This window comes from Nesoenas mayeri (genome assembly GCF_963082525.1).
Source record: "Nesoenas mayeri genome assembly, chromosome: 1".
NCBI classification, from domain to species: domain Eukaryota; kingdom Metazoa; phylum Chordata; class Aves; order Columbiformes; family Columbidae; genus Nesoenas; species Nesoenas mayeri.
In genome coordinates, this window is record NC_137541.1 from 50969528 (window position 1) to 51113706 (window position 144179).

At 37.0% G+C, this 144179-nt stretch overlaps 2 protein-coding genes across 3 annotated transcripts; one reads left to right on the forward strand and one right to left on the reverse strand.

Moving 5' to 3' along the window:
* Positions 1-946: 946 nt before the first annotated feature.
* Positions 947-64664, reverse strand: METTL25 (methyltransferase like 25; the record flags this gene model as incomplete). The annotated part of the gene is made up of 12 exons (XM_080360097.1): positions 947-1045; positions 2615-2686; positions 3293-3367; positions 17490-17583; positions 20371-20444; positions 21560-21589; positions 24077-24171; positions 40789-40933; positions 43745-44374; positions 49501-49601; positions 55162-55326; positions 64406-64664. 12 exons carry the CDS (start codon positions 64662-64664, stop codon positions 947-949), a joined length of 1839 nt encoding a protein of 612 aa, XP_080216223.1.
* CCDC59 (coiled-coil domain containing 59) lies at positions 64662-74351 on the forward strand. Of its 2 annotated transcripts, XM_080360107.1 has the most exons (4): positions 64775-64937; positions 66947-67166; positions 69579-69678; positions 73416-73650. In XM_080360107.1, exons 1-4 carry the CDS (start codon positions 64808-64810, stop codon positions 73575-73577), a joined length of 612 nt encoding a protein of 203 aa, XP_080216233.1. In that variant the 5' UTR covers positions 64775-64807; the 3' UTR covers positions 73578-73650. The 2 variants fall into 2 exon arrangements, with proteins under 2 accessions (XP_080216234.1, XP_080216233.1); XM_080360108.1 differs by lacking the exon at positions 66947-67166 and having other exon boundaries at positions 64662-64937; positions 73416-74351.
* The last annotated feature ends 69828 nt before the right edge of the window (positions 74352-144179 follow it).

Genomic DNA, 144179 nt, shown 5'->3' on the forward strand with positions numbered 1-144179 from the left:
AACTTTTTTTTGTTTTGTTTTATGGAAAATCTGCAAGTTTAATTAGGCAACCCACTGGGATAAATGCCTCAACAAATAAAATTCCCACTCATGAATGCAGTACAGCCAACGAGAAAGTGCCTAGCAAGTTTCAGTTCACTTGGGTACCAAAGTATTTATACCCAACACATTTGGGTCAGATAATAGCTTTCTGATAAAACCCAAGGATTACAGAGTGAACCCCAGCAGGGCAGCTGGCTCTTAAGCACTGGGAAATCTCTCGCTGGATTAGAGCACACACATATTTTCTTTCAGAGTGACAGGCGAATAAGTCTGTGCCAGCAACATCTCTGAAGGAAAACGGGGTTAATACAAAACTGCTCTTTGCAGGTAGTTCCTATCTAGGCTCTTTTAGGCTGCTGTATAAATAAGCTGGTCCTGATGACTTGGAGAACAGGAAGCACAAAGATCCTGTTTAGTCTATGAGCCTCTTGTTTACAGCGCAGGTTATTTTTTTGTTTAGACTATGCACCACCTGAATCCAGAAAACAAAAAGGCGAGGCCAGTCTGAGCCTGCTGATGCCAGACATGGGTAAAAATTGAGAAGGTATAATCTTGTGATTAGAAACATGAAGAGAAAGGGTACTGACACATAGTAAAGGGCTTAAAAAAGAAGAAACTTAAAATTATTATAAAATAACAATCACACAATAGGAGTTATAACTTTTATAATAAAGCCAGATGTTCAACATTGTTTAATAACTGACATAATGAAGCAATGGTATTTATAAAGAAGATCCAACTCACTATTTATTTCTCATTATTCAAAAAGGCACGGCATTTTTTACTTTTGCAGCTGAAAAGCAAACAGTCAGTGTACTTGAGGAATCAATTAGAAATAACAATAAAAATGAGGAAACAGCAGTATCCGTTCAGAGCTTTCAACCTATCTGCAATTTGCTTCCACTTAAAAACATGACTGTTTCTTCAGAGCAATAACTGCATAGCATCTGGGGGATTTCACGGGATCAAATAACTTCACAAGTCCAGACCAGGCAATGTTGTCCTGTAAAATGATATATGATGGAAGTACATAAAAATGTGTTTGACCTAAAAGCTAAGATATGGTAATAGGTCCACATTTTGAAATATGAAATTGAAAAAAAAAAATCCTTAATACAAAGCAGGAAAAACACTTATCTAACAAAGAAACCACAGAAAGTTTGTTGTGAAATAAAGGACACCCTCATCAGAACATATTTTAAAGTCATTAAATTATTTCTGGCACTATCAAATGATAGCTTACCACCCTCTTTATCAGTAAAGCTTTTTTCAGTTGAACTAGAGCAAAGAAATTAAGGATCAAGTCTCATCCATTTTATGCAACACATTCTACTACTGAAGCTAATTAACGGACTTTTCAAATGAATCAGGTCAGCTGGATCTGGCCTTCATGTTGCATATGGCTTTTATAATTTTTATATTTTCCTCCTAAGCACATTTTGTGAATCAACCAGTACAAGATTACATCAATGCGTATATTACATTTAGAAAAGGTAAATTAATACTAAATGCAGCAAGTCTGATCTCCTGTCTCAGAAATCATACAGATCTCTATGGGATTTATAAATGGTTGGCATTTGAGAAAATACATCATTATTTAAATATTTCAAGTTGCCTTTCTGTAAAAATACAAGTTAGAACAAAAGTATACATTTACTACAACTCAGTTGTTCCAAGTGCACTGTGGCAGAGAATAAAGTGAATTTTTACTTATGATAAAATGGAACTGTTAAAATGAAAGGTTTATGGTGGAAAAAACAGAGTTATTCACATGAATGGGTTTAAAACTTATTTTAAAATTTTATTTTGACCATGGCCCAGAGCAGAAGCTGGAAGACACAACCATTTCCTCCTGGCAAATTATTATTTGTCAAAGAAATGTTTACTGGTGCAGAGAAAGTATGGCTGCTGCTTCTGTGTTAATCCGGCCAAGCTCAATATCAGCATTGGAAGAAACATTGTAGTATCAATAATTATGGAGTAAATATAGTAGCATTTGATTATTATATCCCAGATCTATACTTGTAAAATATATCCAGGTTGTATGTTAGTCAAATGTACCTCAGTTGACCCATACAGCTGGAAAAAGTGCACCCTCTCTGATAATTGATCTTAATTAAGAAACAATAAAAAAAAAACATAAACATTTTGGACCTAATTCAACATTTCTTGAATTATATGTTCTAAAACATATTCATTGGGAGCTCTGGCATGTGCAGCACAATGTTTATTTAGCATTTCAAATATTCTTTTTAATTATTAAATATCTCAATATGTTGTATAAAATGAGATTTGTTGCATATTTAATTAATTTATTTTTACTGTCTATTGACTAGTAATTACCACACAATTAAAAGAACATAAACTTTACTGTTGCTGCGTTGCTGAAAATAAAAACATCTGCTGGGCATATGTTTATACTAAACAGAATGAATGCTTATACTTTTGCAAATATGATGAGAATAACAATTCTGCAACAGAGACTTTTGGTCTGCAAAGTAATAAATTGGCTGAAATAGTCTCATTTCACTGATGTAGCCTTTAGGTATCATAAAATATAATGCAAAAATACCTGCTCCTTGAGGTAGCAAAGACGATCCAGAAGTATCAAAGCTTCTATGCAGGGAGCCAGAACAACCTTCAGCTGAAAGAAAGATTAGATACTATAATGATTTTGGGAAAGACAGCCAATACACTTCCAAATGGCTACACTTCCACAGAACAATTCCAGGAAGGTCAATCATTTGCTAGTGCTTCTGTTGTACAAATGTCACCTTGCCAATTTTCCCTGTGGGATGGACATCTTCAAAACAGATTATATAAAAGATCAAAAATACACGGAATGCCATAAAGCCAGGAAACTATGTTATTTATTTGGTCCAACAAGAAAATGATATTATATGAAGCAGAACAAGTTTAAAGAGGGAAATAATGAATTTTAATAAAAAGAATTTTTATGAAATAACTGCGTGGAGACCACTCTAGGTTTAAAGGGAGACTGACATTTCATTTTCCAGGGTAATAGTCCCTCTTGAAAAAGAATCTTCCACGTGTTTGCTTTATTATTTTACTGACACCTAATATAGTTTTGGAATAGGATACGCTCCAAAGTTTGGAAGGTGGAGATGCTTTGTTTTTGTGATTGCATACCACAGTGTAAGACAGTCCACCTCCATATAAAACTTAACAGGACTTGGTTCTAGACTCGCACATACATACAAGGTAATAGTATTAATCCTATAACTTTTACCATATTAAATGCTTCAAGCTCATTCATTCTGGGCTTGTATTTTTCATAGTAATCCATTATACAGCTGTCTGGGATCTGCAAGGAATATAAAAAAATATATCAGAGTCATTCTAGTTACATTTTCAAGAGAACTTTAAAATGAAATATTTTTTTCCTAATTGACAGTCGCACTACAAAATCAAATTTCTGTTTTGTTTTTGAAATTAGCACTTTCCTACGGTTTATAATAATTTTCCAATGCCAGTTTCTTAGTTCTGATTTACAATAACTGTTCTTCAGAGAGCATTTTGCACTGACATGAAATACTGGATTCATTCATTATTTAGAAAGCTCCAGCCATTCTTAAATTAGTATTATATAGTAAAGTGGAGATAACATTCTCATTTCTTTTGCCATGTATCTTATCCCCTCCTCACCCCTGTACCCAAACAGCTGTGGAGTGGATTCTGGTGTGAGAGTAACAGGCTTCAGTCAGGACTTCCGGATGGTATTTCACATTACAAAACCTGCTATCAGATTCTGGAAATAATACTTCGTTCCTTTGTGCCTCAAGTTATCCATCTTTAAACCAAAACTTTTTCTTGTTTACTTTGCACTACTCCATGTTCCCCTCTTCCCAATCACCTGATGCAACATTTCCAGCACCACCACTGATTGCAAATGCTCTGATTTGGGGTTAAATCTGATACAGAGGCAGTTCAAGAACCCTTCCCTTTTCAGCCCTTAGTGGCCACTGCCCCACTACAGGTAGCCAGAGCTATGGCCATTCCTGTTCTTCACAAAGTATGTTCTCTACAAGGCAGCCCGACCACAACATTCTCCAGTTTTTTAAGGTCATGGTGTCTCTACTCTTCTGCTGTCCACAGTCCTGGATGCTAAAGAAGATGGTTGAGCTGGACACTTAAGAAACCTGCCAGAGGAGTGGGAAGCAGGTTTGCAATATTACTGGTGATGGAGGCTGCTGGAAAGAGCAGCGCTGGAAGACACTGATGTATTTCTGCAGTATTGGGAGTTTGCAGTACAGCTACTCTGTTATGGATATGGAAAGAGCTAGTCCACAACTTAGAAAAATAATGGTATTGACAGAAGACTAGGAAAGCTGAAGTGCTTAATACACTTTTGCATACTTTTATTAGAAGAATCATCTGAGAGTAGGTGGCTAATCAAGATTTAAAAGAAGCAAAATCTCACCCTAGAATATGAAAACAAACTAGAAAACATTTCCATAATTTATAAGTTTTCAAATCAGGTATGTATTATGAACTTCATCCTATGACAGCCAAAAAGGGAATGAAATGACCTCTGAACTAGTACTCATTGTCACTGAAAAGTTCTCAAAGATGTTATGTCAGACAGCTAGTAGATATATGTCATTTATTATATAGCAGTCAGTTCAAATTCAATGTGCTGGAAAAAAATGGAACAAATGAAGAATATAAAAGCACTAAAAGATAAGCAGACAAGTAATAGCCAATATGAATTTGCCAAGAACAAATTGCAGGTCAGTCTACTTTGTTTGTAAGGGGGGTGAAAGGATTTGCAACAGCAAAAACCAACTGCTTGTAATATATTTTGATTTCAGCAAGATTTTTGACACCATTTCACATAACAATTTCATAAGCAAATTTAAGAAACAAGGTTTAGATTGAAGTATCATAAAGTGGGTGAAAACTGAATGGCCATAATCAGAGAGTACTTATTAATGGGCCTTTGAACAACTGAAAAGACCTGCTGACTGGAGGTTCATTACAAAATGCAGCGTTTCCATTAAGAACTCACACAATAGAGCAGAAACCACATTAACTAAATCTGCAAATGTGCTACAGGAAGGCATTGCTGGAGCTTAAAATAATTTTCAGAAATTGGAGCATGGCTTAGAAAAGAAGCCTGAAATGCTGTACAGAAAAGCAGAAGGGACTACACTCAGGCAGAAACGATCAGCTGTTCAGGATGGGGAACATCAAATGATGGTCTGGGAGATGCAGCGCCATGTACGGCAGAGCAGCTGCAAAGCACAGGAAGCAATCCCTCAACTCCGCTGGGCAGTGGCGAAGCTCTCCCTGGGACACTGCATCCATTTTGGGGCATTAGATTTCAAAGAAAGAAATGAACTGTCTGAAAAAGCCCTGAGAAAGAAAGATTGGAGATCTAGAAAACATGACCTATGAAGTAACACTTGAGAGAAGCAGAAGGGATCAGGCTAAATTAGGGAAAACTGAGAGTGGGCATAATAACAGTTTTTACAAGGCTATTGCCCAGAAGCAGGGAACAGTTTGTTCACTGTGTCTGTGGTGGAAAGGATAAAAACTCCTTGCAGCAAAAAAAATTCAGCCAAAAACTTGAAGGAACTTTCTGTACTTGAGGTTAATTAAGGACTGGGGAGGTTTTCAGTCTCCATCACAAGCAGCTTTAAGGTTTGTCAAATATTTTTCAGGAATGATACAACATTCTCACTCTGTCTTAAAACAAGGGGATGGGTTAGAAAGAATTTTGTAGTCTTTCAGTCATATTTTTTTTAATTTAGAAAGTACTTTTTTACAACTACAGAGGCAAGGTTGAGTAGCTCATCTGGCAGTACTAATGTGGACTAACAAGACTTTCTTGGTTTTGTTGCTATTTTATTTTCAGTAAAGCTGTGTAAATATCTGAGTGGGTGTTTTTTTTCTTTTCTCCTCTAAAGAGTCAAACCAACTAAAATATATCAGTCATGAGATAAACAAAACAGTTTATTTAACTTCTGCCCTATAAGCTTTTCATTTCAACGGAGAATTAAAAGGGTTTTAGTATAATGGATTTTTGAAATTACAGGCTATTTGGAATTAAAATACAAAGACCTGTATTTGTAAAAATGCCATCATGAAACCTTTCTGCTTTTCCTTCTTTTATGTTTTTCATTATTCAACGTGAAACATTCAAATTAAAAGCAAACAAGCTGTGAAATGTTTGGCAAATAAAAAGCCGGGTCAAAAATGTCTCTTGGATGTTGCCATACTCGAGTACTGAGCCTTTTGCACTCTGTCCTTGCTTAATACACATTCCGACTGAATGCATCCTGCTGTCATGGATCGATTAGGCAGAATTCCAAACTGTGCCTCAGTTAAAAGTTTGGTGGGGGAACCAATTCAATGCAACAGCCCAGCTGGAAAAGAGAGAAAGCATTCACCAAAAAGCATTGATAGAAAAGGTCATGAAAAGGGTAACTGGTAGCTAGCTACGTGGTCAATTTACTGGACAAAGACTAAACCACTGGCTTTCTCTGAAACTGCAGCAGCTTCAGTTCTTTAAAGGTACCCAACACGATCTTCAGCTGCCCTTCCCAGGTGAGGCAGGACTGGATTATTGTTTGTTTTCAAGAACATGCAAAGCAAGCGCCATTTGGCCACTGGAGTTGTCTGTGCAATTGTTCACTATGCAGGGTTGCCACGCATCTCTATACCCTAAAAAACCTCATGCACTGAACTTCATTCTTACTTTATGATGTTGATACTATGAACTTATGGTCTGAGTGAAAATGCATGAAAAAAAACCCAAATACATATACCAGGCACTTGTCTTAACAATGGTTTTGCACTCAAAGATCTAGTTTATGCTACTAATTCAAATAACCTTCAATACATACAAAGAGGGTTTGGCCAGTATTTCTTTGCTGATTTGGCTACAATGTCTTCTGGTCTTTATTGCATTGAGAACAAAAGCATTTCCTCTCTTTGCACTGTGATGGTGGTACATGCCTCTTTTCAAACTCATTTATTTGTGGACTGAGGTGGTTGCTGAGGGGTGACCACATTAATGTTTATAAATATGTAAAGGGTGAGTGTCAGGAGGATGGAGCCAGGCTCTTCTCAGTGACAACCAATGATAGGACAAGGGGCAATGGGTACAAACTGGAATGTAGGAGGTTCCACTTAAGTATGAGAAGAAACTTCTTCTCAGTGAGGGTGACAGAACACTGGAACAGGCTGCTCATGGAGGTTATGGAGTCTCCTACTCTGGAGACATTCAAAACCCACCTGAACACCTTCCTGTGTAACCTCATCTAGGTGTTCCTGCTCTGGCAGGGGGATTGGACTAGATGATCTTTCAAGGTCCCTTCCAATCCTTGACATTCTGCGATTCTGTGATTCTATGATTCTGTGAAATAACTGAGACAAACAAGAGGAACTGGTGGACAGCAAGGTCTCCACTGACTTATTTATAAATATAGCATATGCTGGAGATGGCACTAAAAGTATACCATAGGCCAGACTCATCTGCCGTGAACACTAGGTGACTATCAACAGAGGCCTGAGAGCACAGGAGATACTACATGCCTGAGCACACCCCAGGTTAGACTGTGACCCCACAAACATGCGGAGTGAGCATAGGATGAAAAGAAAACATTAAGGTACAAGGTGTGTGGCAAGTAGTGATACCACACTTAACACATCTCCAGAGAGTTTCAAAATTGTGTCTTTCCCTAGACTACAGTATTTTCACTGAATGGAAGTCTTTTACTGTCCAATGCTGCACATGCTCTACAGAGGATAGACAGAGCCCAAGGATGCTGTTCCACGTCTGTTTAAACAGATATAATTCCTCTTTGCTGCCTCAATGGGACTGCTTTGCCCTGCACTGACTGCACATTTCCATGTTTCGTCTCTCCTCTGGTACCGGCATTATGATGAACATTAGCAAGAGTACAAGAAATCAGCAGCGCAACCCTTTTAGCAGAGCAGTGTCTTTGATCAGTTCAAAACACTTGGGAGACCCTACCATGCAGAAACTGCGTACAATTTTCCCATGACTAAGGTAGTTAAAAATAATGTAATGTAATGTAATGTAATGTAATGTAAATGTAAAACAGATAATGGAATTACTGAGAAACTTAAGTTTATTTAGAACTTTGCGTAAAATGCATTTCAAATGAATACAATCTATGCTATTTATACCTAATTGAAATAAAAGTCATATCTCTTAAGATTCTTTGTCAGACTAAAATATTACACTACCATAATTGGGGTAGCATTGTGCTTGTTTGAAAAACAATTATACTTGAAAATATATATGTAGTATCCACATACACTTTATAGGCTATAATACAACTGTTAGCTGCGCCTTCATTCAGTTTTTTCCTAACAAACAAATGACTCAGGAACCTTTTAGCTGGAATTCCTTCTATTCAAGAAAACATTGAGAATGTCAACTCTTCAACAATTGTAAAATACATTAAGTGTGTAAATTCATTTAGTGCCTTCATTTTTTGACTGTTTAGACTCAGTTAATTGCCATGTTAGAATTCATGGGAAAGTGCAGAGTATTGTTTTGGCTTTGGCTCCATGTTTGCCCAACAGCTGTACACAATAAAAGCCATCAAAATCAGAAATAATCTTAGCAAAGACCAAAGAGTTTCAGGTATTCACTGTCACTTAAAGATATCAACATTGAATTTGGTGCAGGGTAGACATTAAGATTATAAGAAATCTCAGGTTAAAAGTCCCTCTCAAAATTCTCCTTTTTAGTTCCCAGTATAGTTGTATATATTCAGGTTAGTTCCCACGTTAACATATTATACAATTCCACTACTGACAGTTCTACAGTCTTAAGTGTTTTTTCAATACTTTTTAAAAGACCAGTAAAATTAAGCCACACAGTAAGATTCTTCCTCTTACTTCCATTTATTTGCAAACTGCATTTTATGACACTCCACTAGTAATTGCTGAGGAGACGTTACAAGTCAAGGGACACTCACTGGTAAGCTAAGAGAAGCACATCTGCCTTTACCCAATGTCCTCTTCTCTGTCTTATTGAAATAAGTTGTTGTAAAGAATTGTCCTCTGTGAAACACTGACCAAAATGATATCTGTATTTTTTCCTCATTCAGCACATTAATAATTGGTTAACACTATGATATTATTCAAATTTTCAAGCAGCCATGGAAACAGAATGGATTACATGATCTACAGAAGCTCAGGAAGATCCAATGCAGATATCACAGGACACATGGCACAATCTTATTGCATCACCAGTTACAAGTTCTATCTTTTTCTGTTTCATTATTACCCCAGGATGACTTCCTACAATCATTGTTGTTTGGGAGGATTAAAGTAGTGAGGGTTGTAACACATTAAGTCAAAGTGGGCATGTTATTAACTTCATAATAGAACACAGTGCAATGATGCTCTTGGAAGACACCAATAAATTTCAAAGAAGGGGGGAAGGTGCTCTTAAATATTTTGTCATAGCAAAAGAGCCAGTCAGACTCTTTTCAGAGTAGCAGCAGTGTTGTCTACCTTAATAATATCTCACTTCCAAGAAAGCAGTTTCTTTCAATGCAATTTAGCTGACAGAAATGGAAAAAAAAAAGGACCATCACAAAAGCCACCAAGTTCTCAGAAAACATTCTGGTGGCACTCAGCATTCTTTCAAGAAATCTATTTGAAAAGAAAACTGTTTTAGTCCACTGGTATCTCAAATAGCGTACCACACTAAAACTTAAATTATGAATTTGCCAGTAGTAATCCTCTAGTTAAGACTCAATTTTCAGAAACTGAGAAACATCACAGATGAGAAATCAATAACATATTAAGCCATTTGAATTTAGGAAGCAAAATAAATCCAGTTAGTTAAAGAGCTCATATTTGTGCAGGAATTTAGCTTAGAAATTTTTCACTCAACTAATCCTTTGGGATTAGAGAACGCCACGCTGCTTTGGGCAAAATCTTGTAAGGTCAGTAAATCAGAAATTCATATGAAAAACTAGTTTTGCCTACAAAAATTTAAACAAATCATCACATTAAAGGTAGAAAAAGTAAAATCAGTCTATCACTTTAGAATGTTCTCACATGACTGTGGAAACCTTATTAAGCATTTTCTAGGAAGGATGGAACTGCCTAAACACCTCATTTTAAAAAGTTAATCTTTCTAAAGACTGTAATGCAACTTATCCTGACAAGCTCCATAAGGACAGAAGCTTTTTATCTTGGCCCAGGCTCACCTGCTCATTTAATTAGATCATCGCTTGCCAATGATGCGTACAGAGCACTGTGTCTCTTAATTATATGGTTTAAAAATGTGAAAAAACATGTGAAACATTCTGTTCAACATATTTTAACATAGCTTGTGGGCAATGAATCAGAAGAACATTAGAACATCTGAAGCACAGCCGGTATAGGACCAGACTAGGAAATAAATGTGATAAATTGCACATGGTTTTGTATGAGACACATAGATTTGAAAATGGGAAGGAATCTTCTCAAAGCCTGCTCACCATTACATGAGTAGAACATGATTAGGGACTAAAATCAGGACAGCTCATGACACAGGTTGGACTGAGAGCCAACATGGGGGTACAGGGGTTCCACTTGCATGTTCCTCATAGGGACTACAAAGTTTGTACAGGCTTCTCAGATGGCTCCTGGTTTGGTCTGGAAAGGGGGAAAATATGATCTCAGGGATAGATCCCAAGAAGCTCAAGAGGTGTTTCCAAATATTTTTCCAGCCACTGACTGAAGTTATCTGAAATGTACTTTTACCACTTCATTTTCACAAAGGATTTATGGAATCAGGACACCTCAGTCTCTTAGCAGAAGTCCTTGAAAGCCTCATCTTTAAGTTCTTGGCTCTGCAGTGCTTCAACTAATGCGTTTCCATCTAATACAGTAGGAATTTGAACAAAGCAAATTGGAACTATTTTTGTATTAATTTAAAAAAGAGCAGTGTTATCACATAAATGAATGCAAGAAAGCACAGCATAATTTATGTCTGCTGAAAATTTATTTAGGACTGAGCTCAATAAATTAAATATAGATTTAGCTAACGTGAATAACTGCTTCATCATAAAATAAGAGAAGGCATCTCCTTACTTCATATTCCCTCTGACATCTGAGCAATTATAAAAAAGAAACATATTAAAACTGCAGTTTGAAATCAGTGATAAATCATTGTAACCTGTAATACAACCATAGTTATACTCCAAGTGTAAAACCAGTTATTTTTTTAAATTAATAAAGCCTTATTTTATTTAAAAACCAGAATCACTTATTTTTTTTATTGTCTTAAAAAACTCTGACTTTTAACTTTACTTTTTACTTGATAGTTATAGCACTGAGAGATCACTCAGCTCAGCTACTTAGTTTTCAGGCTTTACATGTATGCTAATGCTATTTGTAGGTGTTTGCGTCATCAAGATGAAAGAAAAAAGTCTAATTTGCATGCTTTTGTGTTTTCTTAAAAAGTTTCACTGTTTTAAAAGAACACTACTCCTATATGAAACATATATCAACTGTTCACACTAATTATACAAAAAATGTCCAAAGACATATGAAAAACAAAAGTCTGACAAAAAATAACCAATTCACAAAAAAAATATACATATTCTCACACTAATTTTGATTTCAGTATTACCTACCAGCTCTACCACTCAAAATTAAATAATCTAGAGTTTGCAAAAAAACAAAGTCAATGTAGCAAAGGGAAGTAGTTGAGGAATTCGAGTAAAACTGAGCTAGTAAGCCAAATGTATATCAGTTACCTTTGGATTTATTTGAGTATATTAAAAATGTAAGCATAATACAGGAAAAGGATTACTTTACAAATGAATGATATGTAATATTTTCAGAGATTCTTATAAAATAAGACAAAACTATATAAAATTAGTTATAAACAAACCTAAAACTTTTTGTTATTGTAGAGAAAGCAAGCACTAAGACACTTATTTAATTAGATATACCTGTAAATACTTAACCTTTGCAGAATATCCAAGACAGTACGACTTATACCTAAATTTAGCTGCATAGCTACATCAAGACTTTGAAATATTTTGAGTTGAACATTCATAGACATAATGTATCAAATATCAAAGTTGTTTAAATTGCTTATGATGATAAATGAGCTTTTTAGAGGACATGAGTTTCTCTTACTGTGTCATTAATGTCAATGCTACCGTGATGGGTAACAATGCCTCACAGAAGGGTCCAGTGCCCTTTACTGACCCACCGGTTGAGACCTGGCAGCTGCACATCTTTTTGGGATGCTCTACCTGAAGCACAGGATCATAAGAAGACAAATAGGCAGCAGCTGTTTTCAAGAAGTCTGGTCAGGGTTAAAACAAATGGAGATGGTGGAAACCGAGCATTACCCTTCTGTTTATTGTTGCAGATCTCATCTCAGGCTGTTAGATGGGGCACCAGCCAAATAAATGACTTTTTTTTGGTGGGGGAGGGCCCCAGCAACTTCAGGTTATGTGCAGACTGTTTCAAACTGAAATACACCAGTCATGGGAGACTTAGAAGCTCAGTCAAACAAAACCAAGTAAATTTGCAACAACACACCGGCAGGCACAGAAAGGTCTCTCTGTGTGTGAAAGCTTAAGGTGACCCTACCTCTGAAATTGCTATCGCATCTCCCCAGCATAAGCCTACATTTGAAAGGGTTAAGTGATTCATGAAGTATTTTGACTAAGACAAAGTAACTACCTTACATGCTATTAGCCCATAGCAGTAACTATAGTGTGAACATAGCAGGAGATGAAATCAAAGTGACTAATAGCTTTTCTTTGTGGATGTGTCAGGAGCGTTTCCAGCCGTGTATATCTTCCTGCAATCGGAGGTGGCATTAAATAGCATTCTCTCCTTATTCCCAGACTGCACTTTACATGAATCCTGGCCAGCTTCTCTTTGTCCAACAGCTCCACCCATTGAGGCTCTCACTCACTCACTCACCCACAGAAATGGATCTGAGCTGAGTCATGGATCACAAAGTTTGCCAGACATGCATCCAGGCCTCAGCCTTCTAAGCACTTTCTCCCTTAAATCACCTTAAAGCCAGGTCCTATGAAAGACCTTTTACTAATCTACTCCAAAAAGCACAGGACACCAGGCAATTTAAGAATGTTTAAGAAATCTATAAATACTTATACAAGGACTTTTTGCTGTGGAAATGCCATTTGTAGCACTTGTTGTCTTAAGCAGTAAACAAATATGCTCATAAAGAGGTTTCATTTTAAATCCACCTGCAAGGCAGCTACAAATAGAGCTGGAACATGTTCTGCTGAAGAGGAAGGAGTGATTGCTCTTGCTGCTTGAGAGAAGCAAGGCTAAAAACTGATAGAGTGGCCAACTTCTCTAGGAGAAAGAACAGGGATGAATGCTTCATTCTCTCAAGTGAGAGTCCCAGAGTCAAATTAGTTAAAACAGTGAATGAAAAGGAAAATAAATCTTCTCATAGAATCATTTCAATTGGAAGAGACCCTCAGGATCATCGAGTCCAACCATAACCTAACTCTAGCACTAAACCATGTCCCTAAGAACCTCATCACTAGCTATTTGGCAGAAGAGACCAACACCCTCCATGCTACAACCTCCTTTCAGGTAGTTGCAGACAGCGATCAGGTCTCCCTTCAGCCTCCTTTTCTCCAGGCTAAACAGCCCCAGTTCTCTCAGCTGCTCCTCATCAGACTTGTGCTCCAGACCTCTCACCAGCTTCACCACTCTCCTCTGAACTCTCTCTAGTACCTCAATGTCCTTCTTATGATGAGATGCCCAAAACTGAACACAGGATTCAAGGTGGGGCCTCACCAGTGCCGAGTACAGGGGCACGATCACTTCCTTGGTTCTTCTGCCCACACTATTCCTGATACACAGAAATAACTTCTCCCACATCTACTCGACACTGAACACTCTGCCCATATAACATGGAGTGTATAAGAACAGAGTGAGCTCTGACAAACAACCAGGAATAAAATATTGCCTGGGTGTAAATCCACACCAATGACTAAAGCCCTGTGCAGGTATTCATGGCCCACAAAGCAATTCCATCAGTTCTGAGGCCAGAAGCAATATAACCATACCTGTGAAGCATCAAGCTCACACTAAAAGACCTTCCTCTGCCCTCACAAAATGAGAACATTGTGTCAGACATTCAGCAGTCATGGTGTCAGTTTTATTACTGAGATGGAGAGACGTGTGAAAGGAATGATCCCATACTGAAAGGCAGAAAAAAATAATTCATTTGCATCTCTGTGTTTAATCTGGACTTGACAGGCTCTTCCACATTGAAAAGAAACACAATGGAGAAAATTATTTTTCTAAGGTAATAGGAAACTTCAGTCCCTGAACAGTAACTTGTAACAATGAATGGCCCTAGGCGACTGATAAATGCTATTTTTTAGTAGAAAAACTATTCTACTATTTTGTCTCACTCTAAATCACTTCTGATTGACAATTGTTTCACAAAGGGTCTCGTTTTCATTTCAAATAAGCAAGAACTTATCTTTACTGAAAAACAATAGCAAAAATTAACTTACTGTTTGGATATCTACACCTGATAAGGGTCTTCGTCAGTTCTATATTTAGCAAAAGGCATAAATGAGTATCAAGGCAGGTTAGATGTCTTATGTGCTTCCTCTCGTTATCCTGCCTCCACATTTGTCCAGACTGGAAAATGACTGGATTGCACCAGGGTTATCCCTGATCAGAAAAGAGACGTTGCTGTGTATAAAGGAAGCAGCTGTGGAGCTCACCATGAACCATGAGTTTGGAAAGATCTTTATGTCCCACAGCCCAGATTCAGCCACAGTGACCAAAACCATCCATGACTTTACCATACATGCCAAGCTACCAAACCCTGGCAGTGACTCCTAAAAACTTAATGCCAGTACCCCTCTACTTCTCAGTATGTGTCATGCAGAGATTAAACTGTCTTCAGTTTTCTCATGAGCATAGTAAAAGACCTGTGACTCAGTTTTCAGACTTATCATTTAAAAAAAAACCCACATTTTTGCATATGTAATCCAGAGATTTGTATGCAAACATTTTTTTCTCATAGTTCTCTGTTTGTACTACACAGTGTTACTAACTTTTAGCTGTTTTTTTTAACACCACCTAAATAAATGTATGCATGAAGACAATTATTACCTTATTTTTTTTTTGTGAATGACATGATTATTCTGAAGTATCCTTCATATATGCTTACCCTTGCTTTGTATTCTTCTCAAGGCATCAGTATTTGGCCACTGTCAGAGACAGAGTAGACATTTGGTCTGTGCAGTACAGCTGCTCTTTTGTTCATTTTTAAAAACAGAGCTTGAAAACAAATTCTGTATAAATTTCTCTTTGATTTTTGTTGTCTTTGAGAGCAAATGTTTAGGCTTCATCACATTTCTAGCTATGTAAGTATATTTTTTTTTCTGAAGAGAGGAATTTAACACATTCTCCAATATTGTGTAGATATAGTGCTGACTCCACCATGAAAACTGCGGTGTCAGAACCACTGTTGAGGGAGCAGTAACAACTTTCCTCTCAGCAGTATGAAAATAGAAACAGTTTTGTGCTGCTGCAAATTTCAACATAGCTGGGAAATAAGAAATAATATTGTTTAGATCAGCATAAAATTCATTCTTCAGTATGCAGCCAGCTCTACATAAAAATAAGGAGAAATATAAGCAAAAATGAGCATTTACTTGAATCGGGTGTTTAGCAACCACACAAACATGCAGCTTGAAGCACTGTTGACAAATATTTTTCTCTCAGGGCAACTTGCATTTTTCCAGACACTTTCTAGCAGAAGGTGGTGTGTCTAAAATCAGACATACTGATACAAAGGTTCTGTGCTCACTGGTTTTAAAAAGAAGGTATAACTCTTCACCAGCAGAGTTTAGTCATTGATATGGTGAACTGATTATTGCACAAACAATCCAATTGCTTTTGAGTGATTGTACACATAGTAAGGAAGACACCACTTTAGTAGTTATTTTCAGCTGGGGTAAATGCATGATGTTAGTGGCTATTTATCCAGAAAATCATATGGGTAACTCAGTTTGCAAACAGAATTAAATATAACCATTTTAAAATACAGTGACCTTCATATACAAGTCTTTTTCCTAATGCTGTAAGCATGATTCGAATGTCATTTCCATTTATGTATTTATTTGTTTTTTCATTTTTCTCCTAGTTCATGGTTTGGTGTGTCTGGTAAATGTGCAGTGATATGAGATTTTAACTACAGATGTTAAGCATTGTTTACTTCTACAACATTTGCCTTAAGTATTTTACATCCTTGCCAGTCCCACTTTTTCATTTGCACTAAGCTTTTTAATAATCATTCTAATACTCTCCAGTGTCTCCATTGCTCGAATTCTTCTCACAGAGTAGTTGTGATCGTCACACAGTTATATTCCATGCCTAATGCTTTGTTGCCATCTGTTGACCAATATAGCAGTTGTAGTACTAAGACAAGACACTTAACAACATAAAAAAATCTGTGGAAGATTTTATGATTGTAAATCTCAATTTTGTATTCACTTCTTTTTCTCTGTCTAGGAAAGTAATCTAAAAATCTTAATATTTATCCTTAACATTTATAAATTAAAAGACAAAGTATTAGGCTTTCAAAGATCTTCAAAGGCTACCTAAGGAGGGTGTCTAAAGGCTAAAATAAATTTGAAATACTTTGAGAACTAAATAGTAAGGGAAACATATTGGACAGAATCACCTATCTTGCTCTAATGTTACATTTTTCAGTTTCAAAAGGTGTCTAAAGGGATCAAGATAATATTGCTGCAGAAAAAAATGAAAATAAAAAGGGGTCAAAGTGTTTATTATGTGATTCATTATTCATGTTTTTTTGGATCACTTTCAGTTTAAACATATGTACAGACAAAAAAGTAGCATGTTTGTGTAGGATAGTATTTCAGCTGGATTTAAAATGGTTCAAGAGTTACTTTTATCAGGATGTATAGTATCAGCACAGGCAGGAGGGCCTTCAGGACTGCTTCACTTGGCATCTAAAAAGTATATTTACCTCTAAATGACAGCGTGTATAAAATAGAGTATGTATACATTTTTTTTGCTTCAAAGGAGATTTGTAGGATTAACTTCAGAAATACAGGAAAGGCTTAAAAAATTCTGATCATGAGCACGATGTATAAAAAAGGATTGTTTTTATATAAAGTGATTTTAAACCAAAGTATTTTAAATAATTCATACACATAAGTCTATTAAAAAAAAACCAAACCAAACCAAACAACAACTTTTATATGTTTTTAAATACATAAAAATATGTATGGATTGGCTCTGTCAGTATTAATAAAAATGAGAATGCTTTGTATTCATACATCAATACACAAACTAAAACTCAGTGGCTTAAACATTGACTTGTGGTGCTGACTTCAAGAACTTACATGGATATAAGAATTTTATGCAGACTGTATTTAGTGACTCACCTTTGAATCATCCAGTTCCAGCTTTTTCAGAGACTTTCTGACATAGTCTATGAAGGAGGATGATTTGGAGAAAGTTTTACCAACATGTCGATCACTGCAAATACAACATTGAGATGCAGGCTTTTGTATATCCAGCAACTGAAATTTACACATTTTTTATTCCCTTTAATTAAATATTTACTTCAGGAAAAAAAATGAGCTATGATTGCCAAGTTAGCAACAACTTTCCTTTCTCCCTCTTTTACTTAAAACAAGCTAGATAATATTTGAAGAAGTGTCTAGATACAGCAACTGTACAATTGTACTATGGTTGTAGTACAGTTATTATTTTACCTAAAAATTGGAGAGTTCGAAGTTTCTTTTTAATTTCTCCCTAGTATTTTTATTTCCGTACATGAATGACAAAATTCTTGTTTCCACTGACAGATATTTCCTTCTATGTTTCTATAATACTTCTGTAATGCCGCTGTAATTTATTTACTATCAACCTCTGGACTGAGCAAATGTCAAGTTGGAGTAAAATTTCACTTGTGTTTGTTACATTGTGTTGTTATCCTCACTACTTTTATTTCACTAAGTGATGCTACAGTTTTCCCCTGTTTACAACTAAATGGCCTGCTTTTGAAGCCAGCAAAAATGTAGATTGTTTCAGAAAACATGATAAAATAATGCATGAAAACTAAAAAAAACACATAGGAAGACTGAATCCTAACAGGCCACTTACATTTGTTCTCTGTGTTTAAAATATCTTGGAGAAACAAGACGTAACTTCATGTTAGTCTGGATTTGCTTTCTTGACTGTGTTTTAACTTAATTCCTCTTCCAGCTGTGCAGTGCAGGAGTAACTTTTTCAGCTACAGTAGCTGTTTGTGAGTATTCAATTACTTAAGAGGAAATACACTTTCTCCCTAGTGAAATACTAAATAGAAATATTGTGGGTAGAAATTTCCCCCCTCTTTATTCTCAGTAAAACTCCTTTCTCTTTATTTGAGCATCAGGATTAACATCTACTGACGTCAACAGAGACTTTTCCTCAGTGGCAACTCTAATCTCTTTAGCTGGCAGGGTTGCCCACTCACTGAGTATCAAAAGTCACATTTATTTTAAAGAAAGAATTTATTTCTCTAGTCATACTTAATACTCAGACTTACCTAAACATTCAGGCTGATGCCGTCTGAAAATCTGTTAATGATTATGCCATTATGTCATTCTTTAGAAGATCGGCATCTGCCTCCTAATCACAGGCTACTTGGAGGGATGGCATTGTCTGGGCCTGGATAGGATGGAGGTAACTTCATAGTGCTCTGCTTTGGATTTGTGACTAAACCAGGGCTGGTAACATACCGATGTTTAAGCTATTGCCGCACAGTGATTGTGCAGTATCGAGGCCTTCTCTGTTTCTCCCTCTGCTCTCCAGGGAGTAGGCTGGGGGTACACAACTGGAGGGGTAGGTAGGTTGACAGGGAGTCTTTCCAAGGTAGCTATTGCTTTTATTTAAAAAGTAAGTGGGTGAAAGGTCTGGAGCACAAGTCTGATCAGGAGCAGTGGAGGGAACTGGGGCTGTATAGCCTGGAGAAAAGGAGGCTGAGGAGAGACCTTATCGCTGTCTGCAACTACCTGAAAGGAGGTTGTAATGTGGAGGGTGTTGGTCTCTTCTCCCAAGTAGCAAGTGGTAGGACAAGAGGAAATGGTCTCAATTTGCGCCAGGGGAGGTTTAGATTGTATATTAGGAAAAAAATTTTCACAGAAAGGGTTGTCAGGCATTGGAATAGGCTGCCCAGGGAAGTGGTGGAGTCACCATTAAAAGATGCATAGATGAGGTTCTTAGGGACATGGGTTAGTGACAGTGTTAATTGTTGAACTCAAGGATCTTGAGGGTCTCTTCTAACCAAAATGTTTCTATGATTCTATAATCTTAATTACTTCCTCCAAATTATACTTCCTTTTCCAAATGAAATGTATTATCATCTTTCTCACACTTTTTATTTTCTTTACAACTTAGTCGCCATTATTTTATATGCGATATTTTATACAATTTAAAAATAAACAAATCTGTGTTCTTTCAGGAGTGTGACCTTCTGAAGGGTAAGCTGTCTGGCTCTACATTCAGCAAAAGATCTGCGAGTATCTGCATTAGCAGTTTTTTTAGATCAGGAGTATACTTCTGAAGAAAATTTTCTGTTTTTCCCTCCCTCTCACGCTTTGGTTGACACTGTGGAATAAGATCAGAGCTCAAAAAATGGGTTCTTTTCAAATTAAATTGAACTCCAAGGTGTACTTCTGGATATGCCCCAAGCATTCTGGATGCACTCCAAGAATTAACAAGCATACATCCCATAGAATAATAGAAAATCTAATCCAAGTACAACTCCAGAAAAAGAAGATAGTGCAGAAGTCAGGTCCTCAGTAGCGGCTCTCCAAATCCCACCCTATGAGGGCACAGTACTTGCCAGCATAGGCACAAGCAGTAAGTAGCTCTTCACAGAGATGCTGGCCATTGGGTTTTTAGCAGTTTTTCTCTGGAAAAATGGAAATGTCTGTTTGTCTTCTTCACTATTAAAGCTGCCAGAACCTCTGCATAACAGGGTAGCCCAGGACCAGGCTGACTTTTTAGTGAATTTGCAATGGGTTCTCTGGTGAAGATATGGTTTATACATGTTTCCAGTACAAAAGGATCTATTTCAGCTATGGGTAAAGGAAGGGCAATACATTTGAGATGTGGATTTAGGATGAATAAATGTTTCTTGCATTTTAATATCAATATGTACATACCGACTGATTTTTACACTCTTCTGCTTTCTAATAAATACCTTCTCTATAGAATAGAGGTGGCAGAGAATCAGATCTTTAGTTTGTTACCTGTGAATTCAGAGCTTCTTACCTTTTGGAGACACCATACATTTCTTCTATAATAACCTGAAGAACAGCTCGATAAAACAATGATTCTGTGGGCAGCTGCAAAAAAATTTTACAGTAGCAAGGATTTAAAATTGGCATTGAAATGAATATCAGAGTAACAAAAAGAGTATTGGCATTCTCAGCCTCTTATTGGCTTGTATTCTTTACAATCAGTTATAACAGGTTTAAAAGTACAATTTACTAGTCTTTCTGTATCCAGTTAAAATTATGGTTTGGGGTCAGATTCTAACATAACCATGAATGAAAGAAAAACAACGAAACCCATACTCTGAAGTAAAAGTCTAAAGGTTGGCAGATGGAAAAAGAACAGAGGAAAAATCTACGGATCATGATCCAAATTCTACTATGCAAAATAAATCTAACAATTTACTTAACCTGTTTTGAAGGCAAAATGCATAATTTCTTAGCTTAATCATCATACACTGTAGTCTGAATCATACAGAAGATACTATGCTCATAAAACTAGAATACACTGAAAACTTCATACCTTTGTGTATGACAGATCTGTTTCATAAAAATAGTTAATGCTTGCCAATTAAAAATTCACAGTAAAAGGCATTTACAGTAAAAGGCTACTGGGGTCAGTGGACTTACATATGGAAACAAGAGGTCTCTCAGACTTGCCTTTTAAATATTTGCACAGTTGGTGTCCACCATCCCCGAAAGGATAACTTGCACACCAATAATTCAAAGTATTCACCGGGGAAAAATATAGAGGGATTAAAAATGAGAATGATGATGTTTCTAACAGGTTCAAGCCTTTGTCATAACAATTTCTATTTTTACATTAGTTGATAAAACACTGGGAGAGTGATCCAAACCAGGGATATCAGAAGGACATTTGTACTGAATTTATGTATTAGCTTAAAGACAGCAAAAGACATTAAGAAGGGTAGTTTAATGCCTTAAACTGTACTTTTTTTTTACAGACTTTTAATTGTCAAAAGAAAACAGATTCACTAAGTACAATCACAGCAATAAAAATGTGATTGCATGATGACACATGCTATCTATCAGGATTTGATATAGTATATGCTAGTATTTTAGATTCCAGAAATGCAGAAGTTCAATAAAAGGTCATGGATTAAAAGCATTCAAGGGGGGAAAACACATTTTATCTTAGAATGGCTAAAATAAACAATACTACTTACCATTTGGCCAACTGCAACTCGCTCCAAAGCCTTTAAGAGTGAAGGAATTAAATTGCTGATATGTTTATTTTTTATCAGAACATTTAATAAACACGTTGTATAAAAGTCAGAGGAGATGACATTTTAAAAGATTAATAGTGTGACATAACATGATCTTGCACACTTTAAAGTGTTAATACCTTTAGGGACTCATAATCAGCTCACTCCTGTTACTTTGGTTTATTTATAGGAGAAGCAATGATAACCAACTGTATGGAAACAGATGCATGAAAAATTTGTTTGTTTTTCTTAGTATTGTAAAAGAATTGCAGAGGATTACTTTTTATGAAAGTGCTAAAAAGAAATGCATTTTCCTTGAGTCTGTTCCTAACAAAATATAAATAATTCACTTTGCATATTCAACCACGTCTTTAAATACTTTTAGTCCCTGGTATTCAGACAAACTGAGCTTCCATATGTAAAGTCAAATAAAATATAAACTTCAGAGGGACTGCAATTTAAGACGCTTGTTCATTATCTTTCACTAGATTCTTTACACCATAAATCCTGATGTAGGTATGAGAGTACTTGATTTTTATGATCCATGGTGACAAAGAATGACAATTAGAAGTGTGAAATATTTTAACTACAGTTGAACAGATACTGTACCTACAAAAATTTCAACTGAGTATTAAAGATAGTAGTATAAATGAAGATAAAAATTCAATTATCTGACACTACAACAAATTAGATAGCAAACCAAAAATGCCTCGCCACTGATGGGTCATCGTCACCTTTATTTCCCAGACTCCACTACAGTCAACAGGACTGCTTGTCTCTGAATGACCCACTTCTTCTCCTCCTAGTTTTAGAACTGATCTTGTATTTCAGACTGATCCTCAGACACGGTCCAAGTAGTTGCAGTTCCACCATTTTATCACTTTGCCCAACTCTCAGATTTGACTTCTGCTGTAGAAGCTATAGCTCTCATGCTAGCATATATCTGCTGCTGCTTAGAAGATGGATGTGAATTCTAACATGTGATGTAGGGGCCTGAAACTAAAACTCTTGTCCAGAACCTTTAGTCCTTGGAACTTTAACCAATTTGAATGATATGTAATAATGAACATCAGTAATAATGCTGAGTGTCATTGATCAGCAGACTCAGTTTGCCCTACTCAACCATTCCTACTAGGAAGATGAGTGCCTGGCAGCACTGCGTTTTCTCCCGTGTGCCTCTGAGAAGGCAAGGAAAATCCTAGTCCTGAAAAATGCAAAGAGAGGGTTACAAACATAAGAACAGTAGGTGTATCTGGTAACACAGGAGAACTCTGCCTTTCATGAATGTTTTAACTAAAAAAGTTTTTAACTGCCAATTTTCTGTGATTTCTCTGAAATCTAAAATAGATGTATATGGCAACATCAGTACTGTCTCTTGGGGGCCATTTACTTACAAAATTTATCTTCCTACCATTGTTGAAAAACAGCCTGAACTTTTCCTTTCCAAAAGAAATGGAATGGGAAAGGAAATAGCTAATGTGTCAGCTGAGGAAGAATTGGTGTTTTAAGACACTGACAAGAAAAAGAGAAAAGGCAAATCCCTGTTAGAAAGAACTTCTTATGATAAGTTTTACAGTGACATCTCTAAAATGAACAATTTTTGTCTTGTACCTTGCCAAGCGTCACACCTTTCAGCCTTATGAATACTAAATAACTGGTGTCTTATACTTTCTCCTGACAGCATTTAATTATCATGTTGGTTCAAGTTTACATAACCTTGATGCATTAGCCTATACCGAGTCTTCAGTCTACACTATTCTCCATAATGAAGGTACAAAGGCAGCAGCAGGGGCTAGCCAGAACCTGATGTGATTCATCTTGATACTAGAAATTAAAAATTAATAGAGGAAAGGAATAGTGGTCTTCTAACTGAAACAGTGGATGAAATTTTCAGTACCTATCTGTTTTTTCCAATTAGACACCAGTTCATCATCCTGCCTTGATGAGGTTAGGTCTTTAAAAGCACTTCATCTCTTGGTGCAATGTTAAAAAGATATTTCCAGGCCCTTAAGCCACATGGATATTAGAGCTCCTCTAGTTTTTGGAATAGGTAGGTTTGTTTAGGTTTTAAACAGTCAGAACATTCAATATTATGAATCATGAAGGTGTTGGGGGAGTTACTGATTGCAATCCTTCTACAATTACCTTGTTTCCCCCTAAATCCTTGGCTAGGAACTATTACCCTGAGGGGTTACCTTGTTTAGGATTTTACAAAGGTTTGGCCTTTCTGTCCACTCTTAAAATACGTTTCTGTCAATACTCATTTTTTCATGCCTTCAGCAAGTATAAAATATATAAAGCTGGAAGGTCAAGACTATTTTTTTTAGATATAATTCATCAGGCTTACAACATTAATGATGTTATTCTGTAGAGTCTTGGATTAAAGTCATGGCTTTAGGATTAGAAGCCAAAAACAATGAATCCTATAACATCTGGATAAAGCTCTTAGTAAGAAAAAGAAAAGAAAGGGAATCATACCAAGCACGCGGACATTCTAGCATTGTGACCACAGCACCAGCCTGTGTCCTTCAAGTACTGACACATGGGAAATCCCCACACTTCCTCTGGGCGATCTGCAAAATGAAGGAAAAAAAAACAGTCACAGCTTTCAGGGGCTATTTTTCTTTCTTACAGAATACACAATGTATTGGGCAAGATGAACAGTAGTTAATGGTAGCAGAACTGCTTAAATGTTCTAGTCCAGTAACAAGCACTGTGGTAGTGTAATAAAAAACATTTTTCCCCAGATGTTTTGTGTTTATGTTGAATTTCTGATAATTTCACATTTTCCAAAACATTTTTAAGTGAGTGGCTTTTATGAAAATCCACTGAAAAAATCTTCCAAGGGACAAGTTTCCAAATCCTCATGGCGCCCCATGTCATGCCATGAGTCACAAGATGTAAGCTGGGCAGCTGTTCAATATAGCAGGACTTCAGTATCACTTCTCATTGGGTTCTTCTATCATAAACATCTTTTAAACATCACACAGAACAATGTGTATTTGTTTATTCCAGTTTTGAAGGCCTGTGCTTTGCTGCAAGGCAGAATGTTTGTTTTCCAGAAAAGAGCAGCTGCAAAGTCTCTTGCTGTTTCTTCCTAACACCAAGAAGCATTTGCATCACAATCTGTGCTTGGTTTGTTTCATTATCATTAATATTTTGAATAACAACACAATTCTTCATGTTTAACACTCATGTAAATGTGGAAAAACTAAAGTACGGGGATTACTTAATAGATGTTCATAGTATCCAGTTTTCAAAGGAAGAAAAACTCTACAATGTTTTGAACTTTCCTTAGCTCTTTTGTAAGCTGATTATTTAGAACACTGAATAAGAAGTTTAAAGTAAAAAAAAAAAGAAACAAAATCAAATTGGCTAGCATCCTGGCTTTTTAACATAGAAAGATGAACTGAGGGTATTTCAAGATAAATCCATGTAATGGGGTTAAAGAAAGGACAGCAGAAATACGACTCTTCAAATTTACCAAAGGACTGAAGTACACACATGTAAGGAGAATTCATTTTGTGAAAGCTAAGCAAAGAAAAACTATAAAGGATATGATCCTTCTCCCACAGCAAAAATGCTCGGTTTTCTGTAGCAGTCCCCAGTCTTTGCTGCTCTCTAGACAGCAAGAGCAAGCAGGTCTTCTGCAGACAAGCTCATGCTTTGCTCTCCTTTTAGCCCTGAGAAATGTCAGAGGCTCTTAGGGGATGAATACCGGTTTGAGGGCCATGATTTAAGAGTAGGATTTTAATTTTGGCTAATTAGCAGAAAGAGAAAGAAAAGAAAATTCCTTTAGATATAAAGATAAAATTTGATAATATATATATATATATACACTACATACATATTGCAACTGGCTTCAGCACTAGGAATGTACTAAGAATTTGTAAGTGCCTCATGACAAGCTCTGAAACTTTAATTAACTTCAAGTCTAATTATTGAGTACATGGAATAAAACTGAGTATTTCTACTGCAGGGATGGTAATAAGAATTCATTATTTTTTTTTTTCCAAGTGAAACAATCAAAGGCCATGGTTTCTATTGTATGATTCACACTAATAAGTCTTTCTAATATATATGCTACAATATTTCAAAATAAAAATTTGCAGGCTGAGTTAGAAAGCTGAAATCATTGGTCTTTTCAAGTAATTCCTTCTAATTTACACCCTGTTCTCCAGGCACACTTATCATCTATGCAAGTGAAAGTTGCTTCCTGCTGAGCTACAATCTCAATATTAGTGCACTGTACTCATGCATAATTCTGAGGAATTTATGATACCTTTGAAAAAGTACTGTCTTCATTTAAATTATTGAACCTGTAAAGTAGGAGAAAAAGAGAGGGAAACTAATATGTAGATTTTTTTTTTGTATATCCAAAGTTGACCACGTATCTACAATACTGCCTTGAGTTCTATTTAGTTTTCCATATCCAGGCCACTCTCAATCATGCTGCTGATTATAAAAAAAGAAATTGTAGGATGAATATATTGCTATGAAGTTCATTTATTTATTAGCTTTATTTTAAAAACTGGTAATTCTTTTAATGCCTGCAACCATTTTCAGATATGTTTAATATTATATAGATCACAAATTACCATATTGTGCTTCTATCTGAAAACACAGCAGCTGTTCTGTATTGTATAAACCTCCAAAAACATTCCAGCAACATTTTAAGTATGGCTATTCTATGGAAGATTTGATAGCAAACAGCTTAAGTGTTCAACAGTGCATGAAGCAATCATGTTAGAATCCAATGCAGAGGAGCCAATCAGGCAGAATTCTCCTTTCCACAAAAAGTTAACAAAATGGGGAATTTTAGGTAATCATTTGATAAGCCGAACCAAAGCTATGCTTGGGTGTAGTTGTAGAACCTGTTAGTTAAATTGCTATGACCTTACTTCTAAACTAACCTCTTAAACAGACTATGTCACACATTTAATAAAATGAATTGCTGCAAATATTGCACCAAAACGAATCTTTGCAAAAAATAGTAATGTTGTTATGTTCTAGAACTAAATCTATTAATATAAACCAAACTGTAATTTAAACGCGAATCATTTCAGAGGAAGAAAAGAGGAAACAGGATAGATTTAAAGTAGCATCAAGACCAACGTGAAAAGTTGTATCCTAGTTCAGCTTTGTAGAACAGGCTGGTTCATTGGAAACTTAGGCAGATAAAATACTGATTAAGGTAGCTTGAAGATCTGTGCTGTTATTGTTTACTGTCCCCATAAACTGGATACTTCTGATAGGAGTGAGAAAACATACCCATCAGAATCACCCAGTTACACACAGCAAGGTAAGACAAAGTGTAGATTACAGAGAAATGTATAATGCTGAATAAATCAGAAAAGAACAATTCCAGCCATTAGCTGCCAAACAAATTCCTATCACTTCCCTCCGACTGAGTTTAGTAACATTCATAGTTTCATGGAAGAGTTGTTTAAATGTATATATTTAAACAAATTATTCCTGTCCTTATCATTGTTTCTTTCATAGTAAAGAACATTTTTCTGGTAGCCATAACATCTCATCTCCTAGAAAAGGAATTTAATAGGAACTTTCAAAAATGTCACCGATTTTTTCCTTTACCATTTTTTTATGTCTTTTGAAAAACAAAGGAACTTTACAGGTCTTTAAACATAGGCGGGAGAATCCTTTTAAATATTCACACACTTTAAGCAATCCTTGAATGGATTTACTAACTTGATGTGACCACATAGATGCGTCTCATGACTAACCCTTCAGCAGTTCATTTCTCACACTCCGCTAACATGCAGAAATGTTATGTTTTGAAGAGAATATACTATATGGAGAAGCTGTCTTTGGTTTATCACATACTGTGGAGGATATTAACACTTTGAGAAATAAAGTTATTATGATATTAAAATGTTAATATTAAGAATTTGAAATGTATTTCAAAATGGTATGAGTATTGTCAATAGTTCCTAATAATACCATTCAGTGAGTTATTATTGCAGCATAATATTGTCAGTTCTAAGTGCCTAACTGTATCTTTGTTTCTTACGACTTGAAATAAAAACACCTACTTCTACATTTATTTATGAAGTGTGATCCATATCAGCCCATGTAAAATATTGCATGGAGCAATGTAGTCAGTTAATGTAGAAGTACTCCTAAGAGAAATTAAATTTCCTTTTTATATATATATTTTTTATTCCATTAAAACAGCCACAACTCCTACTCATGCTATTATTTTGATATTAACATCTATTTCAGCTGATTCCTTCCTGATGCCTTAATGACTCATATTTGTTCATCCTTACAGTCTGTACCCCTAATTTCCAAAGTATTTTTGGAAGTATAATTGCCCAGCATGCTTCTCTACTTCAGTGCATGATTTAGATATTTACGATGGTAATTCCCACTGATTCATGGAGCTGACTTTCAAAGGTTTTCTTGATTTTTTTTTTCATTTTCTTAATATCAAAGCACAAGAAACCTGGAGTTCAGACACTTGTTAATTAACTTCAGTTGCATTTTTGTACTTCACATCCAGTGCACTTGAGTATCTATGATCTCTTTCTGTGATCATGAAAGAAAAACAAAGTTGAAAATAAAAGGAATGTAAGACTATGTGAAGGATCCATTTTGAACCACTCCTTGGCAGCTAGAGAATACTCAAGGCAAAAATAAAAGGAGTGCCAATTGTACAGAAAAAGTACAACTGACTGAAGATCAGACACAGCTGTCAGTGTGAGGTAATTGTGCAAGGACTGCCAAGAACATTGAAAATTCTCTGTATTAATCATATACCGGTTGGCCAACAATGCTTTGAGATTCTTGCCAAAGACATGTAGATAACGGTAACATGACATGGCATCTAAAATCTGTACATGACTCAATCCACAAGGCTGCCACTAGGATCTGCTCTTCAGTTATTTAATTCAAAGAGCCATACTTGAGAGGTAACAACCATAGGAATCATGTCCTTGCTTGAGTAGTTCCTGGTGTATTGATGGTGAGATAAAAAACAAAAGCTGTAATAGACAGTGAGGGGCCCAAAACTGAACACAGTATTCGAGTTGTGGCCTCACCAGTGCCTCGTACAGAAGTATAATCACTTCCATAATCTTGCTGCCCACACTATTTGTTATGCTTTTTTAAAATTAATCAGATTCCTTAAAAAATATTCTTACTAAAATGTTCTTTGTAGAGGAAAGGATTTTTGTATGTATTACTCCAAACATAACAATAGATCCCCTCACTACAAGAAAGACATTGAGGTGCTGGAGCATGTCAAAGAAGGGCAATGAAGCTGGTGAGGGGTCTGAAGCACAAGTCTGATGAGGAGCAGCTGAGGGAACTGGGGCTGTTTAGCCTGGAGAAAAGGAAGCTGAGGGGAGACCTTATAACTCTCTACAACTACCTGAAAGAGGTTATAGCATGGAGGGTGTTGGTCTCTTCTCCCAAGTAGCAAGTGATAGGATGAGAGGAAATGGCCTCAAGTTGCACCAGGGGAGGTTTAGGTTGGATATTAGGAAAAATTTTGTCACAGAAAGGGTTGTCAGGTATTGGAACAGGCTGCCCAGGCAAGTGGTGGAGTCATCATCTCTGTAGGTGTTTAAAAGACATGTAGATGAGGTTCTTAGGGACATGGGTTAGTGCCAGCATTAGGTTAATGGTTGGACTTGATGCTCTTGAGGGTCTCTTCCAACCAAAATGACTCTATGATTTTGTGATTAATAACAGAAACATATTACTAAAACCTAAAAGGAAATCTTGAAGGGCAACACCAAGTGAAAGATGAATACATGGATAAATGGTAACTGACAGTTTTATGTCAGTACTGGAATTTCAGTAGGGGCCACAGTAAGGTAGGGAGGGACCTCTCTTCTTCTAGACTTGTTCCTACTTGCAGGGCTTTGAATGACTTAAAATCCAGAGAAATCAAAGCAGTAGAGTGAGGATGGAGATGTCAAGCTCAGTCTCAGAAGTAGCTCAGTAAAGAAGAAGCCTGGCTCCCAGGAGAAAAGAGAGTTCATTGCAGTACTACCAACAAATCCAGAACTGCCATAAAAATTGAGGTTAGTAGCTGTGACAGGAAATTAAAATAAATTCTTTGCTAACACTGTATTAAAATATTGCTTTTGAGATCTGTTACCTTATTCTAGGAACTTAGTGCTAGTCGTATTAAAAATCAACAGCAGAAGCACAGAACTCCGATTTGAACACCCAGTGAATGAGAAATAAATATGGCCTTTGATTTGAAGATATATAGAGTATAATAAATACCATGCTATTTCCACTAATATGATGATTCAAGAGACAGTAGTCATTTTCCAAATGCACAAACCAAAATATTTACTATTAAAAGGAACACTACATTCTGATACTCAAAATTGTAACTATAATATTAAAAGCTTTACATTTTTGTAAAGTGCTAATTATAACTTTATTAACATGAAAGGAAAATTACCCCTAATTTTTAAGCTAAATTACCTGGAAAAAAATCTCATCTTTATTGGTAAATATGCTGAATGTATAAAGTCTCTTTAGCGTAAAAATAAAATGGGATTATAGGATACAATATCTATACATTTTGAAAAAAAATGTATAAGCTAAAGGAAGAGTGTCTTTATATAAACTCTTTATATGGTGATCAAATATTTTTCTCATTTTTCTTATAAAACATTATTTTCTTAGTCTGGACAATGGAATATCCTGCAGTTCCTTGTAATAAACTCAAAACAAAAGGGAGATGAATTTCAACACTGGCAAAGGCTGTTTTATACACTAGACTTGTCTACATCTTTCGGTTAGAGAAAACTCCCACTGAAGCCAATTACCGCCTTTTCATACTACCAGACATCTCTCATAGCACTCAGTTAGCAATGTGTGACACAAATTTTAAATATGAAAGAATTTGTATCTTAAATCAGACAAATCACATTTGCAAAGTAGAAAAAAGAGGTGTAACACATGCATAAATACAATACGTAGCTATCATATATATATATCTTTTAATGGAACTGGTAACATTAATGTAACTATATTTTATACCACCTACTTCTAACTCTCCTCATCCCAGTTATCATTAGCTGGCAAATCTATGTCTTAGTGGAAATAGGTCTTCCATAACAAACATGAAATGTGCCTATGTAAGAACTGTAGTAGTGGTTATACCATTATTATAATACATCAGAAGTCTTCTGCACGTCAAACCCTGTAACAGCCAAGTTGGAATTAACACTCAAAGGTCACACTGTACATTAGATTTTTCTCATCAAGGCCTTGAAATTGCAATACTTAGTGTAGAATAATATGCTTAAAAGGAACCCTGCTGAAGTCATTCAAATACTACAAAAGGTTTAGCCTACTTATATGCTGTAGACAGAAGGACTGGAACAGATACAGTAGTATATTTATGTTGACATTATACTACAAAGATGTGTAAAAAGGTAATATCCTAAGGCTTGTAAAAATCAATCATCATCACTAAAACTGTGGAAGATATATTAAATGACTTCACAGAAACTGCATTTCAAGATGGGAAAAAGTTTTCTGAAGTTCTGCATTTGAAAATGGCCTTTGCTCTCAAAAGAAAGCTTTCTCTTGTTCTCATTTCAGTTTGAAAGATTTTTTTTTTATTTGTTCTCCCTTGTCAGTTACGAAAATGTGTTTATTTGCCTAGTTTGGTGTAAAATATACAATGTAAGTGATTTTATGTTGAAACAATCCAATTTTTTATGTTTCAAAAAAGGTAAATAGACAATTATTTGATACTTTATTTTTTCAAAAGACTACTATTACATTCCTGCAGATGTTACTGAAATAAGTGGTATATTGAACATGTGCAGTTCATCATTTTAATGATATTTTGTTTCCAGAGAATTCATGTTAGAGTCCTGAATGACTGCTGGAGAAACAGGCATTAGTTCACATACCATAAGCTCTTTGCTTTTGACAAACAAAGGCTGTCACTGTGCACAGACTCAATTCTTACACAAGTCCAGGAAGGAATTACCCTATTCAGACCAGCAGAAAATATACAGCGACATTATGCTTCAACATTGTTATAAATACTACCATCCAGACAGGAGAGTAAACATGCCTACCAAGGATTTACAGCTTTATAATTCTTCCCCCAGTATAATTAGTCTTTTTGTACTTGATCTCAATAACAGTCATTATAACGAAAAAGTGAAGGGATTTTTTTCTTTTTGGCTATGTAATTTTTCTTATGTTCTAAATATTCTGACTCCATTTCAGAGCATGAAATTGTTAGGCTATTATTCTGAATCTCCTTGAGAGAGCACAAGCTATTCAACTGTCCTCTGCACAGTGACAAGAAAACAGGTTATTAATAGATAACTTTCTTAGGTCAATAGTGTAATTGGCACAAGCAAAACAAAACATTTTTCTTTCAATGCTTATAAAAGTAAAAAATAATTCTGTATGTTCTTTCAATAACAATTTGTATGGACCTCAATTTTCCTTTAATCTCAAATCTCTTCAACCTTTTGCAGATATCAGAGTGTGTACAGACTTTTTTATAAATAGATAGTAGTCACAGGACTACCATTGTGACACAACTCTAAAGGACTGCTCAAAGAAACAAAGCATGTAAGAAAAGCTAAATGCAGTTCTTAGGCCACAGTCCTGCTTCATAGAAAGAACTCATCAAATGATGTCTCTAAAATTGAAGGATCCCTAGAAGAAGTTACAGAAAAACAGAAGTGGTAAACACAAAAAAAATTGCCAAGGCTATATTGCATTAATCCAAAAACTAAAACCAGGATGAAATTGCCAAACTGTAGTGTGCAGCTTCTTGATGAAAACTCTTTGGTTCTAGAGATCTGAAAAACAGGTAATGTAATATTAATGCTAATGAAGAGCTCAAGGCAAGGTTGAGGGAGCTTCCAAACGGGAAGCCTCACATTTATATGGAGAGAGGTTATTTTAAAGAATAGACTCATTGGATATATAAGCAAACACAACATATCTGGAAAGAGTCAATGTGACTTTCTTAAAGGCAAGAAGTCATATATCACAAACATATTGGAATTTTTTTAAGGCTTCAAGTAACACTTAGACAAGAAAGATAGAGTGGGTTTCCAAATGGCATTCAACAAGACCATTAGAGAAACTATCAAAACACAGAACAAAATAAAAAGTTTTCCTATGGGTAAGTAATTGACAGAAACAAAGGATGGAAATAAAACATCATTTTTCACAGAGGACAGAGATCAGCATCAAAGGCCTAAGGAGACTTGTGCTGGAACAGGTTGTTGATCAAATTCATAAATGATCTGGAAAAGTTTATGAAGAATAGGACAAAGTTTGCTGATGATCTTAAGTGCAACAAAAAATAGCACCATTTCTAATAAAAAATAGAGATGAAATGGCATCTAAAATTCAATGTAGATGAAAGTGATTCAAACTGGATAAAATATTAACTTTAAACATACAGTGAATGGCTTTGAACTGAGAGCTGACAGTTCAATAAAAAGATAAGCCCAATACTAAGAAGAGGGAAAAAAATATTAAGAATTATTAAGGAAAAAACCCCACCGTTATGCTACTATATAAATACATGCTGCTCTGAATCTTGAATACTGCATTTGGATTTATTTTTATCAGCTCTGATAACAAGTAATACCACCCAAAAAGGTGGAGAGAAGAGAAACAGGATTGTTACAGATAAGGAACATTTCAATAACAGGAGCAAATAATACAAAAAATTCAAGCTGTAAAACAGAGGGAATGAAAAATCTGTAAAATCATGAATGGGATGGAGAAAATTAATAAGGACAGGGCTGTACTGTATTTTACACCCGAATTTAAGGAGTATAAAAAAGAAACTTGCAGTTGGCAGCCCTAAAACACGTGAAAAGAAATGGTGCTTCATACAACAAGCAGTTGATTTCTTACTGTAGCAGGCTATAGATCCTAAAAGTTTACATACGTTCAAAAGTAATCTGAAGGATTCAAGGAATAAAAATCCATCAAGGGTTGTTTAACGCAAATGTATCCCTTTGTTCCAAGAAGCTCATGACCCAAAACATACTGGAAGCATGAGAGTTTATTTGAAGGAAGGAAATTCCTTACGATTTTATACATGCCTGCTATTGGCCTCTGTGCACGACACGATACTGGAATAGATGAACCTTTCATGTTAACGAATTCCATTATTTCCATGTCTCTGTTAAATGGAGGCTGAAGTCGGGCTCTCTATTTTGTATCTTCATTCTATTTTGTTATCAAAATAATATTTAAACAAAAATGAATTAGTCTTCTTTCACATGCTGATGCCGCATCAGTCAAAAATAGGTCTAAGAATGTGATGTAAACAATGTAGACATTCAAACTATACTCTCAGGTTTACCGATGTAGCAGACAGAGTGTGAAAGCAAGCTCATTCATTAACATATGAAATTGTATTTTGACAGCAAAGCAAAGAATTACAGATATTAATCACCTGTAGAACTGGAGACAAAGAAGTTTGCAAAATTCTCAGCTATTTCAAGTACTTGTGAATCTTGAAAAACCCAGGTAAAGATGCTTCTAATATAACATCAGGAATATGATCAAAGTTTGGTGTTTATTTGAAAATTTGGACTATCATCTCAGTGGATTTATGTCAATTTAATCAAAGATCTGTTTCATAGTGTGTTTCAATCATAAAAATAACATGGAAATTATGTCACTCAACCTCTTCATTCCTTTAACAAAATCTGTTAATATAATAAAATTACCACAAAACTGTATTCAAAAGTATTTAGCTTGGATCATAACCAAGGGACAATTAGTGATTTTGAAATCCTTGAGGATACGTATTGCAAAGTGATACCAAAATCTTGTATGTATTTACCAGTGCTGGGACAGAGTAACTATTGAGTAAAGATTATTTAAGAAGAATAAGTAATACTAAACAATGATAAAAATTTCTTGATAGTGTCTTCTGAGATTGTCATTAAATAGAATTAAATGTCATTTTTCCTTCCCCTGAGATTTTTCAGTGGAAAGTAATCTTTATTACCCTCATCAAAATCCTTCATGCACAGCCTACTTTGTCTCCTTGTACACACTGCCAAACTCAGGCAAGGCACTACTGAAACACAAATAACTCAACCTGTCTTATTTTATCCATGGCATCTATCTTCCATAGCATAGTAGTATCTCAGTCTACTTCTAGGATTCCAAAGAAAGCAGAGGAACTACTTAAACTGCCATTTTCCTTCATGGGAGAGATTAAATCTCCCTTGACTAAAGACTTCACAGTTCCTTGAATTCGTACTATTTCTAAAAACCCCTCCACTAAATGGGATTTTGCTGGGGGAGTGAGGGAGAAGAAAAATGTCACTCCATTTGAGGTAAGAGAATCAGTTGTCAGCAAAATAATTTAAAACCACCATACATAGGGTACGTGTAGTTACTGTGCCTTATACAAACCTTGGCTCTCTCAATTATAATCTCTTACTCTGTACACACACAAATGTAAGATAGTTTCAGTTTTTAATATATTTTTGCTACATTTACTCATGGAAAATACTTTAATAACTTAAATAGGTAGTGCTGTCATTTAACACCTGTAAGATTTACCTATTTAATATTTTTTTCAAGTTTCATATTTTTTTCGGGATCAATTTTTATAGAAAACATCTGGGTTTTAGTGACTAGTTAGCTCTGTCACAAATCCATGGAAATGTGCCCTGTGCAGCAATGTCTAAAGATGCCTTGGGAAGGAAATCAAGCTTTTTGATCTTTTGCTTGGAAGTGTTTTCCTGTGTTGCCATGGTATCACTGATAGCTATTTTAAGACATTGGCTATGGAATATCTTTGAAAATATACCTAGGCAACAGACAAATCACCTGTCCTGTAATACTTCTGAAACAGTGACTAATCTTTTCATATTTCCATGGAACAGAGTGATACGAAGCCATTATGCTGGTCTAAGGAATCCTTTAGGAAATCCAGTTTTGAAGTTTTTGTCCATGGAATCCACCTTATTCAGGGTCTTATTCAATTGTCACAAATGTGATAAAATTCTCTATGTGAATTTTGAGTAGCCTTTGCATCCCTTTCAGTTCTCTTAATTACATTCATTAGCTTTAAAAAGTTAGATCATAACAAATGTATCCAAAGTTTGTATTCAAATAACTTGACAGTCCAAGTCTCTCACTCTTCTGGAAAAAGTTTGCTGACTTCTTCCAAAGTGCCTTATCGACAAGATACTCTTCAGAGCTTCAAGATTAGAAGTTCTAAAGTGGCTCTAGAACTCCTCTAGCCAGCATATCTCTTCCTAGAACTGTGACCTGACATTGCAAATCCTTAAAAAAGCTGGAGTTCAAGATGGGCAATACTCAAGCTAACCTCAAAAAGGGTTTCTATCACGCAGCTGTCATTGAAACTACCTGTACAACTACACCTACGTCTTATTTCAAATTAGGAAATAGTTACACATAGCTCTTTATCAATAGTAATGTTTATGTGCTTTTTCCTCAAAACACAGAATATTAGACTGAAGAATTTTACTGCTTTCTAGGCCAGTGCTTACATGTTTAGTGGTACAGAGGATGGAGGGAAGAAAATCAGAATACAGAAACACATCAATTCCTTTTTAAGGAAAGTCAAGTCCTTATGAAAATATCTGAAGTTTCCAGTTACTGTCTGTTATTATAGTCCAGCTGGTACATTGCCCCAGAAATGTACTAGCTGAATGTAAGATAAAACACCTCCCAAAAATGCTTATAATTGCTCCTGAATAGATGCTAAGAATTTGTTTTAAACTAAAAATCATTAGCTAACTGATTTTTTTCCAGAAAAAATGCCATAATGGCTCACTGTGTAAATAGGTTTATGTAAAAAGTCTCTAATAAATAGTAATATCCTTACTATTCTGGTGTAATTGACTATCCGATGCAGTAACAGTGAAGAAAAACCTCAAAGGAATCAATTATACTAATGGCTAAGTGCATTTTATCCATAGAAGAATCTCTGTATAAACAGCCAATTCTCCTTAGAGAAAGCCAAAGTAAAACTACTTAGAATTTTCCAAGAGCTGTCATAATATTCCTTATTAACTGAAATTTAGTATTTGGTACTGCTCATAACAGCAGTGAAATTTAAAGACAGGTGTTAAAAGTCACTGGCTTCAAGTTTTTTCAATTGAATTGAAATCTGACATCACACAGCACCTCTTGGTTGTTGTAGTTACTAATAAATCAAAACAAAGGATTTCACAATCTTGAGACCAAAATTATTCCCAGCATAATTGGAAATGTGGTCCCATTACAGAAATTTCCAGATGAATTTAGCTTATTTATAGACACATAGAAGGACTCTGCATACTGATTGTAATAGTCAAGTCTGTGACTCCTGGCACCTACTTTCATCAGAAATGCTCCCAAAGTATTCACAGCAGGGCCAATGGCAAACTGAATCAGGCAGTCTTGCAATATCTTTACTATTTTTAGAATATAAGAGAAATGTAAGGCATTATTCCTTGTAGTCAGCTCCTCAGAGACAAAAAAAAACCAACCTTGTGATAACCAAGGTGACTCAAGAGCCTGCCAAAAATAGCATAGCAACGTTTTTTTGATATTTTGTCAACTCACCACCTCAGAATTATAAATGCTACATTAACCATCAAAACGAGTAAAATTTCTTCCCATCAATATAAATTAACCCCAGTTAATACAATGTGAAAAAGCAATTTTTCACTGCCCTCAAACAAGACTGATTTTAGTATTAAATAAAACACAAATGTCAAACAACATACAGCCTGGCCATCTCAAGTTATGGCAACCATCAGTCCACAGAAGCTTTTTTGTGAGCTGGCACATCTGCTTCAACTAGGCTTATGAGAACAACCATCTGCTTTTACATAAAAGAAAAAGAAGCAGCAAAGATGGAAAATGTTGTTACTTTGTGGGAAAGAGCTTTGAGGTGAACTTTCCTCAACCTTGTCCTTAAGGGTGAGCTTTTAAACTAGGCAAACCAGGCACTAGGCAAAAGTTTAATATAAATATAAAATAATGCAATCACATGTTTAAAATACATTTTTAAAATCTCAAAGCCTTGAAGCTACTAAGTCAAGATAAAATAAGTATAAAATGCTTTATAACAGAACTTCCCACTGTGTCCTCACAGGTGAGCCCTTGCTTACTGGACTGATTTCAAACATATAAGTGATTTCCCATGTTGCAGCAAATTCTCTCTGTATTTTAGGAAGATCTTCTATCCACCATTGTAAAGATTTAGCTCTTAGTCTGCATCCTAACACTCTAACTGGTCTCTCCACGTGAAGGCTTCTACAGGTGTCTGCAATCTCAGGTTGATGATTAGCCAGTAGCTTCCCTGAGTTTAGTGGCAGAGCCTGGGTGAGTGAAGAACTACCTACAGTAGAGATATTGATATTGGTTCAGGGACCACACAAGCAAACTGGAAATATTCAAGTGAGTGTGACCAGATAGGATGGATTTCAGTGAGCTCGGTGGTGTCACATGAAGATGACACTTTATAATATTCGACAGATTATGTCCATCAAGGGAAGTTCCTGGTGACAGGAAAAAGGTAAACCACACCCATACTCAGTTTAACCTCTCTTCTAAATAAGCTTATGGAGCAAATTTGCCTCGTGGCCATGCCCAGGCCCACAAAGACCAAGAAGAAGACCAAGGGACTGACAAACTTTATTGCCTTCTGTGGTGCAGTGACTGGCTCCAGGAACTAGGGGAGAGCAGTAGTCACAGTTTACACTGACTTTAGCATGACTTTCAGCAAGGTTTCTTTAGTGCCTTCATAGCCAAGTTGTAAAGGTACTATTCAGTCAGGTGGACTCCTAGGTAAGTAGAAAATGGATAGGACTTTGATGCTTAACAGTGAAGCCTGCAGTTTAAGAGATGTGTTTATTCTTCCTTTTTAGCACTTGTGAGAATGAGAGTATCTAGAGTGCTTCTTTGAGTTCTACAGCCCACCACACTGACTTAGTGGAATGAGTTCAATGGTGGCAAGAAGACAGTGGAGCTACAAAGAAAGTCAAGGAGGGATCTAACTACTATTTTCAACTACCGAAAGGAAACAGAAAAGATTAAGCCAGACTCTTCTTGGATGTGTACAGTGAAAATACAACAGATAATGCATGAAAGCTTCAAGTTCTGGATACAAAGAAAAAACTTTGTGGTGAGGGCAAACATTGGAATGGGCTGATGAATCTCTGCCCTTGGAAATATTCAAAACATGGCTGGACAAGGCCCTGGACAACCTGATCTAAGTTTCCCTTGCCTTGTGGAGTGATCTTGACCAGATGACCTCCAGAGACAACTTCCAAGTCAAAATATTTCATCACAATTCTACGACTTGGCCCATTTTGGAAGCTGTACCAGAATTCACTTGCCTCGGGCAGCTGCAAGAAGAATTAGATTCCTTCTTGTCCACGAAAACTGTTGGATCCATATAATCTGATTAGTTACAGAGTCCTCTAACATCCTCTAGAGTGCTTTGTCAGTTTGAAATCCATAGCACAGGAAGTGTAGACACAAGCTATAGTCATAATTCTTTCCCATTTTCCCTTTGAAGAAATTTCAGCTCTGAGATAGTCAGTCCTTGTGCTCTTACCCTTCCACTATGCATTTACAAACAATTCATAGAGCAGATGACTCTTCCAGGGGAATACAACAGCATTATAGATTTTAGAATATGTACCCTTGCAGTACCACTAAGAAAAATCACTTTTTTTTAATATGTACTCTCATAGTAATAGTAAAAAAACCTTATTTTTTAACATCACTGAAACTACTTATATGTGTTTTCCCCAAAAAAGAACACTGTAATTTCCTTTTATTCTGCCTAAAGGTTCTTATTTGAGAATAATTTTTATCCTCCAAGCTGAGAAAAATCAAACAGCTAGAAATTCCAACATGCGACTTGGCTTCATTTCCACACTGCTATGAAACTGCAGTATCTCTTACCACCATGCGTGTACATCTGTTTGTTTGAACTTAGATTTGTTGGTGCCGTCTGAGTAACAATCATTTAGTAAAGCTTTATACGCTGGTCTAGAAAGAGTAATCCTACAGTTAGAACAGGAAGTCTTGTCCTCTTTGCAATAACAAGAAACAATGAAATGTTTCAGACACAGAACCTTAATGACAAGTGTCTGAAAAGTTCATAATTTTTTAAAACTCTAATCACATTTTTACAATTTCCACTGTAGCTTCTTTTTCTTTGTTTTTGGGGTGATCTGAAATATTGTGAAACAACTGAAAGTAATACATTTCAAACACTCTTAAAATTGTTGCAGAGCAAGATAAAACCAACGTGGACAGATCATTAAAGCAAGCAAGAGCCAGCACATGTCGTGGTCAGTCTGGAGCTGTGCCTTAGCTCTCTGAGCAGCCAGCAGTTAAAGAGGAGCAGCTGGGTTCCAGCTGTCCTTCTGTCCATGGAGTTCCCCAAAAGAGCTGAAATAAACTTTGCCAGTCCACCCCCTCTCAAATTTGGTGGATATGATGATCAGGTTCTAGGACTTCGTCAGATGGTTATATAGACAGCTCAGTTACTTTCCCCAGGAAAGCCAGCTACTTAATGTTCTTCATTCTGTAGATTTTACCTTTCAAGTAAAGATACCAACTTTCTATAAAAAATGAAAAAAAACCCACACTGGAAGGAAAATTTGCCTGTAGTGTGAATCCCCAAATAATTTTCAGGTTGTCTCCCCAAGAAAAACTGTTAAATAGGGATTCTTCCACAATATTCTAAACTGACAATGCCCCAGAGCATAGAACTTGGATGAGTGTTTTTGCGAGTAATAACTTACATTACAAGGACTTAGTTCTGCTCATAGTTGTATATGTACAACTCAACATAAATGGATGTTGCACACAGACAGCCAAGGGCAAAATCTAGTACAAAATATTTCAAAAGGATGAAAACATTGGACTAAAAAAGCCCCACATTTTACAAGTGAAGTACTGGAATAAAACCAGCTGTATTCATAACCATATAAAAACATTCTGCATTAATGTCCCTAATTTCAGGAAGGATATTAGGAATAACAGATAAGCTACAGGGCATCTGGGAGTGAATGACCCACAGTGCAATTAAAACCAGCACTAAATAAACCACTGTAAAGCAACAAACACAAGGAGGTTATTAATTAAAAGGTATAATACTCTCAATATGCAAATGGGCAGCTACAAGTTAGGCTCAGAAGAATTACCTTCTTGGTTTTCAAACTGTTCTGACAACAGATGGTAGCAGCAGCCTACACTGCAAACTGCCTTGATTTCAGGTTTGGCAGTAAAAATTCGTAGTGTATTTGCAGCAAGATCGCCACACGTATGCAGACCCACTATCATACAGTCCTAAGGAGAAAAAGAAAAAAAAATAAGCAACAATAAAGCATCTCCCTCTTCAACTGAAAGAGCAAGAATAACAACAAGAAACCCTAAAACCCAAACATGCTACAAATGGTTATTGAGCTGCAAGGTTTAAATACACAACTCAGTGAGGACTCCTGGTGCTCTGTTCTGGAATTTTTCAGTGTATAATAAAAGCTCTTCAGTGCAAAGAAAACAGGGTGCATTGCCTCTGAGAAGCACCAGACCATCCTTTGCTTTGCTCAGGTAAGGAACTACACGTCTCTGCACTTCACCTTCACCACCCAGGAGGAAGCAGAAGTTCAAGACAACAAATAGCAGCTGGGATCATCCATGTGGTGACTGGACATGGGCCACGTTCTTGTTTTTCTGAACTTTCCTGTTAGCAGTATTATTATTACAACCACTGCTACTTCCTTTTGTTCCTTCAGATTTACTGCCGTAGGTCTGGCTGGACCTACCTATGGCATTTCTGCTACTATGAATTGCTACAATCAAAACAATTTCCTAAATGGAAGTGTAGTACAAACACCAGGCCCTTCTCCATCTGTTTTGTTATTTCCAAAACTGCAGCACCACTGCAGTTTTTGCAGTGTGCCTACTACTATTCAACAACAAATTATCCCTCTTCTCACCATTCAAAACAATATTTTTCCTTCTAGTGTTATGAGTTGGAATATACCTGGTAAAATATGGTATTGCTTTGAATTTTGGTTTCATTTATTAACAAGGTTATCAACAAGGAATTAGCCCAGGGACATGCCATTGTGACACTTTTCTATAATAATTCTGATTTTGCTTGCACATCTATTTTTGTTGCTCTATATTTGATGTTCTCACACATCTGTATTATATATCTATGTGTGAAACAGTAAAACCTCCCCTTCATTCCTATTTTGAATTCTTCATGTTCCCCTTCACACCTTCCACCTTGTGCTACTTCTCTGTGCTTGCCCTCTCCTTGTCTTAGGAGCCAAAATTTTTAGATGGCAAAAGTTCAGTTTCAGTCCAGCTTAGTTTTTAATGACTTTTTTCCTATCAGTCGGCTTCAGCTCACCATTCCAATAAGTTTTTTTTTCCACGTGCAATTATAGGAATAGTGGAACAAGAGTAAAGTTTGGAAGGTAAGGGAAGATGTGCACTTACAAGGGCAGCATTTAAACCCCAGGACAGAAAAAGCTGCAATTTTTTCAGGAGAAATGCAGTGGAAAATAGCTACCACATGCAAGATACAGGAAGCTTCTGAACAATATCAGGGCAGTCTGTCTGGGTCAAGTACACTTTTGCACCATCATTGACTTCACTGGGGTTGCCTGGGCATAAATGAAAGTACTTTCTGGATCATTGGCTTAAGTGCAGCAAAATTTAATCTCTCAATATTAGGCCTGGGCTATATACAAACATGCATTCTTATATCCATATTTCATCAGTGAATCCATTTCAGAACTTACTGTATAAATCAGTAAATCCTAGTCTTCCCCATTCCCTATTTGTCTCCAGTTTAGGAAAAATTGAGAAAAAAAAATCCATTTATGGTTAAAATAAAAACTTGTAAATGTTTACAAAACTATTTATAAAAAAAAAATCCTAAAAAATCTCAAAATACTTTTAAAACATGTAAATGATTGCACATTTTAAAGTGTTTTATTTAAACACATTCACCATATGTAGTGTGCAGTTTGGTTATTACTATTTTTTAAAACAATGAGGCTTTTACCTTTTCTGACAGTAATGGGGGTTTTTTGTTTGTTTTTTGTTTGTGTTTTGTTGTTGCTTTTTAATAAAGTTTGAGTTTCTTGGTTTTGTTTTTTTTTTTTTTAATAAAAAAAGGCAGTGATACAGGACTCCTGCCTTTTACATCACACAGATTGAATGCTAAGAGGATACAAAATCCAACTGTGCAAATGTAAAAGCACATGCTTCATCAACAAGCCCTGCTGTTCAGGATGTCTTTTGCAGACAGACATGAGTTTGCTCCACACGTTCTCAGATACTCAGATTTATTAGCTCTAGTTACAAGGCCATCAGCATAAACCTATGGTCTTGAATCAGAGACTAATTATACCCCTGAATATAATGGTTCAGTTACTACTGAACACAGGCATGTTTTTATCTTTCTATAAAAGACCAAATGTATCTACCCAATCAACGTGCATTACCTCAGGAATGGGAACTGAACAGCTTCTAGACTTGTGTCACTGTCTTTGGGTAGCTGAGCTTGGATTTGGTTGTTTGAACATAACCCTTGCCAGCTAGTAAATTACTAAATGAAATCAAAGTAATCCTGAAAAGTCAAAATATAAAAAACATTCTTGGGAAATAGGGCTCTTTACAAACTCTCTATGTTGAGTACTATATTAAATAAATTCTCCTATGACTTCGAAGTTTAAATATATAACTTAAAAAATCAGAAATTTCAGGAAAATTGACATTCCAGTGCTTAATACACCCATCTACCTGGTAATTGCAGCTCTTTTCATAATAATTAGATGTTATCTATAACCACAACAGTAAAATACCTGAATGTACTAATATATATGCTGTTAAGTTTGACAGCTGATTATTATCTACCCCATAAATTCTAAAGGCTGCTTTACATAATAAATATTTTCAAAATTATCCTAACACATATATTAAAAAAGAAAAACAATCTGTATCTGCTAGACCTACTTCTGCTAACTGGTTGAAAAAAACATTATTGGGACAGAATATTCATGTTTACCACTGACAGCACTCCACATGAATATGGCAAGACAAAAACAATGGACAATCTACTTCAAATATTAGTAAAATAACCTCCAGATCTGTTATGATGTCACCGAGTTCTGTTTCTGCTGTGATGCAAGAGGTCAAAGGAAAATACAGGTTTGATTCACTTGATTTGCTTGCTTTAGCCTTGAGAGATGCCATTTTTCTTTGCGCCTTTTCCTCTTCACAGAGTTTCCCACAGTTGCACTGAGATGAAGAAACTTCTACAGCATCAGCAGGCAGAACATTTAGAATAGCAAGAACCTCTTCAGAAAGTTTACTCTCATCAGATTGTGTCCGATCCACCAAATCAACTTCGGTTTGTTTGCTGGTTTCAGATGTAGCTACTTCTGTGAAGCCACAAGAACGAAGTAAATCTTGGATAATCACTTGGTCCTGACTTTGAAGCCTGCTATCATTATTTAAGGGTTTTTCAATGACTGCTTTACATTTAATTTCACTTTCCACTGGCCTGTCATTTGACTTTTCCAACATCTGGCTTTGGAGGTTTGCTCTTCCTCGACTCTGATATGCTTTCCAGTGTTTCTTCAATTTTCTGTTCCTTTCATGAGCACCATTTGTGTTGATGTTTGAGGAGTCAATTCCATAAACTTTTAAGTTATATTGCATGGACAAAAATGAACTCAGGTAGCCTTTTCCAGAACCTATATCAATCACCTAGATAATAGGGGGAAAAAAATTGCTATATTAATGAGCAACGAGACACACTTCAATCAAACACAAAATAATTCCCTAAAAATGTAAGCATGGATTTCATAATTGCCTTATCAGCTAACCCTCCTAATACACTTAGTTCATTTGCTTTGTTGATCGACCTTCTGGCTTTAAAATATAGAATTAAGTCTTAACTGATTTGCTCCAGAAAACAGACACTGCGATGCTAATGTGATGCACATTTCCTGACACTTCTGCGAAAGACTTTCAGTAGATTTTTTGACACAGAACTCCCTTCTGCTGAAGAAAATAACAATAAACATCACCAACACTGCCTGCCCTTGCTAAACTAGGTCAGGACACAGAGTTGGCAAAGAAAGTATTCACAGTATTTAGCTTTAAGCAACTAGCTCTTGAACTGAGGAGTCTGTGTATCACTAGGTATATGGAAATCAGCATCTTCAGATTTGGTGCCTAACTTAACCACTTTGGATGTGACCTAAAGAGAGGTGATATTAATACCCTCCCTTATGTCAGAATGCTTATTTATACCACTTTCCCGTTCTGTGCAAACGATCCATATGGCTTTGATTAAAATAAGGATGCTTTTGTAATAAAACAAAGGAGATCAGTTATCAGATGTGCTTTCCACTGCCTGTTCTGGAGGAAGGAGAGAATAGAGGGGATAATGAGCTGATGCTTTGTTTGTCTCTTAGCTAATAGTGTGTGCTACTTCAGTGACTGATATAGCACAGGAGGAAAAACACTATATAGAGTAGTAACAGAAAAGAGGCTAACCTGAGACCTTTAAGAACATAATCACAGCTTTATGTCATGTGTGTCTTAATTTGTAATAAATATGTAATAAAATATTTTACAAGAATAGGCAAAGTGATATTTCTTTAAGGACAGAAAATTATAATGTTCATTTTCATTCAGATATCTACCAAGAATTATAATGACTAGATATAATGACTTCTTTGTAGACATTCCTGAAAGTGTTTGATTCAAGAACATCATGTCTTGTTCTTGGTCTGTCACACATTCATAAGAAAGCTTACAATGATATATGTAAGTCCAAATTTCTTGAATGGCATCAGCATAGGAGTGGATTTAGTGAAACAGAATTGATATAATCTAAGCATACTTTTAAAAATGTCATTCATTTATTTATCACATTTATCACCAATATTCTCCTAGATTATTTAAAAATGAAGGAAAGAGAAGTGTGCAAGGAATAATTTTACCCACTATTTTGTGTAACTGATACTACTGTTATGCAGAATATGCACATTTCCACTTTGCAAGGCTTTTGTTTCTGAGGAAGGCAGCACTTGGACACAGAGTAAGCCGGTGAATTATTCCTCTCTCCTAAGTGTGACCTCTAGTGGCTGTAAAGCCAAACTGCCGTTTTGGTTTCTTTAGATGTTTCCAAGTAAAAAGAAAACAGTAATATATTGTTAAATTAGCACTGGGAGAATAGTTTTAAACCGAAAGGAAAATTTGACTAAAAAAAAGCAGGCAATGATCTTGTGCTAAACAAACAGACTGCATGAAATTAATCCCTGCTTTACATTCCCTTGATTACATAAGGAAAGGCAATCAGCAATCCATAGCGTATCTGCCAAGCATGAACTTTTAAAATGAAATTTCCATGATATAATGAACTCCAAAGGTCTTGTCCATAGTGAGTTGGGTACTATGCTTAAACACAATTTCTGGCACAGCACAATCCAGAACTTTGTTTCTAGAAGAATTCCAACATTTCCCAGCACCAAATGACAAATTTAATGTGATGCTGAATGCAGAATTATATCACATTTACATTACACATTGCAACTCTTGCTGCACATGCTGAAATTTCTATGGAAAACTTTCACAAATACATTAAAGAAAACAAATGTGCATTTAAAGAAAGAAAAATCACCACTAGCTTCTTCTCAGAGTTTAATCAGAACTTTTTTATAAAATAAAGTTCCACTTGTACCATGAGAAAAATGCTTAAAAAGGCTGGTAAATAACTGTAAACCCCCTTTTAGTTACTTTCATTTAATGTTTTAATTCAAATCGCTAACCTAGAAGTAATTACACTAGTAATATTTTTTCTTTTATTCTCATTTTATTATTCGTTATACTACATTATAAAATAATACAAAAGAGTAATATCCTCTACCACCCATTACACATCATGGGATGGAGGTGAAATGGAGGGCTTTTTTCAAGCCATCAGTGATCTGTAATATCTGAAAGAAACACCCTGAGGACACATGCTGTTGTAAAGCATATGTTGTGTTTTCATAGCTCTAGATCTTTTAATTAAGTGCTGTATATATTTTGTTTTGTGAGAAGAACAGAAAAAAATCAATAAGAAAAAAGCTCTCCTAAAACTTTACAATTTCTGTATCTTTTTAAGTTGAAAGGTAACCAAAACCAAAAGAGCTGCTTTTTTAATAACTAAAAGGAGTCCTTTTTTATTTTTTTAATGTAGCTGGAAAGCTCTTTTCATATATTAGGGATTTGCAACTTTGCACAAATAAATTTTGTTACAGTGTATGGCTAAAACGGAAAAAAAATAATATAGAACAGTCAGCATGTCATATTCAGTGATATACTGCAATGATATTTTTCATTAAACGTTACAATTTTTTCAAAAAATAAACAGAAAATAATCCTTTGTCTAAAGACATTCCAAGCCATATGATAAAAGTGCATAATCACTGGATGAAATTGCAGCATATTGACAGATACTTAATAATGATTGGTTTGAGATTTTATTGGTAACCAGTTACAAGGGGACTTAGGCTAGGTCATTAAGGTGGCTCTACTTTTTTAGTGTCTGAATATGGGTTTTCCTTTCCTTTCATTCCTGAATCTCACAGGAACTATTTAAAATCTAAATGAAAATGCTATATGAAACACCACCTTCCATCAAATGCAGGGAACATTTTGTATTGCATTATAAGCAAACTACACTCTCCAGCAGCTTTTTCAGTATGTGAAAGTCTTCAACACTTAAAGAACTAATACTTGCCTGAAGCAAAGGTAAGCAAGGCAAAAAAACCCGCTAATGATGGCAGAAACTACACAAATCTGCTGCTACTGGATTTTTATTCTTTACAGAGTGCATCCACTTTACGGCTGTTGAGGGCACCCACACTTTTCACCGCGGGTGGCTCTTGAAAGAGCTGTGGGAGAGATCGCCTTCCATCGTTGTAAGCCATCGCAGATGCTCACAAATCGATTGCATCTCATCCAGTAATATTTGGACTTAACTGCAGCTCTCTATTTACCTGGTAATCCCGGTCGTGAGGAGAAGACTGCCTAAAACTGTGCCTTCATCAGTTGTGCCTCACAAAACAGATGGTCAGGATTCAGAGTTTTGATCTCTGTTTCCAAGGATGCCATAGGTCTGACCCGAGCCTATTGAGAGTACTGCATCATTTATATTTTATCTAAATTAAACTCAGTCTGAGCCAAACAACTTCCAAATAAAGGCTCAGCTTCAGAAACTCAGAGCCAATTCCAAGTTTTGGGGCCTGACCTTCAGTCTATGGTGGCAGCAGCAGTAACTGGGGATGCTGCAGTTACACCCCTGGTACTAAACTGAACACAGCACAGCCACGTACTCCACCCCAGTGCAAAATTGGCCATACCGTTAATTTTTAGCAACCCCTCTGGCACAGGTATGAAGCAGGCCAATGAGCACCCTCCCACTGCAAAGGCCAGGCACAATTTAGGGAACAAAATATATCAGAGACTGTAGTAATATGGAGTCAGCAAGCCCAACTGCAGCTGTATATCCTCCCTTACCCATGTCTGACATTTTAATTTTACGCCACATTCAGACATACTCAGGGAAAAAAAAGGCTCAGAGGGAATATGTTTAGAATAAAATCTGTGCAGATACCTTATTAATCTTTGGTTTTAAACAAATGTAGTTTGTTCTCCACAAATCTTTGTGGGAATGAATATTAGGCTGGAGAAAACTGGTCTCCATTTATACTTACAGCCCTTTGTACAGAAAGCAAGTGCAGCCCAGATGTAGAAAGGAATCCAATGCAGTGTCCAGAGCCACCAGCCATCCACAGTTTAAAGGGAGGATGAAGGTAGACTAGCCAGTTATTAGCATTACAGAGATTAAAATTATCCAACCAACTCAGTTCACCCAGATACTTGAAAATTTAGTCTTAGCACAACAAAGGTCTAAGATGTGGAATACAACAGAAAGTTTAACATTGAAAAAGCTTACAGAAAATTGCATGTATGTAAACCAAATAAATGGTATTGGTGTTACTTTTGTCACAGGGAATGTGAAATACAGTATTGTCGTGGTGCTTATGTTTTGTCAACAGATCCATAAGTAAATATCTACAAGGTTTAAATGCAACAGTGATCTAGTGTACTGTGCAATCATAAGTACCTGTAAAAAAATGTAAGTTTGAGAAAGGAATCCTGCAATTCTTCATGATCCAAGGATGAACTTGCCATCTGATGTATGAAATGCCCAATTCATAATTGTTGGGTGTGTTACGGTGTTGGGTGCCCAGATCTCACGTGTTCTACCAAATATACTTCATGCACACCCAGCTACATGAATTTCTGCTTAATCTAGTCTCTCTTCAAACTGAAAAAGTCTTAACTGAATTCCTAATTGAAGATATCAATCCATGTTAAAGAAAGGTGGACAGCATTAAACAACAGGAAACACTTTAAATCCCTTGTACCAGAAGAAATGCTTTCATCATTTCTCAGATTTTCTGCTTTTGTCTCTATGTGACAGCCCTTGACAGAAGAAGAGTGAAGTTTTACTCTGATGTCTATTGTAAATTGCCAGTAATATGATACTGATAAAAAAGGCAGTACCCATGCATAGCAGAAAGCAGTACAATTTTTAGCTGTTCAACATATAGAAGATGATTATAACTCATTGAAAGGCAGCTCCGTTGGAACGAGACATTTGTGCACAAAATGGATCTTCAGCTTGGCCCTAAAGGCTCTTCTTAAGTTACAATTATTTCCAGGAAAAACAAGAACATCAGTCACACAATATCAAAATGGGGTATTCAAACATAATAAGGAGAATAATATGGAAAGCACACAGTAACATACAGTAAGAACTGCTTCCTTACCTGCTTTATACCACAATAATTTGCTATTTTGTCTACCAGCTCTGACATCACCTGCACTTCATGTGATTTCTTATTATTCATAAACTCATCAGTTTTGATACCTGTACCAGATTAATAAAATAAATACACATTAATGTAATACATAATAATAGAGATTCACAATCAATCAGAAAAAATGCCAGGCTAGAAACATGCAATAGCACTTTTCTATTTTAAGGATAGCAATTTTTAATTAAAAACTCTCTAGATCATTACAAGATTAAACTTCTGAATTAGAGATGAATTAGTAACATCCAACACACTGTAAAACTTAGCACTGTGAGTTTTCTTAAGATGCAGCATATCTAACACCAGACCAGATATTAGACAATAGGTACTACTATAAAACTACAATTTCTTCTTGTTCATGAAAATATTTGTTTTCATGTTGTTTAGCTCATTTACTTTTACATATATGAAGTATAAGTGCAGAGACAATTAATAATCACACTGTACATTTGTGTACAGCTGCAGATTTGCTCACAATATTACATGGCAGATATCTCAATTAAAATTTATGAATTATCCTGGGGAAATTCAAAGAAAGATGAACATTCTTTTTCTCTTTATTTACCCTGTGGATGGGCATAGGAAACACATGGACCTGTTGGAAAGGGTCCAGAGAAAGGCCACCAAGATGATCAGAGGGCTGCAACAGCTCTGCTGTGAGGACAGGCTGAGTTGGGGTTTTTCAGCATGGAGAAGAGAAGGCTCTCAGGAGACCTTATTGCAGCCTTTCAGTACTTAAAAGGGGCCTATAAGCAAGATGGAGACAGACTTTTCAGAAGAGCATGTTATGACAGGACAAGGGGTAATGGTTTTAAACTAGAAGAGAGGAGATTCAGGTTAGATAGGAGAAAGAAATTTTTTACAGTGAGGGTGGTGAAACACTGGCCCAGGTTGCCCAGAGAGGTGGTAGATGCCCCATCCCCGGAGACATTCAGGACCAGGCTGAACAGGGCTCTGAGCAACCTGACCTAGTTGAAGATGTCCCTGCTCCTGGCAGGGGGGTTGGAATAGATGAGCTTTGAAGGTCCCTTCCAACCCAAACTATTCTATGATTCTATGGGCTATAGAATCGCTACATCTTTCCATTAGAAAATTACTGGAGAATGTGTTAACGAGATGGAGTGAGTCTCTACCATGGGTTTACTGCTCGTGGAGTACACCAGGCACCCACATGCTGATCTATACATCACCCAACCAAAGGAGGAGCTCAGAAGTTGCTCCCTTGTATGAAACCCACACATTTCTCTTAGGCCACCAACACTGCAGGACACTTGGCCCTAGTCAAATGGATGGAAATTTTTGTACATCTCAGTGAGGATAAAAGAAACCAGACTGCTATAGATGAGCATGCTCCTAGAAAACTAGACTTTTTATTTTACATGACTAGGCAAATTAATATATTTTCCCATTCTCTGCTTTTTACGCAGTATGTGTTCATCTGTCCAGAAACTGATGATTAGGCAAAACGCATGTGCATTCCTTGATCAGATCATGCTGGGAACAGAGCCAAGCACGTTACTTCTTTAAAAGAGAGTGGGGAATTGAACGGAGCTCATGAGAAACCTAGCGTTTTCTCTATTTTTCGCTAAACCCATAGGATCTATCTGTTTCTTAAACGTGAGTTTTTATAATAAACTGTCATGACAATACTTAAAATCAAATATAGACTCTATGAACTAACAGAAGAAAAAAGAGACTAAAAGACTTCTAAACAAAACAAATAGCAGGAAAAAGTATTTGTCGTTTCACTAAAGAATCTCCTTAGTTTTAAAATGGTGAAGATCTCCACTGTCTCCTAAAAAAGTCCTCATTTGTAAGCATTTCAGATGAAAGAAGAAAACCCAGTTCTCCATTTTTGTTTCTACTTGAATATTTTTGTATCTGGGTAGACTCACAAGGAAAAAAAAAAGCAAAACGGGAAGAGGAAGAAATGGACATTTAACTTCTTGACAGAAATAAAAGTTACATGTGTTCCCCAAAGTAGCACTGCCACTTTGAACTGTCGCCACGCATCACACCTTTTACTCTTTGCTATAGTATGAACTCAAAAGACTGAACAGCATAATGCTGTGTGAAGTACCATTTCAGACAGCACCTAAGACAAATTCAGAATTTAAAACTTGGAAGGAGTTCCAGTAACAAGACTCAACTTACAACTGCTGAGGTTCCAGGCAGAAGAAATCATAGTTTGCTTATGCTAGATATGTATTTATCATCTTAGCTACTAATGTTTCTTTAGTATTTTAATTTCTTAACTATTTTTTTTCCTACTTTTTGCAGAATGAACACTCCACTTACATTTCAGCTCAGGGAAAATTATGTTGTTTACAGAAAATTATGGATTTTTAATAAATTTTACTGTTGCTGCATTTTCTGTAAAATTCTGATAGTTCTTTTTACATTATTTTGAAAAACAAGGAGACATATTACAATGTAATAGAAAACCATATTTGAGGACTGTTTTATATCGCCAAGACAGCTGCAAATTTATACTAGTTTTAAATAAACTGTGTAAATTGATTTTGCTATCACAAAATTATTTTATTGAAACAAGTAATTATGCATGCAGATTTCCTGATTATGTGTATAACCAATGCAAGTAGAACAAATACTAATTTAAAAAACTATAAGAAATTTAGAGATCCAGCTCCTTTTGAGATGGAAAAAGAAAGCAGGGTTCAAATACTTCACAGAAGTACCTGGATATAACAGAGGAAAAGAAAGCTTAATGTTACTAGTTTTAGCTAGTACTGAAATGTTCCTTTACATTGTGAACCCCTAGCACAGGTAGCTGTTTTCCATTTGAAAAACTGCTTCAACTCTATAATGTCATTTACACCTACATCTTCAGTTGTGAAGCTGAACAGATTGAGGAGAGACTTTCATAGGAGGCTAATGCAGATTTGCCCAAGATCTCCTATGGTAGTATCACAGAATGATAGAATAGAATGATAGAATAGAATCATAGAATAGCTTGGGTTGGAAGGGAGCTTCAAAGGTCATCTAGTCCAATCCCCCTGCAATGAGCAGGGACATCTTCAACTAGATCAGGCTGCTCAGAACCCTGTCCAGCCTGGCCTTGAATGTCTCCAGGGATGGGGCTTCTACCACCTCTCTGGGCAACATGTTCCAGTGCTTCACCAAGCTCAATGTAAAAAATTCCTTCCTGATGTCTGGTCTGAATCTCTCCTCTTCTAGTTAAAAACCATTACCCCTTGTCCTGTCGAAACAGGCCCTTCTGAAAAGTCTGTCCTCAGGCAGTATGCAGGGTTTTTACATCCCAACTACCTATGGAAATGCAGAGACACCAGATAAAAAATGAAATTCATAGTTCACACCAGACATCATCACCTATATAGAAGTTGCGCTACTATGATTCAATTCCATAGGCCAGACTGAGGGACTGGGATAACCATATGCTAAAAAGAAAGCCATTGAGGAAGACTGATTCTGTCTGCCTCACATGTTCCAGTATGTGGAATTTAACAACGGGTTTATTAACAGTCACTGCATGACTATTATCTTGGCCATATACACACGGCTAAGGTAGACAGTAGTCTTAATCAAATACTCTAGCAGCCCTCACTTCCTATATCAGACATGAACCCTGTAACAAGAAACCGTATGTGCTGGCTTCCTCCCCTTGGGCCAGGGTCTTCTGGATCCTTTGTGCTCAGTGCAAGAAACCTGATGGTGCAGCAAGGGCCACAGTGAACTTCGTTAGGAAATAATGGAGAAAGCCCTTTAGAGTCAGAACTCCATTCTGAGCAGCTGCATCCACAATACACCTAAAATGTTTGTGCTTACCAATTATTCCAAGGAAGGAGAGCAATATGTCTACATGAAGATGGTGAAGAAGTCAGAGAAGTATGCAAGTACGCAAACTGTGGGAATAGGCTCAGAAGGATGTTTGTCTTAGAACAAGAAAATGAATTAAAACCATCTGAAACATAAACAGAACTATCCTGATGCATACTTTTCAGAATAAGAGCAAGGCCATCGTAAAGTTGCCTGTTTTCTCAGACTTACACTTCTCTTGATTTGCAAGCTTTAGTATGTAGGAAATAAATACATTTTCTGAAACACGCAATTAAGTCCAACGTATCTGAAATAGCTTAAAGTTAAAAGATCACAACTCTCATTTGGCAACTTGCACATTATGAATCCATAATTTGGTATTTTACTTCTGCCAAATGATTACCAGAAACTTCAGTTAAGTTAGTTTAACTGATACTTACTGCCAATTCAACACAAAGGTTTTGAATTATAATACCGTTGTATACATTTGGAATACATTTTATTTTTTCTATGAAGTACGATTTAGAATTACTACATCACAAACCCAGGCCCCAGCTACCCAACCGAGCAGCACTCCTGCAAGACACAAATTAAAATATTTAGCAACTGTCTTATTCCTGATGTTCCATTCTGCATGACAAAAAGACAAACTAATCCTTGCATTTTTGTCTACAAAAGCTAATCAAGGTATGACCTCAACTATGTGTATAACAAGGTGTAACTACAGAATTACAGAAAATTAAGTGGGAATTGAGAGCATCATAAAAATTAAAAGAGCTAAAAAGCAAGCAAAAGAAAATCAGCATGCCATTTTCAAAAAAGACAAAAGGGCTTCAGATTAATTAATAGTAAAAGAAAAGTCAGACAGTAAACTTATAGTTTTAGACCAATATAGAACGAACTATCAAAACTATCTCAGCTATGGCATCTTAGCAATTCTGAAGAAATGGAAAACTGAGGAGTCAACCATGTAAAACAGGAAAATTAGAAAGGAATCACTGTAGAAAATGGGAGCAAAAGTCAGAATTTTAACATGTTAGAGAGAAAAAACACCCTAGAAAGCAAAGGCCAAGAGCTGTTCAGTCTGTCTCTGAAAAATTAATGAGGAATCTGAAAGACAATAACAAATTTATAATGACTGAGGACACCATGAGGAGCACATTTTTAGTGAAAATGACAGTAGTCAAAGTAGGCATAAATGCCAGTTTATCATCTGACACAAAAAATGTAAGAAGGGGCAAGACTTCCAGAGTCCAACTTGATGCCAACTTGAGAGTGTTTTAATTCAATTTCTTTAACTATAGAAAAATGAAATCACTGTAGTTTTATGACATATTTTTTTTTGGAGACATCAAACACTTATTGGGCCACATTCAGCTAAATGCCAAAGCACATATTCATTATGAAACACAAGATGTAACAAAAATACCAGTTGCTAGATTTTAGGGTGAGACTTTTTTAAAAAAGCAAGAATAGCAGCCATGATTCCTGCTGCTCAGGGAGAAGAAAAACAAAGAGAATTAGGAAGCAATCTCAAAAAATGATGTGTCTGCTTGCCTATCTCATCCCCTTTAAAACTGAATCTCAGGAAGAGTCTATAGGTAATGAATGCTGTGGCCCCTCTGCTCAAATTTCAGCAAGAAAATCCATTTTCTAAACAAAAGCAATGAAGAAACTATCTAGGAATACAGGAAAATTGAAGTGAGAAGCACATAGAGGGAAACAAACAAAGACACACACACAACACCCTCCAAAACCAAAACTCTGAAGGTCCTATAGTGAAAAATAAAAATTTAAATACAAATGTAAATATACCTGTTGTTCCTTGATTGTCTCCTCTCAGTGCTTCAAGCACATCTTCTAATGGGGTACACACTCCAAGGTTAGAAAAAGAATAATACTGAGCAGCCAGGGCAAATAAATGTACATTGATAAGCTTCCCAGAGTTTTTACAAAATACATTGGAAAAAGTGTCATCATCTGTATGGAAAAGAAAATAATTTCTGTTAGCAGAGCTTAACATCTCTGTAATAGTGCTGACACAGAACTACAAGCAATAAATACAGAGCATCAGACAGAAACAGCCATTTATTTTGCTTGCACCAGTGGGAAAATTCATTATTTTTCTTCAGCTGTATTCCCTCATCAGAACTGAGCTCGAATTTTGCTCTCAGCTTAACCAGTGTAAATGTGGAAAAATCTATTATTTTAGCAGAGCTACTTTAGTATAATCGACAAGAGAATTCAGTCAACATTATCACTTCTCTTTGTTTGCAAACTTGCTCATTATATATTTCCTAGACACTCCCATCTGACAATATATACTACTAGAGATATTAAGAAATACAGATGTTCAATATACGAAATGATTTGATTTACAATCGCTATATTCACATATTTTCCAAGCTGGTTTGTAACTCGTGAATCTGCCGGGAGAATCAAATTAACTTTTATTACCGAACAGGTGTGAGCCAAAGTTAGATTCCAATGCATATTTTGACTCGGGATGAAATGCTTCAGTAAAATGTATTTTTAAGTGAAACATATTGGTATGAATAATTTATTCAATCTGAGACTGTTTTGCATTGTTTAATTCCTCTCAATTTTAGCTAAAACTATTGTGAATCCTAAACAGTTTTGCCAATAATTTTTAAATATTCGTAATTCTTTGAAAATACACAAAACCTAGCAAGTCCAGCAAACAAAATTGTTACAAAGATTTGGAAAATGTCTCCTGGTTTGCCTTGTGTCTCATGGGTAGATGTTGAGCAACTGGATACCTAGCACAGTGACTTTCCTGAACCTGTCCTACCCACCTGCATGGCCACAGACAGACATGTTAGTATTAACCTCACTTCTAATGCTCTTAAATTTCTTGCATGATCACTACTACTGGTCATGCATATATTAGAATTTATTGAAAACAGTCCCAACAGTGTCAACGTATTAGATTTCATGGTATTACACTACAAAGGCGTGAGTCCAGCAAACAAATTTTGGACCTAAGAAAGAAAAAATATTGTCTAAGCTATGACCAGAATTAATATTGTTTCAGTGTGTGCATGGCACTTCTTACTGTACCTCCCTCTGCTACAAAATGAAAAAACAAAGGTAGCTTTCTCTACAAATGACTTATTCGAACTTACATACAGCAACTTTGATAGTGAACCTGCATGAATGATCAAGGTGTAACATGCTGCTGGAAAACAGAAATGAAGAGAAACACTAAACCAGAATAAAACTGCAAAGTTTTCGTGCAGAAGGAGTAATTTTGCTTTCCAGTGCCTCTATAAGATATGTTACGGAAAAAAAAAGAAATCTTATGTTTACATTTTGAAATGACTGAAGACAAATAAAATTCCTTTCTGAAAATACCTTCAAATCAAGCAAATAATAGACAAGATTAATATAATGGCATAAAGTAATCAAACGCTTTTGGACAGAATAGTAGAATTGCTTTTTTTTTTCCCAAAAAATTTTCGACAATGATAAAAAGAGGAGAATATCTACAAACACAGACTATTTTTGCCTTCTGCTGGGTAAATCATATGCAAAGAGTTCTTAAAAGAAACTGTCTCAGCTTGAGTTATTGCTGAAGAAGAAAAATTACAGTTTATTTTTAAGGGATGTGCAATCATTTAACTTATTTTAGATCTTCTAGGAATGAACAGTGTTCCAGAAAATTTAGACATTCACAAAATGAATGTGCCTGAATCAGTAAAAATACATAGAAATCTTTAGGTTTGATGCAGCAGGGACAAATAATTAATCTCAAGAAAAATATCAAGGTTTAAGAAGAGACTCATCAAGCAAGTATGTGCCAATTATTACTGAGAAAGCGATACAGATGAGACATTAAGTCAAAAGGGGCAGAGGGATAATTTGACCAGACACACATTCAGCAGTTTTGCCAGGTGAAGAAATCTAGTTTTCTTGATAAGAAGTTGTGCTCCACTTTGTTTCATGTATACCACAACCTCTCTGAATTAGTATTTAGTATAATACACTTCAGAAAAATTCAGCTCATTCAAATATACATTTATGTTGTTCTTTATCTCCAAATCTTATTTCCTCAGTGACCAGTAAGTTGGTTTGAGGTGGTTTTTGTTTTGTTTTGTTTTGTTGGTTGGTTTGGAGTGTTTGTGGTTTTTGTTTGGTTGCTTTTTGTTTTGTTTTGTTTGTTTGTTTTGTTTTTGGTGTGTGGGGGTTTGGTGTTTTTTTTAATTTTATTTTATTTTAGAAAATTGAGGCACATTACACTGAAACACAAAATATTTTTAGCAACTCGTACACATTTTTAAATATACTGGCCAATCCTGTATGACAAAACAAAACAAAAATCAGTCAAGTAAAAACCTTTTCCCAGGAATTAATTTATTTTCTTCATGACATGACATTATATGAAATAAAGGAGTTTTGAAAATACATCAGAATGTCATCCTTTTACAAAATATTTATTTAATCTAAGTGTAATGCAGGAGAAATATCCAAATAAAATTTATTTTCATAATTTTCATTTCCATACATGTATAGTACATATCTATCAAATATATTTTGATTTCTGAGCAATATTTTTTCAAAATGTCTCGCTGGATATTACCTGTTTTTCATTGACCTTTATATTTTAAATACGCTGAACTGCATCACCATTGGAAAAAAATATGCTTTCTATCATTACACTGACATCAGATACTCAAGGCTTCAAGAAGAAATACTGCCATTCTTCTTCCACATAACAGGATAGCAATAAAGTTCATGAAAACATGTTACATCACAGAAGTCTATTAGAAGATAGTTTTGTTGATGAAAAGTATTAATATATGCATTCTTTCAGAATAATTAAGCAGCTTAGAATTGTTTTAATGTAACCTTCATTGTAGCATTAGTAGAAATAAGCAGACAAACAAACAAACCACCTGGAATATCATACAGATGTCACAAATACTACATTTATGTATTTGGTTTAGTTCAAAAGGCAGAAATTAATGCAAACTTTACTGGCAAATCAGGTACCTATATGTCATTTATAAACATCTATCTATAAACATCTATATCTATTTTGATACGTGAGACGCTTGTTTTACTACATTTCCTTCATTGGAAATAAACTTGCTATGCCAATATAATTGCCAGCCCTCCAAGGCATGGTATGAAAATAGATACTGAAAAGGTTTGTTTCAAAGCACCAGACTTGCCTACCACCTCAAACCCAGTCCAACAGAAGTTTCTTCAAGGTCCATGCCAGTGTATTTATGTATTCATCCAGAAAAGTGATTTTGAGCAGACAACAGTTAAAAAAAAAGGGCAAAAATACCCACACACGGGTGATAGGCCTGCACAAGCTACCACAAGTTAAATATTTTGCTTAGGTAATTACACCAATACTGTACTGAAGCTATAACAGGAGTGAAAGCTAGGGCACTCTCACCAATTTCTTCTCCAAGATTATAGACACCTTTCTTCAAACTGGATCAACATCAGCTTCTTGGATACCGTAATGGCCAAACCCTTCGCATCTGCCAAAGGACTCAATGCAAGAACGCCACTGACCTGAAACATCTTGCTTCTATACCACCTGCCATCATTCAAAACACAGCAAAACCAGTATCTCTCATCCCCTCTGTAAGGAATGTATACTATATAGCTCATTGACAATTTTCACCCAACAATCAATGAGGGTGGTGAAACACTGGAATGTTGCCCAGAGACGTGGCAGATGCCCCATCCCTGGAGACATTCCAGGCCAAGCTGGATGGGGCTCTGAGCAACCTGATCTAGTTGAAGATGCAGGGAGTTGGATTAAATGACCTTGGAAGGTCCCTTCCAACCCCAACTTTTCTATAATTCTATGAATCACTGTGAAAATAAACATAATGTGAATTACATCGACGGATTTGTTACAGTACAAAAAGAAAACTATCATCAACCATGCACATATCCATCTGACACCACACTACCCTGACACTGATATGGAAAGTGATGAAACCTATACCCTGAAGAAATTTATCCTTGTTTTTCCCATTGAACTTTTAAATACCTCACCAAGATCAACAGCATAAGTAAATATTCTGCAAATTAACGGGTATCAAGTGAAACCAGGTCCTGCCATGCTAAGAAGTAAAACAGCCGCCCACACAACCATATTAACAGGAGTGTCAAAATCCATGGACCCTCCATCCTCATCCCAAACCTCAAACTGTTTCTTCTGATTTTTCAAATTTCTCTCAAGGAAATTATGCAAGTGAAAACAACTGCCTCAATGCTTCAGAACGAACTCACATAATCATGTAAGAGAAATCAGTGTCAGTGAGATAAATTGTTCCAAAGAACCAAAACCTTTCAGTTTTGAGTTTAAAGAGAGACAATTACATTTCTTTGGGATACAATCATGAACACTACTATTGAGAACTCTATTGGGTATTAAAACTGTGTACTCAGTAAATTGGTTTTATGGTGTAAAATAATATATCTATTGAGTTCACAATATTTAGCAACCCAATCTTCACCTTACTTCTTGCTGATCCCATTATATCACACAAATACAACTTACTTTGAAACTTCATAACTTTCCTGGTTACAAACTGATTACTGAAATTCGGATTTTGCTGCTTCTTTTTCAGAACTCATTAAAAGCTTGTAAACCCAAAGCTTGCCTGCTTTCACTTTTTCATCACCTGACAGAATAACTGATATTAACACTCCTTACAAATCTCATTTAAATAAAACGCAGTAATACCCACATTCTGTAACAACCCTGAATTCAGCTTTCTGATAGAAGAACACAAGCAGAACTAGTAGGATCTTGTGCAAGATCACTAGTATATCATCTGTAACAACACTCCCACCAAATTTAAATTGTTGTCACAGGTTGCTAACTAAAAGAGAAAAAACAACAACATTAAGGTAATCCAAAGCATGACTTCAAACTATGGAATGGCAGTTGCCTATGTATTATCTATTAATATTAAACATGTTAGTTTTCTCAAAATATTTCTACTTTGGTTGCTCATAAGATGAAATCGTAAGATGAAATGTCTTTTAACCAGTCAGTCCATACAGTTGCAAATAAATTTTCAGAGGAAAGAAACATATGCAAAAAAATTGGAATTATATTACAAACAGTAATTTACAGTAAAATATGAAAATACTTAAACACAGATTTTTCTGTGCCTGTGTCCAATTTACAGCTATGACGTGATAAAGAAGATGCAATATGGTAAATGTCAGCTTTTTGATGTACATAAACATTAAACAGTTTTCTATATCTAAAAATGGATCTGAAACTTTTCTGTAGGGTACAACTGAAAACTAGGATTCCACCCTTTATATGGTCATTATGGTGAAACATCATCTGAGGAGCATCTGAAAATATTCTTTGAAACTGATTTACAGAACATGTAATGTTCTATAACATGCTTATCTTATTGTATATAATACTGTACAACCGAATAGTAATTTATTGCTTGCTGGCTTCTAAAACTACAGTTCAGTATATGTATTTGTCAAAACCCCTATAGTAACATAAAATAGTGGGCAGAATAAGTTTTGTGCCAATCTCCAATAATGTTATTTTTAAGTTTGCAGAACTATGTGAGCATGAACTGACAACTTCACATTTTCAGATAAATTCTGTCAAAAGTAGCTTATGTTTCCATATAATTCAATTTGTGATCCCTATTAGAACAGATTCTAGAAAACATTTCATAATAGTTTGGGGATTGTGCATGTATAAATGTAAAACTTCTCAAACTCTCAAGAAGCAAAGGTTTTGCCTTGTGAAATCAAAATGTCATTTTACAAATATTTTGACTGAAGTATTTGGAGTACATGACCACAATGTCATTTGACCATGCAAAACAAATCTATTCTTATAGCCACACTCCAATAAAAGGCAGTTCTACTAATGACAGCATGTTATGGGAGCCTTTTAGTATCCATTTCAAGGTATACATAAATAACATTTAAATATCTGACAATTTTGAAGAACAAACACACATCCATGTAATATTTTAGGGGAATATAAGAAAGAGTGATTTCTGTTTATGTTGGGTTTCAAGATCTTTAGTGGTTTCTGATCTCTAACATTATTAAGTTGTACTAATGCACTCAAATAAGCTACAATATTAAATTTCTCAATCCTAACTTTAATACAGATTAACAGTGCATTAATTTTCAAATATAGGTAGATGTTCACAGTCACCTTCACTGAGAAACTCATATTCTACTATTTAGACAATGCATTTGCGTCATATGACTGGATGGACAGACACCATGCAGTCAAATGAGCCAGGCAGGAACCACCAAATCAGCAAGCGTATGCTCATTCCATTACAATGCCTTCAATTTTGTCACGATACTGGAGAAATTTTGAGAGTGTCTCAAAACCTACCAAATGTTAAATTGCATACTATAATTTTGAGGTTAGAAAGAAAGGACAATTATATATATCTACAGATATAGATATAGATATAGATATAGATATAGATATAGATATAGATATAGATATAGATATAGATATAGATATAGATATAGATATAGATATATATTTTTTTTTTATTTTTTTTTCCAGTGAGGAGAAATAATCCCTGCAGAAATCAAGAAGAAATCTTATATTTCAGGCAGAGCACAAAGGTTTCGCACCCTTTTAAAACACGTTTCATTTTAGCTATATCTCATGTCTTTTGTTCCAGTAATTTCTGTATCAGATTCTGCAATGCACATTTTGAATAAAGATCATTAAATGATTTCCCAGTTTTAAAATCTACAAAACATTACTCTGCCTTCCTGATTCTCCTTCTACTCTACAGGCCATCACTTCAGCATCCCATAGAAATAGGTAAGATCAGGGTAATTTTTTCTTTACTGTTTTTTTTTTTTATGACTTCATCTAATAGTTCCAGCCTCTGTTTGCATGTAATTTTATGTCCCATTGCTCTAAATTGCTTCTGACTCTGACATTACCTGTCAAAAACATTAAAAGTTTTTCCTCACTGCTTCCCAACACTTTTGCTTGCTGACTGGACCACTGTCTTGTTTCCACCTGTCTCTCAAAGTTAATTGATAATCCAGTGTCTTTTAACACATACAAATAAATTCTGGTGTTTTGTTTTGTTGTTGTTTTTGTTTTGTTTTGGTTTGGTTTTTTTTTTTTGATTGGTTGGCTTGCCTTTTTTTTTTCCCTTAGATATCTCAAGCCTTTAAAATGAATCTTGCAGTTAATATTTTGGAGGTCTTTAGATCCAAGAAAGAAATGTTGCGAATGATGTAGCAATTCACAGTTCTTCAATCTCTTTCAAATCCAAATCATTATCTTAGCTTGCCTTCTATGCCAAAAAGTATACAGCTCCATATTACACTTTTTGTGGACCTTTCTGTTACACCCAATGAGCTTTTCTGTCTCACGTGTCATTTCATGTGGTATTTCAGGGCTAAGGCTACACAAGAGCTATCTACACTCCATAAGCTTTGGCATGATACAGATTTTTCTCAGCTAAGTCCTTTTTCAGAGATATTACCTTTAATTTTGAAACTGATCTCTTTGCTGGGGCTCAGTCCCCTCAAATAATGTACCTTTCAGATGCTTTATCTTCATTTCTGTGCTCTGCCTGAACGCATATTGCTGGTATGTTTCCCTTCTACTTGGACTGCAGTAAATTCAGTAATACAGTTTCATAGCTGGCTTCCTCCTGAGTTACTCAGAAATAACTAAAAATATGAAGTGCTTCTTAAATAGGTCTTGTCAGAAATAAAACTGCTTTCTGTCTTCCTTTGCCAGACATTCATTATTACAGACATATAGGAAAGTGGTGTTTAAGCCTTTTCCAGCTGTCCTCCACATTTCCAGAGGTTTAACATTTGGAGGACTTTTAACTGTTACCTCTTTCCAACTCATGCGGAGGGTTTTTTTTTTTGGTTAATTTTACTTCTGCTCTTCAGAAATTAGTCACAGCAAAGGAGTTTGACAGTTAGGAGCTTAATTTCATTTCTAAACGAACAGGACGAAATTTAAGAAATGAGACCATTGTCACAGCTGTCAGTACCAAGACCCTCCTGAAGAGCAATTCCTCCCACCATGGCCATACTTCATCTGAACCGTGACGGTTCCAAACACACCCCGTCACCCTGCAGAAGATGAGCGCTTCGGGGGCAGACACAGGCATGAAAAAGAAGTCGCTTCAGCTGAAGCAGATGAATGGAATGAGAACGTGGGAATGGCTGCAGAAAGGCAGCCGGTAAAGGCGCAGGGGGGAAAAAAGCAGCTCAGCAAAGTGGTGTGAAATTCTCTTGTTTTATTAAAGGAAAATAATTTTAAACGTAGAATCATAGAATGTCCTGAGTTGGAAGGGACCCACAAGGATTAAGTCCAACTCCTGTCCAAGCACAGGTCAACCCCACAGTTCACACCATGTGTCTGAGGGTGTTGTCCAGTCTCTTCTTGCACACTGTCAGGCTTGGGGCCGTGACACCTCCCTGGGGAGCCTGTTCCAGTGCTCCACCACCCTCTGGGGGAAGAACCTTTTCCTAATGTTCAACCTAAACCTCCTCTGGCACATCTTCTGCCATTCCCTCGGGTTCTGTCATTGGTCACCAGAGAGAAGACAGGCTGAGAGGGGATGTCATAAATATTTATAAATATCTCAAGGGTGGGTGTCAAAAGAATGGGACCAGACTCCTTTCAGTGGTGCCCGACAATAGGACAGGGGGCCACGGGCACTGACTGAAGCACAGGAGGTTCCATCTGAGGAAAAACTTTTTTACTCTAAGGGTGACAGAGCACTGGAACAGGCTGCCCAGAGACGCTGTGGAGTCTCCTTCTCTGGAGACATTCAAAACCCGCCTGGACACATTCCTGTGTGATCTGCTCTGGGTGAACTTGCTTTAGCAGGTGGGTTGGACTGGATGATCTCCAGAGGTCCCTTCTAACTCCAACCATTTTGTGATTCTGTGAAGAGGAAGGAGGACTCCAGAGTGAGGAAAGAAGCCGCTGCCATGAGGAGGGGCCCCCGCCCGCTCAGGTCCCTCCCGCGGTGCCCCTGACCCCCGCCCCGCCCCGACTCACCCCACAGCGCCGCCGGGGCGCCGGAGGCCTCCGCCAGGGGGCGCCGCAGCGCCAGCGGCCCGCCCGCGCGCAGCGCCTCGAGCACGGCGGCGGGGGGCGGCGCCACGAGCCGCTGCCACAGCCCGCGCGTGTAGAACTCCACCGTGTGCGCGCGGCACAGCGGCAGCGCGCGCCCCAGGAAGCGCGCCACGCGCCGCAGCGTCCCCGCCGCCGCCGCCGGCGACAGCTGGGGCGGCACCGCGCCGGGCGGCCGCGACATGGCGCCGCGAGGGGCTGGGCTCCGCGCTCGGCTGGTCGGGGCTGCCGGCCGGGCCGCCAACGGTATATACGAAGGCGGGTCAATCGAGCGCCGAGTGCCGGCGGCGCAGCTCGGTGACGTTGTCTCGCTGCGACGGGAGAGCGATGGCGGCGGCGCGGCGGGGCGGGCCGGGGCCGGCAGCGGAAAATGTGTCTGCCACGGGCCGCGAGCCCCGCCGAAAGCGGCCGTGGAGGCCGTTCTTGCTGCGCAACGTCGTAGGCAGCCTGCAGGAGGGTGAGTCGGGCGGGGGAAGCTGCGACTGGACCCAGCGGGGCTGAGATGGCGTCGTTTTGGGAGAGACGGCGCTGAAGAAGGCCCGGCCCGGCCCTCGGGCTCTCAGCGGCCGCTCAGGTGGCTCCGCTCTGGCTGCCCGGCTGGGGCCAGACCTGCTGCCTTAGTGCGGGGCTACGTGTCGCCTGGAGACCCTTCCTGCCATCTGCCCGAGGAGCGGTTAAACACCCATAGAGTCACAGAATGGTTGGGGTTGGAAGGGACCTCTGGAGATCATCTAGTCCAACATATGTGCTAAATAAAGCAGGTTCACCAGAGCAGATTGTACAGGAATGTGTCCAGGCAGGTGTTGAATGTCTCCAGAGAAGGAGACTCTACAATCTTTCTGGGTAGCCTGTTCCAGTGCTCTGGCACTCTCAAAGTAGAGAGTCCTCATATTCGGATGGAACCTCCTGTGCTTCAGTCTATAAAGTGGTCTGTCGTTGGCAAAGTGGCTCCGTGGTGGGTCAGGGTTGGTGGCTGCAGGGTTGGTTGGTGGCAGCCTGTGTCCAGCTGCAGCTCCTGGACCTTAGCATTGCAGAGACTGCTCTGTGGTCGCATGCTCAGGGCAGGTAGTGATGAGCCATGAGGATGGAGCCAGGCTCTTCTTGGTGACAACCAATGATAGGACAAGGGGCAACAGGTACAAACTGGAACACAGGAGGTTCCACTTAAATATCAGAAGAAACTTCTTCACACTGTGGGTGACAGAGCACTGGAACAGGCTGCCCAGGGGGATTGTGGAGTCTCCTTCTTTGGAGACATTAAAAACCCACTTGGACACCTTCCTGTGTAACCTCACCTAGTTGTTCCTGTTCCGGTAGGGAGGTTGGACTAGATGATCCTTCGAGGTCCCTTCCAATCCCTAACAATCTCAGATTCTGTGAGTTCTCTGTTTTAGGACTCACTTTTAGTTTCTGTGAAGCTCTATATTTGAAACAGAAATGTATCTGGAAAAAAGGTTCAGCTTACTGACAGATAGTTATGCAAATGTAAAAATAAATGGATAGAAGCAAGAGCATTGGCTCTTGCAGCACTCTTCTGAAATTTCAACTTTGGAGAAAGAATCAAAGGAAAATTTGGGACCAATTTGGATTTACTGTTTTTAGGAACTGTTTTATTAATGAGTATTGTCAAAGTCAGTAGCTGTTAAGACTAATGCAATAAAAATAATATATTAGGACAAAACCATGCTTAACTCCTGTGTAGCCTCATCTAAGTGTTCCTGCTCTGGCAGAGGGATTGGACTAGATGATATTTTGAGGTCCCTTCCAATCCCTAACATTCTGTGATTCTGTGATAAGCTGTTATATAATGACTGAGGCTGAAACAACCATTATTTGGTGTTTTCTTTAAGGCTGAATCATTCTATGATGTAGTATACTTCTGAAGTTCTAGAAAAGCTCTTCCTGGACAGGCGTAGGAAGAAGGTAGTAGCAACAAAAATACTATTTGTTTGAAAAGCTATAATGGAATAATTGTATAGTGTAATACAGCAATTTAGCGAGTCTTTCCTGTGTCACTGCAGCTGCAGAATACTAAGCAACTGGTACTACTATTATCAGTGTCTTCTTGAGACTCTGTTCAGGAATCTATTTTGATGTTGTTTATGAAGCAGTTAAAAGTAGGAGAGAAGTGAAATGTTAATACATCTTTTCACTGGATTTGAAAGGCATTGACAAAGGTATATAATGTTGAGTGTGCATTAAGTAGCCTGTTTGCAATGACGTGTTCTCTTCATGGTTTAGTTGATAATTGTCAGGAAACCTGTACAAGCTGCAATGCGACAGTCGGGAGCAGATTTATAACAGTGTTTTTTTCTTGGGTTTTTGTCTGGCCCTTATTAAAACTAGCACAAATAGTGTTTGTTTTTATTTTGGAGAGAAAATGGATTAAAATGGTCCTGGCAACAGTTAAACATTTTGGTACTACTTTAGTGCAGGTGTGTTTAACCTTTTTCACTGTGTTTTCAGGACGAGGATTTGCATTTCGGAGAAAACAACAGGTTGAAAGACAATACAGGAAATTATTGAAAAAAAGAAAAGTCCCTTCACAACAGGATGATCAGTTTACTGATACTTACCCAGAGCACTTGAAGCATCTTTACTTGGCTGAGGAAGAAATGCTTAAGAAACGGCGCAGGGCTCCAGATGCTGCAGTTTTATCAGAAGAAAAACTTAATAAAGCAGAGGAGTAAGTTTTTGAAATAGGTTTTGAAAAACAAGTAATTGTTTCCATCATTAAAGAAATGTTTGAGCACTTATAGTTTACATGGACTTCAGTTTGGTGATTTGCTTTACTAACCTATACCATTAGTTCTTAAATGTTTTTCCTAATTGTTAAAAAATTTAAACACACAATTTTGTTGTGTTGCATCAAAATCAGAAAGCAAAATTGGTAATGTTTAGGGCTTGATTCCATTAAATAATATGACAGTTACTATCGTACTTGAAGGATGGGGTTCAGCCCAACAGTGACCAATTTCTTACCATATTTATAAAGAGAAGAACCTGCTTTTCATGTAGTGTGCTTTTGAGTCTACAGAGCGTTCCTTTGAATGAATTCCAGTATTTTTAAATTAATGTCACTGTTCAGAAGCGTTTTATGCATTATCTTTCTGTTCCCAGTTTGACAAGGTGTTGTCTTGTCTCGCTTTTTTTCTACTGGAATGAGTGATACTGTGTGTAGTTAACTTTTTGTAGTATGGCTAGTTTGGGGGGAGTTTTAACTATGAACTTTAAAAAAAAAAATGAAATGGAGGATGTAGTAAAATGCTACAGCAGTGATGTGTTCTTGATCAAAGTAATAATAACAATAATAATAATAATAATAGAAATGTTGCAATAGTTTGTTGGTGGCGTTTGGGGTTTTTTTGTTTGTTTGTTTTGAATTTGATTGTAATAACTGTAAGAAGTTAAATTGAGTCTCTCACTTGTGGTCTAACAAATGTCAGACAACTGAAACCATTTTTTCCCTATGTGACAGTAATGGCCCCTGAAATTTTGGTTAGGTATGTCAGTAAAATGAAAAGCCTAGTCACTCTGTCACCGTCATGGCAGAATTTTTTAAAGAGCATTCAAGTACGATGGTTTGAGATAGTCCTTTTGTCCTCAGTAGAAGGAGTGTCACACATCTTTGAATTCCAAGATATGTCTACATGTAACTTTCCTGGGAAGAACATTCAGGAGATTGGGAAAGTCAGTCAGGTCTAAGCCTACCACTGGGAGAAAAGTACAGTTTTGTCTGGAATGGGGAGTTAATTCATGGGGGTGTCTGAAATAGGACTGATGTTTTCCTTTAAACCAAAGGGGTTTTTAATTTTGTTTAAACTATGGTCATTGTGATTGTAATGCAGAATTAGTAATTCTGCAAAAATGTGACTGGTAATCTGTGAGGTGGTGTGATGCTTAGATGCACTTCAGTGTTGTATGGGAATGTAAAAGAAGATTTTGGTTAGATAATTCTCTTTTTAGCATGCATTGCAGTTGAAGTAATTTTGTACTTGAGATAGTGTGTCATTACACAGTATTGCCACAAGATGGAGATGAGAATAAAGCAAAGATTTTTTTTTCGTAAAAGAGTGGTATTTCTGAATGAAAGTATGAGAAATTACGTTATTTTTCCTTTTTGATCATCTGTCTGAAATCTCCCAGATGATGATGGCTAGTTTTCAACTTTTTGTAGTGTGGGTAATAGAGTAATCAGAAACTTATTTTGTGAACAGTTATCAAATATATAGCAAGGCTTATATTTTTCAAATATGGAGTGGTTTTGCTATCGCACTGTTTATGTAATGGCTTTATGGTGAATCAGAAAAAACAATAATTTAGAGCTAAATAACCAGAAAAATCCACTCAAAGTAGTGCGACAGTAAACGGCACTTGTGTTCTTATCCTGTTTTTGTGGTGAAAGATAACTGGGCAGTTTTTTATACTGAAATTTGGAAAGAACATAATTTGAGTTCCTAATTTCAAAACATTAAGGACAGTAATATTCCCTCTCCTTCAAGAAGAAACTTTTGGAAAGGCTTTGTTACTACTCACCTTTTTCACCTTGCTGTGTCAGGCTGACTCTGTGGCAGACAGTCTGCTAGCAGCTGCCTGCCTTCCTGTCTCTGCAGTTGCATCCATATGTCAGAACTAGAAAGAGATAATACAGCTCTAAGCTAGTGGTTCAGTTTTTCTAGCTCTGAAGAGCTCAGATGGTGGGGAAAAAAAACCTCTTTTAGGCATTTTTTAAACTTCATGAAACATCATCCATGTGAAGATCCAGCAGATAGGTGTATATGTTGCTGAAAGTTGTGTACAGTCCGGTCTTCAGTATGCTCAGCATTGGAGGAGTTTAGTTTGCTATGTTTTCATGCGAGCTGCTCACTACATTACGTGTGATGTGTTGGCTATCATGTAAGAGTGGTGCAATTGGGTATCCATTCAGTGCAGAAGGACAAGCCTTTTGAAATCTGTATTTCTAATTAACTTCCACAAATATATGAAAAACAGTAGAAGAGTGGAAGACTACGCTCCGATTCTGCAGTGGCTGAGGAATGGATGGTTATGTTGGCTTGATGACAGTCCATATCTGAAGTACATGTACTTTTTCTTACAGGTCGGTTATAACTGAAGGGAGGTCTAAGAAGAAAACATCCAATCAGAAGGCAAAAGAAGAGTATGAGAAAATACAGGCTGAGCGTGCTAGAAAGAAAGAGGTAAATCTTAAATGGAGATCTTTCTTGATTGTAGATGAAGACTAGATTAATATCATTTTTATCTGTCAGTCCCAAATAGGACCATAGGATGGGAACACAGGTGTTGGTTATTCTTTTTCAACTTGACAGTGATATTCAGACATGCAGGTGTTCAGAGTTATCATTCTCTTTGTTCTTACTGTTTTGTTTTGCAGTGACTGTTAGCGGGATTTTTTTATGTTGGTACATCAAGAAAAGCTTTGAGCTTGATCTGTGTATCCCAGTGGATTATACTAGACTTCTTAAATATTGTAGAAGGGGAAGGAATAACAATACCATAATCTTGTGATGAAAAATGAAATATCTATCCTATTTTTTTATGATGGTACCATAATGCAGTCTTCATTTTACCTTTTATCTGCTTTGACCAACAGTGAAATAATTAAATGTAATTGTATCCATGACCAAAATCTTTAGTAATTTTTTCCCTTGTTTTAATTTAAACGGAATTCTTCTTGTAGAGTGTATCCTAATGTTATAATTGTTGAATAACTCAGTTGAGTTATTCCCTTAAAACATCCTGATTTAACTAATTTTGTTATCTCCCAGTGCATTGTTCTTTGCATTGTAAAATTACACACGTAACATTGTAGAAATTGTGTAACTTGCTGCTGACAAACTAAATTTCACTAACTACTGTATAAATATTGCATAAACTTATAGCTGGTTAAAACATATTTTTTCTTCGGTATGCAAGCTGATCCATGATTCTGGGTGAGTTACATCGTTGTTCAGCTGGGAGCTGCTTTTTTGAATATTAGATACAGATCATGCTAACAGAAATGAATGTAATGGCCATCTTATTTAGAGGAAATAGAAACAAACAATAACCCAGCAAGGCTGCAAGGATTTTTCGTTTAGCAGCATGTAAAAGTTGCCTGAAGGGAGGTATTAGCATCTTTGGTCTTACTGAAGATATTTAGGCAAAACGAGCAGTAGCTCAGTGCCACAATAACAGTAATCATTCATGTGGAATACTGGTATGATGACGACCTACCTTACCCTCATATATGTTAGCAAACACTGGATTTGCTGTTATATATTTTGGGTAAAGAAATAGGCTGAAAGGCACAGTTTTGGCCTCCACACTGTATAAAAAAAACCTAAGACTTAGTAGAGGTCAGAAGAAATACAAATGTTAAGTAACAACTGCCTAAGTAAGATGAATGTTCTTGCTTTCAGTAAGCTTTTGGTTGGTAGCTTAAGTGGATGTTTGCAACAGTATGCTGAACAGCAATAAAATTATTACATACGATCAGGTAGTGAGGTGGACTGTGAGCTGGCTGAAGGAAAGAACCCAGAGAGTCGTGGTCAATGGGGCAGAGTCTAGCTGGAGGCCTATATCTAGTGGAGTGTCTCAAGGGTCGGTATTGGGACCCGTACTATTCAATATATTAATCAATGACTTGGATGAGGAAATAGAGTGTACTATCAGCAAGTTTGCTGATGACACCAAACTGGGAGGAGTGGCTGACACGCCAGAAGGCTGTGCTGCCATCCAGCGAGACCTGGACAGGCTGGAGAGTTGGTCAGGGAAAAATTTAATGAAATATAACAAGGGCAAGTGTAGAGTCTGGCATCTGAGTAGGAACAACGCCAGGTTCCAGTATAAGTTAGGGAACGACCTGTTGGAGAGCAGTGTAGGGGAAAGGGACCTGGGGGTCCTGGTGGGCAGCAGGATGACCACGAGCCAGCACTGTGCCTTTGTGGCCAAGAAGGCCAATGGCATCCTGGAGTGTATTAGAAGGGGTGTGGTTAGTAGGTCAAGAGAGGTTCTCATTCCCCTCTACTCTGCCCTGGTGAGACCACATCTGGAATATTGTGTCCAGTTCTGGGCCCTTCAGTTAAAGAAAGACAGAGAACTGCTGGAGAGAGTCCAGCGCAGGGGAACAAAGATGATTAAGGGAGTTGAGCATCTCTCTTATGAGGAAAGGCTGAGGAAGCTGGGGCTCTCTAGCTTAGAGGAGACTAAGAGGTGACCTCATTAGTATTTATAAACATGTAAAGGGTGAGTATAATGAGGATGGAGCCAGGCTCTTCTTGGTGACAACCAGTGATAGGACAAGGGGCATTGAGTGCAAACTGGAACACGGGAGATTGCACTTAAATATGAGAAGAAACTTCTTCACAGTGAAGGTGACAGAACACTGGAACAGGCTGCTCAGAGAGGTTGTGAAATCTTCTTCTCTGGAGACATTCAAAACCTGCCTGGACACTTTCCTATGTAACCTCATCTAAGTGTTCCAGCTCTGGCAGGGGGATTGGACTAAATGATCTTTGAAGCTCCCTTCCAATCCCTGACATTCTGATTCTGTGATAGGAAGTGAATTACAGGTAGGTTAGAGTTGATGCTACTCTGATCTAAAAAAAAACAAAACCAACAAAACAAACAAAAAAACAAATAGAAACCAACAACCACAAAAAACAAAACCAAAACAAAACCAAAAAACGAACAAACAAAAAACACTCAAAAAGAACAAAAAAAAGGATGGATGATATTAATTATCATTATGGTAAAACAAGTGAAGCATTCTGAACGGAGAGATGTTATCTTTGTAGGCTTGTTTTCTCCCCCTACTTTCTACTTATTTTGACTTATTTTCTTATGTTATTTCTGGTTAATTTTATTTTTTACATTAAGGAGTATTTTCACTTATTTTTGTACATCATAGAAGCTGTCCATGCCATGGAAACAAAAACGTAGTTGATAAATTATCCTCTCTCTAGGCATTCTGCAGAAACATATGCCTTTGTGGTCAGCATGGCCCAGCATTTCAGATAATAAGTTACGCAAATCATCCAAATGAACAAATCATCCTTCAGTCTGATTTGTGATGTCTCACATTTTTTGATAGGACATAATACAAGTGAATCAAGCTAGTTAGCTTTCTTGTTGTGGATGTTTGCCCAAATTACTTACTAAAATTACAATACTAGAGAAGGGGCTGTAAGCTGTTTGATTGAAATTTGAACATGGTATCATGATCATTATTCATATAGTGCAAATGCCTCCATTAGTGTTTTGGTTGCATGTGTGTTGTCCCCTCAACATGGAAAGTTCATACAGTTGAGAATTTGGTAAGATTTGTTTTTGGTTTTTTTTCTCTTAGTAAATACATCAGTCTGTGTTGCTTTGAAGAGGATGGGTCACTAATAGTTTGGTCCTAATTAAGTTGCCTTGGGTAACGCTGCTTGGGATGCTGCCCTCATATCACAAACCTGTGCAACTTCCAGCTCCAGATAAGTCCCATATCCTGTCTGCTCGTCCTATGCAGATGTGGCCGGTATGTTAGCATATCTGGATTAGCAAGACATTTACATGGGAGCTGCTGGATCAGACTCTTTCTCTCTTTCTTGCACTGGAGGAGAAAGTGGGAATTTTTGCCACTCATTTAAGGAAAAAAGTCAAGGAGCTCATTTCACAGAAAGGAAGTAGTACACATTTTAGTGACAAACATTATTGCAAGATGTTCTTCTGAAGAAAACTTCGCTCTTCTCTTGGAGCTTTAGGCAATATATGTTTTGATTGCTGAAACAGAGTCCTGGCTAAGCTTTTAGGAGTAATAGTGTTTCTAGTGTCAGTACAATACCTAATTGCCAGTATCTTTACAAAAAGAAATTCTGCTGCTTATAGACAGCTTCATAGTTTTATGAAGTGTGTAATTATTTCTTAATCATATCTATTTGTTTAACTTCAGGAAGCAGAAAAAAGAAGACAACAAAGGGAAGAAGCTCAGCGGTTGTACAAGCAAAAGAAAATGGAAGCTTATAAAATATTCAGTAAGAAGACAAAAAGAGGACAGCCAAATCTAAACTTACAAATGGAGTTTCTTCTACAGAAAATACAGCAAAATACATAAATATCTGCATACATCTTAATTACAGATTTTGAGTCACCTGTGCACATTTTATTAAATGGCTTTTAATAGATAATGTCTCTTTGCTTCTTTATGACTTTTGTCACTGGCTTCATTTATGTCATCAATCCAATAGTGGAGGATATTCATCCTGCAAATATGTATTGTATGCTGAGAGTGAGAGAGATCTGGTACTTTAAAAATATCCTGAATTCCAAATCGTTAGAGCCTAGTACCAACTGAACATGAACCTACATAGTGTAGAGCATTTGCTTTGTAGCTCTAGCACTTCTGCTATTGTGACTACTAAAATTATGCTTACTTGAGTAAAATACATTATATATGCAATGTAATAGATATCTCATGAACTGCCAAGGATAGGAGTATGTTTTGTGTGCTGTTGGGTAGGGTTTGGCACGTGAAAACAAAGAACATAAACTATACTTGGATGGTTTTTATTTATCATTCTCCACAAAGAAGAAAATTTAACAAGGGTCCAAAAATGGTTTGAATGTAAGGATCGTGTGATTTATACTTTGCTGATGTATTTTGTTCATAAACTAAATGTGACTTTCTAGCTATGATGGATCAGGTAGATGGGTTGAAGTTTTGGTATGCTGAGTACGTGAGGTTTCTTATTTTTGTTCTTTGGAGCATCTTTAGAAAAATTAATTATTCTAAACCTTGTTATGGAGATGGAATTTATGATCTTTGGCCTAATAAAATGAAGGCATTCTTAGTAAAACTGAAAGTTTGCAATAAAGCAAGTTAACTATTTTCCTTAAGTTTATACGGGAGAATTCTATTCTATCTTTTGCCTCAGTCTACTTTGGCAGCCAAGAAATAATACTGAGCTTTTTTCTGCATATAATAAAGTCTGTTTAGGTGTCAAAGTAAGGAATGTCTTGGAATAAATTTCTCCGGACAATGCAGTATTAAGTTACTTACAGTATTAAATTATCTCATTTAGAAGTTGATGTCAACTGCAAAAAATGCCTTATTTGAAATACGTAAGAAAAATAAACAGTTTTGTGTGACAAGTGCTGTTAAATGAGGAATAGTTTAGGAGTTTGAGTTAGCTAAAGTGTTTCTTCTGTCAATATCCTGAGGCTTCTTCTACCTCATCTTTTTACGCTTTTTGCAAGGATTTGAATTCTTGTGCTGTGAAGTCATTTAGGAAAAACTGAACACAAATCAGAGGGCAGTGCACCATCAGAAAATGGGGGAGCTTTGCTTGAATTGGGCAGGTCCATTCTAGGAGAGAAAGGGAGTGTGAATTTGACATGCTTATTTGGTTTTCCACTTTTCCTTCAATGTTATTTTTCTGATAATTGCTGTAATTGCCAATTTTGAATGGCTCCACACTGAAACGCTGCAGGAATCTGCAAAGTGCCCAGAAAGTAGGAAAGCAAGTTTTGGCATTCACAGTATTTTTCGATTCTTGCCATTCTTGGCTGTCAGCTCTCATTTAAAAAATGAAAACTGCACTATTTGCAATTATTATTTTTCTGTCACTAGTGCAAGAGACTTAAAACATTAGCTTCATGTAACTTGTGAATAACGTTAAACAATTTCCATTGTTAATACACGATTGAAGTGCTTCAATTTTTTGTTTATGTCTGTCTCTTACTCTATATGATCTTTTATTGTCTTTGGTTAAGGAAATTATAGATAAAAGTATTCTGAATTGTCATCTTAAAAAGATATCTTCTCAGTTTGACATTAGTTCATTTATAAACCTGTTGGGCAGATGTCTGTCATTGTATCATCTGGCTGGAAAAATTTCAGAAAACTGTTCATCTTAAACCAGTAATGGTCAGTGGCCATTCTGGATTACTGGTGTCACTATAGGTACGGGTATAGTCTAAATCCCAGTGGACTTTGAGATATGGGATTTATCTGCAAAGCTTGAATGATGCATTTGAAATCCAGATTTTCTTGTGTTAAATGTTAAACTGAGTGAAAATTTACTATCAAGATATTCTATATGCTTGATTCTTTCTGGAGAACAGGTAGGTAAAATGCACTAGTAAGTTAATCTTTGTGGGGTTTGGGGTTTTTTTTTTTTAGGACTTATGGTATAATTTTCCTGTATAAGTTGTTTTGCAAATTGACTCTAAACATACATATGTATCATGTAACCAGTTAGCATTCTTAGTACACTCAAGTCATTTAGTGGCTTTGTATCATTCCTCCTTAGCAACAAGAAGTCTCAGTCGTTAATTAGTGAAAGAACATAATTCTGCTCTGAATTTTATTTTTTTTTTTTTTTTTTCCTGGCATTATTCTCTGGTTCTAAGAATAGAATTTTGAGAGAAATTTGGGATTCATAGTATCTGTTCCACAGTATTGGTCATGAAAATGAAATCTTACCTCATTCTGACTGTAATTGTTGCCCTTTTCTTTAGTCTGTTTATTCCATGATCTTGGTGATAGCTAATATGAAACCGACCAGGTTTGTCTGAAAATGCCTCTCTTTCTCCCCAGTGCTTCAGCAAACCTCACCAGGCAGAGCACTGGATCAGAAACCAGTGTGCTATTTCTCTCGGTTGTCCCCATCACTTTTTCTCCTCCATCGCTTTGTTTGATTTGGAGACAAAAAGGAGGCGATGAGCAAGCCCAGCTTCTCACTGACTTTTTTTTCTCCCCACCAGAAGTTAATTCTTGATGTAAGAGTTCTGAAGAGGAAGAAGTTAAAATTACACATTTCTTCACGCTGTGCTTTGCTGATTATGATGAAGGAGCAGCCCAGGACAGCAGGAGAAGCCTGTGCGCTCCAGCATCTCGGCTGCTGCCTGAGCCCATGCTCCTGCCCTGTCAAACCTGACATTAATTCAGCGCCACTGGACGGCAGCGACAGGGCAGCAATGGGTGGCTCAAGGTCATCCAGGCAGAGAAGGGAATTGAACCTTTCATTTACAGAGTAGCACTGTAACAGTTGACCCATCAGCTTTTCATTGTGAAAACTGTGGAGTCTGACCTTTTCATTTACGTCCTGCGCTTGTATTTATTGTGACCATAGTGACTAAACCCTTTTCTTCCTGAGAACAATGCAGCAGCTAGAAATTTTTAGCAATAAAAGTGACCCGTGTCACAAAATCATGCAGCTCATTTTTCTAATTGGGAAGTCCACAGAAGTGCACAGAGAGGGACTACTCTGTTTAATCACATGTGACTTCGGGCAACACTGAAGATGATAGAAACTACAAAATGGGCATGAGTAAGTGTAGTGATCCTGTAGCTACCAGCAGGATTTCACTTTGAAGTAGCTGTCACTAATAATTTGGGAAGCAGTGAACAAATACAAGCATTATGGAAATACAGGTATGTTCATTCAGGAATTATGGATGCTGATTCTTCTATAATACCCATAAACAGTACAAGTGTTGAGACGTGGCATACAGGAGCCACGTGCTGTATTCTGCATTGAGGATTTAATTCCATGGGAGCTCTTCAAAACAACACTATGGTGCAGTATGGATGTGGATTGCCCTGTGATACTGATGCACTTTTTCATTGTTCCTGTGTTACTTGGAAAAAAACCATAAGGGAACTACAAGAGTGTTGTTTATGACTTTTGTGTACTTCAGAGATCACAGTTTTACAGCTGCTGATCCTGCCATGTAGTGAAAGGTGTTCCGAGACATGAGATGTAGGAAGTAAAAACAACAGTCAGGGAATTCCTGAAATGTTTTTAAACAAACTGAAGTTAGTTTTATTTGTCCTCTTTTAAGAATATAAATGTAACAATCCAACTCTAGTGTTCTTAAGGTTTTCTGCAGTCAATGAGGATATCATCAAGGGTCAAATAATCTTATCCGAACAGAAGTGACAAGTATTGCTCCTAGAGATACATACCTATCCCTAGGGAGCTTGTGGTGCCGAGTTCTAATATCTAGACTTCTAGAGGTAGGTGAGATGAATCCTACCCTGGTTTTTGAGGAAGCCTTTGCAAGGGTCATACGGCAACAATGCTTAATTAGAAGTCTATGATTCACAGAGGAGTTCTGTTGAAATTCAGACATGGAGATAATGCTTTCTGAGCAACAGAACAGTAAACCAGCCCCGAATGTATCTCACACAACTGACCGGGACAGGGCAGCAGGGTACTGTGTTCCTCAGATCCCTTTGAGCAGGGAACTCTTCATTTTGTGAAGTTAGTTTCTCCCTTTGTCCCTAGATTTATTTTTGTTAGACAGTAATGATTTGCTACAAGGTAGTTGTGTTGTTTTGGTTTGCTTTGTGGGTTTTTCTGTGTGTTTGTTTCTGGGTTCTTTTGTATTATTTTGTTTGTCGTTGTTTTGTTTTAAAATTTTAGTTTTTACTTTTTATTTTTATTTCCTTCTGTGATATAATAGAGTAGCAGGACTTAAATTAACTGCCTATAGCAGATGGAAAGTACATGTCCTATGATTGCTGACATGTCATCCTAATCTAGAAGTCAAAGACATACTGAAATGAAACTAGAAATAATTCTCCTTTTTAACATTTAAAGAAATTAAACTGTACTTTAAGACATAGCATATTTTAGGTCAATGGCCAACCCACATCAGTTACACATGTGGTTTACATTGCTTTAAGGAGACCCAGGCAGTGAAACGCATACAGTAGCAAGTTAATGCTAGATTATGGTAAGGCCTTCATGTTCAGTTTTTAATATTTATGTCCGATTTCTTTTATTGTCCAGTTAAGTCAGATCAAATATAAAGTAAAAGAATATTTAATAATGAATTTTTTAGTTTGTTCTCAGTTTCAAGGGCTGATTGTAGTTTTGTATGTAAAAGTATCCACCAGACTAATCAGGCTGGCGCTGTTAAGTGTTCTTTCCCCAAGAGCCACATACACTGAGTGTTTATGATTAAAACAGTCTTCAGGCTGATATAATTTATGCTTCCTACCTACACCAATTTTTGGTTTGCTCCCTAATGATGGGACTACTGTATTTTTCTGGAGGATTTTCCAGGGAGGAATGGGAGTAGCTGCCCTCTACAGATGGCTGTCTCATTGGCAGGAAATTCATCTGGTCTCAGCATTTAGGATTTACTGTGCACATACACAGTCTGCATTCCTTGCACACATAGCATGTCTGATCTGGCGCAGACTCATCAGATTTATGGCGGGAAGCTTTACAGCTGATGTCTACAGATATTGAGCATTTGAAGCTTCTAGGAAATTTACTTCATGTTTACATACATGGCACAAAACTGCTCTGCTCAGCATTCCTGACAGATGGCAACACAGTGTTCAAGTCTGCATCCACCCCACTGGGTATTTAGAAGTTATGTGAAAATGTTAGGTCATGAAACTTCATCAGACAACATTATTGGATACAAAACCCCCACTAACATCAAATATTTCATAATCCTTTCTGTTAAGAAACCGAAGCCAAGCTTTTATTTTTTTCATAACTGTGGTTGCTTTTGTGTGCCCTTTTCCAGTTTTGCATCTTATTTTCTAGTGATAGCTAAAAAAAAAAGCACCAACATTCTGCACTTAGGCTCATGGAGCATAAATCTACTGCACGTAGGACATCTCCTCTCAGATTTAAAGCTGTAATATATGATATTTTATATTCTGCTATCATCATTTATGTGCATTTTTGTCATCTCGGATAAATATCCTGTAATATAATTTCAGCTCTTGAGTACAACACATACATTTCATTCTCTAAAGACAATGCAGTGAAAGCTTTTTAATGTACTGTTCTGATTTCTCCAAATAATGGCCCGTCTGTAGAAATTATAGATATAAAAAGAATTAATTCTTACTGTGTTACAGTTTCTACTGATGTTTATGATTTTTTTCTGCTCCTTTTTTTTTCTATTTTTTTTTCTCCTTCTAGATAGTATAAATAAAACTGGTGCCCTCAGTGGAAAATGGTATTTGAGTTTAATGAGGTAAACAGAGTTCCTTTTAAAATAATCTGCTATGCGATAAAATATATTTTGCGTTTGACAAACCAATACACATTAAAATATCAATTTATTCAAAGTGCCGTTTTTGTAATTGTCATGTAGGTGTCAACATGTTCAATTCCACTGCAGATTTGAAAACACGAAACAGTATTTCATGTGCACGGTGCTTAAGATTAAAGCAAAGGAAAAGGGATATAAATTACACATCTATACCCACACACAGGTACCTGTAAACACAGGTCTGATTTTCAGGCAATTCCTTAAGATGGCCATTTTTTTATTTTAAAACTATGTCTTGTTGTCCAGGTAGTAGTGATTGCTATTGTCAGTGTTATTTTTAAAACAAATTATATATATATAATTTTGTGGCAATTTCACTTTCCCAACCTGTAAGTATAGGAGCTGTTGCCCCTCAATCCTTTTTTAAAGTATTCTACTCTGAAGGCAATCTGCTCTTAGATGAATGGAGATAATGTATGAAGGTACACTGATAAATTGCCTTTGCTCTAAGAGCAATAAATCGTGCCAAAAATGACAAATACTTTGTAGTTAACAGATACTTTCATTGGGAGTGCACAGAGAGGACAAAACACAGTTGAAACAGGCAGGGGAAAATCTTCCATTTGTCAAAATTCCAGTTGTGTAAGTGGTGGCAGGACAGATCTTCCAGCCCATGTCCTCACTTCCCATCTCTGCTCAGAACAAGCACACGTAGGAATGGGTTTAATCTTAAATCAGTGGGGCGTAAGCACATGCTTGAAGCTAATCATACGAAGTAAGAGAAACTAAAAAAGAAAAGAAAAGGCTACCTTGTCCATCCTCTGACCTCTTCTGCTTTGGTTTGTTATTATTGTGTGTGTTGTTTGTTGTTTAGGGTTTTTTTTTTGTTTTGTTGGTTTGTTGGGGTTTTTTTGTGTTGTTTTTGTTTGCTTGTTTGTTTTTGTTTCTCCTGAAGTCGGAACCTTAGTCTTACAATTTGTATTTATTTCTGACAGAGTACTTTTCATTACATCATACCTGAGTGCTCCAGAAAAGCAAATGAGCAGTTACACAGTGGCAGCAGCAGCACAGCAGGAGCTCATTAAGAACAGTACTATGTTGGAAGCTTTCTGAAACTCCAGATTTTTGAGGCATTGTCAGAATTAAGCATATTTCTGTGGGAAGCCTGAGCTAGCACAGGCAGTAACTAGGGAGGATTTTTTCACGAATGTTTTACATTTTAAGTAAATTCTGAATATTGTCTATACCTTCAGCCTTTACAACTGACGAAATCTTAAGACTTTTTGAATAGAAAATGGACTTACATTTAATGCCCTGTATATGGTGATAATGAAGATTGTTTGCCAGCTTCCTTGGTTCTGAAAGGTAGAGGTATTTTGCGAAAGTAATATATTGGCCCTATTTTCCCAGTAGCACCCCTAGTCTTAAAGTATTTTTAACTTTCTGAAGATTCTTGGCTGTATTGTAAACTCTTTTACAGTAGTCATCACCTCCCTGGGATTTAGATTCTCAAAACAAAAATATGGGTATGATGAAGTTTGAATGTCTACTATTAAAGGAAATACTTGTAACTGAAAGGCAAAAATAAAAAGGAAAATAAGTATTCAGAAGTGAGCTTAACCTGAAACTATAATGTGCAGGTAATACTGTCATAGTTTTCTATTTCTTTAGAATATTATTTGGCAAATATGAAATTAAACCACCCCAGAGCTTAGTAAAGAAAATCCCACAACACCACAAAAAAACCCACAACACCACAAAACAATGAAAAACCCTGAAAAGTGGGACCAGCTGGAAGTATTCCTGTCAGTCCGTTTGCTCCAGGTGTCTCTCAGAAAGATGTGGTATCCTAAAAATTATGAAGTTGATACAGAAATGATTCTTTGACCTGTGCTATAAAAAAGTCAGATGATTAGTGTATGACTTGTTTGCAGTTTGAATTACTATCTAATATGTTTGGGGCATTATTCCATCAAAATCTCATTCGTGCTGAAGATTGCAGACTTTTGCATATCTTAACAGTTGCAGATTAATTACAGGCTGAAAAGCTTTTCGTTATCCTTTAATTTCATTGTTTTATAGTTTCAGTTCTATGGTAGTATTACTAAATCATAAACAGTTATTTGCAGACAGTCACAGGGTTCTTGTATGTGAAAGAAGAGATTTATTCTGAAGTGGTTTTGATATTATATGTAAGGAAGGTGCTGTCATTAAAGTAATGGGGGATCAGAGAAGTGTGTTTTCTACTTCTCTAACCAGCATGGAAGAAGAGATCTTGTTCTTCTCCATGGCTTGGGACAAAAGCATTTCCCTAAATTATGTTTTTTCCTTTGATACATTAAGAATGCAATTCCTGTGTTTTTTGATGGAAGTGACACGTCACAGTAAAGTTGGGGGCCCAACAGCGGTGACAGGTGAAGACAGATGACAGAACTGATAACAACTATGTGTGTTTCTTAACCCTAACAATGTTCAGAATCCAGGTTCAGATGAACCACTGTTTTATAACCAGTGCATATATGTCATAAAATAACTCGCATAATTTAACAGATAAATACACATTTAGATAACTTATTTTATCGTAAGCATTTCAGGGTATATATCCAGGATATTTCTTTCAGTTTAAAACAGGGATGCCATTGCAAGTGGCTAAATAATCCCAAAGAAAAAATTGTAGAAAATACTTTCCTTTAGTTTGAGTGAGGAAAATAGGTACTACAAAGCAAAGGGTTATTTATTACCAAAAGCCAACGTTGCATTCTGTTTTGTATTTATTTTAAAACACGGAATTAATTTTGGGTTCTTAGGTTAAAAGTAAATAAATAAAACAAAAAACCCCCACCAAACTCTGAAATTTCCACAGTGCCAACTGGATTTGGATGTTTCCCAATGACTGTTTCTATAGCAACAGCAAACATATTATGAAGATAATTTTAAAGCGTTTTTAAACATCTCGCATTTGTGGTTATCTAGCTTCAGAAGGTAATATCAAATACTTGTCTACATTGCGGCTGAGCCACTCACAGAAAAGATGGAGCAAAATAATTTGCAGCACCAGTCCTTCCACTGGCAAAGCATGTGTGCAACCACCTTTCAGGGGCTCTTTTTGTTCTTGGTTAAGAGAAGTCCACTGGGTGGAGGTATGGAGCTGAATTTCGTCAGGAGACAGCAATTCATGGATTAATAGGAGTGAAAAAAAGGAAGGGACATCAAGATCAAAATCTGGGAGATGTTTTTAATGAAGACTGTAGGAACGGGTCATTATTTGAAGCTGGGTGGGCCTTCCTTAAAACCCACTGACTGTAATTTGAAATAATTTCTGTCACTAGAGGATTCATGGAAAACTTTTGTGAACTGCTCAGATGTATCCCTTATTTTAAATTTTATGCTGTCCAGTTACAATTTTGGCCATATCCTGCTCTAGCTTCGCTGGTTACACAAACAATACTGTACCAGTTACATATGTCATTACATTTCCTAATCTACACAGAAGAAAGCACTGAAGTCTTGCAGTATAGAGTCTACTTTAGTATTTTTTTGGCTCTTCTGAGAGCTAATTGTGAGTTTATTAACATTTTCCTCTTAACAGGGGCACCACAGCTGTTCACTGTTCACAGAATCACAGGATGTTAGGGGTTGGAAGGGACCTCGAAAGATCATCTAGTCCAATCCCCCTGCCGGAGCAGGAACACCAAGATGAGGTTACACAGGAAGGCGTCAAACCATTGTAGGTTGCACAGCACCCTGATTTCCGCTACATTTTGAACTTATCCCATGCTAAATAACAGACTTGGCCACAACCCTTCAGCCTCTCATCTGAACTTGCTGCCTGACTAATAGTATCAACAGCCAACCCTTCCTGCAGCAGAGACCGGGAGCAGTAGCAAATGATAACCACAACTCCACAGCTTCCCTGGGCTCAGCTTTCTCCTGCAGGTGTTACCAGTTGTGGCTGCACATTCTGGTGGCCCCAGTGTCACAGGCAGCTCAAATACTCTCAGCCAGGTGACCATCTGCTTCTGGTGACCAACCTGTAATGACACAGAAGGTGCGCCTGCATCCTCCTGCAGCAGTTCGGCTGGAGACCTCACAGACAGAACCGGGGTGGAAAGCCAGAAGCTGTCTACTGACATCCATTTCATACATATACAGGGACTTTTAATGGAATGCTGTGAGGTGCTGGGATTTGCTAACCTCTGTCTAATCTACTTTCCTTAGCCTTGGACAAAGCTTCAGCCCAGGACCTCTGTCTGTCAGCTAAAATAATAGTGACAGCTGCCATTGACTGTTTCTCTGTTGATGTATGTCAAAGCAACTTTGTATGAGGTTTTCTCTGTGGAACTGTGTGGGAAGAAAAAACAAAGTCAAATGAGACCTAGTTAGAGGCTTGACAATATCCTCATAGTCAGCTCTAACTAATAAAGGCAAAAGTACCACAAGGTCAGGATTTGTAATTTTGCCTTTAGATGCCTATTCTGTGTTCTTTCTTCCTGGAAAATGCTTAGAGAAGGTCTCCAGAGGAATTCCAATTAGCAAGTGGAGTCTTAGCAAATATTGACCCATCTATGAGACAAGTCAATGCCCCAAGGTTAACCCAAGTGACTGTTGTGCTGCTGCAGCGTTGTTATGGCTCTTCTTTGGGTTCACACATCTTCAACCAGGCACAAAGGCATTCTGCAGTTGGGATATGCTTTAAAGTACAAAGCAAAAACGTATTGGTTAACATATAAGATATCTAGGAGTTAATGAGCTATTAGTCTAAGCATCAGCGTGCCCACCACAAGTATAAAGAATCTTTGCTGAGAGGCTGGCATCAGTCACACACAGGCTCGTTGCTTCAAGTTGCCATCTGCCATGAGCTGCATCAGCCCTGATGACACTGGCAATTTGACCCAGTGCTTCATATCTCGTTGCCAACTGAACAAATCAGCCTGACTAACCTTCTTGCTTTTTTTATTTTTTTATTCCTTTTTCCCATTAGGACTTTAAGCTTTTCCATTCTGATGTTTCCTCTCTTGTCTCTTCGAACTACTAATGGTGCTGTCTCAACAATCCTACCCCTGGCTGAGACTTTTTTCTGTCTCTTTACAGAGCTTCTCACAGAATTTTCACAGTACTTTGAGCCCAGGTTATTCTGCTGTGTCACATGAGACCTGAGTCTTTGAGTCGCAGTCCACTGGGGAGAGTGGACTCAGCCTTGGGATGGGGTTACGAAGGAAGGGTTCCAGCCTGTGCACTGACCCAGGGAAAGGTGGACAGGAGTCCATTCCTCCAAAGAATTAAATTGATCGTATTACTAGTTCTACCCTACTGCTGCTTTTCACAGCCAAGCGTAAACCGCAAACAGACTGGGAATTTCTTGTTGCTTGAAGTCACTCTGGATTATGGAATCAGCATTTTCATCCAGGTGAGTGTGCTCTGTCTTCAAGTTCGGGGGTGAATCATATGGTGTGGTATGAGGTTCTCCCAGTCCGAGTCTAGGACTCTCATTTGCTCTCGCCCCCAACATTCCTATTTGCCCATTCCTCTGGCCTGCCAAGGTCTGAATCACAGCCCTGCCTTCCAGTGTGTCAGTTGGTATGTCCAGGTCCCTAATAAAGATGTAAGATGTGACAGGTGTCAAGACCGACCCTTGTGGTACTCGTCACTGGCTCCGGGTAGCATCCCACGACTCTCTGAATGCAGTTATCCAGCAGCTTTTTACCATTCTAGTAACCTGTTTAATAATCACTTTTTGAATGGGAAATATGCAATACATATCTCACGTTGCTTTTTCCCCAAGTAGAGAGTAGAAATATTTATTGAAAATTTGGCCCCTTTATGATTTCTTTTTCATTTTGTTCCTGAAATAACATGGGTAGGATTTCTTTTGTCCTAAATAGAGCTTCCTTTTTATCCTTTAATTTTCTCTATTGATTTTCTACAATTTCTTATTGATATTCATTTCACTATCCTTTTTTTCTGCTCTCTTGAACATAAAAAGGAATTTTTATTAATCTGTACAACTCTGTGATGCATACATGCAATAAAAATGAAAATGTAGCACTAATTTATGTGCAGAAATTCTGCTCATTTAGTATTACTGAAAATAATGAGCATCATAAAAGAGGCAGTGATACTTCACATAAAAATAGTAATAGCTGTTATGCTTGTAACACCTAACAATCCTGAAGTACAAGAATATTTTCAAGACTGTTTTTTACTGTTTTCTAAAATCCACTGTGTCACCCTGAAGAGCTCTAAATGTCTAGTATATAGGGAAGAAAGAGGCCTTTCCACTGAAGATTTTAAAGCCAATGTTATCTACTGTACCAAGATTATTCTAAAAATCTTATATAATTATTTTGGAAATAATTTAATTCAGCTCTGTAATATTAGTTCTTATCCTTCATCCTGACAGACGACGCATAAGATCACAGAATTACACATTTTTGTAGCTTAGTTCCAGTGATCGTGACTTGGTTATATTTGTTATGTGCAAAATATAGTACTTTAATAGATATGGTACTACTCTGGCATACACTTCCTACTCAGGGATCTTTCAATTCTAGCAAAATAATATAAGGTTACTACAATATAAGACTGTAAAATAGCTAGATAACTTATGTATGATATCTGCTACTTTTATCTTGTAGATTTATGATGAATGAAGCCAATCCAGAAATTTACAAGAAAAAGTGCTCTTGTGAATTTAGGCAGATTTTTCCTGACTGTTCTCCTGAGACAAAATGTATATTACATGTAAATTGTGGCAACTTACAAATTTGATTTTTCTCATGAGTTTTATGGGTAAATGGATGTTTTCCAAGTGAACTCATCACCAAGAGCTTGTTTACATAATGTGATTGACAAACACTTCAGTACATTTGCTTATACACCGTGGAAAAAGTCCTGGAGAAAAAAACATAATTGAAGGGATTATTTTGTTTTCTGGAGCTCTAGCAGTATTCTAACAACAGCAGTGTATGTACAACAGGGAATGCTTTACATAAAGGCAAGTGATTTTAAAATATCACGTTCCATTCCAGCTGGTTTTTGAAAACACAGTCCTGGTAGACCATTGAATTTGAATTCCAGGGGCTGCAGTTTCTTTGACACCCACTCAGGATAGTTATGCTTATTTGTGGTTGGAATCTGTAGGGTAGAGCCGCACCTGAGGATGTGCAGCAGCAATTCATGCAGAGCCAGCACGAGGGAGGGTGAGAAGTGCCCGCCCAACCTGGCGGCAAAGTGTCTGTCACGTGAGGCTTGATGGGTCATGTCGGTTTGAACAGAGGAGAAGGTGAGGTGGTCTCCATCTCAGCTCCTTTCTGTAAACTTACAGATAGTACCCACCTGCTAACTCTAAGGCAAAGGTGTCAAATTCATTTTTTTCTGGGGGCCACATCGGCCTCACAGTTGCTTTCAAAGGGCCGAATGCAATTTTAGGACTGTGTAAATGTGACTACTCCTACATTTATACTATTCTAAAATTACATTCGGCCCTTTGAAGGCAGCGGTGAGGCCGATGTGGCCCACGGCAAAAATGAGCTTGGTACCCCTGCATTAAGGGGTGAACATAACAGGTAAGAATGATACTGGCTTGGCACCGCTCCCTCCTACATGGTGTAGATGCTCCTTCTGTCTTTGAACACCATCCAGCAGAACCAGTCTATTGGTGGGCAGCAGGGGAGAACGAGGCAAATAATAACTGACTCTCCTCTTCTCTGTTCTATCAATCAGTTGTTCATCACTGCTTACCAAATGCTTTGTGGAAGCACAATTCAGCCTGCACATTATGCACATCTTCTTCTATTTGTGGTGCAATTGGATCTGATGGTATATATTTCTATTCTGATTGCTCTACCAAAACATTTTAAATAGCAGAATGATTGATAAGTAGTAGGTAGCAATGTATTCTTTCTTCTTTTTTCTTTTTTTTTTTTTTCCTGGCATACCTTTGTAAAATGAATATGAGTATTTTAGGACTGTCTGTAGCATTACACATTCTGGAGCCTTCAATATCTCTGCAGTTTTGGCCTGCAGAGAGGGAGAGAGTGCAACTAAAAAGACAGTGCGTGTGTGTGTACATGTTTAAAATGTGAAGATATTACATACTCAGCACTGTGACGTACCTTCCACTGTCTGATTTTACACTGGATCCATAAAGTAATTAATCTGTTTTAAGAATTATTAGTTCCAGGGAAGTAATCGTGTTCTTTCACCCATCTGTTTTGAAGGATGTTCTTATTTTTGCTGCACTACTCGATACTAATAATGTTCAGCTACTTTTCCTTTTCCTCTAATATTATATTGTTTCACTACCTGAAAATTAGAAGCAAGATTGCTGCAGCAGGGCTTGTCATCACCTGGAACTGTTGTGCTGGAAATCAGGAAAACTGATGTTTAAGGCTGAAGATACTGCCTTTCCACTCTGGGAATCACATGAAGAACTACTTTGAACTTTTTCTTAGCCTGTCTCAGAGGAAAAGGTACTGTCAAACAAAGGCTAGCCCCTGGGGAACAGAAAAAGGAACCAATAACCTTATGTGATGTTTCTGGTAGCTGGCCAATTTTCTTGAGTGAATAGAGTAGTCTTTCCAAGTCAATATCTTGATTATGCTCCTCTATTTAGGGTTTTACCAGCCTCCAAGATAAAAGAGAAGGAACACCATCTTTTTCTACTTTTCCTATTAACAGCACTTTCCTACGGAGCTTTGCTACAGTATTTTCCCCAGAGAGCCTTAAAACAATACGTCTTTTAGAGACTGAAGAGCTTTGCTCTTGGTTCCTCTTCAAGTCAGCAAAGCCTGCCTTCTTGGCCTCTGCTGTTTTTCAACGTGGCATAAAGAGAAATCTCTAATGAAGCAGACTCATTTGAAATCGATCCCTGTTACAATTTTAGCTTTGCAATTTACTGGTGTGCAGCCTATCTCTTAAAAAAAAAGAGACTGAAGAAACAGTGCTGTCTCTACTGCTGAATCTGCCAGTGCTCCTTTTTGGACACACGTGGATCAAGAGAGGAGTCTGGTGGCTGTAGTCTCAATATAGATCAGGCCATTACTTGTAATGGGTAGATTTCAAATACCATAAAAATCATACTAGGTAGCAATGCTGTGTGCACTTAGCATCTTGTTTATCACATTATATGTTGACATGATCTAACAATAATGATACCTCCCAGAGAAAAAAAAATGTTTTAAAAAAATTCTCTTGTTCTTAAACTCACTAGAACTATTCTAATGAGAGAACACCATATTTTTTTTTTTCAGTTTATTTTGCTCAAAGAAAATTAAATTTGTCACAAGACATAGCGGCAAAGTGTTTGTCACGTAGAAGTAGTAGAAGTAGTAGTACTAATAGCAGTAAAATTATCCAGATACTTACAAATTTAAAAAATAGGCATACATAGGTGTGATGATTAGTCATAATTGAAGCAGCTTGTGTTAACTTTACTGTATTTAATTGGTTCATGGAGTAAAATTTAGCTCTATTGAAGGCAATTGGATTTTGTTTGAAACACAACCTTGTGTTTCCAGCATGCCAAATTTTCTCCCCTCTGTTTCTTTTGTTAACCTTTTTTGCCCCCATTCTAGCCTTTCATTTCTTGAAATGATAGAGTTCAAAGATCCGATCACAAGACCTGATAGATCTTGTGGACCACGGCCTTTAATTTTATGTGTCAGTACTTTTCAAGCTGCAAACGCAAGCTTGCTAGATCTCCAGATGAACATGTTTTATTTCTTCTTACTAGTGTCTGAGGATAGTAACACCAACACAGTGCCTCAAGATCTTGCTGTCTCTGTGATAGAGAACACACAGACTTTTACGACCCTGAAGAAAAATGCAGTCAATTCATGTTGAACCACTGATTTCTCCCTATTCCACCCCTCCTTTTCAAATAGCTACAGCTAGAGACTTCTCTGCTTGGAAATACCAGGTATCAGCACACAGGGAGTAGTGCATCCTCTAACACACATAAGTCACCTTCCCTCTGGTGTTGAGGAACAAATGCCTCATCTCAGATGCGCACCCAGGGCTATGTCTTTGAAAAACAAATCTGTTTGGTGGTGTGACAGTGGTACAGGAAAACATTTTGTAGAACCTGCTTCTTTCACGCTGCATGTGGAGGGCATTTCAGGGCATTTCGGAAAGAAATCAAGTTCCAGCAGCTCCTAGTTTTGATGCCTTCAGTTCACTTTAGAGGCAGATGAATGAAACATTCTTGTATCCTTTACAGAAACTATAAAATACAAGCTTAGCAGAAATAGTATGGTTCCAGATTTCTTTTGCTCATCCCAAACGTTTCCTTGAGAGCAAGCCAAAATGTCATTTCAAAGCACTGCTAATAAATGTATTATCTGAATAAACATGTGTTTGTACATTCGACCACTAGGTAAATAAAAGATTTACAAACCTCAGTTCTAAAAACAAACTTCAAACTTCTGCACAGGAAGCTCAATAATTATGTAGTTACTATTTTTACTACACTTCATGGGTTTAAATTCACCGATGGGTTTCATGCTGGTGCAAAATGAAGCATAACTTAAATCTGAAATAATAATATGTCTAGGTTATTTGTATCTTGTAATGACATCAGTTTTTATTTATTACATTCCTACTATAGCATACTGTTCCATTATGGGGAGAGTGTGTTTCTGTGTCCAGTTGTGGGCCGCATGAATTTTTCCAGTGATGGTGTAGAATATTTTAGAAAAGAACCCCAGACACATAGATCGCTGCATAACAATATATGGCCCTGCTTTTTTTTAAAGTCATGTTTTGTTAGTTCCCTAGAAACAGTTAATTGAGCCTCAAGAATGGGTGGATTGCAAACCAAAAACTTATCTTTACTATTGAACAATCCTCATAAGTGAGGCCTGGATGCTAAAGTCAATTTAAAAGCAACAGAGGGTTGAAAACCAGCAGCTACAAATCACATTCAGGAAGGAGGAAAAATAAAAAGTCAGGGCAGTATATCAGACTTTTAGCTACATCTTTTGACTAGAAGTCTTTCCAGACAGATCTTTTTTAAATCAACCTTTTCTTAATGCAGTGGTTCCATAAACAACATCTTTCCCTAATAGGTAGAATTTTCTGAGGAGAGGCCATTCAGGTCACCTAGAGTAGGGACAGTCACTTCCAGGTAAGAAGAGTTATTTATGGGCATTCACATGAGTATGATAAGGAACAGAATTTTCAACCTTGCTGTGCCACTATGTGATACTTGACACCTCCTCTTTTTTGGTGAAGCTTTCGATTTCTTTTTTTTTCTGGCATCTTGCTAAAACTTCTAGGATCTGAGAACACAAAATATGGATGAATTTATCTTTAACAGACCTGAACTTCGGTGTAACTAATCTGGTTTTATTCTAAACTAGGAAATGCAGACAACATCATAAGCAACACATTTACTGCTCAACAATGGTATCAGGCTTTCAGCATTTCTAAAGTTGTCATAATAAAGCTGTCTTCTTGTTATAAAAAGGATTGTTCAGTAATGATATATGAAGAGTGTGAAGACTATAACAATTTCCTACAAGATCTGATTCCATCAGGATCACAGCTAGTGTGACCTTTAAAACCCATGGAAGTATTTGTTTGAAACCAAATCCTGGAACTGGATATTAATGTATTATGGTATTGCATTTTGAATGGTGATAATACCAAGAAGTGTTGCTTCTTAAAAGATTTTCTGCTTACATTTCGTAATTCAAATATTCACATTGGTTTATGTTCTCTCTTTCTTTGCCTGCATGTGGAGCATTTGGAGAAATAGTGAAAAATATAGAAGGCATGCCGTATTCTTGACTGTAATATTACCCTTCCTCAGAGGGCATTGTTCCAGTGATAGAACTAGGTTGTTAACAAAGAAAACCTGTTTTACTATCTGTATTTTTTTATAACAAGCTTGATTTGGGCCTCATTTAGACAATTACTTACCTTTATGTGGATTCCTCAAATATAATTCATAGGAATAAACAACCCTTAAGAACAATTCTTAACAAAATTCAAGACCTTGCTTAGTAGTGAAAGGTTGCATTTTTAAAAGGTTTTATTTCCTAACATAATGACAGTTCACACATGACTGAGATCAACAGTTCTTTCATTCACTGACTGGGGGACTGGGGAGTTCTTCTGGATGTTGCGTTTTTGGCAGAGAAAATATAAAACCAATTATTCCTGACCTCACAAGTATTTTTTTTCTTAGTGAGAGTTCAAATTATGTCAGATTTTGCCATGGAAAAACAATAGAAGAAATATTAGTAACATAAGTCAGTGAGTTGGGAGTGGAGAAAGAACCAATTTAAGGCTCAGTAAGTGTCCTTCACAAAATATACCATTTCCAAAGAGGGGCTTCACTTTAATTATTTTTGCTTCAGATTTTACCCATTGAATTATGAATTTCTTAGAAGAGACTTAAAAAAAAAAAAGTATCTCACTTCTCCAGAGAAAACAGCAAACTGCCTCAAATAATGAGCTGCTGGATTTGTGGAATTGCCTCCTTTGTTGTCATGGAAACTAGAGTTATGAGAAATTGAATGAAAGAAGCTGATGATGCCTCCCATAGTTTTCCTATAACTCTTGGAGTTGTTAATGTTCCTTAACACAGACAATTATTTGTAAAAACTTCAGAGCAAAGGATGGAACAATATGGAGTTTTGTTGAAGAGTAACTGAATATTTACATGCATAATTGGAGCATACTAATGCTTATTAATAAATATCCTACAGAAGAATATTACAAATTATAATCCCAGTGAAGGCAGTCAAAATTTACCAGTGAAAGCAGTAAGAACAGAATTTGGTCCAAGTAGTGAGGAATTATTGTTCCACAAACCCCTGAGGGTTTCCACCATTTGGAACTGATCTCTTTCTAAAGGTTAACTGACAGTTATTCTAAGACTGAAACATTCTTCAACTTTTGTTTCCACAAGGTTAGTGTGCAAAAATCTTAAAAAAAACCAAAACAATTCACTGTCTCCTACCAGAATAAAATCAAGTATGTATTTTGTTTAAAAAGAGCCATCTTGTGGGATCAGCCCAGCAAAATCCTCTGTCAATTAGCTGGTTTACAGCTATGGTGTTAAATATATCTATAAATGGCTTTTGAAAAAAAAACTCTGCACTTTAGGCTACTCCCACAGTTCATTAACATGAGCATTTTATGTTGGTAATCATCTAGATCAACTTCTTTATTAAGAAAGTATCTTGTATCACCAGGGAAGCAGCCAAGTCAGATGTACTTTACATCTGATAGTTGGGCATCAGCCCAAATCCTAACTTTGGTTTATCTTTTCTTGTTGATTTGGCAAGTAATTATTCACTTTTGTTGGTCACAGGAAATTTTGTAAGTGAACACTGGACATCCCAGTTCTGTTTCCAGCCCCCAACTCTAATTGACTTCTCACCAAGACTACCAGCAATATCTAGTTTATTACAATTGCTGTTTGAATAACTTTAATGGATCTGGGATTTATCCATAGATTCTTTACAATTATTCTAAAACCTACTACTTAAATAGATACATACAGCCTCCCAAAAATGACAGAAAGGAAGGAAGAAAGAGAAGGAATTGAAGTCCAGGCACAAGCACTGGCTTTCTGAAATTTGTAGTGATGATAGTTCTTTCAACCATTCGACAAATTTAATGTTACTTGTTTTCACTGTCCTAGAAACCAATACAGTTACTGCTACTTAAAAATCAGTCATGATGAGTTCCTCCTTTTAAAACATACCACCATGTGATTTGCTTTTGAATATAGTAAATTAATGCTTAGAGCATTGGATATATAGCTAACATCTTGAGTTAATTAAAATCTAAACTAAGATACATTCTGTGCAAGTCATTTAATACCTTCTTTAGATGCTGGGTGAAAATATCCTCCAGCTTCTTTGTTGAAGCTTTGCATTCTGCAGCAATTAACTTATTCCTCTCTTAATAATAAATGGACAGCAGGACCATGATGGACCATGATGGTTTGGGTGTTCTCGTGTGAATGAGTAATCAAAAATATTTACCCTCTGCTCCTATGACTGATTGCACTTCTCATTAAGAGGATTTTGAATATATGGCAGAAGCATTTCTGAGAGGAGGACTCTAGCCAAAAGTCACAGCTCTGTTTTCTGGTTGCTGTGCTGGGGTCTGTGCCTTCTGCCTCCTGATCTGTCTTGCTTGCTGGCAAGATTGCGCTGACCATCTCAGGTGTCTGACTTCTCCCAGTAACTATTCTAGTACTTAACATAATAACTGTTTAATGTACCTAAATCTTCTATTGAATCTGATACTTATTTTTTTCTGCATTTTTTCTGTTAAGTGATATTACTGTTATATTTCACTGCTATTGTTCACAAAGATGCTGTTAGAAAAAGCCTATAACGTGAGTTGCTCAGGTACTAAATTAATGACTGCCATAAAAATGAAGTAGATAAGAATAGATATAATACAATAAATCACTTCAATTTACGAATCTTAAAAATAACTTCCATAAACTAAAAATCCATTAGAAGGCAGTCTCATGTAGTCCATAAGAATAGTATTTCATTAGAAAATACAAATGGCATTATTAGTAGATAAAATATATGAACAATGGTGCAAAAATAAAACTGTTCCATTCATTCTTTATAAAAAAAGGCTAGGTTATTTAGAAATGAATAAAAAATATACCAGTGCACAAGAAAAATCAATTAATATCATCAATTTTGTGCTGCTTTCAGAGAAGTCAGGATTTTGCCTTGTAAGGTTCTTCTTTGACTTCACTTTTACTTTACTCTGAGTTGTTCATCCTGATTCAAATCGTGCTCAACTTTAAGTCTTCGTCATTGAAACCTAAAGGCAGGATTACTTGAAGGACATGTTTGAGTGCTTTCCTAAATCACACCTTTGCCAAATCTGTGGCTTAAACGCATTGCTTTTCCAGAGCCATCTCCTGAATTTGTGTAGTTAAGTAAGAGTTTCAGCTGCAAGGTTTTTCTGTGTGTCTTCTTTGTTATGCATCCTGTCTTTATAGAAGCAGATAAAAACTACAAAATATGATTTAAAAAGCCCATAAAGGCAGACATTCCAGAAAACAAATAAAAATAACATCAAAGGGTTCTTTTTATAGCTGTTCTTTGTGACCTAGCCTCTTGGAGGTTATACCTGCAGTGATATAGGATCAAAATCACAAGACACATGTAGGAAACAACTATGTATTTCAAGACACATAATTTTGTCTCAGTGAAAGGAAACAAAAAGTTCCCCAAGTCTTGCATATGAATGTTGTTTTTTTTTTTTTGTTTTTTCATTATAAAAGGAAGGAAACAAGACTTTTGTTTAATCTTATGAAGAATGGATATATGAGAAGTGCTAACATAGGTTACATCCTGTATGTAATTTGCACTTTCCAGGCAATTTACTAAGGCAGCAAATTTTAAAACCTATTCTTTTACCATTGGCAGTCTGTTTACCCACAAAACAAAATGTGCTTTATTTATGGCCACATATAATTCATTTTAACAGGATAATAATAGCACTAATATGATAATTTAATAAAAAAAGGTTGAATGGCTTGTAAATCTTACATTTTTCAGAGCTAAAAGGTACAAGGTAGGCTTTTAAACACTAAATTGTTTTTTAAGATCATTCTGCACACAAAATTAAATATAATTCCCACAAGACTAACCTTCTACTCTTCCGTGTTTCATCTTTCATTGACATAATTTTTTCCACTATTCTGGGGTGAAATTAAATTAAATATATACCTATACACCTAAACACAAACGTATCTCAGAAATTTCAGCATATCTCAGATCAGATGATGAAACTACATTTAACCACTGGAAGATTTTACAAAAACTCATTCTCCACCATTGTGTTTCCAGGAGGAAAAAGCTCACTGAAAGAACTGCTTCTTAGCTCTGTATCTAATACATTTTTCAATACCTGCAATTCTGATTCAGCACTAATTAACATTTTGAATTCAAGATTTTTTAAAAAATGTATTCTGTCTTTTATGTACTACTATGTGATAAGATGGAAAAATTAATTAAACCCTGTGGACTGTTAGCGCAATTCTGAAAATTGGAGGTGATTAATCTCATTTGACTTTCAATTTCTTAATTTTAGGCACCTTGTCTAAATTAATTGTTTAGGATCCCTCTATATCCCATGAATAAAATAGGCAGCACCAGCCACTGGGTCGTCCTTCTGTAAAAGGGGTGTCTAAGGCAGGACTATTGAATGCTTTCTAGCAATGCCTCCCCTTCTCTCCCATGATTGTCCCTGGTGGTATCTGGATGATGAGCATTAGGCAGATGATACCTAAGTTTTTATTAGTAAAATGAAGGACAACGAGTTGCATTCTGTAATGAAGTTCTCATCGCCATAGTATTTCAACAGCAGGAAATTCAGATTCTGCAGAGGAGAAATTATGGAAGGGCCAAGAGAAAAGTTGAAGGAAAAAAGCCTAAAGGGATATAGAGGAAGAGGAAGAGGAAAAGGACAGCTGCAGCAGAAGAAACAAAATGTGGGACTTATTTATGTATGCATAAAACCAAGATAATATATAAAGAACCATGGAGGAAGAGGCTGTTGGAACAAAGAAGGAAATATAATTCAGATTTTATTTTTATTATGAACCTGAGATGTCTTTGAACAGCTTGACTTGTGAATAGTTAAACTGAATCTCTTGAATAACCTATAGAGTGACATTTGTTTCCATAAATCATTCGCTGAATACCTACAAATAACAAACTCATTTGTTACAACTGGCTTTAAAGCAAAAAAAAAGGGTGAAATTTTCAATACATTATTCAAACAGCTGGAGTTCAGATATGTTTTTATGTATGACAGCCGCAGATACACTTGAGGTGTTATTAGATGGCAAGTGTGATAAACTGGGCATTTCCTTTGCATCAAATGCTATTGATTGCTGAGCTCAGAGAGCCATTGTCTACTGAAAATGTGGAGTATTTGAGCTTTTGCCAGTTTCTTGTTGCTGAGCAACAGCATTTGTCCCTTCCAGTTTCTTGTGTGTATGTAGCTTGTACATATGGATTAAACTGAATGTAGAATGAAAACTCTCTTAACTGTTTAATGACCACATAAAATACCTCCTCTGTTTAAAAATAAGAGCTGCCAAGCAGTAAATTTTCTGGATTTTGCTGCACAATTTGGGCCAGGGAGAGGACATGGCTGTCAGGGAGCAGCCAGAGCAAGGATAGGGAACGAGGAGCCCAGGAGTCTCTGTGCCAACTGGGCAAGGTATTGAATCCAGGGTTCAGCCCCACAGCTGAACAAGGGAGTGGGGCAGACCCAGACATCACAGCCCGGGCCAACCAAGGGCCCAGATGATAAGACAGGATTAAGGTGAGGAGTTGGATCCAAGGCCCAGCCAGGACATCAGGTCGGGGCCGGCATGGCCCTAGGATGGTTGGGCAAGACCATGGGGGTGGTGAGGAGCTAAGACCAGGATGGGATGTGGATCCATGGGTTGGCCCAGCTCAGTGGGGCCCATGGCCAGTCAGGGCAGAGCTGTGGGGAGCTGGAGACCGGCCTTCCTGCAACATCGCTGGGAGGGGGGCTGATGGCTCTGGGGGCCTGACATGGGGTCCTGGAGTGTGGGCAGGCTGAGGGATCCCCAGTCTCCATAAGTCCCTGACAGTGGAGTTGTTAAGCATCTTTAGTGAGAGTCATGTGTTCTCACTTCTGTGTCTGGATTGTTTTATAATACTGAATTTCTGCACAAAAAGTGAAAGACCTTCTATTACACTTTATGCAATGTCAGTATTTTTTCACTGCATAATAACTGCGCAAGCAAAAAAAATCAGTGTTAATTAACAATGAACATGTTCTCCAAAGCTTGGACTATCAGCAGCATCTCACCACTAGAAGTAAATGAGAGCATTTCTGTGAGATCCACAGATAGGTAGAAGTGAGGTTCATGTAACAGTGCTAAAGATTATTTTGACCTTTTCATCAGTCACTTTGAAATGTCAGATGTTTTTAGCTGACTCCACACAGCACCTTTAGCTCCATTAAGCACCTGTTTTCAATCTGATATTTTAAATTTTAATAATCAGTTCAAATAGCTGTGTGTTAATTAACACAAAAAAAATTATTTCCCTGTATTTCCAAAAAGGAAACCTATAGGTAAACTCAAGTTCACTTATGTTCGAGTATGAAGTTATCAGTGAACCCACCTTCCAACTCTTATATACAGAATAGCTCATATGAGGTCCACAGTGCCTAATTAAAGCATTTTTGTGATGCACTGATTAAAGTCAACAGCAAACATCCTAAGTGTGATGAGAAGCAGTCATGCTGGACTGAGTTACTCATATTTGGTAGTGTTTTGGTCAGACTCTAATTCACCTTCTTTATTCTACAAGTTCTAACTGGAGTATTACTGGTGTTAGCAATGTGACTTTTGCCTGCCAGCTACAAAAGTAATTATTATTAGTAATACAGCAGATGAAGACTTTTTCTAGAATATATCTGATTTGATAACTAAAGAGAAACATTGGTTTAAACTGAAATTCTGAAGAGTTATTACAAATTTCCATTAAGAGGTAAGGTTGACCCAGGAAATACTGGCCATCATTTTCTCTCTGCATTCAGTGTTGTCTGCATCAGTATCTAACTGGTGGATGCTGTTGCCTTCAAGAGTAATGTTATGTGTACAAGAAATGCAACCATACAGGATGACTGTCACAGTAAGTGAAGCAGGAGAAGACATATAGTCAGCTCTAAGGTTTTTCTATGAAAAAACCTTTTCAGGATCAGAAGAAGAGTTTGTAAATGATAGGTATAAAGCAGTGTTTAAACAAATGAAGAACACTTTGTTTTTTTTAATCTCATGAAAGTTCCAAGTCTTCTGTTCTTCCCCACCTCCACATTGAGTAAATAAAAATGATTTTTTTTCGCATATGCATCCCGTGCAAGATTCCTGTACAAAAGATCACAGAAACTGATCACAAATAAGTTCATTATGCGCATCTGACTTCCTCAGCCCCTCTCTGGACACAAATATACCTTCTTCAAATTGTACTGTTTCAGATGCTCATCACTAATTGTAAAACTCCCTTCTCTCCTGTTCTAGCCCATGCCAAGGACAGGCAAGGCTCATGTCTGCATCTGTTATCAAGTTTTCCAAGGCAAAGAAAATCCACCCAGAGTATCTTCTGGAGAAGGCTGGCAACTGGAAGAGATTCCAAACTACCCAGTAATGTCCATGCTTTCCCCCAGGGTGGTGATTATCCTGTGTGTGGAAAGCCATTTTATGTTTCTTTGAGGAATGTGATTGTTCTGCTTGAATGCATGCTGCTTGATTTCCTAAATTTTAAGTAAACTGGATTTTTTCAGTGAGGAATGGAAAACTGGTATGTTTAAAATGACTCTTTAAATATTCCTGTTTATATTTCCATTAAAAAAAGTATTGTGTTTTTCCTTTTTTCCCCTCTAACATAGGTGGCATACTGTAAAATAAGGGCAGATATGATGTAAGATGTTTACAATCAGCCAATTTTGTTTACCAAACCAATTCTGCATTCAGGGTCTCCCAGAATGGAGGCAAGATCTGTAGGAGTAAATGATGCAGCTTATCAAATGGAGGAACTTGGTATGACATTTTATTCCCTGGCTATTTTGGCTTTTGATTGCATTTCTTGGTGTGAAGGGCGTTATGTTGCTAGATATACTTGTATACAAATATAGTCTGCATGGGTGCTTGGATTTATATATATATATGTGTGTGTGTATGTATGTGATATGTATAATGATTTAGTCAGGTCTGGAAATAATCAGCTTCATAATAAGATTTTACCATAAGCTTTAAGTTAAGTTAGTGTCACCATAGCTTATGTATTATAGTCATGTCCTGTCAACATAAATTATTAATATATATGGTTCAACAGCAGTGATTCTGTTCTGTAATAAATACAGGAAATTGTAACTGATGTGACACATTCGGAAATTAAGCTTTGAAGTTCAGAGGTTGAAACTCCCAGTAGCAATAAACCAACTGGTATTTTTACATATCTGTTTGAGAAATATAACAAAGTATGCAGAGGTAAAGTGAAATACAGACATAAGGCTGATCCTAGATAACTCAGATTACTATTATAACAGAAGATTTCTGAAGAAAAAGGGTACGTCTGCTGCATTAATAACGTTGTTTCTTAAGCTGATGTGTTGGTCGTATCCTCTGAGTTTTGCACAGTGATTTTGTGTGCAGCTACCTGCAAGCTGAGTTCCTTTCTTCAACACTAAGCACCAAAGAACAAGAGAAACGTCTGGAGATGTACAGAAAGTAAGATGGATACAGATATCATACAAATAATACAAATGCTATAATTCAATATTAACAATGATGAAACACATTGCTTTAGTTGTCATAATCTCAAATCCTTGTTGAATTCAAGCAGCAGCAGCAACCTTTACCAGAACAACACTATTGCTACAGCACAAAACTAGCAGGTGCATGCAGTTCTGCAATATGAAGCTACCGGCAGCCTTGCCAAAGCCAGCTTCTCTGAGGAGAGTGCTGGAGTCCTGCCTTAATTGCAGATCTATCCAAGCATGGATTTACCTATTGAGTTAGATCAAGGTTTCGTATAGTTAAGTTGGGTTTGCCCAACTAGGTTTTACCTAGGAATTAATGGAATGGACAACTTCCCTCCAGTCCTTCATAGTCATTGCTTTGGATCATGCTGCATATGTTTATTGGTCATATGACACAGAAGCCCCTCTAAAGCCCCACAGGGTCTGCATTAAAGGTGGTATTTAGTTGCTTGTAACAGCAACATGCATTGTGCAAGGAGAACTGGAATGCCACTTACCTGACACAATTCATACTTGCAGCCAAAGTAGTTTCAAGTTGCTTCAGCTGTGCCCCAGATTTTGTGCTAAAACTAACAGATCATGCAAAGTTCAAAGCTGTATGTTCAGAAATGCATCCAGTTAATGGTCTTATGAAACTAATATTTATACAGCTTTGCAAAGCCAACAGTTTTGTGGTAGTATGAATGGAAGTAATCATCAGTGGTGAATATTTTGCTACTGAGTAGGCATTATGATTTTAAGAATTAACCTTTCTTTGATAATCTTGCATTTTAACCAATGTTATTGAAAGAACAGACTAGAAGGAAGCCCCTGCATTTTACTTTGGTTTTGGAGATAATATAATAAAATTATTTGCATAAATGGAGTAAACTCCAAGCTTGAAAATCCTGAAGTTAACTCTCATTACAGCCATAAGAAGGTTGGTTATTCCAGAGCTTTACTTCTACAGGAGGCCTTCTAAATTCTAACCAAAATTTATTCATGGCCAGTTTGCTTCTATTTGTTTTTATACCACCATTGTCCCTTAGATTAAATAGTTCCTACTCCTCTGCCTTGTTTATCCCCAAAGTGTCTGTAGCAAGTAACTGTATTCACCCTCAGCTTTTGTTTTGCTAGGCTAAACAAGGCAAGCTTTCTTGACAGATGGTTGGCCAGAACCCAGCCAGGCGAAGCTGACACACCAGCTTCAGGCAGCCAGGAGCAATCACTCTTTGGAGGCTACCTTCAGACTCCAATGCAACCCATTCGAGATTTGAGAGCAAATAAATGTTCCCTTGGGTTGCAGCTGTCTCACTTCTTCCCATTCCCCAATTACCGATACTCCATGAACTAATTTTTATTTTTTAATGATTGTCAGTCAGAAGCTCAATCCCATTTATAGACATGGGAATTATAATTGTAGCCTGAGCTAACATAACTGGACTACTTTCGATTTAACTGATTTGTTCACCAAAATAAATGAAAGATGAGGAGTCTGAAGAGAAGGCAGTAAAAAGACATCGTGGATCCTGAGTTCTTATTTCACTATTTGAGATATAGTAAAGTCCTTGCTATCAGTTTTATTGCTTCCTCTACTCAAAATGAGCTTTCCTATATGTATGTCTGTGACAGTCATGTGTGTACATGGCTGCTGTGTGTACATATTTTGCCCTGATCCTGAAAAAGAGCTCATTGAATGTTTGTGGAAAAACAAAAGTGTACAGAAATTATTGATAATTCCTGCATATTTTGCCCTTCATTTCTTTAATGTGGACCTGGCAATGACAATTAATTTCTCCTTTCAAGCCACAAACATCATGGCCAAAATTCAAACTAAGTTACTTATGTGCTGCCAATATAGAAAGGAATTGCTTATTTCAGCCTTGAAGTTACTCTCCTTCTTCATCTTAAAAATATTTTGCAGTCATGAAGTGACTTCTTACCAACAGTCCTGGCTGCTTGTCAACATGGGTGAGGTAATCCCTGCATATAGTGCTCAATCTTAGGAACTGGCTAATCTCCAAACTGTAAAAATGAATAGGTTGGGCTGTTTAAACAGGCTTTGAAATGCAGTTCCTGTAAATCTTACATGGGTAAAATACAGCTTCTGCCCCCTATGGGTGTTGCTACAATTAAAAAATCTGGTCAAGATTAGCCCCATGCTTATGTTTTGCTTTTAAAGAAGTCAAATCTAGAAGGAGTGTTTATCAGGACCGATCATCCGTACTTGGGTATCTGTTTCCCTACCTCCAGCTGTCAGTTCCTCCCATCCTTTTTTCCTTTCTCCTCTATGCTCACTCCCTCAGTCCCTCAATCCCTTCCCTCCTTCCTAACCACTTTCTATTACCCAGATTTCTATGTTTTCTCACACATTGTGATATGATTTCTACTGCTCCAATGTTTACATGTTTGAATGAGTCAGGGGCATAATTTTCAGTGTGAAATAAATCCAGTAGCACATTTTCTTGATTTATTAGGATATATGTAATCTGATTACTTTATGCTATTTTTTTTTATGTTAAATTTATCAAAATTGTTCTTTTTCAACATATTTTTTCCTTACTTCCTAATTCTTCCTATTTTTCTTTGTTTTCTTGTTAAAACTGCATTTAAAGGAATTTGAAAAATGTGAGAATTGAGACAATATATTCCATTTGACACCACTGACACTTGCTTATATATTATGTCATTTTCCCATATTTCATCCTTCATGTGACTGAGTATGATTAAATCCTTCAGCAGGAACCGAAGCTTTGTTAGCTGTGGATGGACTTTTTGGCTTTTCAATGCCATTGTGATATTAATAATATTTATTCTTTGTACTACCCTCAACAGAGAATGCTGCTGCACAGAAAAATAACTTTTACTCTACACAGGGGTCTGCTAACTGGATTTTTGCAGTTGTCTGAAGTTCAGTTTCAATAAGGATACGTGCAAGAAATGGACCCAAATACATATTATTTCCAGTATCCTAGTAAACATTCTTAATAGTATCAATCACAATTCTGCCATTTTCATCAGTAAAATTCATATTCACAGGTATTCAAACAGCAGTATTTGGTTGCGGAGACTTTAATATTTGCAAGTGTAATTTTAAAGTAAACCCCAGTTTTATTTGGAGAATGACTGAGCAGGGAAGACCTGCAAAATATGTAACGAGCTTGCTTTGAAAGCTGAAATTCTTTAAAGAATAACATGCATTATCACATGTAAAGACATTCATTAAAACACGTTTGCTGAAGTGCCTCAAATCCTCAGTGTGCATGTGAGCCGGGGGGATAAGGACTGGGAGCAAGACTAGTGCAGGAAAAACAGCTGCTACCAGTGGAGAGGAAGAGGGAGAGAGCAGACAGAAAAGATGGAGGAGGAGGAAATGCACCAAAATATCCGAATCAAATGGCTTTCCATCAGCATCTTCAGAGCAGTGACAATGCGGGGCCTGAGCTGAGTGTCACAAGAAACTGGCACTTGAGAGATGTACAAAAAAAGCTATTAAATGTAAGAGCAGTGCTAACCTACCTGTGTATTGGTTGGCATGGACAGCAAGCAACTTGAAATGATTCCTCACATGCAGGTGTTCACAATGCCACCACACACGTCCTGTTCCTTCTTTAATGTTTCTCTTTGCCTGACTGGATTTCCATATGTCACACTCTGCCCTACTGCCATATGGTGCAATGAAATGTAATAGCTCCTACAAAAAGTCGTATGCAAAGCGTTCCTTAATCAACTAAGGGATCACATTGGCGTCTTCTCCTTGCGAGTGGCCCTGTCAGTCTCTGGATAATCATCTAATGTGATTTTTGTTCAATTTACCTTGACTGCAAACAGGTATTGGATACTGTCACTGTTTCTTCCCATTTATATTTTGAGTGGCTCAATGGAAATATTTAACTCTCAAAAAGATATTTTTGCTTCGGTTTTTCATTGCTGGTTGTGCTGCTGGTAGGTTTTTTAATAGTTATTAGGACTTATTTTTTTAATCTTAGTTCTTCACAGTTATAACGTTAACAGTAAGATAAAGCATTTCTATGCTTAATAGTCTCCAGTAATGAGGTTTTAGGATTTTAGTGACCAGTTCTTGATTATTGCAGTTTTAACACAAACATGTCATTTAAAAAATGAAACTCCAGGAAAATAATGAAGAAAGGACTGAGCAAATAGAACCATTTATATTTTTGTATTTTCCTTGCTTTAAAACTTGTTCACCACAGCTCTCTACACATTTACTACATATTTTGTCATGCATATATATGTTAGCACAATAACTTCCTCAAATAGGAGATGAGACATGCTGCTCTGGGAGGAACATGTCATACAGGCAAGGAAGTTTATAGCAATTCTTGAAGAAATAATTGGTCAAGGTAAAATTCCTTCCAGGGACTTCTAGAAGCTAATATAGCCCTGTTTAACAGTGGGATAAGTGGTTTTATATGCAAAAATACGAGGTCCTATTATTGTGTGTTAAGTTGCCTCTTGAATCTGGCCAGGGACAAAACTGATTCAATTCTGTTTTGATAGTTCGAAGCCAATATTGAAACACACAAATCTGCCTCATCTGTCAGAGCACAGGAAAGGGAATATAGCTGGAGTAAGGACGAAGATGAGCAGAATGTTTCTATGCTGTAGTTATCCCTGAATTATTTCACTTTATGCAGCCCTGAAAAGTTGCTGCTATTAGTGGAGGTGGAAAAAGGTAAAATGACAAGGTTTTAGACTTATTTTTTTTAATGTGCATTCATTACATTTCAGTTTGACTGTCACCATGGTGTACAGTGTAGAAAAATATACATTTCTGTTCCAGGTATTCTGAAGAGGAGAGAGAGTATTTTATTCCTTCAGAAATGACTGTAAAGAAATTATTTTACTCTTTCTTGTTTAGAAATGGTAATTATAAATAGTAATGGATTTTTTATAATTAATTGTGCTTTTCTACACCACCAGATTTTGCCTATATCTCCCATTGCAAATCAGTTTGCTATACCTCTATCAATATTTGGTCTATATTTATATTGGAGCTTGTCTGTTTTTCAAGGTATACTCTTGTTATATTAGGATTCCATGCTTAGTCTCACTGAGTCGTCGTCTTTACTTCTAGTTTTTCAGATTTAGTAGGTAGCACATACAAGAGGCTCATGTTGCAAAGACTGTATCTTCTTGTGTTTGAAAAGTTTTCTCAAGGAAGATTTTTGCAGGTTTTTTTTGCAAAGCACAATACTTTAGATTTACCTTCTTTCATGTGGAAGTTTCTCCCTTTACCTAAATCTTAGAAACTCATGACATCATGCTCAATGGGATTTGTAAATTTAAGGTCTTCTGATTTCAGCACTACTTGCAGGCACTTCTTAATGTAGTTCCTTAACTAGTGCATGACTTTAATAATACAGTGTACATTCCAGATTTTAAAAGTAGTGTGAAATGTTTTCCATGTTTTACTTCAGATAGAAGGGATTCACTGCATTTCTTTTGTTTAAAAAGAAACCAACAGTTATCTCTCAGATTAATTTGGCATAATTTAATTCTGCATATCCTCTGCTGCATGTTGTTTTATTTTTCTCCAGATATTATTTTTTCTTTCTTTCATAATTTTTTCTAATATATTTTACAAAATTTAAATCAGACTACAGGATATTATATCAATGACTTCATATACTTCTTCCCTCTTTTTAAGATTTTGTTTTCCAGTTACATTCCAGTTAAACTCATTAGGCCTTGTTTTCTTCAGAACCCTGAAATGTAAGTAATCACTGAACTCTTTTGGTTTCAATGTGCTTTGCTTGATTCAGTCCCCTCAGTTAAGAACATTTTATTAGCAGCCATCATGTGGACTGTCTCCCTAATTCACAGACTGAACTTGGGTCTTTACATAGCTGGCTCTAAGGCTATGAATCGTTCATTAAACATCTATTCAAAAGGGACTTGGATATGGTCAGATAAGACTGAGCTCAATGTTTTCTTAAGTATACAAGCTTAAATATATAACATACATATGAAATTATAATTTTTGTTTATGGTGCTTTGAGTCTTAGCAGTTATTTTTCATTACTCTCTACTCTATTAGGTATTAAGTGTCAAATGACCCTGCAAAATACGGTTTTATATGAGAATATTGTAGCTCATGGCCTGTGTCTTCCTTTAATGTCTGCAAAGAAAGTAGATGCACTGGAAAACAGTACATATATACATTCATTAGTGTATTGATTCAGGTAGTAGCTAAAGCAGTAGAAGAATTTGCTCTCCTATGTCGCATGTAAGATCATTTAACTGCTTTAGTAATTCTACAGATGATTGACATTTCAAAATTCTGAAATGTTTATTGTAAATGCCAAACCCAACCTATAGTTACTTTCCTGTCTAAATTCTCAGTATGTTGAGAGAAATGCTTGTTTGAAGTACAGAAACAATTGCAAACAAATCTGTCTTGTAACAGCAAGTACTCTGAAATCAGAATTCTCTTTGCTCTCATAAATGTGTGTATACCACAGAAAACTCCCTTGAGGACACTGGAATTACAAAACTGGTGCACAGGAAAAAAAGAACTGAGTTCTGACAAATAATTCTACAATGAACATTCAAGGTACACAACACCAGCTATCTTTAAAGAAGATGAAAGGGCGGCTTTCACTACTGTAACTGTGTTGAGGGCTGCTCAATATGCAAAAAAACCCCACCAAAAACAAGACAAGGAGCCGAGTTAATTTAATTCCACTGTGGTGGTTTGTTGTTTTTAGTTTTGTTTTGTGCGTGTGTGTGTTTGTATTTTTTGTTTGTTTTGGTTTCTTTTTTGTTTGGTTTGGTTAGAGTTTTGGTTGGTCAATTGGTTGGCTTGTCTTGGTTTTGTTTTTGTTTTTTTTTTCTTTTCATTTTGAGAGAGGTGTTCGGGTTTGTTTGTTTGTTTTGTTGGTTTGATTTGGTTTGAGTTTTTTTGTTTTCTTTGTTTTTTGTTTGTTTGTTTTTTTGGTCTGGCTTGCCATTCATTTTACAAGGTAATGACATATTCTAGGTACTAAAGACTTTGAGCTTCTAATGCTGCATTTAGTAGGACTACAACTTTTAAGAAGTTTGCTCTGAGTTTGTTCCTACTAATTTCTGTACTTGCAAATCATAGGTAATTTATATTCAGTACTGTCTCAATTTCTATTATATTGGTCAGGGTATTGTATGAAATACCTGCCAGTTGCCTGTTTGTAATATGACATTTTCAAATGTTTATTTTGAGTGTAACAGTGATTCTGGATGCATTTCCCAGAAGTGGACAAATTTATCTCTAGGAAGAGAGGAAAAATATGAAGATAGCTTTGCAGCATATTCCTTAGCAGATGTGTGATAGACATTGGTCCATAGGGAAAGCCACAGAAATTTGTTTGTGCACTTAAACAGTGCTTTATGAAAGACAAGAAATGTTCCCTCTGAGTAACAGATACAATCCAAGTCTTTGTGGGAAATGGGCTCTCATAGATAAATATATAATTAACAAGAAATAAAACGTGGTACTGATGCCTTAACTTGAAAATATATTGCTGTAGAAATAAAAAAATCAACACGTTTTTAAGAGGCAGAGCCTTGGTTACACTGCTGCTAAGTGTACTTTCTCTAGAAGGATCTGACTGTTTTAATGATTACATCTGGCATCTGGTTGAAAGTCATTTATGCTTTTTGAATTAGCCGGTTCTTAAAATACACAGGCTGGCTCTTGGAAGTTATACTGATGACTTCGAAGAGAGAAGCTGATGAGCCACTGGAAGTGTACAACTCCGACAATATTTGGTAAAATATCCTAACTGGGAATCTTGAGGTAGAGATAATAAAAGATTTTAGAGAAAGAGGTGAAAGAACAAGAAAGGATTTAGGTTATTTTAGTCAGGTTTTCAAATAGGCAATTTTTATCTGTGCATCTGAGCTGCAACATATCTCAGAACTCCCAATTAATTTTGAAAGCAATGCTCTCAATGAGACTTCACAAAGCAAATACATTAAACTTGTTCTAATATTTGTTGCGTTATGACTTTTTGTTGCTGGTTCTTTGATATCCATAATCTGCCACAGCAGCCACAACTGATTTCTTTGAGATAATATACCTGAAATTTAATAATAAAAATACCAGGAATTCCAGAGGCCTTTGGCTGAGAACTCTCTTTTAGACAATGTCAACATTTAACACAAAACTACTGTGGAAGTAACTTTGAATGAAGGAGAGACCTACCTCTCTTAAGAGCTTTGCTTTTTATTTTTCTGTATTCAGAAGACACAAAATTAAATGTGCGCTTATAAATAGTAAATGAAAAAATGGCAAAGACACATTTGTATAAATCTTAATATTCAAAATGGTAAGTTTGAGATTGAAGATGAATGTTTTGTTACAGTTCTTTAAATCTAGAGTGAAAATTAAAATGAAAATTGGCTCTTGAATAATGAATCATGTTCTATTTAATGAGTTGGTTTTCTACAGCACTTAACACTCTTTTTAAAAATTTTTTCCCCCTTTATTATCGCTGTAAATTGTCTATTATTAGAACATTACCTACAGCTAATAGGTGTGGCTCCCAGTTTTGATTGCTGAGCACAGATTTCACTTGTTGCTTTACAGTGTGACATCTAATTTAGCCCTAGAAACCTGATTTTGGTAGCTCCTTGTCTCTAATCCACCTGGGAGCATTCTAGCCAGTTTCACCTCTCTGAAGACAGCTCCTATTGCTTTCTTCCTACTAATGTAGCATGTAGTAAACCACTGTAAGTAAACCACTGAGACCACTACACTGGAACATAGTCCTGCAAATTTGTATTCCCAGTAATCAAAAGTCTGTTTTATAGAAAAAAAATCTTCACAATAGAAGAACAGCAGCTTCTACTTGTTATTTTCATTCTGCTGGGATGTGTTCAATGCCCTGATTTAGTGATTTTAGAGTTCTGTTTACTTTGCACTGGAGGAGCAATTCTACTGCTCGGACACTTAATGCTATTAATTAGCAATAATGCATGTAACCATGAACATTAGAGCCAGACAAATGCCTCCTACCATTTTAATTATATCAAAAGAGACACAAAAGAAAGATGGACCTATCTATTTAACAGCTGAAAGAGAAAATATTTGTCTGTCGGCCATATATAGCCATTGTGTCTTTACTAACAATACCAAATTACGTAGTTAAAATAGGGTTTCAAAACCAAACACACGTAGCGAGAATTTTTATGCTAAAAATGAAATTAAATACTTTTATTTATTGTGCTTTAGTTCATTAGCCATAAAGATTTTTCTCTTAATGTGCCACAAGCTCAATTATTCTTAAGTAACTTGCTTTATGATGCTTCCATTGGAATAAAAGGAGGAAGATCTAGTTTACTCTTTTCTGGACAGAATACAGCCTATTTATCTCATTATTAAACCTCAATTGCCCAGGCTTTAACTATGATCTTTCAATATGGGTTTGTTAAATTCCATAATATATTACCTGTCATAGTAAAACTCAATACAAATTTAACTAGGGATTTTGCTTAAAATAACTCTTTGATTCTGGATGGTATATGAGCTATATATATTATAGGTGTATTTAAACTATTGTTAGTTAACAAAAACAGTATCTCAACTGCCTTTTATATTTTTTCAGTCTGTATTTCTTCCAAACCTTGGCTTGTGTTCCACTGCTTAAGGGTTGTACATGCTCAGGGGAAGAAAAGCATTGAAAGGTGGAGATTTGTGATGCATTCATCTCTAAACACATATCTACCCATATGTGAGCAGAGCAAGTAGAATTATGAGTAAGCTGGCTGGTGTCTGCCTTTGAGGCATTGACCTGTTTTGGTGTTTGAGATGAAAGTTAGCCATTTGAGAAGGCATCAAAACCACATCTTGGGAACAGAACAGTTTGTTGGGAGACTGAACTTGGACAGCTCTTGTACACTGTGGAGATACCGCTCAATAGACGCAGCCTCCAGGAATTGAGTAAATTTAGAGCACACTCAGTAATGAATTTGATTCTCTGATACCACAAACCTGATAGTAGTCACACTTGTACCACTAAGGCATGGCATTACATATTTGAGATGGAAACTTAGAAAAGAAAGAACATGCTCCTCAGCCTGAAGGCCCTAATGTAGTTGTGTTGCTTACTGTTCGACAACTAAACTGCTTAACCAACAGACAATTAATAAAAACTAAGAGTTATTGCTCTGGCTGGGTTACATTAAATGGGAATGAACATGCACAGAAAAAAAACACTCAGTAAACAAAATGTCACACTTGCTAGCACTTGACCCTTCTTACTGAGAAAAGTTGCACCTTTAAGGTTGTTTTTCAAACCACGATTCTTCTCAAAGGTCAGACCCAGTATTTCTACATCCATTGAAATGGAAATAATTTCTGCGTCAGGAAGTAGTGGAGCATGGAGGGCAGGGAGGAACAGCTGGCAGGGCAAGGGAGGTTGTGATGCATAACTAGCAGAGCAGAAGCAAACCAATAGCCCTGGGACATTCAGCAGGCAGGGTCACTCAGCAGAGACAAGTATGGCTTGTGCCAGCAGACAGTGGAGCAAGGACCCTACCTCTGGAATGGCTCATGGAGCACAGAGTGGCCTGAGTCCATCCCTAGCAGTGACTAAACAAGCAAGAGGAACGAGGCAAGACATGGCCAAGAAAGCCAGGATGGAAGTCAGGCAGCACTGCAGGAGTGGCTCACAGAGCATGAGATGACTTGAATCCCAGTGGTGGAAGAGCTGGCTGTGCGAGGGTCAGCCAGCTGGACAGGGAGCTATGAAGAACTATTACCCAAACCTTACCCCTTCAGTCGCTACCAGGCCTTGCTTTCCCTCAATACTTAATGATTATATTTGCAGAAACCACCTGACCTAGTAGTTGCTTTTGCAGAGTAAGAGGAGAGTAAATTGTTGTAGTTACCTTTCAGGAATTATAACTCTCCTTATCTACCTCATTATCAAACTATTGCAATGTTCTCCCCACAATAAAACGATCTTTATTCTTCTGTTATTCTGCATAGTGCAGATATTTATGGCTGGTAGGCACTCACAATAAATACCAATATTTTAATAGTGTTTCACTGTGGTATTTTTAGTGTACACACTGAAGCTCTGCCTGCAAACTACGGTGCAGGCTTTATGGTTCCCTAGTGCTTTACATGCATGCTCATACTACATTATGCTGTTGACTGTTACTTATGGGACTGTCTAAATATAGTTCATATTCACTTTTTATAAAACACTGTGGACTTTATTCTGCCACAGAGTTTTGCAGCCATGGGTCTGGATAAGACAGAGGTGGGAATACTCAGGAAAAAGGTAAGCAGACACCTGCAGTTTCCTTAAACATCCCTCAGCTGCAGTATTTTACCTGCTTAATTTGGTTTGTTTGCTAGTGCTTTGGCCCAGAGTATTTAATGAACTTTTACAGAGGAAAGACCTCTACTGCCTAAGGGAGCCTTTGGGAGGTCACTGGTACTGTTAGAGGGAGCAAATGCTGATTGAAAAACAGGGAATTTAACTGTTTCAGAATGACTTACTCTTGGCTGGCTCACAGATCTGAAAGGGTGAAACAGTAACATATTATGAAAAGTGCTCAGTACTAGTCTACTGAAGAAAGGACACCAGATACTGTCAAGATACTCTTGCCAGAATTTTCAAGCTGTGTTGTTCATGAAAATTTGTTTCACACTGTCTGTAGCTTGGAGGACAAGTCTTTTAGGTATTTGCAGATACACAGCACAACTTATACAAATAAGCATAATTCAGATAGATAATCTGTATTTGAAGATAGAGATGGGTAGGAATCAGGATGTCCAGCTTAAAAAAATTAAACAGATATAATTCCCTGTGAAACAAAAATAATAATAAAAAAACTTACATAAACCATTATTTTTGATTTTGAGATTTAAGAATTTTCAGTAAAAAATATTTTAATTTTAAAAGTTCATTTGGAAATAAAAAAATAGAACTTTCAGTGCTGAAGAGCTCTGTGGTGTGTTGGCCCTTGCTGGACACCAGGTACCCACCAAAGCTGCTCTATCACTTCCCTCCTCAGCTGAGTAGATGAGAGAAAATATGAAAGGCTCATGGGTCAAAATAAGGACAGGGAGACTTCACTCACCCATGACTGTAACAGGCTAAACAGATTCGACTTAGGGAAATTAATCTAATTATCACTAACCAAATTAATCTAATTATTACTAACCTCTTTTCTTCCCGGGCTCAAGTTCACTTCTTATTTTCCTCTACCTTCTCTCCCCAAGACACAAGGAGAAGGGGGAATATGGGTTGCAGTCAGTTTATCACGTTTTCTCTGCTGCTCCTTCCTCCTTGCTCTCTGCCCCTGCTCCAGCATGGGGTCCCACCCACAGAAGACAGTCCTCCATGAACTTCTCCAAGGTAGATCCTTCCCGTGAGCTGCAGCTCTTAATGAACTGCTCCAGCATGGGTTCTTTCCATGGGGTGTATCCTTCAGGGACAGACTGCTCCAGCGTGGGTCCCCCATGGGGTCACAAGTCCTGCCAGCAAACATGCTCCACTGTGGACCTCCATGGTTTGCAGGAGGACAGCCGGCCTCACCATGGTCTCCACCACGGGCTTCAGGAGAATCTCTGCTCCAGCACCTGGGTCACCTCCTCCCCCTCATTCTTCACTGGCCTTTGTGTGTGCAGAGCTGTTTCTCTCACATATTCTCACTTCTCACCCCAGCTGCTATTGAACAGCATTTTTCTCCCTTCTTAAATATGTTGCTGATGGGCTCAGCCTTGGCCAGTTACAGGTCTGTCTTGGAACCAGCAGGCACTGGCTCTACCAGACATGGGGGAAGCTTCTAGCAGCTTCTCACAGAATACACCCCTGTAGCCCTCTCTGCTACCAAACCCTTGCCATGCAAATCTAATATATCGTCAAAAATATGATGTATATATTACTGAAATTCTGCATTTTGTTTTTTAAATTAGATGCTATTTTCCAGCATGTTTTTCTAAATGTTTCTTTTTGTGTGTGTGTAAATAATACAACTCCCAAAATTTTCCTTTAAAATAAAAGGAACAGATATAGTTAAGTACCCAAACCCAACTTGATGCACAAGTTGACTTGGGATGTTTAATATGTTTGGTTACAGAAGATATTGGAATAGGAATTTCATAGACTGATGTTTTCAGGCCTGATTCTCATCTTACATAAACCAAGCTGCTATTATCAGTGCAGCTGATCATTATACTTTTCAGCAGATTAGGCAAAAATCAGGCTTTTAAGTATGCTAGACTATAATTCTAATCAATTTGTATTGTTAAAAGATAAACAGAACAATTAACTTTAAGAAGTTATTTATATTTACTTTGAAAGTACTCTTTGTACCATTAAAACTAGATGAAAACTACACCTTGTAGTTAACCATTTTATTTGTCCTTACTTGTTCATGAACAGATAAAACAATTTGTAAAGATAATGCTATTTTAGTGAGCACTGAATTAGTTTCAGAGGGATAACTTAATTTTGTAAGCACTAGGGAACTGAGATTCTCTTATAAATCAACAGTATTTTTCAGTATAGAAAAGCTGCTGCTGTCAGCTGCCAGAAATTGCTATAACCCATCAAAGTCAGTGGAAATACGGTCATATACACCAGCTGATAGCAGGAAGAGAAGATTCAGCTTTAGAACCATTTGAAAGAATCAGAACTGCCTGCATGAAATAGCTACCAAAATAGACTACAATGTAAACACCACTTTGGCATGAGATGAAACAACTTCCGAAAAAAAAAATACCTAGAGATATGTGGATATAATTAGAATCCTTTGAAAAATATCAAGAAAGACAGTGAGAAATATAGTAGTTGAACCAAAATAGAATGTAAACACAAAAGTAAATTCTGTGTTAATGTAATAGCTACCAGTGAATGTGACAAGCAGCAAATAGATCTGAGCCATGAATACTTTGGCACACAACAGTGGCTGACACATGGGTGTCTCCTTCTTTTCACCTAGTTATGGGATAATTTGCTCTGGTACTTATTTTAACCATGTACACTGTTACTCCTTATGTATTGGCTTCCAGAAAACCAAACAAGTAACTCTCACTTGAAACATTTATGATTCTAATTTCTAAATGTAATCAATACATTACTTGTAATGGATATTTTTGTTTGTCTTCCTCAGTCCTCATACATTTTCCCCTGCAGGCCTTGCTGAAACCTGAAAATCAACTCGCATTTTTCCCAGTTTTACATTACCTATTGAATGGCACTTTTTTTTTTTTTGTATGTGTGATATTCAATATTAATCTCTTTAAAATGACATCTTTTATGCTTGCATAGTCGTAAAATGAAAGCAACTTTGCCTTAGTGGTTTTGGTATATAATAAACCCAGTTAAGGAAACTGATTTTACTAGCCAGCAGGAAGAGGTCCAGGTTAAGTAAAAGAGATAGCATAAATTCCATCTGAGTTAATGAAGCTGATGTGCTAGTTAGCAGAAAATTACTGTTAATTACTTAAGGGTCAACCTCTGAATAATAATAAAAAAAACATTACATGCAATGAAAACCTGTTCAAAACCAAGGTGATGTGAAATGCAATTTGCAGTACTAATAAACCAGCATTGAGCTCTGAAAAAACAGACATTCAAATCCTTGTTCTCTGGTTGCACCCTGTCTAAAATACTAACAAAACTTACATGGATATTAAAAGAAAGAGTCATACTTTTAGTTATTTCTGGTTTTGATTCTTTTGGGGCTTTAGAAGAAGTGAAAGGGTACTGCAAAATACACAACAGATGAAGGAGTGTACCAAACTGCACCATGTAGTGGTTATCATTTATACTGATTGAAAAGAGGAAACAGAAAGAAAACAAGTGTGCACTGATTGAATACTACAAAGATACACTGCTGGCTCCTGGAAACTTTGGGTTCTACTCCCAAAAGTAGCTTCTCATAATTAATTTATTGTATTCTATTGCTTCTGCAACCCATTAAGAAAGGATGTTGTGACTTGGAAACTTGCATTGTTGGCTCTTAAATGATGACTGCAATGCTATCCCCAACCACAAAGGAATCTGTTTGGAAATTATATGAGCTGGGAACAAGGGTAAACATAAAACAATGTTGTACAAACCATTTTAATACAAAAATAGAAAGAGAGAAAAATGCCAATGAAAAACTTTTCTGTCTTTTTGCCCAAAAAAGACATAACAGCTTTGGGGGGAAATTTTCATATCTGCATGTAACTGAATGTTCTAAGCTAGACATGTAAAGGAGTTTGTACATATATTATATACTGATATGTATAATTTGTGTATTGCAGGTTGTATGCTAAACCAAATAGCGAAGTTGAAAGCAAGCATATTCCTTTAAACACCAGCACTAGGTACATTCTAAGACTCAAAACCATTGTTTATAAAAATAATATTTTTGTACCCTGTGCTCTGATATATACTACAAATTCTGCTAAGTCAGAATTTCTCTAGTCAGTGAAGTCAACATAAGCTTTTTTTTTAAACCTCACAGAGTCCAGAAGTCAAGATTTTGAGAACTTGAAGACCTCATAACATTTTAAAATTAATAGGTATATAAATATCCATATTAAGAGTTTTGAAAGTGCTCTAAACTCAAAAACTTCATAAATTCAGGAAGCATTTGAAGCAGAGACTTAGAGAAGATTATGAAGATGACTTTAGAATAGAACTGCATACAGTAAAACACATGATTTACTCTGTTTAGTGTAGCACTATGAGCAGAAGTACTTTCCAAAGTAGTACCAGTGGGTAATTAATACAGAATGCATATATAGATGCTCATTAATTTGTTCTTAATTTTCTTAAACAGTGAAACTAAGTAATTCAAAGTTGTCAAATAAAAGAATGAATTGTTTAACTTCTTCAGGCACTCATTTTTGACATCAGTAATGGACGACCACACAGAAGTACATTTCAGGATTAAACATGTTTGTCTAAATACAGGAGCCAGAATAATTTTTCTGACTAATAGTACAATACGTTTTTTATGTGGTTCAATTACTTATGTCACCCATCTGACAGCATGCTTTATTTCACACACATTTACACTCCTCCACAGAAGACAGTCTATGTCTTGTGGCTATAATGATGGTAGGATCTTTCCTCTCAGCCCTGTACTGAGTTGAGCCATTGTAGCCCAAATAGGTTTGCCTGTGCCATGCCTTCTGGAAGGTTGCTTGGATCTCCAGAGGTCCAGGAGCCATGCCTACCCAGGAGCAGCAGACCAGAAGATGGACACATCAGTAAGTCCTGTCACGGGGTGCTCTTGACACTATGGGTCACACTTGCTTTAGTCCGATCCCAGTGGCTGGTATCAAACAACTCACACTGGGCTGCACAGCAAGGCTTGGAGAGATGGCAGAGAAACTGGAGAGAGTCCCTACTCATCACAGAGATGTGAGGATGATGTGCATGTTTGCAATTGGTGACCTTGGGGCTGATGTCCTCCATAGCGACAGAGCAGCTGATGGAGAATGCTGGCTGGAATCACTAGATCAGCCCTGTCTTGACAGTCTGGAGATCATGTGAATGCCAGCGAGGCCATGGGAAACATGTAAGAAGGAGCCGTGGAGCAGGTATTCCTGACATGCTGTCCTCCCAGAAACATCACAGGATCATAGAATCATTTTGGTTGGAAAAGACCTTTAAGACCATTGAGTTCAACTGTTAACCTAACACTGTCAAGTCAACACTCTAAATCATGTGCCTAAGAACCACATCTACATGTCTTTTAAACACCTCCAGGGATGGTGACTCCACCACTTCCCTGGGCAGCCTGTTCCAATACCTGGCAACTTGTTCAGTGAAGAAGTTTTTCCTGATATCCAATCTAAACCTCCCTTGGTGCCATGGTTGAACTCAATGATCTTAAAGATCTTTTCCAACCAAAAAGATTCTATGTTTCTATTCACTTATGCAGGGAATGATCTAAATGAGCACTGCAGATATAGGAGGTTCAGACTGCTCTCCAGTGTATCCTGCAAAGAGTGGATGACAACCACATTCTCTGCTCATGAGATTCAAGCACAGTTTCACAATCTTGTCTAGCATATAAAGCCCAGCAGAACTGGTGAGTTTCTTCCCATTGCCGATCATGCTAAAATACTAGAGTTCCTGAATAACTTTCAAAACGGTTAAGATACTATCAGACTTCCTGATGTGTGTTTTCTTTAAATTCTAGATATATTGCATTAGATATACCCAGTGCCAATAACAATATTTTATTGATTTTGTACATCAGTAAATATACCAACATTTGAATGACTTGTGTGCAATGGTGTATCTCAAGCTTATTGAAAGTAACCCTCTGAAAGAAGAGCTTTATTGCAGAAATACTGATGTATTTTTATATTAGATTTTTTTTTCATTAGGGCAACTGGACACTAGGGAATATGAGATGTTTATGTCATAGTTTTAACTATGACAAATTGATGACACAAGTCTAACATCTGCCAGCTTCTATGAGACAAAGAATGACTCCATAATATGAGGGCAGAACTTCAAACTATCCAGCAAAATCAAGCTTTGCCAAGAAATCCAGCCCTGTTCTAAAACTGTCTGAAACAGACAGGAGATATTTGACTAACTTTTTCAAAAACTATGGAGTTGGGAGCTTCAGTGACACTTACGTCCATTACCACACCATGACAGATTTTTGTAAAGGTGCATAATAACCTGAAAATGTCAGTAGATACCTAGTGGCACTTTGGAAAATTTTGCCTCTAGCTGCACAAATGTCTCCAAGAGTTGGTCCTCAGCTGTGCACTTTAGCTCTTAAGTGAGGACTTTAATATAGTGCCACATGCAATTTTTCAGTGATAGAGATGTTTTAAACAGGTTTAATTCCTCCTCCTGTTTTCCAAGATGACACCAAACTGGGAGGAGTGGCTGACACGCCAGAAGGCTGTGCTGCCATCCAGCGAGACCTGGACAGGCTGGAGAGTTGGGTGGGGAAAAATTTAATGAAATATAACAAGGGCCAATGTAGAGTCTTGCATCTGAGTATGAACAACCCCAGGTCCCAGTGTAAACTGGGGAATGACGTATTAGAGAGAAGTGTAGGGGAAAGGGACCTGGTGGGCAGCAGGACGACCACGAGCCAGCACTGTGCCCTTGTGGCCAGGTAGGCCAATGGTATCCTGGGGTGTATTAGAAGGGGGGTGGTTAGTAGGTCGAGAGAGGTTCTCCTTCCCCTCTACTCTGCCCTGGTGAGACCACCCCTGGAATATTGTGTCCAGTTCTGGGCCCCTCAGTTCAAGAAGGACAGGGAACTGCTGGAGAGAGTCCAGCGCAGGGGAACAAAGATGATAAAGAGAGTGGAGCATCTCCCTTATGGGAAAGGCTGAGGGAGCTGGGGCTCTTTAGTTTGGAGAAGAGGAGACTGAGGGGTGATCTCATTAATGTTCACAAATATATAAAGGGTGAGTGTCACAAGGATGGAGCCAGGCTCTTCTCTGTGACAGCCAATGGTAGGACAAGGGGTAATGAGTTCAAACTGGAACACAAGAAGTTCCACTTGAATCTGAGAAGAAATTTCTTCTCAGTAAGGGTATCAGAACACTGGAACAGGCTGCCCAGGGAGGTTGCGGAGTCTCCTACTCTGGAGACTTTCAAAACCTGCCTGGACACCTTCCTGTGTAACCTCATCTAGGTGTTCCTGCTCCGGCAGGGGGATTGGACTAGACGATCCTTCGAGGTCTCTTCCAGTCCCTGACATTCTGTGATTCTGTGATTTCCAAAGCCAAAATATAACCAAGAAAAAATCGAATTGTTCTTTTTGTAAGCTATAAAGTTTATAAGTCAGCTGGTTTGGATGTAAAGCTGAGCCTGGCTTGGTTGAGAGCCCAGCTCCACAAACAGTTGTGCTGGAATCTCTGAGGGAGCAGCATCCTGAAGCAGCCATGGCAGGTGGGAAGGGTCAGCAATATCTTAAAACTGTTGCAGGATATTAATCTTTGTCTTAGGCTTCTTTTACTTTGGCATTTTAAAAAATGTGTCTCAAAGCTCTCCTGGTTGCTGCATAAAAGCTCTCTATTAATCCTGGGACATGGGAGTGTTTCTATGTGTATGTGGAAAACAAATATTTGGGAGGCAGTAAGGACACTTTCAGAGGTATTTCATCCAGAGTAGGGGCAGTATATTTTTTTCTTAACTACATATTGAGATTTCTTTTTTAGCGCAGCTCTTAATTGCAGCATGGCTGTCTACATTTTCTAATATCCACAGAAGCATGGATAATCAGAGTACATTGAGAGATGCACGTCAAACATGTAACACATGGCTTCTTTTTCCATTAAATGTTTGTGTCATTCTGCAAATCATTCAGTATATTTAGTACAATTTTCATTTAAGCTTGGAAAGATGTAGACTTTTGTAACATTAGGACTGAATAAGACTTGAGAAGCAGCATTGCAAAATGTAGCATGTATGCAATAATCTATCATTAAGGAAAGATAATCAATGCTTGTTTAACCTATTATCACTGCTTCTAAGTAGGTAATTGAACAAAAGTTGTTTTCTTGCAATTTAAGTTGAGAAATTTTGATTAGAGCAATAGATTAAATGATTAAAGCAATGATTAAAGCAATATAAGAAAGAAACCAATTTTAGTTGATGAAAGCTTTATTCCTTCTTGTGATCTCTTCTGTTTACATCTTCAGGAAATTAGGGTGATGTCTGCATTAGTTTTGTAGTTTGACTTTCCAGGCTTAATAGTCAGTGTCCTGACAGCTCTACCTGTTCACATCGGGCAGCTTGTGCAGGAAACATAATTGGGTGTGGTGCATCACAAAGTTAAAACATCAGATTTAAGAGAGTGAAAAACAACCTGCAGCCTGAGGAACTCCTGAAGGCATGATTTCAGATGAACCACACTCTGAAAAGAAAACTAAAATAAAAATTTGAGGACATGTGATGAATCTCATTCATCCTTAGGTATACAGTGGAGAAGACAGGGTAACATTTCTTTCAGCTGCAGCCGGTACCACATTTCTGAAAGCACATGTAGCAACAGCAACGTGTGAAATTCGAATCACTTTTCTTTCGATGTGCAAGGAAACCGGTGTGTGCTAGGAATGAAGAAACAGTTTGGTCCTATATAGAGGAATTCAGGAGTATAAGGTGACCCATGTAGAAAGTCATTGAACTGGTTTGCTTTCAAACAGACTTAGTTAAAATCAATGCAATCTCCCACTCAAGCATTTTAAACAAGTGACACCGCACAATTCTAAGCGTATAATTTTGGCCCCTAAGCTGGATAGTGAAAATAAATCAATGTGAATCTACCCTAAATCCTTTTGATTTAGGTTGCACTGATTTAAAAACAAGAAAAACCAACATCTTCACACAATGGTAAACTATATGATTTTTAAAGTCATTTTAATTATACATAAAGCAATTTTGTCTGTAAGTTTTTGTAAATATTGTCCCCCCTATAGTAGTAAGTATAATAGTGAACTAGGTAGGGCTGTAGCACATGTATGGGTGCTGTCCTGTTGTCTCCTGTGTGGCTTAGTGCTGCTGAGCCCAGCAGTGCCCAGGTTGCTGCCAACCCTCTTGGCATTACCTGGCCACAGTTGGGGTGACAGCTCAGACTATTGGGCAGTTTGGAGGAAGCTAACTGATTTTGGGGCAAAAATGCAAATTTGGCTCTATTGATTCAAGCACAAAAAACTTGCCCACAGTGCTGGAGAGTTATGGCCTCTTCTCTTTTACTAGTGCAAAACCAAGAGGCATTCCTGTATCTTCCTACCTTTCCTCTTCCTCCTTTCAAAATCAGGCATCGATTCAGAATGATTCCTGAGGTTTGTCTTTGTATATTCTCTGTGATATTGTACCTTTTACCTACTGGAACTTTATATTTACTTTTGTATATTTAATAATGTATTTGCATTAATAGAGCCTTTATGCATTAATATGGCGGTACAGACAAGGCAATAAAATATGCCAAGATAGTTATTTTAATATAAGTGAAAATGTAGCTGTGAGGAAAGCAAAAAGGACTGTATTTTTTTCTTTATATCATTATAATTAAAGCAATGCAGGATGCGCTGTGTATATTACACTGAAAAACTATGAGGAGACAGAGTGGTAAGGATAGGAAGAGATGTAGAATGATATAAACACAGTTGTCAAATAGTTGATACTACCTCCTCCCTACACCTTGGACTGTAAATCTTGACCTACCCGAACATATAGTTGTAACCAAAACTCCTACATTCCTTCCTTTCTTCTATTTACTCTCCAGCACCACATATAGTGGTTTTGTCATCAGACTAGAAATACTCATCCCTAACACTCCATCAGAAGCTAACAAAATAAATCGTCAATAAATGCTCTGTTTCCTTAGTAGCTTTACGGTGCAGCCAGTGTTACTATCCTGTCAATAAAATTCATATGCAATTTCACTGAATTCGGATATACCTGAAGATTTATCTTTGGCATGTTTTTAGCTGAATATATCTCTTGCTTCATAAAAGTTGTGAAGCTTAAGACACAAAATTTAGGAAGATGTTTTTAAAAGAAAATGGCTTTGTACTTATGTAAAGATATTATCAGAAAACAAAACTGTAATCATAAAATACTTAACTATCCATATTTTATAGAACCTGAAAACAGCTTTCCATTATAATATTACATATATTTTCCTATTCATCTCACGTATCAGAATTCTAGAAATTATTAATGTAAGGAACATCTGGGAAAAACTGTGAACTCAGGCTCTTCACAGGACATAAAATCCATTAGGAGGCTGTAAGGGACCAGCATGGAGAGCAGCTGACGGTAATTTTCTGGTTCTCATTCAAAGAGTTAATTGTTTTCAAAGACAACTTTCCTGTCCCACAGCTGACACTGGCTGACACAGTGTACACTTGAGAGTGTCCTCCCAGCAGCTTCATTGTCAGTGCTTCACTTCAGGCCATTGGTGTGATTTCTAAGTTCAGAAAACAGTGGACGTTTAGGTGCTGCAGTGATTCATTTGAGTATTCCTTTAAATGTAGTGTGAATATTTCCTATGTGTAGATATCAAAGCTCTACAACATCGTTTACATGTGTATCATATACACATGCATGCATACATGCCCCATGCATGTATAAGGTGTACATGCATATAAGCTTGGCATACCTTCAAACTTAGGAAGGAGTGATGATATAAATTAGAAGCAGAATGCAAGCTCAAGAGCATATAGTGATGTGTACATATGTAATTCCTTGTACTGATGATGGTAAATTTAGCCTCCCAACAGGTTAAGTTAAAAGTTTATTTTAAACCTTTTATTAATACAAGATTTCATGTCAATAGTATAAACTTCAGAAATAAACATGCAATATATCTTCCAGTGTGTGTTGCATATGTGTCTTCATCAAAAAATTAAGGCCTAGTTGGTGCCTGTACATACTTACAATCATCTACTTAATAGACTTACTGTTTTGATTTACACAGTGTCTAAAAATTAAAATAACAAATATATGGCTTTAAAAATGCGTAATTTGGAAACACCTTACAATAGGAAATTAACTGATTTAAGTGTTCATACATGACAAAAAGCAACATAATTATTTGTGACCAAAAAGATTATTCCAGGAATGGAAAAAAACACTAGATGAATGATCTTAAACACATTACATTTTACCTGAACATCTTCTAAATCATAAATAAAATAATCTAAATCAAAATAAACACTTAAAACATTTCTGAAATGAACTCAATATATGTGACTGAAGGTAGACAAGGGGATGGATTTTACACAGCAGTCTGCAATTTTATTAAATTAATATAATAGAGATTTTTAATTTAAGTATAGCAAGATCAGTAAATGGGACCATTTTGAAAGAGTATTGTAATATCTGTCTCTGGGGACCAATTATCTTCAACATACCAATAGGATTCCCTTCAATCTTTAAGTCTTTTTCACAGGACAAGGCTGAGGTACTACAAAGGTAATTTTACCTATCAGGTCCTCACAGGTTTTCCTCTTTTCAGTGGCACTGTGAAACTTCACACTTCCTTAATTTCCTAGCACCTCTACTAAGAAGCTATCCAGGGTCTACCTGGTAATTCTGAATAGTAGAGAACTCTACTGTGCATCTACCAGTTTTTGCAGTAACCAATAAAATAATTTCCCGGCTCCTCAAGTATTTAATGATTTCTTTTCCATGTAGGATTCCTTTTTCAGGATAATATTTCCTTTATTTTACTGAACATGTTTAATATTAAATAAATAAACTAAAATCACATCTCAAATCGTATAGCACTTACATACAGGCGTACGCCATATATAATATACAAATTGTATGGACCTGTCTCAATAGAAATGAATAATGATGTTGGTTTAGAAATTAAATAAGAATGGATTAATGAGATGGTGCCAGCAATGCAGCTCCATATTACTCTGTCAACTATGTCATTACTTATTGAAATGTTGTTGGAGTAATAGAAAGAAAGATTAGCTGGAACTGGTTAATTATTATAAAGTTTTATCTGCTCATGACTTCTAGATAGCTGCATTACCCTTCCAGAAAAATATTCCCCTGACATACTAATAAGGTCTTGAATATTTCACCAGTGTTAATTAAAGCTAAATCTTTACCTGAAATTTTCAATGACTATTGAACTTACATGTAAATTACTTCTGATCTTTAAAGAAAGATCTTTTATAATTTTCATCAGTATTCCTTTCAGCTGTGTTGGATTTCCTGCAGGCATGGAAAGGCAATTTCATCATGCATAGGACTCAGACTGCATTGAAATGAAATAGCAGCTGTCTTGGAAGCTGCTAGTTATGTTTTTCACTTTTGTCGTGGTTTCTGGGATTGTTTAATCATATATTATTAAAATAAATGCCCATCACTGCTGTCATTGTAATTGTAACATCAGAAAAGTCTGTCAGGAGGAAGATTTTTTTTTATTATTATCTTGTCATGAGTTGTGGGAAAAGTTTTATTTGGTGTGTAGACAAATATAACCCAATAAGAATTCATGGGATCCATGAATTGCAGTCTAAGGCTCATAAAAAATGATGGCTGGTCTTCAAAGATGAATATGAGGTAAATCCACATGTGCATAGGCACACACGTATCTATTCATACCACTTAGAAGGTTTCTGCTGTACTGTGGGGACAGGATTTATGTTAGAAATATTATTTTAAAGTTGCTAATGCCACAGTTTCTATATCTTGAGAACTTGTTCTTGATCTATAAGAAGGGAAATTTTCTGTCATTCAACATTAGCTAAGTCATCCTGTCACCAGAAGAATATTTGCATTACTGACTCTTCCTCTTTAACCCTGTATGCTCATAGGCAATCAAGTTCCTGAATTACGATTGGCTGAATGCATTTTCCATTGGAAGCTTTGATGTTTTATGACAATGTGGCTTACTGCAAGATACAAACATTTTGAGAATAAGCTTCTGTGTCGTAGCCTCAAAGCCACAACCAATGGATCTCTGAGGGTGATTTGAAATTTCATTGCATTTAATACAAATAATATATGTCTGATTATTAAACTGCATTTCAAAATATGTTGTAGGATGTTCGTGCTTCATCCAGCCCAAACTGATTCCAATTAATTTTGCAGTAGTTTGAAAAACAGAAAAAATGTTGCAGTGAAGCAGAAAAACACTTCCATGGGACTATATGTCTTACATATCTTAGGATGGAATGATTTGTCCTTCAGAAGTACCTATTCATCTCCATTTTCTGTGTAGGAGACTAGAAAACTTAGTTATATCATATTTTTTAAATGATAATTATGATTTCCGATAGTTATCTATAGGGAAGATGAATCTCATTTAGAGCGTTATAAAGGAATTTAGGAGTATTTTAAAGTTAGATGGGAACAAATTTAATCCAAAGTTCAGTGCTTACTCATAAAGTCATGAAGTTAAGGTATAATCAGTATTAATTTTGCATTTTATTCTGCATTTGCAGTATTTGTATCAGGACACAGGACAGATGCAAAATAACGTCAGCAATTTGTTAAAGTGACTGGATACCTCTTGGTTGGTTTCCCTATGATATGTTTTTTAAAAATTCTAAGAAGATTATTCCAGTAGTTTCACCCTTTTAAGTATAATTTTCTTTATTCACCAGACAAAAATTAAATGATATTAGACTTCACACCAGGAAGCTCAGGGATGGGGGGCTTTTTTTCTTCCAAGACTTGCAGGATTTTACTTTTTAGGCCGATTTGCTGACAGGCTACTGAACAAGCAAGTGTATCAAATGGCAACAGCTCAGGACAGGCTAAGAAACTTGTGTAGCAGACACATTTCTCCAGGTCTAGGTAATGTCTGACTAAAAGTCTTTGCTCAGCTGTCATCACCATGTCTACCAAAATGCCTACTGACATGACTTAGGAAAACTTTTCAAGAGCAGTTCATTGTAGAGTTATAGTTTACAATTCTAGACTAATCTCTTAATGAAAAAAACAGTGGCTCTTACGAGAGGCAGTACTGATATTTTAAAATAAGATTCTCAAAACATGTTCATGAAGCTGAAATACACTTTTTGACACTAAAGCAAAGTATATTTGCAAAAAAAAAGGGTGATACTGTTTTTCCCTCCAGACTGAAAACTTACAGATTAGTATCTTATTCAGTCATAACTATTCTGGTCTCAGTGTTTACTTCAGTGTGTTTACTTAATCCTTGTTTACTTGAATGTTAAAACATACTTCATATTACTGGCAGCTGTAAGGAATGCTAGTTGATTGATTAGTCATTCATTCGAACTAAAACCTTTTCAATTCACACCTCAGTTTGGGAAGTAAAACTACAGGTATGGTTTCAAAAAATTTATGACACAGCAGCTTTTTTCTTTGTTTGAAGTATAGATTGGGGGTGGCACAGCTGGGCCACTTAAGTGTTTCTTGTTAGTATAATAAACAGTTGTTAAGCAAAATCAAGTTGCCTCGTGTTTACATGAGTTCTGTATTTATGATTTGCAAAAAGTTTTTTGCAAAGCTTTGGATAATTGCTCAGTATGGTTCACAGGGATTAAACGCATCAGCTTCTCACATTAAAAGATAACAGAAGTGAACATATTACAGGATTAATTTTTTGAGTCACTTGATAATATTTAAAAATATTTAACTAATGTGAGGCACTATTTTATTCACACTTCAAAGGCATTTTTATTTTAGTTACCCAACCAGGCCTAATCCAGTTAAAAAGAGAAATGGAGTGAAGAAAAGCTTTGTTAACATCAAGCTAATAGTGATATGAAATATTTATAAGTATCAAGAGTCTATGTTTTCTATTTCTCTTTCAGAAAGGGATAATGCAAGTTGAAAGATTTGTAAACAGAAGACAGACAATTAAATGCTCCAGTGCTTGCTCTTGCTTTCATTAAAAAAAAAAAATCAAATCAGCTTAAAGTAATCATAGATGTATACATCTCATCTTAAAGCATTTTCAACAGAAAACCTGGAATTGAACCAATTTGTGTTAGAAAAGAACTTAAAAGAAAAGCTGTCTGAAGTGAAAACAGTTAAGCAGAATGCAGATGCTGTATGACTAGGCAGAAAATGAAAGGCCCGCTTATTCCTATGTGATGCTCTTTGTTTGACAGGTTGTTTGCACTTGGCAAAGCGCTTGTGTAAAGCAGATGCTGGAATACATTCAGAAGTACGTGGCTTTGACATGAAACTTATGTTGAGTTGTAGCATTCTCTGTAACAAAAGATTGACCTTGATAAAACATAATGAGATATTTTTAAGCTCTCATCAGCACTTCAGTGCAATGAATTGCTCTTCACTATGGTTTTCCAAGGATGTTTACGTGTATAAGATAAAAGCGGTCCCAGCTGTTGCAGCAAACCTATTCCTTCCTCTGACAGAACCTAAATGTTTGTCATAATACAAGAAAGATGTTGAATTCTATAGGGTAAAATTATCATAGATAAATTGCAAGCATTAGTCTTTATGTTGTTTACATGCGTTCTCACTTATTTTTATAGTACTGTAGAAATGTCTTGTGATACAGAGTTTGCAGTTAAAATGCCTTTCAGGGCTGTAGCCATTTTAAATATCCTGTCATGTGAAATTCTGTCAAAAATGGGTCAAGCATGAACTAAAGGTTAGTTCAATGGAAGACAAAGGGTGTTATCATACAGAAAATGAGAGATTGCTTTCACATTGTGGCTGTTTCAATGTAGTAATGGTTTTTGCCCTCTTCCACAGATTTTTTTTTCTTTTAAAGGGTTCCATATAGTTAAATGTAAGAATATTCAATAATAACAGCTTATTAATCACTAAAACCATTATTATAGGCTCTAGAATGACAGTGAATAGTACATCAACCTCATAATTCACAGAAAGTGAGAATGTGTGCATGTACATACATATATGCACACATATTTATATATATACATCTATTAGTATATATGCATGAGCATAATCTGGATACTTGTATTCATGTTCATTTGTATGCACCACAATTCTCATTCCGCTCTATTTTTTTATTTTTTTTTTTTTTTACACATATCAAATCTTCTAATTGGTAGTTTGAATGGTTAAGCTTTGTGAGGACTTTTCTTGAAGACTACTCATTTCTCTGAATCCCTACTATTAGATGCATGACATAATTTAAAAGCTGGAAACCTATAAGTAGTCCAGGAAAGATTTATGAAGGGAGCCTGGTGACAGGTGCACACAGGTGCTTATTCAAAGAAAACAATCACGTAATTCCTTATTTCAGCAAACTAATGACATCGGTATGTGTACTAAGGACATCTGTGAATGCTCCTTACATTAATAAGCATATAACCTATGCTTGTACTTGTGGATGAGGCTTTAAATATTAAATTATACATACAATAATTATTAATTTACTTCTCACCCTAATAAACTGCGTTCTTGCATTACTGGGATACGACTTGTTTCCAATATGACGGCAATTCATATTTAGGACAACAGACTGAGAGCTCCCAACTTAAAATGCTATCTGTTTCCTGGTACTATAAAACAGGATGCACTGATACGCTTTTTCACAGGTGTTTTATTACACTCTATGCTGAAAATACCATTATACAATATTTACTGTTGTAGTACTTAAAACATAGCATGGACATTCTGATAGAGTGAAATCTGTAGTTAAGAAAATAATAAGGAAACATAAAGGTGGCCATTGGAAGATATCCTTCCTCTTTAAATGCAAAGATAAAATTGAATAAAGGAGTAAGGTTCAGAACTGAAGTCTAGTCTGAGGACTTTTAGAAAAAATTAGATATATGACATTTTATTCACATTTACAAAACTGAGTAGCTTAATATTTGTGGTTTTCCAAATCAGGACACCGGTTTTTTACGCCCCTGCTAATCATACATGACAAATTTCCCGTGTCCCAAGAGATGTTCTTCTCCCTAGACTCAACACAAGAAAGAATAAGTATAGTAACACAGCTGTGGGCACAAAAATATCCTGATATTAGTGGAGTGGGAGGGAGGAGGGTGCTGAGCTTGCTTTCCTCTGTTTCCTTCCCCCTCCAGTTCCCCCTGGGTGCAAAGCAGGAGGCTGCCTTTTTGGTGAGTGGGAAAGGGAGACTTCTCCCAGTGGGGGTCTTCTGTGCCCCTTCCATCCCTGCCCTCCCCTGCTACATTATGGCCCAATTTACATCTCCAGAGCCCTTCTGTAGGTTTTCTCCAGCTGTGTTTATCTGGTAAAAAAGGCATGCGAGTCAGAGCAAAACTGCAGTACAGCGAATACGAGTGGTATATACGTCTCTTGTTGGAGAGACTAGCAAATGGGCTCATCTCATTCTTTTTGCTCCTTGTCTGTAATTACTGTGCTCTAGTGGCTGCAGAAACATGTACTAGTAGTAACTTTGGATCTTATGACCTCTAAGCTTCAGGAATTTGAATCTGTATTTTTCTGCTTCTGATGAAGTGCCATAACCACCAAGGGAAGAGGTGGGGTAAGAATGTTTCAGCCTCCCTGTGGAAAATCTCATGCCGAAAGAAAGCAAGCTTTGTTAAGCCAGAAGAAGAAGAGAAAGAACATGTCTTCTTCAGCCCAAATTAGAGAAGAACATGTCTTTGGCTCCCAGGGCTACCTGTCCCTTTTACATTAATGAGCTGGACACGAGTCCCTGCTGGGAAAGGTGACAACGGTGAAGTGTAGATAAACCTGATCTCATTGGCTTAAAGCTGATCGCATAAAACATTATAAAACTTAAAGACACAAACATTGAAGGGAAATGAGGAGTCATAGTTACCAGTATTTATATTATTATTCTACATACCATTTTCTAGCTAAAGGCACCATTTTTCTCTTAGAGAACAGAAGTGGATCTTGACAGTGACGCTGAGTTTTATTCTGGTACATGGAAATGAAAACAATATTACTCTTGACAGTGTCCACTGTATTGAGCTGGGAGAATTTTGCCCTTTATGTTTTTAATTCAAGATTTGAACATCAATCAGTTAAAGGTCAAACCTTACAGGTACACTTTAAAGGAAGAAATATATTTATCCAAGAGTTTCAAATGTTTGTATTTGAAGACAACTAGCTATACTGTAGACATTCAGGAAAATTTGTTTTCTTTTTTTAATTTGCAGGTGAAATTTTTATATCAGTAAGATGTAGACAGAGAATATACACTGAACCGTATGGTGAATTTCTAAATGAAATTTTATTTATTCTGATGTAAACATAAATTTATGTCATCTAGATGATTGATGATAGACAAGAATTAGATTCTTACTAATTTGAAACTTTTTTTTTTTCCAAGATGTCTGTTTAAAGTCCTTTCAGTTGGATTGCCTTATTTATAAAGGCTGGTGGAATAATTTTGAGAAAATTAATCTCATAATGTCTTCTACTTCTGCTTCTTTGAACAACAAAGTTTTGTCTTCAAAAAATTTAGTTACAGACCCAAAAACTGGTCTTAGAGGATATGCAGACTCCAATATAAAGACTTTAGTTCTACCGAGAAAAGATTTGCTTTTATTTTAGCTGTTGTTTTATAAACTGCAATGCAGAAAACTACTGACTTCAGTTTGCTGAAGGTCCTTTGTTTTTTAGGAGTAGTGATGCTACAGGGTGACATCCAAGCGCAGATGTCCAAGTAAATATGCAGGGATAAAATCTTTAAAGAGCAGCCAGTGATAGAAGCAAGGACTTTTTGCTTTTATATTACATTCTCCTGCAGCTCACAGAATTATTGTTTTACAGTGGTACTGTAATGGTTACCTAACCTGCTAATTTCTGCTGATTAATATAACTATTACATGTGGAACCCTATTTTAGGAGAAGGTTGTTAAGAGTAGAGAATAAACCACTCAAAAGTTTTGAAATGCCAGATACGTTTAGCAATGGGGCAAAGCAGTACTTATTATCAGCATAACTCAAGTAATTGGAATAAACAGGCAAGGTTTCATACACACAAACCTGTGACTGAAAAAGCAGCAGGCAACTTCAAGGTAAACAAACCAAGAATATGTGGAAGAATGAAGGATTACCATAATGTCAGGGTGAACACAAATGAGGATTTACCACACAATTTACGTGTTCCCTGAATTAAAAATTTTTAGCACTCAGCAGAGTTATATGAGATTTTGTTTGCAGCCTTACCTTTTGAAGCAAATTAGTAGAAACAGAACATTGTTTTTTAATGAATAGTATGTTCTGGTATCTGGACTTGTTTGTATGTCTGCTTCATAACTTACATAGAAGTAAAATGTAGAAGAAATGGAAGAAATTTCATGCTCTATTAAAAGCACAGAGCCAAATATTCCATTTTCTCTAAAAACTGTAAAATAGGAAAATCTCAGCTCATATGGATGCTTGGAAGTAAACATAATCAGCATGGGATTGAAACTTAGTAAATTAGACACATGGAGCTCCAAATTAGTGATTTTTAATACACGCTGAATTTGTTCCTGAGCCACCCTATTCTATTCAATATTTGTCTGCTTTTTCACTTGACAATATCAAAAAGCTTCAGGATATTGGATGTGTTTTGCTTAATGGAGGTTTTACAGACTCAGTACCCTTTTTTAAAAATGTACTTTTTAACTGAAGCTTGCCTAATACTTCTGCTGGAGGAGAAATACTCTTGGTGTTAATGAAATGCTTTAAATCCCATAGAATTTTGTTTTCAATTTCATCTTGTTTGTCTCACGCCAATGCTTTTCTCAGATCTCAGGGAGTAAGAATTTTCCTTGTTCCTAATCCATCCATTTAATTTATCTGGTTATCTTTTGCTTTTCATCTTGTATATTTGAAGCAATGTCACGTAAGCCAGCTGTTCATTCTACAGTGGATTTTTTAGAGCTTGCATCTGCTTCCAGTTTTACTGGCTTGACAGATGTCTATGGCTCATATTAAGATTAAATTAGCTTCCTGAGACAGCATATACCTCGTACAACCATTTTGGTTTTTTCCACACTCTGCTATGCCACTATAAGCCTGTCTTTTACTAAAGAGAAATGCAATTTTCCAATTTCACATGTGTTAGTTTTACATTTTCAGCTGTACAGACATCCATCCACTGGTTCCCACTGCCTTTACTTTTAACAGGAAAAAATCTTGACAGTGCAGCACATTTCCCAGGTAGCATATTGGCTTCAGTAAAACCTTGCCCACACATCAAAGAGACTCAGGTCCTGCTTGGGGTGCTGAATATTGGTCCTGAGCCTGCTGCTGATGTCTATCTTAATTTTACTGTTTTATGGATCATCACTTTCTCTTTTGTCTGCATCAGGACATAATAATTAATGATGCACTCCCTATAACATGGGATTACAGTAGGGAAGAGACAGAGCTCTTTTTTCACTTGTTTGTGTGCATATCTTCATTTAAGCAATATTTATTCTATCGCAGGAGACTAGCAGCAGTCCAAAGTCCCTTCAGCAAGCCCAGCTGTACTCTTTTGAAGATGTCTATAATAAAGCCAGGCAGCTGAGTAATTTTATAGACGACCAGCTTAATCCTAGCATTGTTTCCCTAGGGATGCGGCATATTTGCCCCATTACAGAGCTGAAGAAGCTGGTTTTGGAAATAATTTTGACAGTTCATGCTATTCCCTCACCAAACTGAAGGTGTAGAAAAAAGACATCTCTTTTTCAGGGCAAATCACAGATATGGTAAATCTAGAAAAAGGTCTAGAAAATGCCACTCTTCATTTACTGCACTTAGTTTCTCTTTAATGAACTTGGTTTCTCTATGTTTTTTTTTAGACATTTAAGCATCTGAGTATTTCTCAAGCTTCAAATACTGATATGTTCTTTAAAGATTTGCATACCTACTTGTAGACAGGCTCCCAATTCTGTGGAAAATAAGGAAAAATCTGCTACTTCTTTTTAGGACAGATTGAGCTAGCATTTATCTCTACATTCAACTCCTAGCTATATCGTTGTCCAGTTTATATATTTAACTGAAAGTATATTACAGGGAAAATAGTTTTAAAATTAAATACCAAGAATGAAAAGAAACTTTTTTTTACTCCCACTCTCCACTTCCATCTTCTGAATGTGATAACTGGGACTCATTCTGCTAGACAGCCTGTTAGGTTGGAGATGCAGTGTAATTTTCCTTCCCAATGTTCCTTTTGCAAAACTCATATTAAGGGATGTGCCATAATTTAAAAGGTTGTTTCAAAAGGAGCTGCAACACTACGTGTGAGAGACCTGTTCATCACTGAATAGCATCTCAGTGCTATCCTATAATAACTCCTGATTTAGGGAGGGATCATGCCAACATCCAAAACAGTCAAGGGCTAAGAGCCTATCTGAAAACTGGCATAAATCTGCTACAGCCTAGACAGTGAAACCCGTGATATGCCACTACACAGTACAACATGGGGCTCTACCTTGGCCTTGTTGCTGGGATGTGGGCAATGTCTATGGCTCCTTATGGGCCTTTCCATGAGTGTAACTGAAAAGCATTTGGCACAGCTCTGCCTGACTGAAAAATCTCTCACTGATTTTTCTTGATTGATGCCTATTGAATGATGTCTTTAGTGAATAAACGTAATTTCAGGACTTGCAATAAACTGGGGACAACCTGTGTCTCTTGCAATAGACTTGCCCACTGGTTATGGCTCCAGGTTCTATACGCAGTATTAACAGCTTGCAAGCAATTTGTTTTGCAACTCAGAACCTTTCTAGAAGAGTCTTCTGTCTACCAATGTAAATATTTGTATATACATATATACACATGTACATATACACATTTAAGAAATTCACTATGTGTAATGTTGTGTCTGATAACCAGTGGAGGAAAAGCTCTACAGAATTTCTCAGTGGCTGCAAGTTCACAATACATCTGGCTCAGATATGATATGACAGATGTTCAGAATACGCTTATTCATTCGACATTTTAAGACGATTAAGCTGAATTTGGTTTAGATTCTAATACTTCAAATTAGCTATGGAGTTTACAGACTGCCCTAATTTTCTGTTCTGTAGCAGAGATTCAGAGCACAAATTTACATATTTTCAAAGTATTAATAACTTATATATTGATGCTACTTTTCTGCATTCTATTGAGTATTAGCCAAACTGTGAGATCATTTATTTTCGGTGGGAATGAAGGAATGAAGTAGATATTTTACATATGGGATGTGGTTGGTATGACTTTTATTTCTATTTTATTCCTTTTGTGCATATACATGGATGTTGTGTGTAGTTTTGGGATGGTTTCTCTGTATTTGAAACAATTACTTTGAATCATAGAATCCTAGAATGGTGTGGGTTGGAAGTAACCTCTAAAGGTCATCTAGTCCAACTCCCCTGCCATGGGCAAGGACACCTTTCACTAGATCATATTGCTCAAATCCTGATCCAACCTGGCCTTGAACAATTCCATGATTTGGGCATCCACAACTTCTCCAGGCAGCCTGTTCCAGTGACTGACTACCCTCATAGTAAATAATTTCATCATAATATTTAATCTAAATCTACTCTTTTTCAGTTTGAAACCGTTACCCCTTGTCCTATCACTACAAGCTCTGATAGAAAGTCCCTCTTCAGCTTTCTTGTAGACTCCCTTTAGGTACTGGAATGCTGCCATAAGGTCTCCCTGGAGCCTCCTCCAGGCTGAACAACCCCAACTCTCCCAGCCTGTCCTCTTCAAGGAGGTGTTCCAGCCCTCTGATCTTCTTTGTGACCCTTCTTGGATCCACTTGAGGAGGTCCATGTCTTTCCTATGTTGGGGGCCCCAGAACTGGACACAGTACTCCATGTGGAGTCTCATGAGAGCAGAGCAGAAGAATCACTTCTCTCAACCTGCTGGTTACACTTCTTTTTATGCAGCCAGTGAATGTGTTTGTATTATTTTGAAATCATCGTGTAGTTTATACTGGAAGGAATCAGTGTAGGTTATTTAGTTCAACCTTCTTAAAGCAGCTCCAGTCACATCAAGTTGCTCTGTGCTTTGTCTAGCCAAAGTTGAATATGTCCGAAGATCAAATCTCCACAACCTGCTTGAACAACCTGTTCCAGTGTCTGACCACTCTCATAGTAAAATAGTATATTTTTAATATTTAAAAGAATTTCACATGTTGCAACTTGTATGTTTTGCCTCTTATCCTACCACTGTGAGAAGAATTTGCTTCTGTTGTCTCTACACCCTACCATAAGCAGCAGAAGACAGCAGTAAGTTCTTAATTTACCCTTATCTTATTAAGGCTGAAGACAATCAGCTTTCAGACTATCATTGCAATTCACGTCCTCCAGCCCCTCACCATCCTGGTAGCTGTTCACTGGACATGCTCCAGTCTGCAAGTGTCCTTTTTGTACTAGCAAGCCCAAGACTGTTTACAGCACTCCAGGTGGGTGTTACAAGCGCCAAATAAAAAAGGATGGCTCTCCTCAACCTCCTGTCTGCAGTCCTGTCAACGCAGCCCAAGGAGGAGTTTTTTGTTGCCAGGGCACACAGCTCGTTCAGTTCACAACCATTTTGAAATTAAAATCTTGGTAAATTTTCTGAGAGAAACACCTACTCCTTATGTCTTTTAAGCAATCATGGTAAAATATTAAAAGAAAAATCCTCACGTGAAATTGCAGCCGCTTCCGTTGCAGATGTGATGTGCAGCACTGGGTGGTGATGCCAGGTCACAAGGAAACGCCTTTGGCCCCTCAGTTCAAGAAGGACAGGGAACTGCTGGAGAGGATCCAGCACAGGGCAACAAAGATGTTAAGGGAGTGGAGCATCTCCCTTATGAGGAAGGCTGAGGGAGCTGGGGCTCTTTAGCTTGGAAAAGAAGAGACTGAGGGGTGACCTTATTAATGTTTATAAATATGTAAAGGGTGAGTGTCACGAGGATGGAGCCAGGCTCTTCTCGGTGACAACCAATGATAAGACAAGGGGCAATGGGTTCAAACTGGAACACAAGAGGTTCCACTTAAATTTGAGAAGAAACTTCTTCATAGTGAGGGTGACAGAACACTGGAAAAGGCTGCCCAGGGAGGTTGTGGAGTCTCCTACTCTGGAGACATTCAAAACCCACCTGGACACATTCCTGTGTAGCTTCATCTAGGTGTTCCTGCTCCGGTAGGGGGATTGGACTAGATGACCTTTCGAGGTCCCTTCCAATCCCTAATATTCTGTGATCCTGTGATTCTCCTGGGAGTGTCTGTTTGCAGAACATGTCAGGATCAGGGACTTCCCAGCAGTGCCAGCATGGGGACATGTAACGCACGGTCAGGCTGTTTCAGCGGCTACCCTGTCACCAGGCTGCAAAGAAATGTGTTCCCTGGATGGTCCCATCAGGAACACAGAGCCTGTATTCACAGAGCGTGCTGCCAGGCAATAGCGATTTTATTGTTTGTATATTTCATCTTTTTGCTAAATGCCCAATCTGGAGTTGAAAAGTATATGTGAAATTCATGATATCCATAAAGATTACAGTCTGTAGTAAGAGGGGACTTATAAATAATTTATAAATAGTTACTAAATTATTAATGCTAGCTCTAAGTGCATAATATGGGCTGAACTGTTAAGGAGTCTTGCTCTGGTTTCAGAGGTGTCGTTTTGAGCTGCACTCTGGACTTCTGTTATAGGCTGAACCTAATTACCTAAACAGAAATTTGGTTCACGGTCATTTTGCTTAGGTACTCAGAAGCTGTCATAGATGTGACACCTGTTGTATGAGCTGTAGTTACAAAAAAGTATTCTCTAAATGGACCAACAAAGCTCAAGTGATCTTTGATTTTTGACAAATCATTTGCATTGGATTACTCAAAGTGTATCAGTGGAATGAGTTAAAGATCTTTACAGGCTGATCTTCAAAGATCTATAATAAGGCTGTTTTAATCTATAGTGTTCTAAGCTACTTAGAAATAAACACTATTCCAATCTAAAAATAATTTAAATATTAATCATTTAATAACCCTTTGTAAAAGGAATATATTTACCAATTTACACTTAATTGAATTGTTGCTCTTGGCTGTAGGATTGAACTGAAAAAAATATAGTTTAATTTAGTTGCTTTCTTCAAAAAGGTTTTGCTTATGTCTGTATACAGTTTCAGGTGAGTACTGCTTGGCAAGCCGACTGTAGCTTCTGTTAGCATCTATTGATGTTATTAAATCTATTTGACTTAACTGATAAAAATACAACTACACAGTTGCCTAATGTCCATGAACACACACACACACAAAATGTATTAACTGATGTTAAAAATAGTCCATATAGACCTATCAAAATAGCAGTTGCCTTAAATAAAACTAACCCCATTACTATTTTAAATTTATATTACAAGATCATGGTTCTGAAATTAAGCTTTTGTAAATATGGTACTGGCTTCTGGTGGAATTTGTTAAAAATAAATCCCATGAACTTGTACTAAGTTCTTTACTTTCAGAGAACTAGCTGGGTGGTGGTATCTGAATGGAGACTTAATTTATGTCTTGTCTTATTAATACTCTTAAATATGTAGCCTTTTTCTAATTATTGATCACTATTCTAATCACAACAGTAAATGACAATAACACTTAATCTACATAATGTACTAGAGACTTAGCTGATGTAAGTTACATTTTCTGTTTCCAGATGGGGATGTACCCCCTAATTTTGACCACCTAGATTGAGACTTCTAGGACCTTTTTTACGTTTATTCTCAGATAATTATGGTCAGATAAAACTCAGTGTTAACTGTGCATTTTTTGAGTTCCTAGAACTCTATAGGTCTTAGTTAAAGGGTACACATTAAACTGACTTTACCGTTATTTCTCAAAGTAGTTTCATAACATTCTCCATACTGAAGAATTTTAAATAATATATTCTAAACTATCTGTAGGGTTAACCTAAAATCACATATAAGGCATTGAACAGTTGCAAATTAGTAATTTTAGCTTCTCAGGTCAGACATACTATTTTTTTCCAATGTAGTTTTATTCATTTTTAGATATATACTTTTCCATACATTGAAATGCATAAAAAATACTTTAAGAAAATTGTTTGGAGCATCAGCTGACCTTTCGGTAAACAGCAGAATAATGATAGCTTTGATATGTGCTTTATATCATACTCTTTTTCCCTTTGACTTGTGATCATTGCCAATGCACTATATACTTGTTTTCAAAACTGTATTTTTTCATTACTTATAATTTTCATCATTGCTGCAAAATTCTACTGATTTTTAGAAACCTGAAAGATTTTGCTTATCTGCTATTATAATTAACTTTTTTCCTTGTCCATTAAAAGTATATCCCAGATTATATGAATTCTGGAAGTCAATGACTGGAGTTATTTATGTTAGACAAGCAACTGAAAATTGCCTTTCATTGTGATATCAAAGCAAAAGAAATTACTGAGACTATTTTTTTTTTTTTCATATCAGAAAGACCTCTTGTCATCTATGTGCATGTATATAATGAAAAATTTCTAAATACGCACTCAGGTTTTTCAGTGCCACTCATGGTAGCTCAATTACAGGACAGTTTTTCAGTCATACAATGAGGTACCAGCCAAGGTGGGCAAAGGCTGCAAGGAAAGAATCATTAGCCGAAGTGGATATCACCATTCCAGCTGCTACAGGGTCCTTCTTGTAAAGATCAGATCCAGGTGTCTCCAGACCCTGTTCATGGCAGCTGTGGAATAACAGGAGAAGAAAAAGAAGAACATGTATCTATCAGGAGATAATATTACAGCAGTACTTCAGCTAAAGTTAAGGAAATGAATGAAAGGGCAAAGGGAAAAGGTCCAAAGCAAATGGAAACTTGGTAGTTGGGGAGGCAGTTATGGGGAGTGGAGGAAGGCAAACAAGATTTTAACTACCACAGAGCAGAGAGAAGAGTTGGTCACTATCATGAGCCGTACTCCTAGCCAGGTCTCCCCTTACTTAGAACAGTTTGCATCTACGCCAGAAGAAGAAAATTGTGTTTTGGGATGAAAGGTCATGCCAGGGGAGTCAATGTAGAGAAGAGATTAAAAAAAGAGACATGCAAGAGACATAAAAAAAGAACTAGTAAACAAAACCATGGAAAGCAGAAAAAGAGTGAAATGAAACAAAGATGAACGTGAGAAATAGAAGAAGAAAAAAGGATGCAAGCAAAGATAGTGAGGAACAGAAAGGAAGGTATGATAAACTATTTTCTTCTGAAGTTACTAATTTCTCTCTTTGTGCTTGTAGTTAACTGCAGATGACATAGGAATTACAGAAAGAAGTATATATTAAGATGTGTTATATGACCAAAAAAAGAGTGAAATATGTTAGAAAAAGCAGATGGTATAGCTGGAAATAATTGTTTAAGGGACCATTCTGCTGTTGACATACAGACCAGACTCAGTGGCTCCATACTGGCGCAGTGTCCATGTTAGTGAATGGCTTGTAAACTGCCCACTGAGAGTGATGCCTGGCCCATTCCAGCTGCTGAGCTGTGGCAAGGGATGGCTCTGGAGACCACTACCTGGTTTTGGCCAAATTCATGCCAAAGAACTCTCTAGTTACTATTATAAATAGCCCTCATCCAGCAGGAAGCAATGTTTTCAAGCTTACTTGAATTTATTAACATAGATGCATACAGTGAGTCCAGGCTAATATCTAAATAGCATGAGAAGAGGAGTAACTGGCCACTGAGAAAGGGCAGCACTCTGAGGGTACTGTGAAGGATGACTGTTTGATGGAGAGATGGAACAGACATGGGCAATCCTACTACAATTGTAGACATGAATGACAATGAAACTGGAAAGGAGCAATCAAAGCAGGAGAGAAAGGTGGGATTAAAAATAAAGATCTCAGCTTTAGCACAGCAGGATTTGAAGTTTCAGATGCTCATCCACCAGCAGCATTCTGGTCCGCTCTGCTGCATGTGGTTTATTGGGTGATCAGAAAGGCTGCTGTTAAAAATTAGATCATGTTATTAAAAATTAGACACCATTTCCCAAAAGTGAATTTCTGACTTGCTTTAAAACTTTCCGTAGCTCTCTTCAGGAATCATCTTTTCACTAATGTGTGTGCTTCAGTGCCTGAAAACCTTCAAGATATACATCACATGAAAAGCAGAAGAGAAGTTTGGTCTAGTCAGCAGCAATACAAACGTGAGCCTTTATTTAATATTCTGTGGGCATATTCTTAAAACGTCAGTGCATATTTTAGACACTTCATTGCACTTCTGTGCGTCACTTCATGTTTTCAGTTTCTGTTCTGAAGTGCAAATATATGAGAAACCACTAAAAAACCTTCAATTGCCATTGTACTGCTTCTGCGGGTTCTTTTAATTCATCATAATAGCTCATCATGGGAACTGCTTCTCTGTGCACTTACATGTGTACTGTTCAGTGAAGGTTGTTTGGCATATATCCCCTCGAGAGAAAGAAATACTTTTATTTTCATCTTTTGGCCCCAAAAGAGCAGCTGTAAACAAGTTCTGTATGAGGAAATAACCCAGTGTGTTGAGAGTTGCTTCCACCAAAGTTGATACTCTGAAGCTGGATTACGTGCTGCCTATCCTGGCTGGTCCATTATATTGAATTTTTTAAAAAATAAACGTGTCAGTCTATTTATTTTCCACTTAAAATCATTAAAAGTCAACAGAAATGCTTTTGAAAAAAAAAGTGAATAGTACTGCTTTAAAATGTTGATTCTTTTCAATGCAAGTGCAGTGTTTACATGACAGTTAAATACTCTCAAAGAATTCATGTGAAATAGAAACAGTATTCAAAGTTCTATGATTTTCTTTTTAAATCAAAAGTACCAAAAGTATTGTTGAAAAAGACAACTCCCTACAATGCCTTGAGGTGTGTGAGGTTCTGTAGGAAAAACATTGATACTTGAACTATGATCCTGTAAGACAGATCCGCTTCAGGTTTTTTCAAATATGCATTTTTATTTTCTTGAACTAAAAGTGAACAGTGATAGCAGTAGTACCTCAGGCATGTCATTCTGGAGGCTAAGTTGGACCAGAGGCATATACAGTTTTCAGGATATATATTTTTCATTATGTGATAAAACGCTGTATTTTCTTCTGTAACATAAATTCTATTTACAGAAATTTATGACCAGTTACATATGAAATGTTGTGTTCATGCTTCAGGTTTTATTAAGCTTATTTGCAATAAAGGAAAATATTTACTTATTTTTATTTGTTGCCTACTTTTTTGGTATGCTGAAATAGAGACTTCATTTGTGAGTTATACACACTATTCACAGCCTGGGCATGCCATTCATTTATTTTATTGGTAGGTAAATATTTGGGATGTGACTTTAGAGCTACTGTTGACTATTTAGCCCTTAATTTTTGTGGAAATATAAGTTCTTAATATATGTGTGCGTGGTAACTTGGCTCAGAGGATCAGGATCTGGGCTGTAAGCAAGATTTCTGGGTGCTATTTCTGGTTCAATCAATGACTTGCCATATGACTACAGGCTCTTGGCCTCAGTTTCCTTGCAGATAAAGTAGAAGTGACACCACTAGATTTCCTTAGCAGACTGCCTTGAAAGCTATGAAAGAGAAACTAAGTGGAAGGATCATGAAAGATGTTCCATTGTAAATCAGAAAAAAAAAAAAAAAAAATGGAGGTAATTATATCTATGTTAGAGAAAAAATATCCAGCCATGGTATAGAAGTAATAATGCTGCTACAGTACAGAGCTCTGCATGAATCACAAAACTCACACATGACCTGAGTAAACATTCTGTTGGCTAACCTGCACAAAATTTGAAGTTGGCACATCAGTATCAAGAAAAAGGTTTAAAGTTGGTCCTGCATGTCTGGGTGAGCTGCAGCCCCACTTCTGACTCTTGAAGGGTATCTCCATCAGCAAGCTAAATACACAAGACTTAATAGCAAGGCATTAGTGAAGAGCTGACTGTCAAATATTTCAAGACTCTTCAGAGTGACATCCTGAAAATCAGATAAATCCTGAAATACTCGGAACAAATTTAAATGCAAGTCTGCCTGGTCTCACTTCCTGTGTATGAGATACCCACACCAGCTCCTTTGCCATGTTCATATGCACATTCCGTACCAAGATCTTCTAAATTCAAAGCACAGTACCAATCTCCTCCTCCCTCCGTCCCTCCCTCCCTCCACATGAGGTATTGCTGTTTGCCTTCACCTGTCACACACTTGTTGGCCAGGTTGTCATGGCATGATGGAGAAGGGGGGTTGCATCATTGCCTTGCCATGAAGGGATGAGTTTTCTACCAGTTTCACATCCAAGGACAGCACACATGGCAGCCTCAGCCTGACACTGAGCCTTGCTCCCATTTTATGACTTTATCAGAGTTCAGACATATGAGAGGTTTCTTACATAGTAAAGAAACAGAGACCTGTTTGGTATCATATGCTCAGAACTGAAAGTTTAAAGATAGAGAGTTTTTGACAGTACTTGATAGGCCTTCAAATAATTAGGAGTGAGCATAAATATAGGGAAAGTCTTGGCCTTGTTTTCAAGCAACTGAATACAGGATTCAGCCACAGCTACCCAGATGTAAAACACACAGTATAAAGGAGCTTAAAATTGTCAAGTAGTTCCTGAATAAATGAGTGGCTGTGCATGAAGTGATTGGAAATGGATAATATTAGCATATAATCTTTGCCTATATGGCACTGAATATATGGTTATTCCTAGAACTCCTTAGTATCTTTCAGACAAGATTTTCTCCACAACATTTCTACCTGGCTTTGTGATATAATAATTTGTGGTCAACCAGTAGAAAAGGAATTATGTAACCAAGAGAAAATTAAAATCTAAGTATAAACAAACATCTGTGGTGTGTGATGATATTCTTTGTTCCAAAACAGAGTAGTACAAGTAAAGCAAACAGAGATGACACAGAACAGATTACGTTGCAAAACTTTCTGCAAGACACATAGCTTTTTTTTCAGCTTCTGAGGGTTCTATATTCAGACGTGAACACCGACAGGCAACTGACTGCCTGGAAAGCATGCTGTCACATTACAAAAACTATTTTTATGTATAAATATCTCTTCTGTGCAATACAAGAATACTGCAGAAAGCATTTCACTGTATCTCTGCCTCATCAACTCAATTTTCAAATTTTATTGGAAAAAATGTATCTCCTCTTTGCCTGCCTACTCACCCGCCCAAATTCTTCCTTCTCTATGCTTATATTTTTTGGCTTTTTATCTGTTTTTTATTTCTAGAAACCACTTAGAGAACTGAAAGTTGTTGTATAAAATTAAACTGTATTCAGTAAGACCCATCCAGCTAAACAAATAACAAATGCCTGAGCCGACACTATATTAGGATCGCTTTCACAGATATTTGGATTAGTACAGCGATCTGACATTGAGGGTTTTTTTTAATACCTCTTAGCTGCCTTTCAATATTTTCTCATTTCTTCTTTTTCTCTGCCTGCTGCTGTCCCTGTAACACTGCAATGGGAAATCAGCTTTAGGTGGAGAGGGAGCATCATGAGTCTGGGGGAGGCGGTGGTAGGACTGAGGTGGGATGGATGCAGCACATGGCTCAGACAGGTGACTTCAGTGGGGAGATGCCTGATGGTCCTCCGTGCACTGGCTGCCCAGGAAGGGCTGGAAAGGAATGAAAGAATCATAGAACCATGGAATGTCCTGAGTGGGAAGTTACCCACAAGGATAATTGAGGCCAACTCCTATCCCTGCATAGGACAACCCCAAAATTCACACCATGTGTCTGAGGATATTGTTCAATCGCTTCTTTAATACTGACAGGCTTAGGCCATGACTGCCTTCCTGAGGAGCCTGTTCCAGCGCTCCACTACCCTCCAGGTGAAGAACCTTTTCCTAATGTCCAACCTAAACCTCCCCTGGCACATCTTTCTGACATTCCCTTGCATCTCACCACAGGTCGCCAGAGACAAGAGATCAGCACCTGCCCTCCTCCCCTTATGAGGAAGCTGTAGACCATGCTGAGGTCTCCCTTTCTCCAGGCTGAGCAAAACAAGTGGCTTTAGCCACTCCTCATACGGCTTCCCCTCTAAACCCTTTGCCAGCTTCATAGCCCTCTTCCGGACACTCTGCAGTAGCGTTGTATCCTTATACTGTGGTGCCCAGAACTGCACACAGTGCTCCAGGTGAGGCCGCACCAGTGGAGAGTAGAGTGGGACAGTCACCTCCCTCTACTGGAAACTGGTGATACTGGTGATACTGCCTTAGTGATGAACTGAAACAATAGCTCACTTTTGTAACACAAAATGATATGTTGAAAACCTGCCTGAGAACGATCACATTTGACCTTTAAAAACTGATGAGCAGGTTTTCCCTTTGCCCTTATCTGTCAAATTTTGGGTTAAGTACTTTCTCCTGCACTCTGTTAGAGCCAATATTTTCCTAAATCAAGGAGTCTGACAGTCCGTACACTCCCTGAGGCACAGGGAACCCTAATAATGGACCTGACACTCCTTCAGCAAAGTCCTTGCTTAGGCCTTTGCTGACCTGGAGACTGGCTAAGCCTCTCTGTGTACTCCCAAGTCCAGGTTCAACCAAAGGAGGACTTTTCAGTGGAGAAGCCAATGGGAGTCGAAACAGTCCCTGTGGGGTAAATTCAGTTCCCACTGATGTTACTGGTCATTGGCTTTGATGGCTGCTGCGCAGTGGTTTTATACCATGACAGTAAGCGGGCAGAAGGCTGCTGTACTAGCATTAAGGCATACAACTAAAACTTCATAATCTTCTGTAGCCTGGAAGTTCTGAAGCATGGTCAGATATTTTACGAGTAATATCTCATGCAGGAGAAGAGGGTAGTATTCACTTACAAAAAGAGAGAAAGGGAACTAAAGCAAATGTTTAGGAGTAGTGAGAAACTGTATAAGCACTTGAAACAAAGTTGTTTTTGATTAGATCTGATATTAAAGCTCAGAGGGAACAAGGGAAGTTGGATGCCATGCAGAGTTATTAATTAGGAAAACAAAGGCAAAATAACTTTTTTATTGCTGCCATTCCATGAAGTGGACTAAATTGATGATGAAAATTGTAGTTACTCTTTCATTACATTGGAAGAAAACTAACTGTGTAAGGGATGCAATATATTTAACA

Coding starts and splice junctions, on each gene's coding strand:
- CCDC59 (XM_080360107.1), top strand. CDS start 64,808: ATGGCGGCGGCGCGGCGGGGCGGGCCGGGGCCGGCAGCGGAAAATGTG. Junction 64,938..66,946: donor CGTAGGCAGCCTGCAGGAGG/GTGAGTCGGGCG, acceptor CTGTGTTTTCAG/GACGAGGATTTGCATTTCGG. Junction 69,679..73,415: donor AGCGTGCTAGAAAGAAAGAG/GTAAATCTTAAA, acceptor GTTTAACTTCAG/GAAGCAGAAAAAAGAAGACA.